At 35.7% G+C, this 144179-nt stretch overlaps 2 protein-coding genes and 1 pseudogene across 8 annotated transcripts; all 3 read right to left on the bottom strand.

Annotated features, from left to right (window-relative positions):
• Positions 1–25966: 25966 nt before the first annotated feature.
• Positions 25967–27026, bottom strand: LOC116422101 (annotated as a pseudogene).
• A 35485-nt stretch (positions 27027–62511) lies between these two features.
• On the bottom strand, positions 62512–83328 carry REXO2 (RNA exonuclease 2). 2 transcript variants are annotated; one of them, XM_003764202.4, is made up of 7 exons: positions 83012–83222; positions 81929–82012; positions 77049–77126; positions 76337–76448; positions 75356–75464; positions 74950–75003; positions 62512–73716 (listed from the first exon to the last, which is right to left on the bottom strand). In XM_003764202.4, exons 1-7 carry the CDS (start codon positions 83153–83155, stop codon positions 73587–73589), a joined length of 711 nt encoding a protein of 236 aa, XP_003764250.1. In that variant the 5' UTR covers positions 83156–83222; the 3' UTR covers positions 62512–73586. The 2 variants fall into 2 exon arrangements, with proteins under 2 accessions (XP_003764250.1, XP_031817112.1); XM_031961252.1 differs by lacking the exon at positions 75356–75464 and having other exon boundaries at positions 83012–83328.
• Positions 83329–101664: 18336 nt separating this feature from the next.
• Positions 101665–121321, bottom strand: RBM7 (RNA binding motif protein 7). 6 transcript variants are annotated; one of them, XM_031961248.1, is made up of 5 exons: positions 121244–121321; positions 109920–110082; positions 108607–108709; positions 104252–104351; positions 101665–103236 (listed from the first exon to the last, which is right to left on the bottom strand). In XM_031961248.1, exons 2-5 carry the CDS (start codon positions 109978–109980, stop codon positions 102868–102870), a joined length of 633 nt encoding a protein of 210 aa, XP_031817108.1. In that variant the 5' UTR covers positions 109981–110082; positions 121244–121321; the 3' UTR covers positions 101665–102867. The 6 variants fall into 6 exon arrangements, with proteins under 6 accessions (XP_031817108.1, XP_031817107.1, XP_003764251.4 ...); XM_031961247.1 differs by lacking the exon at positions 121244–121321 and adding an exon at positions 112119–112135; XM_003764203.4 differs by lacking the exon at positions 121244–121321 and adding an exon at positions 111386–111950.
• Positions 121322–144179: the final 22858 nt, after the last annotated feature.

Below are 144179 nucleotides of genomic sequence, written 5' to 3'. Positions count from 1 at the left end.
AACTTAAAAGAGGTGTTCACCAATTGCAATATGGCTGAACACTATGGTATATGAACATAGAAAAATACTGTCATGCTATAAGAAATGATCAAGAAGGTGATTTTAGAGAAACTTGGGAAGACATATATGAAACAGTATAAAAAAGCAAAACCAAGAGAATAGTTAATATAACAAAAGTATTATAAAGACAATTTTGAAAGAGAACAGGTTACATAATAACAGTATTGTAAAGACAACTTTGAAAGAATTGTGATTAATGCAATGACCAAACAATTCCAGAGGGCTTGTATTGAGAGTTAATGGCTTTTTCTGTATCTATTGTTGTAATCACATCCTTTTTGTTTTCACTATTTGATTAGAGATGCCATTATATCCCTAATGCTGAATTGTTAGATCCCATGTATGAATTCAATTTAGTACTAAATCTTTTCTAAAATGTTAACTAAAATAATTAGATTAACATTAATTAGTCTTCTTGGTCTATAATTCTCTTTCTTCGCTTTTTTTTCTTCCTAACTTAGGTGTTATGTTTATTGGATTTTTAAAAAGTTTAGTAAAGCATCTTCTTCCTAACTTGGAGAATAATTTGTATAATATAGATTTTTATTTCCCTTTAAATATATGGTAAAATTCACTTGTAAATTCATCAGGAAAAGGATCCTTCCAAGGACCATGACCTTTGGTAATTCATTTGTGGTATGCTCAATTTACCTTTCTGAGATTTGTTTATATATGATGTTTTCTATTTTATTATTTGGGGTATTTTATATTTTTATGGATAGTTACATATTTTCTTTTAGCTCTGCCTTGCTGACATAAAATTGTTCGGTTTCTGACAAAAATCCTTATTTTCTATTACAACTGTAAATTCATCCTGATCTTTCTTTTAAATTTTCTTTTATCTTTTAAATTTTATTTACATTCTAGCAATTGGATTTTCCTCTTTGATTTAAAATTTTAATTTAGAGATTTTAATTAAATTAACTAGTGATCTATCAACTTTGCAAATTTAAATATGAAATATGAATAATCGATATTTCATGATCATGTCAAAGTTATTTAATGACCTTAAATAGATAAATTCAACAGATAGATTTTTTTCAGTGTCTTTTTTCCTTTTCTTATTAGATTTATAATCTAACACACTCTTTGTTGTTGTTGTTGTTGTTGTCTTTTTTGCTGAAGCAATTGGGGTTAAGTGACTTGCCCAGGGTCACACAGTTAGGAAGTGTTAAGTGTCTGAGATCAGATCTGAACTCAGGTCCTCCTGACTTCAGGGCTGGTGTTCCATCTACTGTGCCACCTGGCTTCCCTTCTAACATACTTTTTAAACATATAATCTAATATACTTTTTATATTGTATATTTATATTTTCATGGGTTTTACATTCATGTTACATTTTATGTGCATTATACTTATTACATTATGTTGTATTTCCATCAATATTAATATTTTGCTTCCATTCTTTTTTATTAAATTTATGACTTCAGAAAAAATAATTTTATCAGCATGTCAAATACTGCTCCAATCATGTCCAAGAGCCATTACTTTACATTTGAACTCTAGGTTAGTCTTCAAAAACCCATTCTCAGGTGTCATCTTCCAAAATTTGATTTTTGTCTTCTGAAATCCTTACTTCTGTGACGAAAGAGAGTGATGAAAATATCACCTATTATCTTCTATTTCTTGCATGAGTCTTAAATTTATTAAAGAAACTAGGCACAATAACCTAGCTCAATTTTTAAAATACTTTTCAGTTAAAAAGTCTAAAATACTTTTTTCTTATTATTTTTCAACATTGTACCAAATGCCCTAAGTAGTAAGCCTAGTCCCTTTGTGTTATTTTAATTGCATACATATTTTTTTTAATTGTCCTTAGCATTTTTCCCCCAAGGCTCTGCTTATTCTGGACTTTGGCCTTCCTGAGAATAAATATCCTTATAGGTCCTTGCCATTGTTACTCATGAAGTATGTTCCTCTCACAAAAAAGAATAAAAAATTTTTCATTTTAGATACCTCCTTTCTTAGGGGAAAATTTTTTAAAATAAGTTTTTAAATTATAAATTTAACAAATTCAACAAGAGCGTCTTGGAAATGCTCAGGTTAGCAGAAAACTAGCTATTCCCTCTTTAATAGCCTCTATTTTTATGTGGGCAGAGTCATCCTTTTTCCTAACTCTTTTGGTCAATTATCACCAGGGGTATGATTTCCTTTAGGCAACACCTCCACTCTATTCACTCTCTCAGAAGGGTTTCAGCTGGTCAGCAAACAATTCATTTTAGATTATTCCCCAGAAATTTTAGCAGACTTCTTAAGTGCTTTCCCTTTGTCATTTCAAATGCAGTTATATTCCTTTACATTCCTTTACTTCAATTTGTTCAGCCACTGGATATACTGATATCACTGGATATATTGATTGATCTGAATTTTTTGTTATGAAAAAGGCAGTTATGAATATTTTAGCACTGGTGGGTCTTTTATGGTTTTTTATTATATTATTAAGAAGCTTGGGTTCCTGAAGGCTAATGCAACAGATCCCAAATTCTGGCAGGTCCTACCTTATAGGGAAGCACAGGCCCAGAAACAGTCTTCATATTTGTCATCTGAGGTTTAAACTAGACAAGTTTTGTTGTGTTTTTTTTTTCTCAGAGTGATGGATATTTATTTATTTTTTATTGTGGTAAATAAAGGATTAAAAGTCACATGAAAGGAAAAGGTAGAAGGAAAGCTTCTGTAGATGCTGGCCCAGGTCCAAGAATGGATCTCTATAGTTTCAGAAAAAAAGTGTTAACATTTAGAAACATAGAGCCTCAATTTTTTTCCCCAAGTCTTTTATCTCAAAAGAAAACAGGGAGAAATAGAAGAGAGAAAGCCAACACAGTAGGAATTACCAAATAACTTTTGTTCCATGTGGTGACAGATCATTCTCCATGAAGATTGTAATAATTTAAAATCCTGCCATAGGTTTAATGGTATACCCATATCTTCTGAAACATTTAAATTTTTCCACCTTAAATTTGTTTTGTCAATTAGATGGGTGTAACATTTAATTGACATTATTTCACTATTATTAGAGAACTTGGACAATTTTAGGTGGTTTATAATTAGCAGTTTTTTCTCCTTTGCAAATTATTTATACCCTTGCCTATTTATTCTATGGTGACTATATGTTGTGCCCTAACCAGTTCATTAGAAATTCTGGAGGCCAGATATTTACAAAATGCTTTCATTCTTTGATGGACCTGTGATGTCACCAATCATGCAGATGATATGCGTGCAGATGCAATTATTTCCTGCAATCATGCAAATGATAACCTATCCATAACTCATTCATTTCTCTATAACTTTTGCCCATGTCTTCCTACCAGTCTTCCATAGAGGTCTTCTCAATGCACTGAGGACCTTTGTCTATATTTCTTAAGGTTGAATAGGTAGACATAAAGCATAGAGACTATCCATTAGCTACTTTTCATTCTTATTATATATTCAAGCCAACCTCCTTTTCTTTCTTTTTTTTTTTTAAAGAAACTAGGCACAAATCCCTAAGTTCTCTGCCACTCACTGAGAAGGCAAGAAATACAAAACGTATTACAAATATGATCATGCAAAACCAATTTTCACATAAATCATGTTAAAGAAGGAAGGATGGAAGGAAAAGAGAGAGAGGGAAGGAAGAAAGAAAGGATAGAGAAAGGAGGGAGAAGGAAAGGAGAAGGAAGAAAGGAAGAAAAAGGAAGGAAGGAATGAACAAACAAAAAGAGGGAGGGAGAGAAGGAAGAAAAAGGAAGGAAAAAAGGGAGGGAGGGAAGAAGGAAAGAAAGAAAGGAAGAAAGAAAAACTGATCTTTAATCAAATCTGAATCTATCAGTTCTCTTTCTGGAGACAGATAGAATTTTTCATCTTAAGTCCAATGGTATTGGGGTGGGATATTGTATTGATCAGAGTTACTAAGTCTTTCAAAGTTGGTTATCTTTACAATATTTCTCTTATTGTGTAAATTGTTCTCTTAATTTAGCTCACTTCACTTTGCATAAGTTTGTACAAATATTCCCAGGTTTTCTGAAACTATCCCCTTCAATTTTCATGAATTCCATTTCTCAAGGAATACAATAGTATTCCATCACATTCATATATCAAACTTGTTCAACCATTTCCCAGTTGATATCAGGACATGCCTTTAGTTTACAATTCTTTGCCACCACAAAAAATTCTGCTATAAAAATATTATTGTACATAAAAGTCCTTTTCTTTCTTCTTTGATCTTTGGGGTATGGACCTAGTAACACTATTGCTGAGTCAAAGAGCATGTACAATTTAATAGGTTTGGGGATATAGTTCCACATTGTTCTCCAGAATAATTGAACTAAGTCATAGCTCCACCAACAGTGTTTTGTTATATCTATTTTCCCACATCTTATCCAACAGTTATCATTTTCCTTTTCTGTTATCTTTGTATCTTTAGTTTTTTGGCTTACATGAATTATAAGTATTAATTCTTATAAATGATCATGGAGTTTAGGAGACTACAACATTCTGATGCTTTTTGTAATGAATGGAACTATGTCTTCCACAAAGAAAGATTTCTGAATAATTTCTCCATCAATAAAGAATTCCAGTTCCATTTGTAACTCTTTTATAACAGTGATATACACCTTTGGTGACTATTTCATCCAACTTTCTGCGTAACAAATCCAATTCAATTGAACAACCATAATGTGAGTGGTTTTTTTTTTATTTATTTGAATCAAATTTTCTGTTCAGCTCTGGTGTTTTCATAAAAAAAAAAAAAAATGAAAATTCCCTATTTCCTTGAATGTCTATCTTTTTCCCTGAAAGATAATGCTTAATTTTGCAGGATAGTTGATTCTTGGGTGCATCCAAGCTCCTTTGCTCTCTAGAATATCATATTCCAGGCTCTTTGATTCTTCAAAATGGAAGCTATTAGGTCCTGGGTAATCCTGATTGTGGCTCCTTGATATTTGAATTGCTTTCTTCAGGCTGCTTACAGTATTTTCTTCTTGATCTGATAATTCTAAAATTTAGCTATGATATTCCTTGGAGTTTTCAATTTGGGGTCTCTTACAGGAGGTGATCGATTCTTTTAATAGCTATTTTACCCTCTAGGACAGTAGGGCAGTTTTCCTAAATGATTTCTTGAAAGATGTTATCTAGGCCTTTTTTCATCGTGGTTTTCAGGTAGTCCAATCATTCTTAGACTGTCTCTCCCAGATCTATTTTCCAGGTTAGTTGTTTTTCTAATGAGGTATTTTAAATTCTCTTCTATTTTTTTCTTTTTTTTTATTTTTGGTTTTATTTATCTGATTATGTGTCACTGAGTCATTCACTTCAATTTGTTCAATTCTAATTTTTATAGTGAATTATTTTCTTCAGTTAACTTTTTCACCACCTTTTGAATTTGGTCAATTGAATTTTTAAATGAGTTATTTTGTTCATTGGATTTTTTTCTATTTCACCAATTCTAATTTTTAGGAAGTTCTCTTTTTTCCATTTTGCCAAATCTATTTTTAAGGAATTTTCTTGAGATCATTTGTTTACTTTTCTAAACTCTCTTGCAAAGTTTTTATTTCCTTTTCCCATTTTTCTTCTCTCTTTTAAATCCTTTTTGAATTCTTCCAAGAGAGTTGGAGACTAACTCACATCATCCTTTGAAGTGATCAGAGCTCTTTTTGCTTTTTTGTTCATTTTAAAGATTGAGATCTGCTCTTAGGACAATGAGTAGATTATTCCAAGTTTCCTCTATAGGTGACAGCAGCTTCAGCTGCCCTAGGGCCAATGCTTTTGGTTTCCTTCCCTGATGCATGGGTATAGCCAAGTCCTGCTTGTTATACTGAAATTCAAGGGTTCACTATTTGCCTTCTGTAGTTGCATTGGAGGTCTTATCCACCAGGACAGAATAGCCAATGCTGTTGTATTTTGGCTACAAGCCTCCCAATAGATTCCCACCTCCTAATTGTGCAGAGGTGTCTCGGCCCTGCACCTATAGTGAGCCACCTCCCACCTGTCCAATAGAGACAAACCTTTCCTGAAATTCTTCCAAAATATTTTCTGCTGGAAATTTGCTACACCACAGATATTTGTTGGGTCTGTCACTCAAAATCCATTCAAAGGCTTGATCTAGTGTTGATCTGAAAGAAGTCAGGAAGCACTCAGAAACCTGTCTACTCTCTACCATCTTGGCTACCCCAAAACCTTGATTTTTTTTAAATGTATGTATGTAGTTAGAATGGAATATAAAATGTTTTATTTCATTATCAATACCCATATATATATATATTTCTTATTACTATTTTTATTAGGTTTTTTATTTTCAAAGCATATGCATAGATAATTTTCAATATTCACCTTTGCAAAACTTTCTGCTTCAAAATTTTTTCCTCCCCCATCCCCTCCCCTAGACAGAAAATAATCCACTATATGTTAAAAATGCGCAATTCTTCTATACACATCAAATCAAATTAAAGAAAAAAATGAGGAAAACAAAAGGCAAGCAAACAACAATAAAAAAGTAAAAATACTATGTTGTGATCCACACTCAGTTCCCACAGCCCTCTCTCTGGGTGCAGATGGCTTTCTTCATCACAAGACCATTGGAACTGGCCTGAATCATCTCATTGTTGAAAAGAGCTATGTTTGTCAGGAGTGATCATCATAGTGATTATCATATAATCTTGTTATTGTTGTGTACAATGATCTCCTGGTTCTACAAACTTCATTTAGCAACAGTTCATGTAAGTCTCTCTAGGTTTCTCTGAAACCATCCTGCTGATAATTTCTTACAGAACAATAATATTCCAAAACATTCATATACCATAACTTATTTAGTCATTCCCCAACTGATGGGCATCCACTCAGTTTCCAGTTTCTGGCCACTACAAAAAGGGTTGCCACAAACATTTTTGCACATGTGGGTTTTCCCTCCTTTAAGATCTCTTTGGTACATAAGCCCAGCAGAAACACTACCAGATCAATGGGTATACACAATTTTGCTAGCCTTTTAGGCATAGTTCCAAATTGCTCTCTAGAATGGTTAGATCAGTTCACAACTCTAACAATGCATTAGTATGCCAGTTTTCTCACATCCCCTTCAACATTCATCATTATCTTTTCCTGTCATCTTAGCCAACCTAAGAAGTGTGTTGTGGTACTTCACAGTTGTCTTAATTTGTATTTCTCTGATCAACAGTGATTTATAGCACCTTTTCATATGAATAGAAATTGTTTCAATTTCTTCATCTGAAAATTGTGTGTTCATATCATTTGACTAATCAGTTGGAGAATGACTTGAATTCTTATAAATCTGAATCAATTCTCCATATAGTTTAGAAATGAAGCTTTTATCAGAATCCTTGAATGTAAAAAAAAAAATTGCCAGTTTATTGCTTCTCTTCTACTCTTGTCTGCATAGATTTTGTTTGTACAAAAACTTTTTAACTTAATATAATCAAAATTATCCATTTTGTCTATCCATAATGTGTTCTAGTTCTTCTTTGGCCACAAATTCCTTCCTTTTCCACAGATTTGAGAGGTAGACTATCCTTTGTTCTTCTAATTTACTTATACTATTATTCTTTATGTCTAAGTCATGAACCCATTTCAACCTTATCTTGGTATACGGTGTGAGATGTAGGTCAATGCCTAGTTTTTGCCATACTAATTTCCAATTTTCCCACCAATTTTGTCAAATGGTGAGTTTTATCCCAGACACTGGGATATTTAGGTTTATCAAACATTAGATTACTATAGTCATTGACTATTGTGTCTTGTGAACATAACCTATTCTATTATCAGTGCTTATATAACCAAATTTCCCTAGGTGGTACAACAGAGCACTAAACTTGAAGTCAGCAAGATCTAAGTTCAAATCAAATCTCAGATATTTGCTAGGTATGTGACCCTGGACAAGTTACTTAACATGTGTCTGCCGAAGTTTCTTCAAATACATCTAATCTTGCAGATTTGGTATAAAGATCAAATGAGAATAATAGCTGTAAATCACTTAATAGAGTGCTTCTCACATGGTTGATGCTTAATGAATGATTATTCCCTCCCCCACTGCCCTGGCTTTATAAAAGTCAATAAAAGACCTCTATTTTACAGTGAAATCTTTGCAATTTTTGTTAAGGATTTACCCTACATTTGACAAAGATAGGATTTTTTTCCCTTTGGAATTACCAGCTCCCTCTCCCTCTCCACCTTTTTTTTGGTTACCTTTCTGTTCCTCTATTAATCGCAGACATCTTTTTAATTGTGCACTTAAATATTTTTTAACTTCCCACTCTATGCATCTCTTAAAAAATCCAAACTATAACATTCGATATTTGAATCAATACTTTATTTTATTCTGCCTTTTTGGTGGCATGTGCCTCTTACAGTAAGATTTCAGATATGACTATTTTCTGATTTCAGGCACCCATTGTTCTGTTAAGTGTTAAGAACTTATCTCTCTTGGGCATAACTCCAGTTCTTTTTGAAAGGATCTTTGTGATTCTGTGAATTCTTTGATGTCGTCTTGGTTTTTAAATGTCTATCTTTTATCTTCAAACAGAATACTTAGGTGAGCTGGATAAACGATTATAGGATGTGAGCCCATGTTTTTAAAATTTATACATGCTCTATTCCATTGTCTTCTGTCTTTTCTGACTTTTTCGAAGATATTGGGTAAGAGCCTGATTTGTGTTTTTTGATATATGTTTTCTTTCTTTTTCTGAAAGTTTGAAGGATTTTTTTTAAATCATATCAGTTATAAGTTTGAAGGTGATATGACTAGGTGAGTTGAATTTTAAATTCCTTTTGTTGAAGTTCTGTACATTTTTTTCTATTTACAGAGAATCATTTGGTTTTAAGATTGGCAGCTTTGTGAATAAGTTCTTAAAATAAAATAATGGAATTTTATTCTTCTATGTTATATGTAGGGGCACTATTAATTATGAAGTACAAAATCTTAGATCAATCATTTATATCCATAATTTTTTGTGTGCAGTTTCAAAATATTTTTCAAGTTAAATCACTTAGTTCATAAATATTTATCAATCACCAACTATGTGCCAAACATTCTGTTAAGTGCTGGGGATTAAAAAAGAGGAGGGAAAACAGTTCTTGCCTTCAAAGAGCTCACAATCTAATGGTCGACAAAAAGTAAATATATGTACAAGTTAGTTATATACAGGATAAATAGGAGATTCTAAAAAGAAGGAAGGCACTAAAATTAAGAGGGGTTTAAGGAAGGCCATCTGTAGGATTTAAGATGAAATTTGAAGAAAGCCAGGGAAATCTGCAGATGAAGTTGAGGAAGGAGTTTTCACAAAAATGGAAGACAGCCAGAGAAAATGCCCGGAGTCTAGAACTAAAGTGTCTTATTCATGATATTGCCAGGAGACCAGTGTCATTGACTCAAAGAATACATGGTGGGGTGTAAAGTGTAAGAAGACTGGAAAGGGGGAGTGTTCTTGGAGAGGTGAAGTGAAGGGAGATGGCAAAAAGGGGTTGATTAAGAAGGGTTTTGAATGCCTGAGATTTGATCCTATGAGTGATGGGGACCCACTGGAATTTACTGAGTAAGAGAATGGCAAGGAAAGGGCTAAATGGCGACTCACTGGAAGGGGGAAAGACTTGAGATAGGCAGACCTACCAGCAAGTTAATGCAATAGTCTAGGCATGAGGAGAGTGATGGCAATGGCATAGAAAAGAAGGATACATACATGAGAAAAGTTTCAAAAATGAAATTGGTAGGTCTTGGCAACCGATTAGATATGAGGCGAGAGAGATATAGCAAGGAGTTAAGGATGATACCTCAATTGCAAACCTTAGAGAATGGGATGATGTTATTGCCCTCTACAGTAATAGGAAAGGTAGAAGACAGAGAGGGTTTAGGAGAAAGATAATGCATTCAATTTTCAATATGTTGCATATAAGATGTCTATTGAATATTCCATTTGATATTTCTGAAAAGCAATTGGAAAATAATATTGGAGTCCAGCAAAAAGATTAGGGCATAATACGTAAATTTAAGAATCATCAGTACAGAGATTGTAACTAAAACCACAGCAGCTAATGAGATCACCAAATTAAGTAGTAAAAAAGAAAAAGAGGACCCAGAATCCTGTGAGACACCTACAGTTAGAGGCTGTAACCTAGATGAAGATCCAACAAAGAAAACTGAGGAATGGTGAGACAGGTAGGAAGAAAAGCATGAGAGAGTAAGCACCCTAAAACCTAGGGGGGAAAAGACTATCAAAGAGGAGAGGAGAGGATGATCAGGAATGTCAAAAGCTGCAAAGAGGTCAAGAAGAATGAGGACTGAGAAAAGACCATTAGAATTGGCCATTTAGAAATCATGAGGGGCATCTAGATAGTGAGGTGGATAGAGCACTGGCTCTGAAGTCAAGAGGGCCTGAATTCAAGTCTGGCCTCAAACACTTAACACTTCCTAGCTGTGTGACCTTGGGCAAATCACTTAACCCCAAGTACCCTGAAAAAAAATTATGGGTAATTTTGAAGAGAACAGTTTTGATGGAATGATGAGATCACAACCCAGATTGTATGAAGTTAAGAAGAAAATGAAAGGACAAGACATGGCAGCACACATTATCTATAATGTTTGTAGGGCGTTTGGCCACCAATCAAATGAATGTTTTTTGAGGATAGAGGAAAGATAGGTATGTTTGTAGGTGTATGGAAGGAGCCAACGGTGAGAGTAAGACTAAGTGATAAAGTGGTGATGACAGAAGGGACAATTTATTGGAGAGATAAGAGACCACCTCTTATTGTTGTAGGGATAAGAGACTGGGGTGAAGGAGGACATAACATCGTTTTCTGAGCTGTTTCTTTGGCTCCACTATTTTTTTTTCTGTAGTATCAATGCATTTATCCTGCCCCTGTATGTCAGGTGAGATTTTCATGTCTTGTATGCAATTTATAAGTTTTGTCAGTGCCTCTCAATATGTTCTAGCTACATATAGGTTATGATAATAATAATATCTACAGGATCCCTGCCAAGTAGATTAGGTTACTTTTTTTTCTCAAAAAGACAAGGAAATGGGTCCAGTGACTTGATTGGCCCAGTAATTTAAGGTATAAATCACTGAGGAATTTTCTAATTATGTAAGGCCCTGCCACATTGAGGCAGGGGCACTAATTTTCTATTTTTGTTTTCTTTCCTAAAAGGGAAGCTGTCCCTAAGATTTGATTGGTCCAAAAGGCTCACTTGAATCATAGACATGACTTTCCTATTTCTCAAAGGAAAAAGAAAAACCAGACCATGAACATTCCTTCACACTTGACAGATATGACAATACTAATAAGTTATCACATTTTTGCTCACCATATGTCTTTCTGTATAGTTTCTATAAAAATGAATATGGTAATCTTGGGAATTACAAGCCATCTTGTGTAGTTAATATGTCTCAGACTTACTAGAAAAAATATATTCTTTCCTAATGATGTATATGAAAGAGAGGCAAAGAGAATAAGCATTTTATATAAAGCTTACTTTGTGCCAGATTCTAAACAAGTTTTTAAAAATCATCTCATCTGATCCTCAAAAGAGGCTTTTGAGATAGATATTATTATTATCTTCATTTTACAGATGAGAAAACTGGGACGAACAGGTTAAATTGACTTGCCTAGGATCTTATAGCTAGGAAGTGCTTGAGGCTGGATTTAAACTCAAGCTTTCCTCATTCTGGGCTCAGCACTTTCTCCAGTATACCTCTAACTACAAAAGACAATTGCTATACCAACTCCCCTTATAACAACCCTGTGCTAGTGAGGAAGACAAATAACTTCCTGTGGATTACAGAGGGACAAAAGTGTTATCCATCTCCATAGCTGTTTCTGCCCTCATTAATGTAGTGGGGCATGTAGCCACAGACCCCAAGTGAGTGGGGTAGAACTATCTACTTTGTTTTTTATCTCTCCTGTGACTGAAAATAATGAGAAGTGGTTCCCTTTCATTGCAAAAGAATCCAATATACTTCACCATCATTCACCAGGCACCTGAATTCTTCCTCATCCTACCACCATGTGGTGGGCACAGAACTGAATGAGGTAGCCCTTTGTGAGGGCACTGATACCCACATCAAGCTGACAATATAACCTCCTATTCAAATGAGGCTGCATGGTGGTGTGGAATGAGATGCATTTGGGGGGGGGGGGGGGGGAAGGGTGAAAAATTAATCAGTCAACAAACATTCAGAGACCCTATGATAGATACTGTGATTGCAAGTACAAATCATTAAAAGATCCCTATTTACAAGGAGATTACATCCTAAAGTGGGAGACAACAAGGACATATAAATGTATGTATAGTATATATAAAGTGAACAAGAAGAAAGGAGATACATATGAGGTTATTTGGGAGGGAAAGTGCTAGTGGCCAGGGACCAGGAAATACAGAAGATGGTGGCTGAGGTGCATCTGAAGGGGAAAAAGGAACTCTGGTGGAAGCATTCTAGGCTTGGAGGATAGATACTGAGAGAGGAGCTGGAGTGTTCTGTGTGAAGAACACAAAAGGCCACTTTGGTTAGATTGTAAAGTATGGAAGGAGGAATGATGTACAATAAAGCTGGACAGATAGGTTGCCAGGTGATGGAGGACTTTAAAAACTAAACAGAAGAGTTGTTATTTTATCCTAAAATTACTCAAGCTGAATGAATAGGGAAATCATAGGTTTAGATTCATACTTAAGGAAAATTATTTTGATAGCAAAATGTAAGATGGATTGCAATGTAGAGAGACTTGAGACAGAGAGCCCTATTCAGAGGTTCTTCTATTAATCAGTGTGAAAGATGATGAAGGCCTGAACTAAGATGGTAGTTGAGTGAATGGAGAGAAGGAAGTAGGCAAGAAATAAAACAGTATAAAGGACAAGATTTGGCAGTTTATTGGATATGCAGGGTGAGAGGAGAGGGGAGTTCATGATAATGCTGAGATTACAAACCTGAGACACTAGAAAGAGGGTGGTGACTTTGTGACAAAAATAGGGAAATTTGACAGAGTTTGGGAAAAAGGAAGATAATGAGTTTAGTTTTAGATATATTGAGTTTGAGATGTCTCCAGGACATACAGTTTGAAATATCCAAAGGGCAATTGGTGATGTGGGACTGAAGTTCAGGGAGAGATTGTCACTAGATATATAGATTTGAGTCATCTGCATAGAGATGATGGTTAAACCCATGGGAGTTAATTAGGTTAGGAAAAAAGACAGGCAGGAAAAGAAAAGAAGAAAGAGGCAGAGAGAGAGAGAGAAAGAAGGGAGGAGGGAAGAAAGGAAGCAGCAGGAGAGAGGGAGAATATTAGAACGAAAAGAAAAGGATACTCGCTTAATCACAGTTAAGGAATGTGATGTGATGATGACGGAACAAAGATTGATTGAGAATGAATGGTCAGATAAGTAGATGGTAACAGAATAATGTCACAAAATCTCAAAGAGGAGAGAATATCTAGTCAATCAATAGCCAAGAAATATTTAGTATATGTCTGCTATGTGCCAGGGACTGTGTTAAGTTCTGGGAATCTGAGTTGTTAAATTCTGGGTTGGCTATTCTTCATTTTTGAAGAAGACCAATGACATCACAAAGGTGTTATCTTGACATGTGAGTGAAATGAATTTTAGTGAAGTCAACAGAAGGAAGGAACCATGATTGAGGAATTTTAAGAAAAGCTTTCTAAAAGGTCAGATGTTAGCTGGGACTCGAGGAAAGATAAGTGGCAAAGATAAGAGGAAGAGCACTCCAGGAAAGGACAACCAGTAAAAATGTCTAGAGTTGGCAAAGAGGCCAGTGTCACTGTATCATAGGGGAAGCTAAGGTGTAAGAAGATTAAAAAGGTGTCAGGGGAAATGGGGAAGGGATGGAGCATATTAAGGGATTTGAAGAACAGAGGATTTTATATTTGATCATGGACATAATAGAAAGCTACTAGAGTTTACTCACTAATGAGGTGACATAGTCAACTGACTTGTGCTTTCAGATTAGTGTCAAAAACAGCAAATAGGCAAAGATTGAGAAGGATTAGGAAAGAGAAAAGATCAACAGTGATAGCAATTAAGAGATCATTGGTAACAATAACTAATAAATCTAGATTTTACTCTCAGTCAAGTTTTACATAATACAGTGAATTAGGAGAATTCAGACAATTCCACATATTGGAATGTCCAGATTTGGACAATGTCCAAAATAAGTGACACTTTCTTTCTCACAATCTAAAAATCCCATGGATTTATTGGCTTCTTTGGGTTTTGGAGAATATAGGTGTCCTGATAGTCTCACTTTTATGGAATCAACTCCTAAGTATCTCTCTTTTGAGAGGAGCTCAGGTTAAGTTGCAGCCTTGGAAAATCTAAACCAGGCCATCCAGCAGTCTTTCTCCCTGAGGATTTAGTACTCTGTGGGGTCCATGTTTTCAGAGGTTTTTGTCCATAAAGATCAAATTGGATGAAATCTTTTGCAGGCATTTTTGATTTGATCAGATGACTACTAGGCTTTTGGAGTCACAAATGTCACAAAATGGCTATCTGTTTTACCACTTTTGGAAAATAGTTACACACATGTTATTGGATCCTATTCACTACTGAATGGATAACACAGGGTCCTAGACAACTATCACCATTTGTCCAGAATTGCTCATTATAAATTGGGCAATACAATATGGTTACTAACAAATGACTAGGCCACAAGAAGAATCTATTATTAAATGGAAATGGTTCTGGATTTCTCAAGTACTTCTGGGTACTCTTCATAAACAAGTTGTAATTCTTAAAGAGTATGAGGTCAACAGTCTAAGCTTCACTAACCCAATGGGTCCATTCCTAAGATTTTAAGAAAACCTTTTTTTCCTAGTTCACCAATAGCTATGAGAGAAGCATGTGCAAAAAGGGTGGCAATAAAGAAAAAATACTAATGTGATCAATTTTTTCCACATTATCCATAATGGAGGATGATGCTAACATCACCAAATTCCAGTGTACATTTTTGAAAGGACATTGACTATGTGCAAGAGAGAATGACCCACATTGTAAGGAAGCTAAAACATACTACTTGATTCTCAGGTCAAGGAACTATAGATATTTCATCTACATAATATAAAACATGAAGGTAGGACAAGGGAAGATGATAACTGTCTTTAATTTCAAAGAAAGAACTTTCACATATAAGAGGTATTGAAATTATACTACTGGGCCCCAAATGTTAGGACCAAGAATAGTGGGTGGAATTTGTAATAACTTGTTTCTTTATGAATAACAAATCATAATTGTTTTTATTACTCCACTTAACACCTCTTTTTTTTTTTTTTAACTTTGGAAGCAATCTGTCTGCTTTTCTCTTCTAATTTAAAATTTAGAACATAAAGAATAATTTCCAAGTCATTTCAAAGTGAAACCCCAGGGTTTCATTGGGTAGTAGTTGATTCTCCTTCAGTAGAGGTTGTCCAATGAAGGCTAGCTAGATTAAATGTAGATATATCATAGAGAGGATTCCTATTCAAGTAAGGACCAATTCCTATTCAAGAATGGATCAAATTAAATGTTCACTGAGGTCAGTTCTGAAATTCTGCAAAACTATGACATAATATGATGGCTCAGCTAGGGAAAAAACTTCTCACGTGGAATCTGACAACCACAAACTCAGACCTAAATCTAGAAAGAACCAAAACAGAGAAAGAAAGTAACAAACCAATCTGCCTAATGAATATAGAGGTGAAATTTTTAAACAAAACATTAGCTAAACAACTTATCAACAAGATAATATGCCATGGCCAAGTAGGATTTATACCAGGAATGCAGGGCTGGTTCAATATCAAGAAAACTATTGCCATAATTGACCATTTCAAATGATAATCTCAAGAGATGCAGAAAAAGCTTTTGATAATGTTTGTAGCAACTATTTTTAGTGACAAAGAACTGGAAACTGAGCGAATGCCCATCAGTTGGGAAACAGCTAACTAAGTTATGGTATACGAATGTCAGGGAATATTATTGTTCTATAGGAAATGACCAGCAAAATGATTTCAGAAAGACCTGGAGAGACTTACATAAGTGAAGTAAATAGAACCAAGAGAACATGATGCACAGCAACAACAAGATTATGTGATGATCAACTCTGATGGAGATGGTTCTTTTCAACAATGAGATATTTCAGTCCAATTCCAATAGACTTGTGATGGAGAGAGCCAGAAAAAGAACTATCGGGACTGAATGTGGATCATAACACAGCATTTTCACCTTTTAGTTGTTATTTCCTTGCTTTTTGTTTTCTTTGTTATTTTTTCTCCTTTTTGATGTGATTTTTCTTGTGCAGCATGATAAATGTGGAACTATATATAGAAGAATTGTATATATTTAACATAAATTGGATTGCTTGCTGTCTAGGAGAGAGGTTGGGAAAAGAAGGGAGAAAAAATTGGCACACAAGATTTTGCAAAGGTGAATGTTGAAAGTGATCTTTGCATATATTTTGAAAATAAAAATCCTATTTTTTTTAAATTAAAGAAAGGAAAAGGAAAAAAAAGAGAAAAAGCTTTTGACAAAACACAGAACCCAGTCCTATTAAAAAACAATAGAGACCATAGGGATAAAGGGAGTTTTCCTTAAAATAATAAGCAGTATCTATCTAAAACCCAATGGCAAGCATTATTTGTAATGGAAAAAAAGCTGGACATATTCCAAATAAGATCAGAAGTGAAACAAGGATGACCATTATCACCATTGTTAATTCAATATTGTACTAGGAATGTTGGCTTTAGCAATAAGAAAAGAAAAAGAAATTAAAGGAATTAGAATAGGCAATGAGGAGATAAAACTATCACTCTTTGCAGATGATACAGAATCCTAGAAAATCATCAAAAAACCTACTTGAAACAATAACTGTTTTAGCAAAGTTGCAAAATATTAAAAAACCACACAAATCATCAGCATTTCTATATATTGATGACAAAGCCCAACAGCAAGAGATAGAGAAATTTCATTTAAAATAACTGTAAACAAAATAAAATATTTGGATGTTTACCTGCCAACACAAACTCAGGAACCATATGAACACAATTACAAAATACTTCTCACACAAATAAAGTCAATTTTAAACAATTGGGAAAATGTTAATTGTTCACATATAGGCTGAACTAGTATGATTAAAATGACAACTCTATTGAAGCTGATTAATTAGTTCAGTGCTATAACAAGCAAACTGCCAAAAATTATTTTATAGAGCTAGAAAAAATAATAGCAAAATTCATCTGGAAGAATATCTTGGTCAAGAATATCAAGGTAATTAATGAAAAAATATAAAGGATGGTGGTCTAGCACTACCAGACCTAAAACTATTATAAAATAGTAGTGATCAAAACCATTTGGTACTGGCTAAGAAATGGAAAATAAGAAATAGGTGAATCAGTGGAATACATTAGATACACATGACACAATAATCAATGACTATAGCAATCTAGTATTTAATAAACCCCCTAACTCCATCTTCTAGAATAAGAACTCAGTATTTCACAAAAAAAAATTGCTTGGAAAATAATGTCAGAACCTCAACATAGACCTACATCGCACACTTCATGCCAAAATAAGGTCAAAATGGATACATGTTTTGGTTGTAAAGGGTGATACCATAAGCAAATTAAGAGAGCAAGGGATAGTTTACCTATCAGATCTCTGGAGAAGGGAGGAATTTATGACCAAAGAACTAGAGAACATTGTGTAATGCAAAATGGATAATGTTGATTACATTAATGTAAAAAGTTTTTGCACTAATAAAACCAACACAAGATTAAAAGGGAAGTATGAAACTGGGGGAAAAAAATTTACAGCCAGTTTTTCTGATATTTCTAAAATATATAAAGAACTGTGTCAAATTATGAGTACAAATCATTCCCCAATTAATAAATGGTCAAAGGATATGAACAATTTTCAGACGAGAAATTAAAGCCATGTATATATATATATATATGAATATATGTATATATATGAAAAAATGTTCTTTTGTGTGTGTGTGTGTGTGTGTGTGTGTGTGTGTGCGTTTAAATAGCTTTTTATTTACAGGTAATATGTATGGGTAACTTTACAGCATTGACAATTGCCAAACTTCTTGTTCCAATTTTTCCCCTCCTTCCCCTCACCCCCTCCCCCAGATGGCAGGATGACCAGTAGATGTTAAATATATTAAAATATAAATTAGATACACAATAAGTATACATGACCAAACCATTATTTTGCTGTACAAAAAGAATCGGACTCTGAAATATTGTACAATTAGCCTGTGAAGGAAATCAAAAATCCAGGTGGGCAAAAATATAGGGATTGGGAATTCAATGTAATAGTTGGAAAAAAATGTTCTAAATCACTATTGATTAGAGAAATGCAAATTAAAACAATAAAATACCACCTCACACATCTCAGATTGGCTAATGATGACAGGAAAAGATAATGATAAATGTTGGAGGGGATGTGGGAAAACAGGGATACTAAGGCATTGTTGGTGGAGTTGTGAAATGATCCAACCATTCTGGAGAGCAATTTGGAACTATGTCAAAGGGCAATAAAACTGTGCATATCCTTTGATCCTGCAGTGTTACCACTGCCAAGGAAATCATAAAGGAGGGAAAAGGACCCACATGTGCAAAAATGTTTGTAGCAGCTTTTTTTGTGGTAGCAAAGGATTGGAAAATGAGTAGATGGTCCTAAATTGGGGAATGGTTGAATAAGTTGTGGTATATGAGGGTAATAGAATATTATTGAAAATAATATTGTTCTATCAAAAATGATGAATAAGTTGATTTTAGGAAGGCTTGAAAAGATTTACTGATGCCAAACAAAACAAGCACAATCAGGAATATATTGTACACAGTAATAGCAAGATTGAACAATGATCAGCTAAGAAAGACTTGCTTCTTCTCAGTGGTTCAGTGATCCAAGACAAATCCCAATAAACTTTGACTAGAAAACACCATCTGCATCCAGAAAGAGAATCAAGGAAATTGAATGTAAATCAACACATGCTATGTTCACTTCTTTTTTTCTGTTGCTTTTTTTTCTCTCTCATGGTTTTTCCCTTTTGCTCTGATTTTTCTCTGCCAACATGATTCATAAAGAAATGCATATTTTAAAAGTTGATATATATATATATATATATATATATAATTATAAAAAAACAATTAATAAAGGGAAAAAAACCTAAATCTGGACTCACTGTATGTTTAAAAGCTTATTCACACAGGGTAAATGGGTTTTCCCCTAGTATTAAGAAATTTTTGTATTCTAACTCTTCCTATGAGGGCATCACAAGAGTATTTATGGAGGTTTCACATGGTAGAAGGTTTCATGATTTCTGAGGTAGTTTATTGGCACACTTGAGCACTTGTGTTTAGAACTAGACCACATTCAGTGAAGATATGAGATGAACCATTAACAAATTGGATATGGAAAATTATCTTAATTTAGCTTCTATTTCCTGCTTTCCAGAAGTCATATGTCTTTTCACTGGAATAGATGAATGTTAGACACAGAGAGTCTGCATATCCAAAATAAAGTGAAGCTGACAAGGTATAGGCCATTGTTGAAGTCAAGTTACTCTTCAGATTCCTCAAATCTGGAGAAGAAATTTTTAAGATCCTTTATATAGCTTCTTTTGCCCTAATTTATTTAGCTGATCTTCTCTGCAGTATTTGTCCTGAGGGTTGAAGATGGTAACTGTAGATACCAGTTCACATGGAAGATGTGAGGAATTTATGTGGGATGAACAAGTCTAATTTCCCAATTTTGCATATTCTCAGATGCCTCTCTGTGTAACAAGGCTGTATTTACATAATGCTTCAAGGCACAAGGTCGTTACTGAAAGTTCTCCAATGATGCAGGGAGATGAGAAGGTTTGGAACATGTTTAGACTGAAACATGAAGAAATTTAACATACCATATGCAAGTCATGGAACAGTCCATCTTTTAAAAATCTGGGAATTCTAGTGAACTCTAAACTCAATATGTGTTAACCACACAATATGATAGCCAAAAAAAAAAAAAAAATCTATTGAAATCTTAGAATGGGTAACAGACAGTTTCCAGTTCAAAGAAGATAATAATCTGATAGTAGTCTGCCCAGGTTGGACTTTAATTTGAATGTCCCATTAAGTATTAGATAATACATTATAGGAAGTACATCAATAGGCTGATGGGCAGCCAAAAGAAGGTAATTAGGAAAGTGAAGGGCTTTGTCAAAATACTCAGAAATTTAGCTAAATATTAAGTATTTTCTAATAAATTTCACTTAGACACCTAAATCTTGTACCTTTTCACCTTTTCATCTTCCCTAGTGCAGATGGTGGTTTGCCACATAATCAGTCATTCATTCAGAAAAGCTTTCGCCATCAAATGTGGAAGCGGAAATGGATAGGAGAAACTCCTCATTTTAAAACTCCTAGAATTCACAGAAAAAGCTTTCATTCAAATTATACCTGTGAGTGGCCTAAATTTACCATGAAAAGAAGAAGAAAAATTGAAACTTCACAGATTTTTCAGTCAATGTCTTAGTCCTAGAAAAATGTTTATGTCACATCCTTCCTTCTACCTGAACTTGAGACCAGTTATCACTTGATTCCTTATGAATAATAAATTATAGTAATTGTTTTTGTTAAGCTGCTTAACTCTTCTTCTTGAACTAGGAAGTAGTTTATCAGTTTTTCTTTTCTAACTCAAAGTTTATCTTTGAAATAAAGGCTCTTCCATGGGATTCTGAAAGTTTTGGTGAACTCTATGTGAAAGAATGACAGGTTTTAAAAATTTATCTTGGAAGATTTTTGACATGCCAGAACATGGAACCAGATCTAATAAGATGAAATTTAATAGGGAAAAATGTAAAGTTGTTTAAAAATGAACTTCACAAAGATAAGATAGGGAGCTGTGACTAGACAGATATTCATCTGAAAAAAATGTAGTACTTTTATTGGATTGAGAACTCTATGAATCAATAATATGATTTGCTGTCCAGTAAGTAGTTCAGCTGTGTTCAATTCTTTGTGACTCTGTGGACTATACTGTTCATGGAGTTTTTCTTGGCAAAAATACCAACCAGAGTGATTTGCTATATCCTCTTCCAGTGGATTAATGCATAGTGACTTGCCCAAGGTCACACAGCTAGTGAGTGTATAAGGCTGGACTTGAACTCGGGTCTTTCGGTCTCAATTCAGGGTTTTTTGCGGGCTGGAAGGAACAGAAATCATGGGGGCCCTATGTCCTCATTATATAAATCAAAAAACTGAGGTCAGACAAAATATGCCATTTGTCCAAGGTCACCCAGCTAACAGAGATGAAATAAGGTCCCAGGTCCACTTCATCTCAGTCCAATATGCTGTTCCTTTTACTTCACATTTGTCTTGAGTCAAGCATGCTTATAAACCATGATATTAAGGACAAGTTCTAGAATATTGTAAGGAATTTCCAACAATTGAAGACTTCTTCCCTCTTTCCGAGAAAAAGAGGATTCAAGCAACTCAGTCTCAAAGGAAGAATTTGAACAAGCAATAAATGAGCTCCCAAAGAGGGAAAGGGGATGGGTGAACAAGACCAAATGGTCTCCAAGTGAATTTAATTAATCATTCAAAGAAGAATTAAATCCAATACATGTAAACTAGGTACAAAAATGGTAGAGATTTTTAAAAGATATTACTAATTTTCTTCTTTGATACAAATACTCTCTTGATGCCTAAACAAAGATAGTCAAAACAGAGAAAGAAAACTATAAAGTAATACCTCTACTGAACACTGATGGGCAAAAAAAATGGGCAAAAAAATTTTGAATAAACTATTATAAAGAGGTCCTACCTACATTTCACAAAGATTTACACAATGGCCAGGTTAAATTTACACTAAATATTGATTTTATATTATAAAAACCACAAACATAATGGACAACATCAATAACAAGAATAGCAAAAATCATATGATAATAGTAATAGAGATGGGAAAACCTTTTGACAATATATAATACCCATTTGAGGTTTTTTTTTAATTAGAAAACATGGGAATAAATGAATCTTTTCTTACTATAATAAATGGTATTTATCTAAAGCCAAGAGTTGACAGTATATGTAATAGAGATAAAATGGGGGAGGGGAGGAAGAGTTGTCTTTCCAATAAGATTATAAAGAAAGCAAGGATATCATTGCTATTGATAGAGATAAGGCTTAAAATGTTAATTATAGGAATAAAATAAGAAAGAAAAATTGAAGAAATAAACATAAGCAAAAAAAGAAACAAAATGATATGATGACTTACTTAGAGAATCCTAGAGGATCTACTAAAAATATAAGTGAAACAATGAACAGCTTCAGCAAAGTTGCAGGATATAAAATAAAACCACATAAATCATCAACATAGGTATGTATTAGAAACCTACCTACTAAGGCACACAAGAACTATATCAAGATAAAAATAAAACACTCCTTGTGGAAATATGGGCCTAAATAAGTGAGGAAATATTAATTGCCCACAGATGGGCAAGCTAATACAATAAAAAGGGCAATATTCCCTAAAATAACTTACTTTTTCAGTGTCATATCAATCATATTATCAAATGACCAAAAGATAACTTTGTAAAACTAGAAAAAAATAAATAACAAAATTCATCTTGCAGACAAAAGGTCAAGAATCTCCAAGAAAAAAAATGGGTCATGGTCAAAACAAGGTAAATAGAGGCACAAAGTTCTAAGCATGATCAATTTATTAACAAAATGCAAATTTATTAATATAAATAAATAAATATGAATATATATATATCAATAAATAGGATTTCCCTCATCTCAACAAAGCTAAAACCCTGAATGAGGGAGGCAATTCTCTTTTATAGTTTTGGGAAATACAGAACACAGAATAGGACTTATAGGCAGGGAACAAGTTTTTATTGGTTACAAGAGCTCTATATCATGAATGCTAAAATAAATATGATTGATTACAGACCTGAGGCATAGGAAACAACATGACTGATTGGAAATTGGGCATGAGGGGCTAAACAATCACTTTATTCCCTCCTGTGACTAAGAAATGTTCATTATTTGAGTCTACTTGCCAGGTTAGAGATAGTGGGATAGACTTTTTTGGATAACAAACCAGACATTCTTGAAGGATAGCATGGTGGTGTACCAGACTCCCTAGCACTTCCCTCAAGAACAAAAGATTTCCTTGAGGCAAGAATAGATTAACAGGAGAGCTGGTTTTCTAAACTTAACTTGACATGAGATAGCTGAGTTTCTGAACTAAGTTCAGAGACAAAGAACCATGACTTAGACAGTTATAGGACAAAATTAATTAATAATAAACAGGATCAATTTTTAAAAGACACATATTTATTCTGATCATTTCAAATAAAAAATAAGTGGAAAGGAAGGAAGCTTAGCAGTACCAGATCTAAAACTATATTATAAATCAGTAATCATCAAAACCATTTGTTAATTGTTTAAAAATAGTTGATTGGTGGAACAGATTAGCTACATAATATACCAATGCAAATGAATGTAGCAGCTGAGTGTTCAAAAAACCCAAAGTCATTAATTATGGGAATAAGGACTAATTTTTCTAAAACCACTGGCTCAAAGAGAAAGCAGTTTGGCAGAAATTAGGTTTTGACCAATAGCTCACATCATAGAAGACAATGACCAATCTAATTTTCAAATGCATATTACCTAGACATAAAAGATTACATCACAAAAAATTAGAGGAATAAGAAAAAAATTACCTTTTACATCTATGAATGGAGAAGAGCTCAAACAAAAGAGAGGATCACAGAAAATAAAATGTGCAATTTTATTATCTAAAAATATGCAAATACAGTATAGCTAAAATTAGAAGGAAAATAACTTGGAAAAAAAACTATTTCCCTAACTAAGAGTTCATTATTCTTATCTTCTAAGCTATGGTCAGGTTTATCTTTCTCTTCTAGAGGGAAAACTGATGAATTCTAAATGCAAATTTGTTGTTTTAAAATTTTATTTGTTTATTTAATACTTTCAGTTACATTCAAAACAATTTTTTACATTTGTTTTTAAGATTGTTTTTAGTTCTAAAGGACAGTGTACCTCTCAGGTTTGTGGAGAAGGAAGGAATCTGTGGCCAAAGAACTAGAGTACATTATATAATGCAAAATGGATAATTTTGATTATGATAAATTAAAAAGGTTTTGTACAAACAAAACTAATGTAGACAAGATTAGAAGGAAAAACATTTTATATTCAAAGGTTCTGATAAAGGCCTAATTTCTAAAATATATAGAGAATTAACTCAAATTTATAAAAATTCAAGCCATTCTCCAATTGATAAATGATCAAAGGCTATGAACATACAATTTTTTGGATGGAGAAATTTAAACCATTTCTAGTCATATGAAAAAAATGCTCTAAATCACTATTGGTTAGGAAAAAATGCAAATGAACACAACTCTGAGATATTTCTACACACCTCTCAGATTGGCTAAGATGACAGGAGAAGATAATGATGAATGTTGGAGGGGATGTGAGAAAACTGGGACACTAATACATTGTTGGTGGAGTTGTGAGAGGATCCAACCATTCTGGAAAGCAATTTGGAACTATGCCCAAAGAGCTATCAAATTGTGCATATACTTTGATCCAGCAGTGTTTCTCCTGGGCTTATATCCCAAGGAGATCTTAAAAGAGGGAAAGGGACCTTCATGTGCAAAAATGTTTGTAGCAGGCCTTTTAGTAGTGACAAGAAACTGGAAATTGAGTGGGTGTCCATTAGTTAGGGAATGACTGAATAAGTTATGGTATATGAATGTTATGTAATATTATTGCTCTGTAAGAACTGATCAGCAGGATGATTTCAGAGAAGCCTGGAGAGACTTTCACAAACTGATGATGTGTGAAGTGAGCAGAACAAGATTAAACAATGATCAATTCTTATGGATATGGCTTTTTTCAACAATGAGGTGATTCTGGCCAATTCTAGTAGACTTGTGAGGGAGGGAGTTTTCTGCATCCAGAGAGAGACTATGAAGACTGAATGTGGATAGACAGCATAATGTTTTCACCTTTTTTGTTGTTTGCTTGCATTTTGTTTTCTTTCTCATGTTTTTTTTTATTTTTGTTCTAATTTTTCTTGTGCAGCTTGATAATTATGGAAATATGTATAGAAGAATTGCACATGTTTAACATGCATTAGGTTACTTGCTTACTAGGGGAGGGAGTGGGGAAAGAGAGGGAGAAAAATTTGGAACACAAGGTTGTTCCAAGGCTGAATGTTGAAAACTATGCATATATATTTTGAAAATAAAAAGCTTTAAAATTTTGTTTGTTCAATTAAAATAAATACATACATACATACGTCCACATGAGGTCAATCTAGTTTCTGGTGGAGACTGAAGAATCTTGCTAACAATTCTTGTAAACACTACCAAGAAAGGGGTGTCATTCACTTTAAACAAATAAGCAATCCACAAGAATTTACTGTTTACTGTATGCTTAGGCTAATGAATACAAAAATGAAACAATCCTTGGCTTTAAGTAAATTACATTCCAAAAAAAGATATTTCCCAAAGGTGTGATCTCATGGTATGATATTGGCTAGATATGATCCAGTTTCCTGTGTTTATTCTATAATATTGATACATTGTTGACATAAGCAAATTAGAAACAGTTAGCTATGCATGTTCTAATAACAGAAACTTTGTGCTACATCACTTGAAGCACCAAAGGAATTAGATCTGTTTGAATGACTTCATATGCTGAGGGAACTTGAACTATCAGAGTGAGATAGCAAAAAATAAAGAATATGTTTCAGGGGGCATGGGACAAGGAACTCAGTGCTAGAGAATGTTCCTGGGGGTACAGTTACCTACAGAGTCACACTTCCATTACTGTAAGAAAACAGAAAAAGTATTAGGGGAAGAAATTTGAGATGAAGGGAAGTTTGATGATGGTGGTGATGGTGATACTAAATTTATATAGCACTTGAAGTTTTTCAGGCACTTTGTAAATATCTCATTTCAACCTCACAATGACCTTTGGAAGTAGAAACATTTATTATCCCTATTTTATTTTATTTTATTTTAAACAAGATGTTTGAGTGGAAGGAAAACTACCTAAGATCAGTTTCTTTATAGTAATATATCCCACTGAGTGACAGAGATTATCTTACATATTAACAGCTATGTACAAAAAAAGTTATGAAAATCATCCTTGGTTTTACAGTGATAAAAGAAAAACATTTAAATTATCCAAACACACATGTAAGAAATTTTTATGGGTTTTGTTGTTTTTAAACAGTGAGAACAAAACAACTTACTGGAATATAAAAATAAAGTTGAATGAGCATGCCACTAAGAAAAAGGATTTTTCACAGAACCAGTTTGTTATGCCCCCACCATCTCCATTTGATATTGATCAAAACATATCATTGGCCATTTAGTCAAAAAAAAAAAAAAAACAAATTGCGTCTGTGCACATGTACCTATTATTTTATGTACAATAAACAAATGGGGGGAGGAAAGCAAAAAAGAGAGAAAAACTGCAGGACTCAAAGTGTATGTGAACCAAATCTTGATTTTCTAATTGTGAATGTATTATTTTCCTAGGAAGCACAGTACTGGAGTAGAGTTACATGTTCCCTTTTTTAGTAAATACCTCCTGTCTGCTGCTGAAATATATCAATTGTATCTTCACCTTCCATTTCCAACTGTGCAGGTGTGTCTGTTTCATTGACTGGTTGTCTACCAAATCAGAATCTTATTTGACTTATAGACAAACCCTGTCAATTCACAAGAGGCCTTCATTAGTTTACTAGATAGTTTATGCCTCTTAATCTTACATTGCACTGTGGAACCATCTTGCAAGACCCAAATTAATGGAGTTGTTGTTTTCTTTTTTGACTCCTTCCTTCAGCTTTTCTCTCATCGACCATGACCAGTACTGGACCTCCTCCACCACTGCTTTACAAAAGAGGCACCAGAATGGTTCATTCTAAGAGAAAGGGGAGAGAAGCAGCAGTGGCAGGAGCAGGAGGAAGAGGATGGTGGTGATGCTGAGGAAAAGAAGTAAAAAGGAAGAGGAACTTTTATCCCCATTTCACAAATGAGGGAAGAATGACATAAAAATTAAGTAACTTTTCTAGGCCCATATAGTTAATAAGTGTGTGAGGTCAGATTACACTTAAACTAGATCTTTCTGACTCATGGTCCAGCCAGCACAATGAAAGAGGGAGGGCAGCAGAAGATGAGGGATGAGGAATCTGGAAAGAGAATGTTTAAACAAGGAAATAGTAGTACATGAAGGTGGTTTTCACATTGACAGACCTGACCCTAAGTCATACAAATTAGAAGGCGAGGTGGAAATTTTCTAACCATATGATGGAGAAAGTACCAGTTGACAAAAATTTTCACATTCAATGACAAACAATAGCATCATTTTATTCTCTCTCCAAATATCAGGGAAGAAAGGATTGAATTATAGCAAAAGAATGGGTACCTGAGATGATTAATTAATGATCTCCTAGATGAATTTACACTGAGTGCCAGTCCTTTTGCCCAATCCCAAAATCATGAAAGACAACGCACACATCCAAATAACACAATGCTCATTAGCATGGCCTTTTCTCTTGGCTAAATATTTTCTGATGCTCTGATCTTGGTCTTCAAGTCAGTTGTCTAGGCAATCTTGTTAGAGAGGAATAAGGAGTTATTATTTTTCTCAAGTGATTTGATGAATCAGGCAGAGCTCATATCTCCACAAATGGATTTAGGCTTCAGGGGGGGGGAAATCTCAAAGTCCACAACTTCAGAAGATTCAATATTAGAATCTTTCTGAATTTGATGATAATGAAAGAAAAGATAAGACTTGAGGATAAGCAACTTCTACCTATCTAGGTTCTTATTAGTTATGAAATGCCATTATTATGTTCACAAACATTAATTACAGATACAGGTCAAAGGAGCTTTTGTTATCACAATGTAAGAAATGATGAAAGAGACAGTTTCAGCAGATCCCAGGTGTTATAAATTGATAAAGTATACAGAACCAGGAAAAGAGACAGATAGAAAACAAACAGACAGATAGATAAATATAAATAGGTAGATACAGATATATAAAGATATAGATATAATAAATAAAAATAACTTTCAAAGACAAGAACTCTGAAAACTGTAATGATCAAGTCCATCTCCAGAAAATCTATAATGAAATATTATCAGTCAACCAGAAGAATTCAAGTTGCAAAAAGACTCATGAAGTTTTAGATACAGTACATGAAGTCATTTTTCTTGATTATGCTTATTTGTTATAAGGGATTTTTTTCTTTCTTTCAGTTTTTTAGTTTCAGTAGGGTGGAGAGAAGGGAGAAGTTGAATATAGCAATATCCCCTCCCCACTAAAAGGCAGCCATTATAATATTTTTTAAATGCATGGAACAGAAGGAAATTAGGGGGGGGGAACAGAATAATAGGACAATTTTGAAAGTAACATCTAGAATTTATCATATACTTGTTTTAAAAAACAAATTTTGATATAGAATCCTCTTTTTTCATGTACTACTATTTGTATGCCATAACATCTTATTTATTATTTGTATAATACATTCTAATACCTAACTACAACTGTCATATATTATCTAAATATGTCATAGAGTAATTTCTATTTCCTTAAGTGGATTATAAACTCAGTGTAGACAGGGATCAGATCTTATGCTTCTTTTTTATTACTTAGATTATTCAACATGTTGCCGAGCCATTATAGATGTCAAATCCATTTGCCAAATTAATGATCTTGTCATTATATACTTCAACAACAATACTATATGATGACCAGTTCTGATGGACCTGGCCATCCTCAGCAACAAGATCAACCAAATCATTTCCAATGGAGCAGTAATGAACTGAAGCAGCTATGCCCAGAGAAAGAACAGGCCATCCTCAGCAACAAGATCAACCAAATCATTTCCAATGGAGCAGTAATGAACTGAAGCAGCTATGCCCAGAGAAAGAACTCTGGGAGATGACTAAAAACCATTACAATGAATTCCCAATCCCTATATTTATGCCTACCTGCATTTTTGATTTCCTTCACAAGCTAATTGTAAAATATTTCAGAGTCTGATTCTTTTTGTACAGCAAAATAACGTTTTGGTCATGTATACTTATTGTGTATCTAATTTATATTTTAATATATTTAACATCTACTGGTCATCCTGCCATCTAGGGGAGGGGGTGGGGGGTAAGAGGTGAAAAATTGGAACAAGAGGTTTGGCAATTGTTAACGCTGTAAAGTTACCCATGCATATAACCTGTAAATAAAAGGCTATTAAATAAAAAAAAATTAATGATCTCGGGTTATCTTTGACTTTTCTCTCTTCCTCATTTCTCATATGAATTAGCTGATTGAATAAAATTCACATTTTTTTCCCTTCCTCTCTATTTCCACTGGTACAGCCCAAATACAAATCCCCTACCTGAATTATTGCAGTATCTTCTTTCAAGATACCTGGGTTCCACTTTTTGCCCCTCCCTTAATTCACCCAATTCATCATTTATACTATGGCCAGAATAACCTTTCCTCTATTTAGATTTAGTCATGCTATTCTTATGCTCAATTTTTTTCAATTACTCTGTTGTTATCTACCAAGTCAATTTCAAATTCCTGTGCCTATTATTCAGAATTGTCCAACTTTTACACACTTCTATTACTACTCCTCTTATTTCTTCATCTATTGAATTTCCATCCATGTTTTTAATTCCAGAACAAATGCCACCTCCTCCAATAAGCTTTCTCTGATCTCCCTAAACTAGTAGTGCCCAACTTCTCTATACCTCTTATAGTACTTAATAATCTAATTCCTTAATGATGGGCCTCTTATAAAGGGGTAAACTCTGTAATGGTAGGAATTGTATCTCATGTAAGCTTTATATCTATGAGCACCTAAACTAATATTCCGTATGTATGAAGCACTAAATAAATGTTTGTTCAATTCGATAAATATTTATTATTTGTTGCAACTATTATTTGTAAGTTATTATGCACAAGCACCTATTCTGTGCAAGCTACTATGTCAGAAACTAAAAAAAAAAAAAAAGCCCTTGAACCTACTGAGCTCCCAACCTATTGGGAAGAATGCAATATGTATACAGAAGCGTACAAACAAAATATATTCAGAATAATAAAAATTACTTCAAAGAAACACAGCTAATTAAAAGAGATCTCATAAAAGAGTCACTGCCTAAGCAGTGCCTTGAAGAAAGTAAACATTCTAAGAGACAAAAAAGAATGAATGGCAATGGACTATGCAAAGACCAGAGACAAATTATGGAATGTTGTATATGCAAACAATTAGCATATTATTTTGACCAGAATGGTGATTACATTAAAGGTAATAATATGAAATAGGATTAGAAAAGTAGATGGAAACAGTGGTGGAGGTCGGTGGAGGTCTTTAAAAACTTGTCTGAAGATTTTATATTTATCTTCAAATCAAAAGGGAACCAGTAGAGATTTTTTTAGTAGGAGAATGACATAGTAAGTACTAGAGTTTAGGATATTTCCACAGAAGATCCAAAGAATATAGTAGAGAATTTCTTCTAATTAACTGATTATAGGACATAGGAGATAGGACACAGCACCACCCAGCATGGTGTGCTTTCATCAGAGGCGGTGATATCATCTATGAGCAAAGCATTAATTGAAGTAGTATAAAATAAATGTAAGAAGTACACATTTAGAAAATCTATCCAAATTATTTGTGCCTGACTGTGATAGAGCATTCTAAGTTTGTATTGGTCTAATCAACCAGTTTGTCATACTGTAACTTGACTCTAACACAGTGATGTCATTTTGGGCCTTTTGAAAACAAAGGATAACAACCAACCAGCTACAGGCTACTTACATCCATGCTACATTTTTCCATTGTACTTTGGGTTACCAACAATTTTGATTCTTTGAACATACAATATTCCATTATTCATAGCTACATAACTTCACTGGATGAATATTGGTGTTAAAAAGAGATGAGATTTTACTTCAAGGAGAAACTTGGGATCACTGAAAATCACATACAATTTCCCAAAAGCAGTTTAGCACCTCTCTTCTTCCTATTCAACTCTGCACTCAATTCATTGTCCATTTGAAATATTTGTCCAAAGATACATGTTAATGAACTGCTTCAATGGGCAGTCCATCCAATTGTATCACATAGAACAACAGAACATCTACTTCATTCTTTTTCATGAAGAAAGCTAAATTAAGCTCTTCTGAAAGGTTAAAGGTCTCATTTAGGAAGTTCTATTATAATCCAGGTAGAACATGGGGTTAAGATCTATCATTCTGAAGTTTGCATTCTGAGACTCTGAGATTCTTAAGAGACCTAAGCATTCCTTTCTAGTCTTCAGAAAGCTACAGAGACAAGAGATCAGTCTTAATCTGGAGTTTTGAAAAAGGAACACACAGTCTGTAATCAGAAGACGAGACAAAGCAGAGATGACACAGAACAGACTACAGAGAGGGAACAGGAGAATAATGGCACAGCTACAACTAAATGAAACCAAAGTTGCCATTATTACTTCAATTACTAAAGAAAGCTCTGAAAGGAAAGTTTCTATTTCCCTCAAATTTCCTTTCCCATTGCTCATTTGCTAAGAGGTATTTTCATATGATTTTCACATTCCTTACTTAAACAGTTTATCCTGTTCTTTTGCTTTCATAAAAGTCTATAATCTATCATGAATGCTTATGTTGTATGTATATATAATTATTGCATGGCCCAGAAGTAGTACAAATGCAGAAAGACGATAACTAGCTAGGATAAACAGAATGAAAAAATAAATCAGGTGACTAAATCTTGCCCTAGCATTAGATTTCAGTTCTGATCTGGAAGCTCCAGATCAATATATGATTTTTAAAAAATTAATAATGTGTATATTTCAGGCTATCTACGATAGCAGAAAAAGGAAATCAACATAAAACAAAGCCATTTAACCCCAAGCTAGAAAATGATCTCATTGTTATATCTTGGAGTTAAGTCAAAAAAGCAATTATAAGAGGCAGCTAGATAGGGCAACAGGTAGAGTCAGAAGGATCTGAGTTTACATTTGGCTTCAGATACTTGATACTTACTAGCTGTGTGACCCTGGGTAAGTCACATAACTCTGACTGTCTCATACAAAAAAGAAAGCAATTATTAAGTGCATACTATGTGTCAAGTCCCTGTTCTGGGGAATAAAAGAAAAGTTTCTGCTCTCAAAGAGTTCATAGTCTAACATGTAAACAACTAGATACAAAAAAAAAAGTGTATAGAATAAATTAATCAGTGAGGGGTACTGTCATTAAGAAGCACTGAAAAAGGCTTCTTGCACAAGGTAAGATTTTAGCTGATACTTGAAGGAAAAGCCAGGAAAGCCAGTTGGCCGAAATGAGAAGGAAGAGAATTTTAGGCATGGGGGAAATCCAATAAAAAAAAAAATGCACAAAAAAGGAAATTATGTGATCCTTGAGGTAATTAAGGAGTCACTAAAGTTTATTGAATGCAGTAGTGGTTGATATGGTTAGACCTGAACTTTAGGAAAATCAATTTGTCAGCTGAGTGTACAATGGACTGCTGGACTGGAATAGGGAAACTTTGGCAAAAAAAAAAAAAAAAAAAAAAAAAAAAAAAAGACCAACCAGCAGGCTTTTGCAGTAATTCAAAAGAGAGGTAATGAGGGCCTGCTAAATGGTAGGAATTTCAAAGAAGAAAAGGAAATCTATACAAGAGATGCTACAAAGGCAGAATCAACAGGACTTGACCCCAGATGAAAAAGAGAAGTTAAACATGGCACCTAGGTTGTAGACCTGGCAGCCTGGGAGGATTGTGAAATTCTCAAGAGCAATAGAAAAGTTTGGGAAGGGAGTGTCTGAGCAAAAATATAAGGAGTTAGGTTGTTTAAACTGAGGTAGAAGTGGCTCAGGGATGGGAGCTGTTATGGCAAAGAAAGGAGAACAAGTGGAGAGGGTAAGGTGCCTTAGTGTCACCCAGTGTCCCCTCAATCATTCCCTCTTTCACTTATTTTCAATCTCTTCTTCTCTACTGATTCATTTCCTATTTCCTACAAATATGCCAATGTCTCCCCTCTCTCCTGAAAAAAACCCTCGCTTGATCCTTCCCTCCCTGATAATAATCATCCCATCTCTCTTCTGCCCTTTGTAGGTAAATTCTTTAAAAGATTATCTACAAGAGTTGCCACCACTTTATCTCCTTTCACTCTTCTTCACTCCTTGCAAAGTTATCAGTGACTTCTTAGTTGCCAAATCCAGTGGCTTTTTGTCAATCCTTATTCTACCTTTCTACAGATTTTAACACTTGTTTATTTTCTCCTTGATATTCTCTTTAGATTTTCAGAACACCACTCTCTCCTGGTTCTCCTCCTACCTCTCTAACTACTCTTTGTCTTCTTTGCTAGATCCTCCTCCAGATCATACCCTTAATCCATAAATCTCCCACAGGGTTTATTTTGGATCTGCTTTTTTTCTCCCATTATACTAGTTCATTTGGTGATCTCACCAGCACCCCTGGATTTAATTACCATCTTATGCTGATAATTTTCAAATCTACCTATCCTGTCCCCATTTCTTGGCTGACCTCCAAATCTCCAACATTTCAAACATTTCAGATATCTGAAACTCAACATGTTCAAAACAGAACCCATCATGTTTCCCCCTCAATCCTTCCCACCTCCAACCTTTCCTACTACATAGATGAAAAGAACCATTTTCCTGATTCCCCAGGCTTATAACCTAAGAGGTTTTCTGGAAGACTCACTGTCTCTCATCCTTCATATGGAAGTTGTTACCAAGACAACTTGATTTCACTTTTGCAACACCTCTTAAGTCCCCCCCCCCCCTCTTCTGCCACTGCCCCACCTCTGGTGCAGGCCTTCATCACGTCAAGTTTAATTATAACAATAATCTGCTATTAAATCTGCCTGCTTCAAATCTCTCCCCTCTCCAATCCACCTCCCATTCAGATACTAAATTCTTTTTCCTAAAATAGAGATCCAATTATTTCACCCTCTACTCAATAAATTCCAGTGGTTCCATATCCTCCAGGATCAAATACAAAATCTTCTGTTTGGCATTCAGTCTTCTCCTACTTTACCAATCTTATTATATCTTATTTCCTGATTTGAACTCTTCAATGCAATGATATTGCTTCTTGGCTGTTTCATGTATAAAATATTCTATCTCTTGGCTCCAGGCATTCTCTCTCCCTGTTCCCCATGCTTGAAACACTTTACTTCCTGCTTTCTGACTAGTGACTTCCCTGGCTTCCTTTAAATCTTGGGGAAAAAAAAAAACCTCTCCTACAGGAAATATTCCCTAATCCCTCTTAATGCCTTCCCTCTGTTATTTATTCTGAACTATTTATTCTGAACATAGTTTGTTTTTATTTACCAAGCATTTATTAAGCACTTACTATGTGCCAAGCACTTGTTAATCACTTTACAAATAATATATTTGACTCTCACAACCTAGACATTATTATCCCCATTTTACAAATGAGGAAAATGATAGAGGTTAAGTGACTTGCCTAGGGTTACAAAGGCATAGTAGGTGCCTGAGGCCAAATGTGAACTCTTTTTCCAAACTCCAAACCCAAGTATTCTATTCATTGTATCTCCTACATGTCCTTTGGGTATCATGGATACCTTTAATCCATATATACCCCATTTTTATAAACATAAGAAAGTAGGTCTATGAGGTGGTGATTACTGATATCTAGTCCCTAACTTCCTGGAACATAAATTGTAATGTTCTTGGGTTTAGAAGATGCAGCATTGACAGAGAAGTTGATGAAAAGAGTCATTCAGCAGGATATATGATTTCTGCAGTCTGGATTAGAGAAACAGATATTGATAGTCAGTTCAATGAGTAATCAGAAAAGCAGTTGGAAATAAAAACCATCTTGGAACAAAATAATTAGGGACAAAGAACTCAACCCCACCAGTGAAGGTTCCAAGGATATCAGAATCTATGCTTCTTTGTTTTGTCTCTGATTACTAGACTCAACAAGGCACCTTCCAGGTAAAAGCTTTCAGAAAAATTCTTACTAAATAAGATCCATTATAAATGAAGTATCTCTGATTTGTCATGGAAGGCTTGTTAGAAAGAAGAGAGAAGAAAATACTTCAAAAGAATAATATATACACTTACTACATCTTTTTAAATGAGATCAACATTGTATGGCAACAAAATTCAATTTAAATACAATGGAGGAGGCTGGTACTACCATTGTTAAAATTAATGCACACAGCAGCCTATTCTTTTTAACAAAAGATACATTGCAAAAACTAGGGCTTTTGTTTACTGAATGTCATAAACATTCTTGCGTTGTTTTGTTTAGTAGAAAATACACCTTTGCTTTTTAGTTTGTTTGCATGTGATTTTTTTTTCCACCTGTGCTAAAACTTATCTTTAAAAAGAGTATGACATAGTTGGGAAGGAAGAGAAAGATATCCTGTCATGTTTCTTACCCTTGGGATTAAGATGTGGTCTTTTCTAACTGGGGGAAAATGTATGATGCAAATATTATGAATTCAGGGATTTCAATTAATTCTATAAATCTATTCCTTGGCATCTGGTTAGGAATAAGATGTTTGATATAAAGCCTCACCCAAAAGGGTAGAGTGGTAGAATATCTTTCCCAAGCAGGGGCTAGTGAGGAGGCATGATGCTATAAGGTCTGATTTGGCATGCAGAAGACTGTAAGAAACTAGTGAATCTGGGGCAATGTTTGGATTTCCATTGTATATAGGAGCCCAATATATATATTCTCTGTATCAAAAGGCTGCTGTGGCTCCCACCACTACCATCTCCCAAGCTAAAACTTTTGCTTCCCAAGTACCACTCAAGGTTTTTACTTTAGTTGCAGTTGTCTCCTTTATTAAGTAGAAGGAAAAGATTCCTTTTCCTGGGATTTCCTGGAAGTCTTTAGCCAAGAATTGGTAGAATATATATCCTGATTATTATTGCTCCATCAGCTTCTTTATGGAGATATCTTCTTGCTAAGATTCAAAGGAGAACCTAAAAGGTTGGGGTTGAAGACTGGCATTGTAAGGTATCTCAAAAGAATCATTCCCAAGTCAAGGGGCAAAGTTTATTATAATTGTCATGCCAATTGAAGCAGTATAAATTCCAAAAAGATTTATCAAAGAACCAGGAGCAAGAAGATAAATTTATAGGAAAAGATAGAGAGATCCAATTCTTCATGTCACTGATATGCTAATTTAATGGCTTAGAGTGTAATGCAGGAAAAACTGAGTCAAGATAGAGATTAGAGAGTTTTTAATATTTTATTTGGATTTCTGAGAGGGAGAGATTTTCTGAGACCAAAAGGATCCATTTTTTGGTCTCAGGGCTGAATCAGACTTTCATCTCAAAGGAATCCAGCAGCCAATGTAAGGTTCCCATGAAATATATATACACATGGCTCTAAACTCAGGTATACAAAGGCAGGAGAGGGGGGAGTCCAAACTCTGGTGAGCAGGAATCTCCAAGAAGGGACCACCATTCCAGTTCTAACAAATTGGGGAGTAGGACCATAAATTCTTACAAATTGGGAGTAAAGGAGATAGCCAAACTATAGCCAGGAAGTCTGAAACTTAGAGATATAGAATGCCAACTAGGTATCTGAGATAGGACATCTAGAGTCCTATCTTTTGGAATATCAAATCTCCACAGCCTTAATTATCTCAGTCCTAATGAGCAAAAGAGGGGAAGGGGAATTGCAATCAGGGGGTTGAAGCAGAACAATTCAAGGAACTGAGGCAGAACAATTCAGAGAAACTGAAGCAGGAAAACATAGGGAAACTGAGGCAAGACCATTAGGGAAAATGAGTCAGGACAATAAAAGAGAACTTTGGCAAAGCATTTCATACTTTTTCTTCTGAATATTCAAATCATTGAATCACCTTCCTCTAGATAACTGGAAGGTCTTAGCACCTTAATTTTGACCAACCCTATGTGAAGCAAATAAACCAAAATAAAACTAGAAAAAATGCAAGGACTTATGGCAATGACAAGTCTCTCCCCAATGATCCCAGAGTTAACAGCAGTACAAAGGCTCCCTGTTGCAAGCAAATTGGTCCTCTGAAGTTCTAGAGCACCATCTCAGCCTGGGAATCCAGCCTGAGATGGACAATTCACTATGAGTTAGATTTGTGGTCATTTGTGCACTTAACTTGATTATAGAGGGAGTTGTAGTACTCGAGACAGTCATGCTTCCCATCCTAAAAGGGCCTGTCAGAAATTCCAAGAGGGAAGAGGCCTGGAGTAACTCCACCTGTCCCCGCTCAGAACACAGACAGGAGTTACTATTAGGATACATAAAGGATCCAGATTTCTCAGCAGAGCTATCAGAACATGCACAGTTACACCACCAAAGCAGGTAAATCCCAAACTTCTAGAGGTCTAATATCAAACTTCAATGTCCTTTGAGAATGCCAAATACTAATTAAGGAATTGGGGTTACAGGAGTGGAGAAACAGATCAGAGAGACTGCCAGTCACAAGACAGGTATCTGTATCTTGGAGATTTCCTAAAAACAGGGCAGGAAATTAATCCCAAAAAATTGAGTCTGCCAGGGCAATTCTAACAGAATAAGGGGTTTCAAAGCTAAAGTATAACCAGAAATCATAATACAGTAGGGTTTAAAATAATTAAGCAAACAAGGAGTAAAAATGAAAAAGCTCATACATATGTTCAAAAGAGCTAACAAAATTTTAAAGCATAACTTAACAATGTTAACAAATTACCCAATTTGTTTCAAAAGGTAACATAAACTGAACCAAACCAAATACCTTTTTTTTAAGTTTTTTTTTTCTTCTGCCTGAGTTTTCTTCTCACAGCAATTAGAATTTCTCTTATCTCTCCAAGCAGAGCTTCAATCAGTTAAGGTTTTTCATTGCCCTTCACTCCTCTCTAGTAGGCTTTTCAGAAAAACTTTTCTGTCAGTTTTAAAAGTAGCCAAGTTTCTTTTTCTTCTTTTACTTACAAATTAGTGCAAAAGGTTAAGAAGTTTAAAATTACAAGCAACTTTTTTGTATGCCAAACACATTTGCAACATTGAAATGATCAATTCCCAAATTTTCCCAATTTCTCTATCACAGTTCTTAAACCTTATCAAAACTCTTAAATCAACAAAACAGACAGACAAGTCACACAGAACACTGATCACACAAACATAGACTGTATAATTATAGCATTTAACAAGTGTTATTGACACATGTTAATGAACACATATACAGAGTAGAGGCTTTCTGGAAACCTCAGGAATAACCCCTGAGGGCCTTCCAGAAATACAGAGCCTTTTTTAAGCTTCCAAGCTCCAGTTTGGTGCATTTTTCTGCCTTCACAGAGAATAACCAGATTTGTGCCAAAAGACACTCAGAACCAGAGTTGTGCCATTGGCACACAGAACCAGACCCAGATGGTGTCAGAACACCCAGATTTATACTCTAGAACACCCAGAATTGTGACAACAGGCACACAGAACCAAATAGTGTTTAAAAACACTTAGCTTTTATCAACAAAAGACATTCAAACCAGATGTGTCTTAAAAGACACCCAGGTAGTGCCATATTGCATCCAGTGGACACTGTTCTCAGAAATTAACACCTGTCGGCTCTTATTCTGAGAATCTAGATGCTATCACATATAGACAGAGTAAACAGATCATCAGATTGTGCCCTAAAGCACCCAAACTTACTTTCCTATGGTCAAAATGGAGGTGTCCACCATAGGCTTTGCTGTGGCTGAAGAACTGCTCTCTTCCCAGAAACTCTGGAGTAATACAGAGGCATAGCCTTTCCCTAACAAAAGAGCCCAGATCTCAGCCGCCCCAAGGTCCAAGGTGGAGACCCAAAGATCTCTAATCTCTAATCCTGCTATCATTTCTGATATCTCAGTGAGACCTCCAAATGTAATTCAGGAGAAACTAAGGCAAGATAGAGATTAGAGAGTTTTTAATAATTTATTTGGATTTCTGAGAGGGAGAGATTTTCTGGGACCAAAAGGATCCATTTTTTGGTTTCAGGGCTGAATCAGACTTTCACCTCAAAGGAATCCAGCAGCCAATGTGAAGTTCCCATGAAATACATGTACACATGGTTTAAGCTCAGGTAGACAAAGGCAGGAGGGGATGGAGTCCAAACTCTGGTGAGCAGGAATCTCCAAGAAGGGACCATCAATCCAGTTCTGACAGATTGGAGAGTAGGACCATAAATTCTTACAAATTGGGAATAAAGGAGATAGTTAAACTACAGCTAGGAAGGCTGAAATTTAGACATATAGAATGCCAATTAGGTATCTGAGATAGGATATTTGGAGTCTTATCTTTTGGAATATCAAATTTCCACAGCCCTAATTATCTCAGTCCTAATGAGCAGAAAAGGGGGGTTGCAACCAGTGGGATTAAGGAAGAACAATTTCAAGGAACTAAGGCAGAACAATTCAGGGAAACTGAGTCAGGACAATTTAGGGAAACTGAGGCAAGACCATTAGGGAAATTGAGTCAGGACAATAAAAGGGAACTGTGGCACAACAAGAAATAGAAGTGAGGAATGGTCTGGTAAACACTTTATACTGAATCAAGATATCTACATACTTTTATTGTGCTCTTGGCTTCTACTGACCATCTGCTCTGATTATAAAAATTTAGAAGTGGGGTTGAGGCGTAGTCTGGTATGCCCCTCACCATTTATCTTAGAAACCCTGTTATCACTGACCAACAGATTATTATTTGGCAGTCAGAAATATTTATAGGACTATACTATATAGTATTCCTAAAACCAGGGGACTTTAGGTTGATTGACAGATTATTAGAACAATAGCATTCCTAAATCTGGGGAACTTTAGGATTACAGCAATATTTCTTCTAGAAGCTTGCACCCCATCACTCTGAGTAAGGATAAATTTATTTAAATGAGTAATACAGACATTATGAAATATATACTCAAAGACCTCAAAGAGAAGTTTATTCATCCTTTCTGGTAACCAATAAGGAGATCTTCTTTTGGTTCCCAAAAAGCAGTTTAGATGTCCCTTTGAATTGATCACTAATCTTTTAATAAGATAATTATTACTACCCACATTGATTTCAATAGAATTCAGAGATCACAGATCAAACACAAGCTGAAGGGCGAGTATAATTTTATCCTAACCAGGAGAGTAGGATAAATGAAAGATAAATCAGTATTTTTGTAGAAGACAGAAATGAGTCAGTAACAGCTGAGCTGAATTATGGAGTCACAGGTGAAATACATATAGTTATAAATAGCTGGTATTGTGGAACTTTGTAGATCTAGGTGATTTTCTGGGATTAGGAAAAGGGTTAGACTATGATTAATATCTCTGGAAGACTTCTCTAACATGCATGTGCCACTCACTGTGCATCTCTGTGAAATCCACATTGCGACACAGGAACTCAAAAAGCACAAAAACTAAAGTCTAATGTAATGTCATCCTATAGTTTCACTAAGCATAACTAAAAAACAAAAGAGATGATCTTTCCACTGTACTTTGTCTTTGGCAAACCATATCTGTAATATGGTCTCTCTTCCATTCTGACTGCCATATTTTAAGAAGGACATTGACAAATTGGAGAGTATCCAGAAAACAGCAAGCAGAATGGTGAAGTATAATATATGAAAATCTCTTGAAGGAAAGTAGCAAAGGCTTAGCATGTAGAAAAGTAAACATGATCACTATTTTCAAGTTTTTCTAGAGCTTTCATGTTGAAAAGGAATTAAATTCATCCTGCTGAGTTCTAGATGGCTAGGCCAGTGAAGCAATGGGTTAAAGTTGAAAAAAAGAAGGATTTATGTTGCTTAATATAAGACAACACTGAAGTAGTTCACATTTCTTTTTTTCAGATCATTTTAAACAAGAGGGAACTAAGGCAAATAATGCTGAGTGACTTGCCCAGGACCATAAAGCTAAGTAAGTGTCTGAGACCAGTTTTGAAACCCAGAAAAATAAGTCTTCCTGACTCCAGGCCCAGCACTCTATTCACTACGCCACTTAGTCATCATTCTAACAATAACAGCTATCCAAAACTGGACCAAAATATCTCAGGATATGCTCAGTTCCCTCACTCACCCCCCACTGGAGGTTTTCAAGCAGAGATTAAGTAACTCATCACTTGTCAGGAGAGTTGTAAAGGAAATTCCCTCTTCCAATACACCTTGACTAGATGATTATTTAAGGCTCCTTCCAAATTTGAGATGTATTATTATATAAAGGAAGTCATGGGGAGAGGGGAGAGGGGAGAGGGGAGAGGGGAGAGGGGAGAGAATGAATGCATGCAGTGGCTATGCCTGTTTTCTGGCATTCTTTCTTTTATTAGGAAGGCCTTCCTGAGACAGTCTGGGACTGCCTTCCTAATAAAAGCATCTCCTAACCTGTGACTCCATCAACTTCAGGGGAGGTTTAAAACCCACGGTTCCAGGTGTGCTGGAAATGGACTTAGATCTAAATCCATCTTAAACTCTGATCTACTAATTAGAGCCTCCTGGGATAGAGAAAAGAGTTGTGAACTGGTAGTCAGGAAACTATAAAAAAAAGAGGGTTGCAGCAGGTCTTCCAAGTCCTTTCTGTCTCTAAAGAGTAAATGGTTTAACTTTTCCAAACCTTACTTTCTCCTGTGTAAAACTAAGAAGTTGGACTAAAGTTCTGATTTCTTTAGTTTCTCTGAATTCTCCAATTCAAATATTCTAAATATGAATACACTGTGTGAATAGTGAAATGAGAATCATCTGTGTGAATAGAAACTATCCATAAGAATAAGTTGCCAAAGCAGACTAGAGCCTCCATTCCTGAAAATAATTTCTTTTTTAAGGGAATGAAGAATCATTCTCCTGGAATGTTTACAAACCCAGTCACCTGTCAGAAGACAGGGAACTGAAGCAGAAACTCTTTGATATTCCCCTCCAGCCCAACTACAAGGCCCTTGGCATGAATTTTTAATTTAAATGCATTCACTGTGTGAATAATAAAGTGTAAGCTTTCGGTGAAGGATGAAGCCAAGCAACTTAACCTCCATTGGCTTCCTTTCTGGCAGTGAAATGTTTGGATTCAAAGGAATGATAATACCTTAAGAAAAAGAATTTTTTTTCACTTTTTTGATTAAGGAACATTTGAGGAAAGAAGAAGGAAAGGAGGTGCTTGTGTCACTTTCTTGTTCTCCTTCTACCCAGCATCCCACCCCCACCCCCCAAGAAAACTGAAGAAACAGTGATTGAAAGATATCCCTGAGGCCCTCAAAGCTGAAACTCACTTTTGATGTTCTTTATGAAGAATTTCATCTTCTCTCTAGCCATAGAATCTCCCATGATGTAAATGAACTTTTATTTGGTTCTCAGTTTGGAACTTAATCAAATTACAAGATATCAGATTTCTCATTCTTCTCCAGACATATCCACCTCAAAGTTAAGGCTTCATCCCAGGTTCATATTTATCTTTCAACAGTGTTATTATTCAGTCTGTCAATGAAACACAATAGCTTCAAAAGCATTGCTCAAGCAGGCCATTCCCAAGTATTTCTTGAGAGTCTGATATACTGAGCATTGAATTGGAAATCAGGAGACCTGCAATCTAACACAGGCTCTGCCACTAGGTTAATGTGTATTCTAGAACAAATCACTTAGGTTTTCTAGGCTTTGACTTTTGATTCTGTAAAATCAAGTTTTGAAGGTAGACCATCAATCAACAAGCATCTATTAGCAACTACTATGTGCCAGATAGACATGGTGCTAGGCACTGGGGATACAAATACAAAGAAGGAAACAATCCCTCCTTCAAAGGATTTCTGAGATTTATGTCCCTCAGCATCTAGTACTGTGTTTTATACAGGGTAGAGATCTAATAAATACTTATTTAATTGAGCTGCATTAAAGGGTATTTATTTTAAGAAGTAAAGCAGGGAAGAATATTCTTCCATAATTAGTTATATTCCTCTTAATGGAACAACTATTTCCCAGGAAAGTTTTCTCTAAGAATATTCCTGCTAAGTTAATTCAATTAATTCTCATAATAAAGTTGAGATGTAAAAATATACATATACACACTCCCCCTCTACCATGTAAAAAAATCACACTTTAAAAAACAGACACAATAATAAAGCTAAGATATCAATCCCTATTCATCAATGAAGATCTATGTGCTCAAGGTTGTTCTTACAAAGTATCATCCAAACATTGCCCTCTGCAGCTTGTTACATTGCCAGAAATATCATTAGATATTATATAGATCCCATCCTATCCTGATTAGCGCAAGACCTTGCTCCAGCAGTTCTCCATGCTCATACAACTTCAATCTCTCTTTTTCCATGCATTCCTTTCCAAATGCCTTATCTTCCCAATCTTTTTTAAAATTTACCTTTTTTCAATCTATCTAGCTATTAGATATTAGAGGTATATATACATATATATAATTATAATAATTATAAATAACATTGGAGATTTATTTCCATGAGATATTCCTTATGTCATTGCCTATGTCAATTGTTCCAAATGTTTTTGGCTTTTCTCAGATCATTATCTGTATCCCTAATTGATAATTAAGGAAATTTCCTATTTCATGAAGGAAATTGTTGCTATCTGATGGGAATTCTCTCATTTTTTCTTTCCATTCCTCAAAACTTCTCAGTATCTTTATGAGTATTACCTATTTATTTATGAGTATCACTTCAACTCAGTATCACCCATTCTTTCCTTCCCCACTGTTTCAGAAGAAAAGGTGTTATACCTTATCAAAGCCAATCCCTCTACAAAAGCCTGTGATCCCATCCTATCCTGATTAGAGCAAGACCTTGCTCCAGCAGTTCTCCACGCTCATACAACTTCAATCTCTTTTTTTCCATCCATTCCTTTCCAAATGCCTTATCTTCCCAATCTTTTTTTTTTAATTTACCTTTTTTCAATCTATCTAGCTACTATTCCATCTGTCCCCTCTCTTTATGATCAGAGTTCTTGCAAAAGTTGTCTATACCTGGAATTTCCACCTTCTCAGCACATACTATTTCTTCAAGCTCCTCCAAAACTATATCTCTACTAAACTGCTTTCTGAAAGATACAAATTAATTCTTTGTCAATAAATCCTGTGGCCCTTTAATTTTTTAAAACTTTTCTACGGTATTTGGCACCTTCTCCCTCAGATCCATTTGTCTACTCCATTGCTGTATATTCCCCCTTTCTGCAGACTTAACTTCTTCCATAGTTTTGAGATGCTATAACCTTCTGGTTCTCCTTCTTCCTCTCTAAGCAATCGTTCTCTATCTCTTTCACTGACTTCTCTTCCTTTTCCCAATACTTAAATGTGGTTTCCAAAGTTTCCTTCCTCTGTTCTCTTTTTCTTCTCCTGAGCAATCTTAGTCATTAGTATTTTAAATATCCCCTCTAAGACTCTCAAGGCTTTATACACATCCCTGACATCTTGGGTGAAAAAAATGCTAGATAAATCAGAGGTATTTGAGTTCAGACCCCATTTCTGTCACTCACTGGCTTTGTGACCAAAGTCAAGTCACTTAGCCTCTCTGATCTTTAATTATCTTATCTTGAAAATGAATTATTTGTTGTTATTGCTTAGTAATTCAAGTCTGCCTGACTCTTCATGACCCTGTTTGGGGTTTTCTTGGCAAAGATTCTAGAATCTTTTTCCTTCTCTAATTCATTTTACAGATGAGGAAAGTGAGACAAACAGGGATATTGGCAGACTTGCCCAACGTCACACAACTTGTAAGTGTCTGAATCCAAATCTGAACTCAGGTAGATGAGTCTTCCTAATCTGAGAGCCAACACCCTGTCCACTGCTGCTGAATGGCTTGGATTAAATGACATCTAAGGTCCCTTTGTGTAAAGAGCTGAAACTCTTGAGTTGATGCACTGAGGACATACAACCAAGCACTTAAGGCTAACTACTGATTAGACAATACTCTATTAGCATATGCTTGGAAAATGGCCCTTCCCACTATTCTGTGCTGGTTCAATCTTTTGGTGTATACAGAGAATTGTGGGAAGGATTAATGGGTGGAGTAAGATAAGCCAGAATCACTTTGGCAGTAGACAAGAAGGAGGTCATGGAGATCCTGCATCCATCCAATTCACTTCTACCCCTAAAGACCAAGAATAAAGACCAAGGACTTTTGCTTATCTTGACTCCAGCTAATTCTAAGGTATCCAGGGTGCTAACTTGGTCTTCCCACCTTTGAGTTCTAGATCTATGATTCTGTAATCTTCTTTTATCTATAGAACTTCACATCAGCACATCAAATTTAATACAGTCAAAATTGAGTTAGTTTTCTTTTCTCCACACTTGCTAATAACCCTTTTAATTTTGCCATTTCTACTGTGCTATTATTGTTGGTTAATTCCAAGTTCAAGATCGGTGTTTATCTCTGGCTCTTTTTATTCCCTCATCTTGCATACTCAATAAATTTTCAAGTCTTTTTAATTCTTCCTCTGAAATATCTTCTGTCCTTACCCAGATTTTCAATATCATCTGCCTGAAGCAGATTTCTTAAATTCATAGGGTACTAAATATGGAATCCAAAGACTTGGATCCAGTTCCACCATTTTATTTGCTTTGAAACCTTAAGTAAGTGTTTTCACTTTATTTCTCTCTGCCTCAGTTTCCTCAAAGTTAGAATAATATTACATGCACTAATAATAATAACTGACATTTACATAGTACTAAATTCTATATAAATTTTAGATCCTTAGCATTTGAATGTTTACAAAGCATTTTCTTCACAAAGCCTCATTTAAGTATCATTATACCCATATGATTATTATAAAAATTGCTTAATTTTATGCTAATTCACATGATTATTAGAGGAAGATGGTTTATAAACTATAAAAGGGATAGGAAATGGGACCTGTAATTTCACTGGCATAAGGAACACATGTGTGAAGATCCCCATGCATGTATGCCATCCTACTCCTCCCCCAGGTCAGCACTGCCTATGAATCTTGCAGTTTTAGAGAGCTGCCTGGAACACTAAGAGGGTATGTGATTTGTCCAGGGTAATCTGACCAGTTTTTGTTAGAGGCAAAACTTGAACCTGAATCTTCTTAGCTTTGAAGATAGAAGTTGACTCTCTTGCATTTTTGTAATGCTGTCTCTCACAAAAGCACAAATATTTCTACATACACATCTGCTTCTGTCTTGCTGATCTCCACTCTGGAGTTACTGCTTACACCCAATTTCTCTGCTATAGGGCACCAGGAGATCTTTATTCCCAAGCTGCTAATTTCCAGGGGAGAGAAATAGGAAAAAGGAAACTACAGACTCAGTCTATCATATATTGATGTTCTCTGATTGCAATTGAATCCTAAATTAAGAGCTGAAAAGTTTTTAGAAGTTATCTAGTCCAGTATCTTCATTCTACAGATGAGAAAACGGAGTCCCAAATTTAACTTGTCCAAAGTCACGTATCAAATCAGTGGCAGAACCAAGATCTTCTGACTCCACATCCAGCATGCTGATTTATTCCAATGTGCAATATTCCTTTGATTCATCCCTAATTGACTCTCTATCATACTTCTCATAGTGACTGTTCCAAATATGCTCCTCTCTTTCTCAAACCTCAAATTTTATCCCATTCTCTCATCATCACTTGATGGAGGAGACCATACATATGCTGATAGACAAAGGGAAAAGACCAGAAGCAGGGAATAGATCAAAAGTATTCATTAAGGAATCTTCTCCTGTGATACTCTCAGCAGATAACTTCGTCTCCAATTTTCCTGAAAATATAGTCTATTCACTATCTTCTTTCCATACCTCAAGAACTGACCTCATTACTTTTCTTCTTTTCTCTCTATACTTTTTCTTTTATGGATAGATTCTAAATCAGTGATTTTTGCAATCTCTTCTATGCAGATGACCCCTAATCTATCCATCTATTTTTATATCGCTTCAAATTTCCAGTCCCACTTCCCCTTCTGATACCTCTAAATCAATGTGTCTAAAAAAACCTTCCCCCTTCCTCCAAATTTTCCTATTTCCGTCACTGACATAACCATCTTCTCTGTCATCCAGGCTTAACAATTACTGAGTTGTCTTTGATTATTTTATCTCTTTTAGCTCTCATCATAAGTTGTCCTGTCGAGCCTACTTCTGGAACATCTCTAATATGAGACCTCTCTACTCACATTGTCATCATCCTATGTCAAACTTTCATCTTTCCCCACCTGTATTGTTATAAGAAGTTCCTCATTACTCTCTTTGCTTCCATTTCAATGCTGAAAAATTATCTATACATATAACTTGTAAATAAAAAGCTATAATAGAAATAAAATAAACAATTTTTAAAATCAAATAAAAGTGGTAGAGAAAAATTAGAGAAAGAAAAGGAAAAAAAAAGAAAGAAAGAAGTAAAAGAAAAATTTGAAGATAATGAACAGCTTGATTAAAAAGAAAGTACAAAATGATTCCTTAAAAATCAGAATTGGGGGCAGCTAGGTGGCACAGTGGATAGAGCACCAGCCCTGTAGTCAGGAGGATCTGAGTTCAAATCTGGTCTCAGAAACTTAACACTTCCTAGCTGTGTGACCCTGGGGAAATCACTTAACCCTATTTGCCTCAGCAAAAATAAAATAAAAATAAAAATCAGAATTGATTAAAAGTGATATACAAAACTTCACTGAAGAAAACAACTCCTTAAAAGTTAGAGTTGATTAAGTGAAAAGCTAATGACTCCAAGGCACACCAAGAAACAATAAAACAAAATCAAAAGAATGAAAAAATAGAAGAAACTGTAAAATATTTCAAAGAAAAAAAAACTCAGCTGGAAAAAATCAAGGAGAAAAAATTTAAGACGACCTGAACTATCTAAAAGCCACAAACACATAAAAGAGCCTAATTACCATATTTCAAGAAATCATAAAGGAAAACTGCTTAAATTATTTTAGAAACTAGGACAAATTAGAAACAAAGAACTCACCAGTCACCTTCCTGAAAGAATTCTCAAAAAAAAAAAAATTCCAAGGAATGCTAGAGTCAAAAACTTAAATTTCCAAGTTTTCCTATCACCTTTCTATTGCTATCCAAAAAAAAAAAAAAAAAAAAAGAAAAAGAAAAATGAAAACAAACTAATCTTGTAACACACACAAACAAAACAAACTATTTTAAGTATTTCTCTTATAAATTCTAATCCATTCTGCTATCCTTTTGTTTGTAAATTTGTTTGTTTGCTTTATAAGTACATTCATCCCATTCTCATTCAGGTTTCTGATCATTATCATTTCTTTCATCCTATTTTCTTACACTTTTCCTTTATTTTTTTTAATGGTAAAAGTGAGATATAAGGAAAATAAATGCTTATCAATTAACAAAAAGTAAAATAAATTAAAATTACATTTTAAAAAAGATGTCTGGAAGAATCTCAAATTCATCGTATCCAAACTGAAATCATTATCTTCCCACTATCCCCTCTTCTCTTCCAACCTTCCCTATTTCTGCCAAAGCCATCATTATCCCTCCATTCTCTTAGTTTTATAACTTTGGATTTGTCACTATCCTTCATCTCACATGTTTAGTCAGTTGTCAGATCTTGTGATTCCTACCAACAAAAATATCTGCAGCATATGACTCCCTTTTTTCTAAACACACAGCTACTACACTACAGTCTCTTGGGACCTGGCCACACCCACCCAAATACCAGAGTGACTCAGCATGATCCAGGCTGAATTAATAAATAAAACTAAGAGTTGGTATTATGAAAAAAAACATCAAAATAGATAAACCCTTGGTAAATTTGATTAGAAAAAGTAAAGAAGAAAATCAAATTGTTAAGTCTTAAGAATGAAAAGGAAGAAATTTCCACTAATGAAGAGGAAATTAGAGCAATAATTAGGAGTTACTTTGCCCAACTTTATGCCAATAAATTTGATAACTTAAATGAAATGGATGAATACCTTCAAAAATATAGGTTCCCAGATTAACAGAGGAAGAAGTAAATTGGTTAAATAATCCCATTTTAGAAAAAGAAATAGAACAAGCTATTAATCAACTCCTTAAAAAAAAATAACCAGGACAAGATGGATTTACATGTGAATTCTACCAAACATTTAAAGAACAATTAACTCCAATGCTATATAAACTATTTGAAAAAATAGGGAATGAAGGAGTCCTACCTATTCTTTTTATAACATAGACATGGTACTGATATCTAAACCAGGTAGGATGAAAACAGAGAAAGAAAATTATAGAACAATCTCCCTAATGAATATCGATGCAAAAATCTTAAATAAAATCTTAGCAAAAAAATTACAGAAAATCATCTCCAGGATAATACACCATGACCAAGTAGGATTTATATGAGGAATGCAGGGTTGGTTCAATATTAGGAAAACTATTAGCATAATTGACTATATCAATTACCAAATTAACAAAAACCATATGATCATTCTCAATAGATGCAGAAAAAGCATTTGATAAAATTCAATACCCATTCCTATTAAAAACACTAGAGTACAGGAATAAATGGACTTTTCCTTAAAATAAAGAAAAAAATTTCCTTAAAATTAAGGAAAATAACAATTCCTTAAAATAGTCAGTAGCATCTATTTAAAACCATCAGTAAGCATCATATGTAATGGTGATAAACCATTACCCATTCCCAATAAAATTCCCAATAAATCATTCCCTATAAAATCAGGAGTGAAACAAGATTGTCCACTTTTACCATTACTATTCAATATTGTATTAGAAATGCTAGCTTCAGCAATAAGAGATGAAAAAGAAATTAAAGGAATTAAGGTAATGAGGAAACCAAATTATCACTCTTTGCAGATGATATGATGATATACTTAGAAAATCCCAGAGATTCTACTAAAAAGCTATTAGAAATAATCCACAACTTTAGCAAAGTTGCGGGATACAAAATAAATCCACATAAATCATCAGCATTTTTATACATCACTAACAAAATCCAACAGCAAAAGATACAAAGAGAAATTCCATTTAAAATAATTGTTGATAGTATAAAATATTTAGGAATCTATCTACCAAGGGAAAGTCAGGAACTATATGAGCAAAACACTTTCCATACAAATAAAGTAAAATCTAAACAACTGGAAAAAATATTAAGTGCTCCTGGATAGGTTGAGCAAATATAATAAAGATAACAATACTATCTAAACTAATCTATTTATTTAGTGCTATACCAATCAGACTCCCAAGAAACTATTTTAATGACCTAGAAAAAATAACAACAAAATTCATCTGGAAGAACAAAAGGTAAAGAATTTCAAGGGAACTAATAAAAAAAAAAAATCAAATGAAGGTACCCTAGCTGTACCTGATATAAAACTATATTATAAAGCAGCAGTCACCAAAACCATTTGGTATTGGCTAAGAAATAGACTAGTTGATCAGTGGAATAGGTTAGGTTCACAGGACAAAATAGTCAATAACTATAGCAATCTAGTGTTTGACAAATCCAAAGACCTCAACTTTTGGGATAAGAATTCATTATTTGACAAAAATTGCTGGGAAAATTGGAAATTAGTATGGCAGAAACCAGGCATTGACCCATACTTAACACTGTACACCAAGATAAGATCAAAATGGGTTCATGATCTAGGCATAAAGAATGAGATTATAAATAAATCAGAAGAACATAGGATCATTTACTTCTCCGACCTATGGAGGAGGAAAGAATTTGTGACCAAAGAAGAACTAGAGGTACTATTGATCACAAAATAAAAAATTTCTATTATATTAAGTAAAGCTTTTGTACAAATAAAACTAATGTGGACAGGATTAAAAGGGAAGCAATAAAGTGGGAAAACATTTTTACAGCTAAAGGTTCTGATAAAGGCCTCATCTCCAAAATATATAGAGAATTGACTCTAATTTATAAGAAATCAAGCTATTCTCCAATTGATAAATGGTCAAAGGATATGAACAGACAATTTTCAGATGAAGAAATTTAAACTATTTCTAGTCATATGAAAAGGTGTTCCAAATCATTGTTGATCAGAGAAATGCAAATTAAGACAACTCTGAGATATCACTACACACCTTTCAGATCGGCTAAGATGACAGGAAAATATAATGATGAATGTTGGAGGGGATGTAGGAAAACTGGAACAGTGATGCATTGTTGATGGAGTTGTGAACACATCCAGCCATTCTGGAGAGCAATTTGGAACTATGCTCAAAAAGTTATGAAATTGTGATCTTTGATCCAACAGTGTTACTACTAGGCTTATATCCCAAAGATATATTAAAGAAAGGAAAGGGACCCCTATGTGCAAAAATATTTGTGGTAGCCCTTTTTGTAATGGCTAGAAACTAGAAATTGAAGGAATGCCCACCAAATGTAGAATGGCTGAATAAGTTGTGGTATATGATTGTTATGGAATATTATTGTTCTATAAGAAATAACCAGCATGATGAATACAGAGAGGCTTGGAGAAACATATATGAACTAATGCTAAGTGAAATGAGCAGAACTAGGAGATCATTATACACTTCAACAACAATACTACATGATGATCAATTCTGATGGACATGGCTCTCTTCAACAATGAGAGGATCCCAGTAGTGTTACTACTGGGCTTATATCCCAAAGAGATTATAAAGAAGGGAAAGGGACCTGTATGTGCACGAATGTTTGTGGCAGCCCTTTTTGTAGTGGCTAGAAACTGGAAATTGAATGGATGCCCATCAGTTGGAGAATGGCTGAATAAATTGTGGTATATGAATATTATAGAATATTATTGTTCTGTAAGAAATGACCAACAGGATGATTTCAGAAAGGCCTGGAGAGACTTACACGAACTGATGCTGAGTGAAATGAGCAGGACCAGGAGATCATTATATACTTCAACAACAATACTATATGATGACCAGTTCTGATGGACCTGGCCATCCTCAGCAACGAGATCAACCAAATCATTTCCACTGGAGCAGTAATGAACTGAACCAGCTACGCCCAGAGAAAGAACTCTGGGTGATGACTAAAAACCATTACATTGAACTCCCAATCCCTATATTTATGCCCACCTGCATTTTCGATTTCCTTCACAAGCTAATTGTACAATATTTCAAAGTCTGATTCTTTTTGTACAGCAAAATAACAGTTTGGTCATGATTACTTATTGTGTATCTAATTTATATTTTAATATATTTAACATCTACTGGTCATCCTGCTATCTGGGGGAGTGGGTGGGGGGTAAGAGGTGAAAAATTGGAACAAGAGGTTTGGCAATTGTTAATGCTGTAAAGTTACCCATGCATATAACCTGTAAATAAAAGGCTATTAAATAAGTAAATAAATAAAAAATTAAAAATTAAAAAATTTTTTAAAAAAATGAGAGGATCCAAATCAGTTTCAATTGATCTGTAACGAACAGAACCAGCTACACCCAGAGAAAGAACACTGGAAAATGAATATGGGCCAAAACATAACATTTCCACTGTTTCTGTTATTGTTTGCTTGCATTTTTGTTTTTTCTTCTCGGTTTATTTTTACCTTCTTTCTAAATTCTATCTTTGTTGTGCAATAAGATAACTGTATAAATATGTATACATATATTGTATTTAACATATACTTTAACATATTTAACATGTATCGGACTACCTGCCATATAAGGGAGGGGTTGGAGGAAAGGAAGGGAAAAGTTGAAAGAGAAGTTTTTGCAAGGGTCAATGATGAAAAATTACCCATGCATATGTTTTGTATATAAAAAGCTATAATAAAAATAAAAATAAATAATTAAAAAAAAGAGCATAAGTCCCTTGAGGGGAGGACTATCTTTACTTTTTCTTTGGATCCCCAAGGCTTAGTGCCTGGCCCACAGTAAATGCATAATAACTTTTTGTTAATTGATTAAGGAATTAATAAGCTCCAATTTTGTTCAGCTCACTGATGATTAAAAATTATTCAATGATTAGAAATATTAGCTATTATCAATGTTTCACTATGACAAATACAACAGCTATTAAAATTTTTATACATGTCTTTTTTATCTTTCTAAAATATATTGATGCATATTACTAAATTTATATGTTCATCAAGATAATACAACATGATCGGTTTTACAACCCTCACCATGAATGACCAATTTACTCTCCAAAGGAATTGACAAATTTATAACTGCATCAGCAATATGACTGTGTATCTCTTTCCTCCTAACCTTATTATTAGAGGCTAATATTTTATCAAAAACTTCCTCTTCATTCACACTCCTTGTTTTTCCATTCATTATTTTCTCATTCTTCTTTACTACAACTTCTGATAAATCTTTTTCCTTGCCAAGGCTAATTTTCTGCTATCTCTGCTTTCAAGTCCATCTCTTTTGAGAGTTGCCCCCTGGACCATTTTCTCACTCTTCCAGTTATCTTAAACTTCTTTTTGTTTACTGTCCTTTTCTCCAATGATAATTATTTCCCAAGTCTCTCTCATCTTAAGCAAACAAATAAAAAACTTTACTTATTCCTTTTATCCCCCCCAGCTAGTATCTCATGGAAGCCTAATGCCATGGTGGTTAGAGCATCAGACATAGATTTAGGAAGGCCTGAGGTCAAAGCTAACCTAACATCACTTATCTACATGATCTTAAGCAAATCACTTAACTTAGGTCTGACAAAGTTTCCTCATTTATAAAATGGAGATCATAATAGTAGTTTCCTTCCAGTGTTGCCTTGAAGATAAAATAAGAAAGCATTTATAAAATACTTTGCATATAAAAACTATATAAATGCTAGTTTGTTATCATTTCCCTTTCACAGCAAATTGCCTAGAAAAGATTCTATATATTTATTGCCTTCATTTCTTTACTTCTCAGTCTTGCAATCTGGTTTCTACCTACAGTATTTGATCAAATCTGTTCTATCCAAAGTTGCCAACACTCTCTTAACCATCAAATCCAACAGCTCAGTTCTCATTCTACTTGACTTCTCTGCAACTTTTGACACAGTTAACCCTCCTTCTCCTTTTTTATTTCCTTTCTACCCTCCCTTAGCTTGAGACATTTCTCTCTCATAGTTCTCCTCTTAACCATATAGCCATCATCCTTCCACTCACTAATTTCAGAACTCCATCTAAGACCCTTTTCTCTACATCCTCTCCCTTAATGATTTTATCAGCATCCCTGGAACGCAACTATCATGTTCATTTTTCTGTATCTTAACTGTTGCCCTCCTCCATAGGAAGCAATTTTACTTGGAAATTTTTCTCCTCTCAAAGATTTCAATTAAAAGTTCCCTTCTTTTCAGCAGTAATTCCTTTACTAGACTCTTAGGCCCCATTCTCATCAGATTAACTGTGTCCCTTGTCAGAAAATCCCTCTTCTTCTTTCTAAAGGAATAGTCCAGAAAACTAAATCCTTTTTTCAACATCTTCTACAAAGGCAACTATTCTCTTCCCTTCTCTTATCTTCCAAAGTCAATTCTCTGGAAATAAAACTACATACAGTAGCAGCTTGCATGTATGCTCAGTTAGTCACAATTTTCCTAAAACACACTACTTGTCAAACCATTGGGCACATCATGTTCTATCAGTTATTTGTACAAACTGATCTCTTTTATCAATATTCCTTATATGATGTTTAGCTTCTGCCCCACACAGCTAAGTAAATTGTCAGAATAAGTATTTATCATTTTACTCAAATCTCCCTCAATTCTGTCTGAACTACATATAATATTGAAATTAGCATCAACTAAATTACTTTCATTGTGAGGTATATAAAGTCTACACAAGGCTAGAAATATATAATTTATTTATTTCCACTTCTTAGCTTCCTAGAAGCTAAATTAGGATATAAAGAACCTTTGGGGATATTTTGGATGCTCCTGTAATTTCCCTTAGTATACTTCTTATAAGTCTCTTTCCATGGTCACTTGAACTCCTGAGGTCCCCATTTGAGCTCCAAATTGTTATTTCAGTCATGTCTGACTCTTCATTACCTTATTTGTGGTTTTCTAGGCAAAGATAACAGAATGGTTTGCCATTTAATTCTCCAGCTCATTTTACAGATGAGGAACTGAGGCAAACAGGGTTAAGTGACTTGTCAAGGTTCACACCATTAATAAATGTTGAAGGCTGGATTTCAACTCAGGAAGATAAGTCTTTCTGACTCTAGGCACAGCATTCTATCTACTGTGACACTGCTGCTGAGTTCCAAGATATAGGAAGAATTTATTCATTCAACAAATACACAACCTCTATGCGATGGTATGCAAATTACATGGTCCATGTCTGCAATCTAGCTGGAGAGACAAGATGGAGAATTACAGTATTAACACACACTAACACAAAGATAGCATGGTATATCAGGACTAGACATGAGCAAAAAAGTAGCAACAGTCCACAAAGTAAAAACATATAAATTCATCTCTATTGTTATTTCCCAAAAGGTGACTAAGCTATTGAAACTCAAGTACTGAAATTTATGTACTTACTTAAAGATCAATTCAACTCAGTCTAAAAATATATATATTAAGAACCCATTACGTCGTCAGGCATTGTGCTCAGCCCAGAGGATATCATCAAAAATCAAACAGTCTTCTGCTGTCAATAACTCATATTCTATCAATACCAGAAGTGAAAATAATTCCTACCTTTGTGAAGTCTTGGAAGCCAAAAATATGATGTAGAAAATTAACAGAAACATCAGCCTAAGCAGTATGCTATAAGCTGTCACAAGGAAGAACCTACAAGAGATGAACCTGAAAGAAAACAGGACAAACAATATAATGGGGAGAAACCCCTAGCATTCATTGATAGGATTCTTCCTCCATTCTGTTACAGTGATTCTTGGAATATCCTTTAAAACATTCTACAAAAGAAGGAAATGAATCTCAAGGAAGCCATTGGCAACCATCATGGCCAAACTATTTGGAGACCCTAGATTTCCTGGCTCTCAGTTGAAATCCATCAGTCACAGAGTTAAGTGATTAGTCCATTTCCTCCCTCTCCCACCAAAGAATCAAAGAGAGTGCAGATAAGTCTCACAAGATTGTCATTGTTTAAGATTGTCATTGTTTGGTGGCCTGTAAGGAATGCCTCTCTGCCAATGTCTTAATGGATCCATTTCTTTTCTCTTCCCTGCCTGATGCCACAAAATTAATGGGATACCTTATAGAACTAGAACTCAATAAATATTTATGGAATAAAACCATTTTTCCTCCCAACTCTGGACATTTTAACTGATTGTCTCTCTTACCTGGAATTTTGTTCACTCATCCCTAGTTCAATATTAAGTGTGAAAAGCCATAGCACCCAGAGAGAAAATTTTTTTCCTTCTATTTCTTAGTCACAAATTCTGTGGTTTGGGGCCACTCATGCCTACAGGTGATCATGACTTCTGGGGAAGGCCCCCAAAATGTTTGTTTCAGGAGTGGATGATCCTTCCTCCGGTCTGGATGATAAAGTCAATAAATCCTGATTTGGGCATAGGTCTTTCAAGCCAGCCTTTTTTTTACTCTCCTGGGATAGTAGAATTTAGAAGTTTGCTCCAGAGTTTGTAATGAGAAATCAAGTCTACATATGCTACAAGGCAGTTAGGTGGCTCGAGGGATAAAGGGCCAGGCTTGAAGAAAGTTCAAATTCAACCTCAGACACTTAATAGCTTTGTGACCCTGGGCAAAACATTTAACCCTGTTTACCTTAATCATTGGAGAGGAAAAGGCAAGCCACTCTGCTTGGTATCTTTGCCAAGAAAACCCCATGAAGAGTATGGTCCACACAGTCATGAAGAGTCAGACACAATTAAATTTCTGAACAACAACAACAATTATTTCAAGTGGAGCTTGGATCACAACTTCACATCTTTATTTAATTGTTATGTGAACAAAAGATTTCCTCTGTAACAGAAGTACAAAGGAATTGGTGAACAGGAAAGGGAAAAATACTCTACATCAATTAAAATACAATTCTGTACTTCTAGAAAACTTTAAAAAAAAACTATTTCAAATTGTACAGTACACCATTATTAGAAATTCACACAATTCACTTGATATTTCCAATACCTTCTACTTTCTGTACCTGATCTATCTTTCAGGCAGAATTGTTCCCATCCCCGATCAGCATCAGCCTTTCCCCTTCTCCCTTTGGGTAATTTCTTTATTTCTTTGCAGCTGCCTTTTGGAGTATGGATTCGGGCTTTGCCGGAGCTCAATGAATATTTGTTGGATGAATGACTGAATAAGGCTAGTAACTCCTGAAATGAACAAAGTAGATGACTGATAGAATGGCATTTCCTGATCCTCTGAAAGCTAATTTGAACTGTTTCCCTTTTGCATCCTGAACATATCCTTACTACTTGTTCCCTCTCCCTAACCCATGATCCTACCAGCCCCCTTGCCCTTGCTTTTTGCCATAAGTCCTGTGCAATATGGACTACTAGATTACTAGAATGACAGATCACAGCCAGGAAGAGGTTATGGGACTGAATGTGTATGTGGCACATAGCAGATACTACTATAACAGAGAATCAATAGCAACTATGAGGAGTCATGGGTGACAGCACCTTGACCATCTGCCAAGTTATTATCCCAGCACTTTACTGCCTCACACATACACATACACACACACACACACACACACACACACACACACGCACACACACACACACTCTGTAGGGGTATTGTCCTGGGTTATTCATTGATTGCCTTTAGTCATTTTTATACTTTTATCAGTCTGCATAACCCTGAAGAACACTGGCTTCATAGCATTCATTTGTGTACTTATCCAATAAAGCTTTTATGCAACAAGGAAGTCTCAATCTGCAGACATACCAATCTTCTCTACAATCTAACAACTACTAAATAAACTATCTCATTTTTATGAGTAGATATGAGCTGCTTGAAGGCAGCTAATATTGAGTAGATAGCGAAATGGGAAATCAATAAAACCTGCACTCAGATATAGCCTGAAACACTTAATAGCTGGGTGATCCTGGACAAGGCATCTCAACTCGGTGTTCCTTATTCCGTTGGAAAAGGAAATGGCAAAATAATCTAGTATTCTTGCCAAGAAAACTCCATATAGACTCACAAGGAATCAGAAACCTTTAAATCAAAGATTCTATCACAAAGGTATAGTCTTAGGAATGTCTTAAAAAGTCATAGGAACAGGTGACAAGTATAATTCCCTGAACCAGCTAAAAATTATGCTCTTCTGTACATTGATGCATTCCATACATCTACTCTCCCCACTTAAGGAGCTCTGAGAAGTAGAAATCAGATCTTGCTTTATTACTGAACCTTCTGTCACAAGTGAAATTCAACAAAATTAGACTGAGGCAACTATTCTCAGCAAGGTTAAGTTTATTAACAAGACATTAACTCAATAATAAAGGGATCATTGGCTTGCCTCTGCTAAAGCCAAAAGACCCCAAAATGAGGACTCTGTTCCCTTTTTATAAGAACCAAGAACACAACAGGTAGGTGGGAAAATACAATTGGTTATAGGATTGGTAATATTATGGTGTTGAGGACATGATTAGTTACACAGCCAAGGTATATAGGATAATATGACTGGTTGGAAGTTAAGAATGAGAGGCTAGCAACAACTTCCTTCTTCCCTTCTGTGACTAAAAAAAAAAAAAAAAAAAAAAAAAATCATTGTTTAAATACACCTGTAAAAGTTAAAGACAGTGTGTCATACTTCTTTGTATAACAAACAATGATGTTTGCAATATTGAAGGATAGCCTAATAGTCTACTGATACTACACCAGACTCCCAGGGGTCCATTCACATTCCCAAGGATAGCAGATTTCTTTAAGGCAAGCACAGCAGAAGAATCAAGTTTCTAAACTTAATTCATAACAAGCCAGCTGAATTTCTGCACTAAGTTCAGAAACAAAGAACTATGACTTAGGCAATTCAGGACAAATCAATTAACTGTAAATAAATCAGTAAAAATAATATAGAATCAACTTAATTTATATTAATCAATCAAACAATTAGCATTTCTGAAGCACCTTTTTGATGCCAGGCATTATGTTAGGGAATGAGAGTACAGATACAAAAATTACAAAAGCACTGCCTTCAAGGAGCTAATGGGCTTCTCCTAGGAAAATACAACATGTTCATAGGTTATAAATATGGGATATATATACTAAATAAACAAAAAGTTATTTGGGGAATCACTAAAAACTAGAGAAATTCAGAAAGGCCACTTGAAGGAGATATAAGAGCTGATCCGAAAGGAAGCTAGGAGTTTCAAGAGATGAAGAGGAAGTATATTTCAGGTATGGAGAACAGGCTGTAAAAAAGTCACAGAAATGAGAAATGAAATATCCTAGGCAAGCCATAGTAAGAAAGCCAATATAGCTGGAATGTAGAGGACAGATGTGATTAACAATATGGGGGATACTTTTTCTAATTCCCAATAACTCAAAAAAAAAAAAAGTCCAAATCCAAACAAACAAAAGAGAAGCTCCTTGCAAGAGATAGAACAATTATAATTTTCTCCATTGATCAAAAAACAAAAACAAAAAAACCAAGAAACCAAGAAGGTAACAGCTTTAAAAGTTAATAGAGAATTTTAACCCCTGAGTTCACTCAACACTTTTTACCTTTCAGCAGGTACCACTATGTGTACTGGCACCCACAGAGCAATGTCCTGCCTTCTGATGTCTTTACTATTATATATAGCCCCTGCCTCTTACCCTAGCATTCCGTTGCAACAAGTGGCTGGCCTCTATTTTGCCCAGTTATCTATAAAGGAAGGGGAGATATGGCAAATGAAGCCAGTCAGAAACAAACATGAAGTTTGTTTCAGTAAAAGTAAAGTACTTTCGGTGAAAGAACCTCAAGGGCAAAAATTCTGCCTAAATTGTCCTTTTCAGCTTCCCCTAAGCCTATAAAAAGTAAATCAGCCCAGACAGAGACCCAAAGAATAGAGAAATGTGTCAGGAAAGAGCATGCAGGTCAAAACTGAAGGAAATGAGAATAGCATCTAACTGGAGGTCAGTCCCATCCACACAGAAGTTACTTGGGGCAAAAATTAAGGCTGTTGAAAAGTGAATGGAAGAAGGCTAAGGTAGCAATGAAGTCCAGTCCCAAAAGGTAGACCCATTATCGAAGGGAAAGGAATCAGAAAATGAGTAATAGGGGAATATGAGGGAAGAGAAAGGCAAAACAGATCTCAGAAGAAAGAAAACTCAGTTTAAAAGCTAGATCACAAGCAGATAGATCAACAGGAAAGATTCTAAATCAAAAGGGAAGGTGATTCTCAGTACAGATAAACAATTATAAACATCTTTAATTAAATATTACAAGACAAAAGAAATGGAACCAACACCTGATAAAAACACAAAATCCTGTAGATTCCCAAGAAAACATAGATCTGTGATAGGATGCTCCAGAATGGGTCAAGGGAGACAGAAGAATATGAAAAGAAGAATTTAGACAAGAACAAATGGTAGCATATATGGTCTACAGAACAAAAATAATCCAAACAGAAAAACTTAAATTCACAGTGATGAGTTTCTCCAAAGAAAGGAAAATCATACACATAGCTAAAAACCTTTCTCTGCTTATCTTGATTACTGCAATACACTTCTAATTGATCTCCCTAGTCTCATAATTCCAATCCAATCCAATTTGGTCTAAATTTAATCTCCCTAGAGACTGAAATGGTAAAGATGGGGGGAGGAAGCTGCCTCCAAGGTGTTAGGTAAAAATATTTATATCCTTTGTAAAATAGCTAATTCATGCTAATTGGTTAAATGCACCTGGGGAATTAATTATTAACAGTTGTAAAGGGGGAACAGCTCAAGCCAATTGCATTTTATCTCCCATCTCCCCCTCAGGACATTCCTCATACTTTGAAGCAGGGATGCAGCTAGCCTCACTATAGAGAGTATTTGCTACATCACTATTCTACCATAAGCACATTACATTCCCACCAAAGCAGACCATTCTTCAAGTAAGCTCACACTTTCCTGCCTTCTTCCTTTGACTCATGCCAGAAGGAGATCCATGTCCTCTAAAGAATTTGGGTATAACCTGAGGGTAGGAAAAAAAAAATGAGTCTTTGTCTCTTCACAGTTTCAACAGGTTAGGATTTGGAGGAAGTTAGGCCTGAACCACCTCAAGTCACCTCTGACTCCTCAGTTAACAGAGTTCAACCTGTCACCATCTGTGGTCAACTCTGATCACAGCAAAAGTTAGAAGATGCAAATAAAAAGATTTTAGTCAAAGCTATTACTATGTGTCTTCCTCTTGGCTTTGAGTGATCTCAAAATGAACCTCAGGGGTTCTTAACCTTGAAAGACCAGGTTCAGCCCTCTTTTAGCATTACTTCTACCTTGAATATTGATAAGAACTAATAGCAATGACATAAAACACTGCCCGGTCAGTAAGTTCCCTTATCCTCCCTCTATCCCACCACTCCACTATCAAAACATTTCAAATAGAAGGACTCCAGATTGCCTCCTTGACTTAAAAATATGCCTTAAGGGGATAAAAGGGAAGATGGAGAAGCAGATGAAGCTTCATATAGGGAGAACATCAAGTAGTCCAGTTTGGATTGCATTAAAGAGAATGTGAAATTAGCCTGGGAAGACAGGTCTGAACTTGCATGGTGGCTGTGGATAGGAAACAGTTCTGCCATTTCAAAAGGAACTGAAAAACTAGAAAGTTTCAAAAAGGGAGGTGGAAATGTGATTAAAGCCCTGGGAAATCGAACTTATAAGGAAAGCCTCAGGAATCATGATTAGATAACTTGGAAAATAGTAGCTAAGGAGTAATGCTCCATTGCTCAAATGAGATAATGTTCAAAACGGTCTTTGTTGAAGTGAGATGTCTCAGGGAACTCATGAGCTCCAGGTTTTGTGAGTTCATGAAATATTTATTGTACTGGCTTCATAAAGCTATGCTATAGTTGGCTCATCTCCAAAGAGAATGGGGTACTTAGACTAGTGTATCTGCCCCTAGAAAATCTTCTTGCAGAAAGGGATCCCCAGTGCTGATATGCTTAAGAAACTTAATAGCAGAAGATATGTATAATCAAAGGTTGGGCTATGTGAAAGATGGTCATTTCTTGTCTTGTTTCCCAGCTTCTCCTTTCTTCTTATCTCTTTTCTTCTCTTGCCTCTGTTATATTCTCCCTCATCTCACTACCACTTCTCTTCAATTTAGCTAGACTTCAGTTTGTAGAGACTTCAGAGATCAGTCCAAAACATAGCTGAACAGGACGACCTTTACAATATCCTTTACAATTGTCATCCAATTACTGGAAGCCCTCCCATGAAGAGAAACCTACTATGTCCCTGGTCAATCTATTCAATTTTTGTATGATTAAAATTAACATATTTTTTTATTTTCAATTCACCTTTATTGCCCAGCATATCCCTTCCCCTCCCCTACCAAGAGAACTATTCCTTATAATAAAAGGGAAAAAGCAGTTCAGTAAAACTAACCAATATAATAGCCAAATATAACAGTATATGTAGAATAGCACACCCATACCCACACACCCACAATATCCCACCTCTGCAAAAAAGGGAGGGAACTATATTCTATTTTTAAAAATATTTTTTATTCTGAACTTTACAAATACCAAGTAAAATGAGCAATGAAACAGAACAGGTGAAGAATAAACATTTTTCTTTTTTTTTTTTTTTTTTTGACAATACTATTGCTATCTCCATTCTTTCCCCGTTCTTCAGCTTAAAAACAGATAAATAAAAAATATATACATAATCACACATAGTCAAACTTCTCCCACTCTTCCCAACCCTTCTCCATATCTTTTTTTAAGGGAAAAACAAAATCCTTGTAACAAATGTGCATAATCAATCAAAAAAATCCACATATTAACGATATTTGAAAACTTATGTCTCATTATTCACCTTTAGACTATCTCCTCTCTGTTTAGGAAGTACCATCCTTCATCACTCCTTTTGAAGATGTGGTTGGTTATTTTATTAATCAAATAATCATAATAAAATTAATTTATTCAAAGTTGCTTTTGTATACAATGTTGCTATATAAGTAATTCTCCTAATTCTAACTTCATATATGTATATTTTCTAACTACTCTTAGTTTTCCTTGAAACCATCCCTTTATTTTTTACTGTGCAATCACATTTCATTACATTCATATACCAAAATTTGTATAGCCCTTCCCCAATTGATGGGCACCCCTCTCCAGTCCCTTCAATAATTATCATTTTTCTTTTTTTAATTACCTTTGCCAATCTAATGTGTGGAACCTCAAAGTTGCTTCAATTGCATTTCTATATTTATTGATTTGGGGTATACCCTAATTTGAACATTGATAGTCTGATTTTCTTCCTTTGAAAACTGTCTCTTCATATCTTTTCATCATTTAGCTATAAGGAAATGGTTCTTATATTTGTATAATTTCAAAGAAGTACCACTACAGAAATTTTCCCCAGTTAACTGTTTCCCTTATAATTTTAACTGCATTAATTTTGTGCAAACTTTTCAATTTTAAGGAATCAATCTATTTTATGTTTTACAATCTTTTCAAATGCTTGTTGGGTCCTAAATTATTTTCCTATCTATAGTTGCAAAGAGAGTTCCTCTCTGTTCCTCTTGTTTATGATGTGATCTTTTGATATCTAAGTCATGTATGCATTTAGAGCTAATGTTAATATATGGTGTAAGATTTTAGTCTAAGCCTAATTTCAGCCTGACTGCTTTCTACATTTCACAGAAATTTTGGACAAACGGTAAAGTCCTTACTTAACAATTAGGATATTTGTGTTCATTAAACACTATAATCCTGGGTTTATTTGCTTCTATATGTTGTATAACTAATCAGCTCCACTGGCTAACCTATTTTTCAAGCAGCACAAAATAATTTTTATTAATTACGACTTTGCAGCATAGTTTGAGATCTAACCATCAGGCTCTCTTCTCTCCACCTTTTTCATCATTTCCTTTGAGCATCTTGAGCTTTTGTTCTTCCAGAATAATTTTTTTTTTCTTTTGCTATAAGGTGATTCTTTGGTTGTTTAAATTAGTAGTTTAGATGTTATAATTTTATTATATTTATTATATTGAGGCAGCTAGGTGGCACAGTGGATAGACTGACAGACCTGAAATTCATGAAAACCTAGGGTCAAATCCTACTTTAGATACTTACTAGCTATGTAATCCTGGACATCACTTAACCTCTCTCAGCCTATTTCTTCATTTCTAAAATGGTGAGAAGAGCACCTACACCACCCAGGATTGTTGTAGAGATCAGTGAAATGATAGCTGTAAAGTTCTTTACAAACCTTAAAATGCTATATAAATAATAACAATTGTTGGTTCAGTCTATAATTAACATTTCTCAAATTATTTAGCTCTTTCTGTAAATGTATTTGTATTCCTATAATTCCTATGTATCTTAGTATGTAGACAGCAAAATATTTTATTCACTCTGTAGTTATTTCTAATCAAATTTCTCTTTCTATTTCTTCTTGCTAGACTCTGATAGAATATACAAAAGCTGATTTCCTGAAGCTTTGCAAGTTTTTCAAAAAAGTTTTGAATTGAATCATTAGGGTTCTCTAAATGGACTGTTTATATGATCTGCCAAAAAAAAAAAAAAAAAAAAAAAAAAAAAAGTCCTTATTTCCTACTCCTTAAAACAATGCTTAATTTTTTTTTTTTTTTTGGTCTTATTATTACAAGTAGCATTTTCCACCACTTTAATAAATAATAGCAATAAGAATGAACATCTTTGCCTTTCCATTACTCTTATTAGATTTTTTTTTTACTTCTCCACTACATGTAATGTTGGTCCATAGGTTTAAAAAGATACTGTTTGCCATATTAAAATTAAGGTCCATTTGTTTAAGTTTTCTAATAGAATTGGTGCTATATCTTGTGAAAAACTTTTTCAATATTTGATTCAATCATGTGATTACTGGCTTTAAAATGGTCTGTTTGTTGGTTTTCCTTATATTCAACTCACTCTGCATTCATTGCTATATCAATCCCTGGCCAGAGTATATATTTGCAATATGTTGTATCATAATTTTTAATTTTTTTGTAATATTCATTAAGGCTATTGAGCAAGTTTTCTTCTCTCTCTACTTCTCTCTCTCTCAATAAAAAAAAACCCTCCTTTTTCCTATTTTTGTAAAGTTTAATTAATACTTTTTAGCAGCTAGATGGCACACTGGATAGTGTTGGACTTAGTGGCAGGAAAACTTGAATTCAAAACCTGTCTCAGATACGGGCTGTATAAACCTGGTGACATCACTTAATTTCTCAGCCTCAGTTTCCTTATCTATACAATGGTGATATTTTTAGAGTTGTAAGAGTTAAGTGACAAAACCTATGTAAAGCACTTTGCAAACCTTAAAATACTAAATAAATGCTGTTATTAGTTAAATGTTTGATAAAATTCATTTGTATTTCTTGCCATGGGTTTTCTTTTGAGGAAGATAGTGGGATGATGGCAGGGTAGTTATGGCTTATCACTTTTTTGTAAAATTAGATAATCTCTGTAATCTAATGATCTGTGATGAAATACCCTATTTATCAGGGTACTTCATATTTTATAAGTATTAATATATTTAATCAAAATCATCTATTTTGTAAGCATATAATTGGACAAAATATTCTAATCGTTTCTTTCATCTTCATGTGTTACAAATTTTTCTTTTCTGCTTTTGATATCAGTGAGTGGTTTCTTATCTCTAAAAATCCTATTAACTACTGAATTAAAAAAAAAAAGTTTCAAGTTTTAGTTATCAACTCAATGATGTTCGTTTGGGAGATTTCACTTTCAATTTTCTTTCTCCAAATTTCAAAAGTTTTTCTTTTAGTGTTTAATTCAGATTTTTATGTTTTTCTAGTCTTTTTAGTTAAATGCTCAATTCCTTAATCTATACTTTCTTTTATTAAGTGTTTAGCAACATACAATTCCTTCTAGGGAATATTTTGGCTGCAAACCAAAAGTTTTGGCATGCTATCTCATTGTTGGCTCTTTCATTGATGGAATTATCTATTGTTTTTTATGATTTATTCTTTGACAAACTAATATTTTAGGACTAAATTATTTAGTCTTCAACTGTTAAATCCTTCTTTCTAAGCCTCTTTTTTAAAAGTATAATTGATTATATTATGACCAGCAAAAGAATATATTTAATATTTTTATTTTTCTGTGTGATTTTTATGCCAATATCTGGTTGATTTTTGGAAAAGTGTTTAAATATATGTCTAAGTAACATGTTCTCTTTTTGATTACCATTTAGTAATCACCAGAGAGCTATTTATTATATCTACCTTTTCTAAATTCTATTTAGGCCTTTCATTTTTTTCTAATGAAATTCATTATCATGCTTTGTTTAGGGCAGAAAAAAACTTTTTATCAATCAAACTAGAATCTGCTTCTCTTAAATTCTCACATATAATCCTTAGTCTGCCTTAGTGGATAGAGCAGAAGAAATTCAATTCCACTATCCAAAAGATTGCACTCAAATACATAAATGAAGGCATCTACCATATTCCCCTATAAGCCATCTATTATTCAAGCTAAAAACTTCCAGTTTCTCTAACCAATCTTCAATTGCCTTTTCTGTAAAATGGGGATAAAAACACCTAATTCATATAAGGATATAACAGGGATCAAATTTTGATGGATAGAAACACAGATAAATCTCTTTGCAAATCTGAACTGCATTAGTAGTTGGCATTATTATATTATGATCTCCCATCCCCTAAGTATCCTCGTCATTCTCAGGATTATTAATGTCCTTCTTAAAATGTGGCACTCAGAACACAATAAATACAAGGTTTTGAGGAGAGAACAACTGTACTATTCTCTTCCTTACTGTGGCCACCTCTCACTACAGCTCAAGATCTTACTAATTGTTTTGACTGCTTTATCATTTGCAGTTCATCAAAACCTGCAGATTCTCTTCACACAAATAACTTTTAATTGTACTTCCCCCACCTTGTACTTATATAAAATTTTGAAACATGAATATAAAATTTTATAATTACCCCTATATTCTTTTTTACATTTGATCTGTAGCTCTATTTGTCATCAAATACCTTTGAAGGTAGGGGTCCAATCAAATGTTACATCCCTACTCTCTGGCTAGCAAACTCCTACATCCTCAGAATCCCTGATTCAGCTGTGAAAATACCATTCCCCTGCCACCACTCATTGCCTTCTCATTCCTATATACCTGTTTCTTCCCATCCCAATCCTTCTCAGTCTGGAATCTTCATTCCACTGGTAATTTCCCTTTGTCTCAGACCTCTTTTGCACATTCCTTTCATTTTGTCTCTCTTCAAAGGCTGACTCCTGTCAGATACTACATCCCCTACCCAACTTCTCCAGAACTATCAATACCTTTTCTTCATACTTTCTTATGCTCTCCTCTCTAATACAAATACACTGAGCTGAGATATAGACAAATTCCATATTCCTCACTGCCACTTCTTGACCCTTGCTCTGCCATCATTACTAAATTTCTTAAAGGCTCTCTCTGTATATAATACCCTATTCAGATTCTTGGGGCAGTTATATATTGGCCTCCAGGACCAAAAGATAACCCCTTCTTCAAGGGAGCTGGGGATGTGAGCAGTGGAGAAGGGGAGGGTGTGATGGTAGAGTAGGAAAAATTTTAAAAGGGACAGAGGGCCTGAAACACTGTTTTCCAACCTCAACTCCCAATACTTGTACTTTCATTTCAACTCAGTCACACAGATGGTCATACCCTTGATTCATCATCCATACTCTACTTCTATTGATCCAAAAATCTCTAATTGCTAATCATAACTTCCTATCTTACCATTATGCTCCTCTGCCTCATTATTCCTAATCCTACTTTCACCATAACATTGTTATGAAAGAGGTATCTCTTTCTCTGCCCTTCCCAGTCTCCTATCATTTTTCATTTCATAGTTTTGACCCCAGTTGACACGTTCAGTTCAATACTGTTCTCTAGTTCCTTGCCCTAACTCTACCAAACACTAATCTTGGTGTTCCTTTACCTTCTACCTGAACCACAAAATTGAGTTGTATCAGCTACACATTTATTTTATTTACTTAGAACTGGGTCTTTAATGTTGTACAACAGCATTGTAGTCTTCTAAATTATTCTCCCAAATATTCCCAACCTCTTTTCTTCAAGCTTTCTACACTAACCTTAAAGCCCTTTCTTCTCAGCCAATGATTTTAATTCTTCCTTTCCTGAGAATACAGAGAATCCAGCATTTATGATATATTTCTTTTCCTTAATACTCTGCACCTAAAAACCCTCATCATCATGCTTACCATATGTATAGTTGACATAAAGTTGGGAGAGAAAAACTGAAGAACAATCAGGATCCAAAAATATCTTAACCAGCTAGAAGGACTGATCAAATCAAAAAAAGATGAAATCTAATAAAAAAATTGATTAGGAAAAGAGTGGCAAGACAACAATTCAAATTAAAATGCTCAGTGGTTTAAGGGGATTGCAAGCTCAGTAAGTTAATTGTGTTCATTTTATTTTTTTAAGTAGTTTTAAAATAGTTAGCATTTTGGAACAAAAGAAGTATCTGACTTAAAGCTGAAAGCAAGCCCTTTATTTTATAAATGAGGAAACTAAAATCTAGACAGGTTTAAGTGGTTTGTCCAATCATCTAAGTAGCAATAAGATCTTTTGACTACAAATCCAGAGTTTTTTATCACTGTCTCCTATTTCACCTTTTTTCAAGTCAGAGTTCTATGGTGGTCCGTCCTTATCTCCAAAGACAGGCAATGTAGTAAAGTGAATAGAAAAATAGGCTGGAATCAGAAGGCCTGAGTTTAAACTGTCTCTGACACTGTCTTGCCAAGTTGCTCTTTGAGCTTCAGTTTTCTCCTCTATAAAATGAATATACCATCTGTAGTACCTACCTCATAGTATTATTGTATGGTTCAAACGGAATAATATATACACATCAACTTGACAAGTTTAAAGCTTATAAAGGTTAGTTACTCTCATGGTTATACCATAACTGGAGGATTTTGTCCCCTTTCAGGTACACTAACTTTAAAAAGATTGGCAACTCTAAACAAGGGAAAGACAGGGTATCTTAGCTACTATAGCCTCATTAACCTGAAAAGCTGTCTCATCCAAGGAAGACCATTAGATTTCTTGGCTTCAGAGGCTACCGAATAAAAGCAGTGGGTGACAGGACATTTTCCCTTATATTGAGTTAAAATATTCCTTTCTAAAAATTCCTCTGGTTCTAATATTTAAAGCCTTCTACAAGGGAATGGTCTGCCTCAGGAGAAAGAGGATTCCTTAGCTCTAGAGGTTTTCACATGATTGTCAGGGGTAGACTGGACTATCTTCTGCACAGTGAACTTTAAGTTCAAGAATTCTTTAAAATATAGATGTTTTAAAATTTCTAGTCAACTTCTAAAATTCCAAAATAAACTTCAAAATCTCACCCCTCCTTCCTCTTCTAATCTAAGAATGTCTGAATCATTCGATAATTTTGTGAACTCTTTAAGTAATCATAACATTACGGTTAACATAGGCAGTATCTTTTCAACACTGAGTTGGGCTCCTAGACTCTTAGACAAATTTGGAAGAAAAGAACAAGAGGTTCAGTAGACATTACATAAATAAAAAAGCTTTGATTGAGGACCAACTTCTAATGGCAATGAAGTTCATGGTTTTTTGGTTTATTTTTATGAGAGTTGCCATCAGCTACATTATAATGAAAGATTATAGTGGTTGCCATTCAGTACTATTCTATGTAATCATTCACTATATGAGAAATCATTAATTATAGAGATGGGAATTCCAATCACTGAGTTCATTATTTTGCAGAGATGCTCTGCAATGTTCATACTATAAATATTTTCCTCTAAGAGCAAGAATCCTTAAAATTCTAAAAAGTATATGAGAAGAAATTTGTGGTCAGCATTTTTTTTTTAATAAAACAGCTATAGATTAAAAAAAAAAATCGTCCTCTAACAAAATAACAATTGCTCTAGTTTTCATTCCTTTTGTAACAATTCCACTATTTGATAAAAATGAAACAAAATGAATGAGTTATGTTGGTAAGTTTCACAAAAGAGGGAATTAAAATCCGGAATATAATAAGTAATTAGGTGTGTTTGTTGACTTAGCTAGATGAAAGTATGATGAAATTGGACAAAATAATGCCTAAAGCAGGTGAGAAAGGCTGCCACTAATTTAGTAACAGATAATGTTTAACACGTTTGGAGATGCATTTTCTCACAGAAACAATATATAAATGGTGATTATGTTCCCAGTTCAGCTCACAAGTTTATTTAACCCACAATGCACTCAATTCATACTACTGAAATTAGTACCTAATTACACATAATTTGTTTGCATGGGAAAAGTCTGGAGTACAAATTACAGATTTCAGAACCCTACCCTCTGCTCAAAAGAGGTTCAAACAAAGTTAAGTAGAGATGGGTACTACTGGAAATTCTACATCAGTATAAAATAAAAAGGATTCTCCTTCAAACATTCTCCATAAGCATTCTTGTTCTATCATTCCCCAAGTGTTTTAAAATAAGGATAAAAGGGCAGTATCCCCAAACAAAAGTATGGGATGATTAAAGACTTAATTGCCCCAAACTGACCACTTTGTTCAGACCTCCCTATAAACGCCCCAGAGCAGATGTCAAACACCTGGCCCATGAGCTGCTTGCAGCCCCAACACTCCAGAGTAAAACCCAAATCAAATTAAAATCTAATTGGGAAACATCTAACAAAATAAATACAAATAGAATAAAACATGAATAAAATTAATACAAGTTTTTTTAAGCCAAAATGCAGCCTGCAGGTATTCATTTCTATTTAAGCTCAACCCTACTGTCGTGTTTTTTTGTTTTTCGTTGTTGCTTTTGCTATTGTTGGAACCCTGCACTTAACATTCCACATTCTCTGAACAGCTTCCGGGGACATATATCTACCCAGAAAACACATTCCTTGCAAACTGTAAAAAAATGTACAGAACTGATCCTTGACTATAAATTAAGTTGCCTAAATTATCCTGTTGGCTAAGTTAAAAACCAAAATTTATTCACTCAGCCTAATCTTGATAGCTTTCAATTTTTCAGTATTTCAAAAGAATTGTAGCTATAACTCTTTCCCTTTTCTATGGATCACTTTTTGGTAATTTGTTGAAAAATTCCTCTGAAAAAGAAAAGAGCAAATGGCTTCAACTTGGTATTCTACAGGATCATAGGCTAAGAACTTGGAAGAGACCTCAGGAATTACCTAAATGAAGCCCTTTATTTTACAAATGAGCAAGCTATGGGAGGTACACCAGTCACAGAATAATAAGTGACAATGCCAAGAATCAAATCCGGATCTGACATCAAATCTAACACTAGATTTTACTCAATATTGTGTTTCTGACTTGTTTATTCATCTATAACATTAGAGGGTTTTACTAGATGATCCCTGAGATAGCTTCTAGTTTTTCCAATTGTCCTATGAACCTTTCAACATTCCTGTAGTTTTGTCCTCAATATGGCCCAATAATAAACTACAAATGGTATTAATAAGTCTGATCATGTAACCAATTTAATGTATTTTATCATGTTTATTAATATTAACTTGTAATAGATTTTACCCTTTTTTTTTTTTGACCATTACTTATAGCAGAGTGCCATAGTAAACTAATCTACTAACTTTTTTGGCACCTTCTGTTTATTAGTTTTCTAAGAACAGAAACACATTTGCAAATAACCTGCGACAGTCATCCTGTCGTTAAGCAAGAAAAATATTGCTTTGATTGAATTTCACTTAATTAAAAAATTACTAATTTAACATCATATTGGTCTTCATTTGTTTTCTGAAGACTACATATAGTAAACAGCAGTCCTCATACAAACAGAAACAGGACCTAGCTCATCATCACACTAGCACACACACAAAAAAGAAACTATTTCTATTCAATCATTTTTACTGATAAGTTGCTACAGGAAAGGTTTCTTTCACAGGCATGAAATCAGTAATGACAGCTGATTCCATTCCTTTCCTGAGTTAATACAAGAAAATGTACTTGGATGATATTAAGTTTACAACATGTGGGGTAATTTAGTGCAAGCAGGAAAAGGACCAAATGGCAAAAATACCCTCTGGGCAGAAATACTGATACTGTTTAAGGACATGGGCATAATCACACAGATTTGCATAGCAGTTTATTTCAGAGGAGCCATTCCAGAGTTTCAGTAGTCCCCTGTGAAATCACTAATGGCAACATTCTGAAACTGAATGCATTCTACTTAAACAGATTGATAAATGATGAATTAATCATTGAATCATCATGCTGATTTCACCCTAACCTGCCACAGAGCAATCTTACTTTCTCAGATTCCTTCAAGAGCACATACTCCATTAGGGAATCATGGGGAACTCTGCTACATAATGAGGCTCTAGAATAGCAGGGTAAAACTACTCAAAATTATCTTTCAAAATTTAATATTTAATTTAAACATAATAATTTTGGGCTTTAAGAAAAATTAACTAGTGAATCAAAGGCATACATACACCTATGAACTGAATTGAGTATGTGGAAAGTGTAATACTAGTACTTAGATTTATAATAGTAATAACAATAATAAATACATGGCAGCTTAAGTTTACAAAGCAGTTGACATAATTATCTCACTTGGTCTTCACAATAATCCTATGAGATACATAGGCATAATACATTACTTATGCAAAACCTTTTTTTAAGAGCAAAGTGCTTTTCTCACCTTTCATCTCATAACTACTGGGAGGCAGAGATTTTTATGTCAAATGAGAAACTGAGGCATAAGGAGGTTAAGTGAGATGTCTAAAGTTAAGATCACAATTAAGAGCAGAACTGGTAACAGACTTTGGTTCACCTGACTTTCAATTTTATGCTTTTTCTATACGTATCCATCCTTATTACTTTAAGTGATCATAATGCTACTTTCAGAAGATCACAAAAAAATAGAACTAAGTTGGAAGAAACTTTATACATCATTCAGTTCAATCTAACAACTCAGGCAGGAATTTCTCTTACACTAACCCTAACAATGGGGCTATCCAACTTTTATTTAAATACCTCCAATTTTATATACCATCTCCCAGTTCTATGGGTTGAACAAAAACCTGCATCTAAATAACTTTTTCCCATTTGTTCTAGTCTGGCCTCCTAATGCAAAACAGAACAAGTCTGCGACAGCCCATTTTACTTGGTCCATTGCAAATGTTTTTGAAAAGACATGTTAAATACAAGTTAGCATAACATTCAATGGGGGAATAGCATCTTATTTGAACCACTGTAAAGGAATAGAAGGTACAAAAAAAAAAAAAAAAAAAAAGCTTGCATTTTAATTGAACTAGTTTTATTTTTTAACAAAAGAAAAGTGTTTTGGTCTAAAAGCAGATGCAGATGTGTACCAAGAGGTATAATTGACCTGGTACCTAGAAACAAAGGAGTTGCTGAAATTTAAATGACAGATTCACAGCCCTAACTTAGAAAAATTGTATTTCAGACTCAGTCTGCTTGAACTATCTGAAGATGCAAGGTAAATGAAAGGAGATGCTTTCCCAAACAATTAAGGTGAACAAAAATCCCCCAGAAGTCATATCCAGGGAGTAATGTGGCAGCATGAGACACGTCATCAACTCACAGTCTTCTCATTTTCTCCATTTTCTATAATTTTCCTCTTCTTTTCATCTGTTTTTCTTTTGAAGATATTATTCCGATAAAACTGAAGTTCTTTAATGCTTTCACTGATGTCATCCAATGCCCTAAATACAAGCATATATGGCTTAACGAAATGCACAAAACAAAACCTGAAATACTTTGCATGTTGTAAACAACTTCTTACAAAACAAATCTCAACTCCATTCTGAAATATGCATGTACATAAATTCTCCTTTATCATGAACAGTTCTATGACCAACTCTTCATTTGTCTGACACAATCAAGACTTGATATACCCCAAATCAATGTATTTCCAGACAAATTATGTACAATCCTACCTTATTAGATAAAATATGCTGAACAAAATTTAGCCTTTTCTTGATGACATGGGGTTTATTATGAAAATTAGCTACTACCCTATAATATATGTGCCCTCCTTTATGATTACTTGTTCTAGTAGTCTAACAGTATATAACAGCTTTCCTTATTTTTCTTCTAGTTTACTAATGTATGAAAAACAAATAATCAGGATTATCTTTATTATCTTAAGTTTTGAAAACCTAAAAGTTTCTTCTTCTGAGTATAAGAACTTTAGGGCAGAAACCACTGAGAGGAGCTCATGAGTCATTCTGCTTACATTAGGGTTCCTTCTCTTAAGTTCTACTTTACTAAAAATGATTGAAATTTAGTTTCTGCTTAAGGACGTTAAAGCTATGCTGAAAATCTACTGCATCTGTGCAAGATGTCATCTAACTTTATTTCAATGTCACGAACCCCATCTCAGAAGCTAATGAACAAAAGAATTAAACAGAACAATACCTTACATATAAAAGGTCTTCATAAAATTAAATTTTAAATTCTAGTAGTTTAACTTAAATACTTAAAAGGGAATGTGATAGAAATATCAAAATCAAACCAACTATCATATACAACTGTATACCTTGAAACAAACTTTATGACAAATGAAAAACTGACTACCATGGACAAGATGATATGCAGAGTCCTATGGATAAGATATTTCAAGTCTCTATCACTCTATTTTTGCAAAGATCACAAAATTGTTTCTAGCTTAAAAACTGCACAGCGATGTAATAAAAAAATTTCAACTTCCTAATTCCAGAATATAACTAATAATACTGTTCAATTTTGAAAGAAATCCAAGTCTCCTGACCAGCACTCTTATTAACTTTAATCATATCTCTTGGCCAAAAAAAATTTTATTTCAGAGGAAAAAGTAATAGCAGAATGAATTCTTCAGTTACACTTTGAGGTCCTTGCAAATCAAGTATGTGTCAGTTTGCCAAGTGTCTGCAAGAACTCAAAACGTCAATCCTTACCTGTGAGAAGCAGCCTTCTTTGGTACAAATTCATATTCTTCTGGATACCAGCGTCTGAATACAGCAGAAATGGAACTTTCAAAGGTAACTGTCCCAAACACACTGAATAATTACCTCCAAACAATTATTAATACTAAGAACTCCAACAGGCAAAGGAATTTGGGTTCTGAATGATTTTTGAAACTGCCCCATTTATACATGTATCATCTTTAACTTTGCTTATTTTGTTCCTGTTTACACCAGCCAAAGAAAAATTAAAGTAAGCTAGTGAATGATCACAGAAAGAAACAAAAATTATATCCCTCCACTAAGCAATTAACTCTACAATCCTACCCCTCCAATCTTTTCTCCCCAATTAAAATGTGCTAAATGAGGCTACTTAGTGAATCCCAAATATATCCCTTACCTGCACAGTTCTTTAACAGTGCTCACATCAATTATCCTATAATGAAGATGTTTCATGAACTGGGGCATGTATTTGTCAAGAAACTTCTTATCTGCATGAACTGAATTTCCTAGAAAAACACAAAAGCATATTGCATCTGTGTATTTCTAGCAAGATAAAACATGTTATAAGAAAATAATAAATCAATGTTTATGTGGTTTGTACCTATAAAAGACTATATTTTTCCTAAGTTGTATTTGAAATGAAGATGAACCAAAAACAAAAAACTGAAGTAGCTCATCATTTCCAAGTCAGATCTGACTGTTCCTAATTTTAAGATTCTTTAGTAAGACCAGACTACAAATGCAAATATCTGCATTGGCAGTCAAACTTATTTATAATGAATTTTAAAACTGATTTCTATAGAGAGAAATCATTAAATTTATAGTCCCCATACATATTACAAAAATCCAGTGCACTGCTTTTAAGACCATCTCAGATTTATGAATTATCACCAAATCTCAAAAGATCCATTTATATTACAAATTGATCAATAATCATATTCATATTCATTCTACAACAAAATATCACTATTATAAAGCATTATATTGTAAGTGAAGATTTTGAAAGAACATAAATATAGCATTGGCTGGAAAGATATCAAACATCAAACTGTAGCCAACATCAAATCTTTATTACAAAAGCCTAAGGATAATGTTATCATGTCAGTATAAATGGACAAATTCCCACAGATGTCTCAGATAACATTAAACTCTAGGAATGTCAAGTCTTAAAATACTATGGAGTTAGAATTATATTCTCATGTCTAATAAGTTTTAGGGCCTATTTTAATATCCATGTCCATGAGGAAAATGGATATAATCCAAGTAAGAATATTAGGAAGATATGATTTTTTCTGGTCTCTCTGAATCTGCAGTCTATGAACTACCTTATAATGAAGAACCATTTTTCTATAAAGCATACATTATGATTAGATTTTACCTGCAAGTGGACAGAGCCCCGGAGGAGTCTGCTGTCGTACAAAGGACAGAAACTCATACTCTGCCTGCTGCAGTGTAATTGTACTCTCCTTCACTGCCTTGGTAAGACCAGACTGCAAGAGAGAATCCCCAGCCCCCCGTCAAAAATACATGAAGTCAGTTTTCAAAGGCATCCAGGAATGAAACTTCACTTCTAAACTGTGCAAATATAACCAACAGACGGAACGCATTTAGAGCTCAAATGCAAATTGAAATTGCCAACTTTTCACCAATTTTCTTTTAAAGAATCCACTCCAAATCCTGAGATTGTTAATGGTATTTCCATTGAGTCAAAAAAGATCGAGCTCAGAATCCAATGAATTAATCTCTTGGGGGGGAGGGAGGCAATAACTATTAACAGAAGAGCAGCATTCCCTCTTCTCTCAAAGATGAAGTCTAACCTTATCCAAAAGACTGACTTCAGTAATACTTGAGTATCCACAATGCGTTCGTGACAGACTGAATGTAGGAGAGAAACAGGACATTCAGGAGATGTTCTCGAGAGTTCCCAAAGATGAAAAGTAAACAAGCAAGCAGTTTCCCAGGGCTGCCAAGCAATCTTCCTCTAACCCTTTTTTTATACCATCCAGCAATGGTATAGGATTCAGATGAGGGAACAATAAGCTTGTTATTGTTCCCCAAAAAGCAGTAATCCTTTTATTTGGTAATGTTACCTTCCCATGATGTTCCTTACACCATTCTGACATGCTGTCCAGCAACTCATCTGGCTGATTTATAATCAGGTTAGGACCCTGTGGATAAGGAAAAACTATTAATCACCAAAAAAAAAAAAAAAAAAAACCCAAAAAACACAGAAACAAAGGTAATCAATCTAGAGTACAATCCAGAGTACATGGAACAAAAGAAAAAAAAAAGATTCATTTGTTCTATTTCATTTAAAAAATGTATAGCATGATACATTAAATGTTTATTATTTTACTTCTTAATTTACATTTTATATAGATTACTTTGCCTTATGTTTGTTTGTGTAAGTTAAAAATAAACAACTTAAAATAAGTTTTCCAAAATAAAATGGAAAAATTTGATTACATAAAATTCACAAGTTGTTGCTTACAAACAAATCTAATATAATAAAAATTAAACGGGGGAAAGAAAAATATTCACTTTTACCAACTTTACATAAGCAATTAATTCAAGCATAAAAACAAGAACCATTCCCCCCAGTAGATAAGTGTTCTAAGGCAATCAACAGGCAAATTTGGAAGGAATCCAAGCTATCAATAAACATGAAAAAAATTCTTAAAAGATGACAGAAGAAGAAAATAACAATTTTGAGACAGCTCTGAGGAAAAAAGGTATCCTACCACACTGTTGGTAGAATTATAAACTAGTCCAGTCAATCTAGAAATAGTTTGGAATCATGCCCAGAAAGTTACCAAACTCCATATTATTTCATCCAGCTAAAGCACTACAAGGGCCAATACCCCAAAGAAAACAAAGAAAGAGGGAAAGAATAAATAACTATAGCAATTCTTTTCATAATAGAGAAAAATTGGAAATTAAGAGTCTGAATTCCTATTGGGGAATAGCTAGACAATTGTGGTATATAAATGTAATGGAACGTTATTGTTCAATGAAAAATGATGAAATATACAATTTCAGAGAAAACTGGGAAGCCCTTTATGAACTGGTACAGGTCAAAGTGAACAGAATAAAAGAACAAGTTATAAATTAATAATACTATAGAGATAAACAAGTTTGAAAGATGTTTAATTAATTAATACGACTAATTAATTAATACAAGAACTGAGTCCAAAAGAATGAAGATGAAATACCTCCTAAGAAAGATGATGAATGCAAAAAGAGATATATATTTCGGGACATTTATCTTGATGAATGATGAAGCTAATATTAAGGGTTTTGTTTTTTACAGGATTTTTTAAAAATACACAAAGTTGGAGGTAACAGGAGAGACAAATTAATTATATAAATTAAAATAATAATAAAAATAAAAAATAAAATAGAAAATATGCCCTTTTTTAAAAGTAAAAATCTACAAAGACAATGCAATCAATTTTATTGTTTTTGGGAAGAACTCACTCCAATTTTAAAAGGAACCCTTAACTATAGTTATTAAATAACTTTGGTAAGACAGTGTATTGGAGACCTAGCTCCAACTATAAAATACTATTTTGATTTATGAACCTAAGCAAATCACTTATTTTCTGTACTTTGGTTTTTCTAGCTTTCTAATGGAATAATAATAAAATGTCTCTATCCTCCTCATAGGCACCTCAGTAAGATAAACTACAGATATGGGACTGTTTTAATCCCTCTACAAGAAAAGTATTCTATAAATCTAGAGTATCATCAATAAATGATAAAAAAAAATTTTTTTAACGTTTCCCACATATGTAACTTAAAAAACAATTTTTGGAGTTTTAACCTAAAATATACCTTTCGGATCAAATGCCCAGGTATTTTGCTATAAACAAGCAAAGGTATTTGTCAAGATACTTACAGCTTCTCCAAATATGAAGAAATATGCTTCCACTGAAGACCTGATAAGCCATTCCAAAATCAGATTCTGAGATATTAAATCAAGCAATTTTCTTACTCAATTTAACAACTTAAATAAAAATTTATTAAGTTTATTAATAACTAGGGAATTCCTTAGAACCAGTGTAATCACAATAACAATCCCTATTCTTCTCTCTTAAGAAACTATTACATGCTAGGCACTGTGCTGAGCACTACAGAAACAAAGAAAAATTAAATACCATCACTGAAAAGAAAGAGCTTACATTCTACCTGGAATATGACAAATCCTGACAAAATATGTGAAGAAAATAAGCAATGATTAAAATTATGGCTAGAGCAATAACGATCAAGTTAATCATAGATCAAATTAATTATGAATAGGAAACTGAAGTGTTCGTTTTTGAGTCAGCCCTGAATATAATCAAATACACTGTCCATAAAACTGGTATTTATAGGAGTGTTAAAAACTCTTATTATTTTATCTATCTTATGTTCTATTTACAATGCCATATAATTTGAAACTGAATACACACACATACACACACACACACACACACACACACTTGTGTGTACATGTTTCGATTGTCTCCTGGACATAAAACCACCAACTGGTTCATTAAACTTGTCAGTATTTTTTTTCCTAACACTTTTGTTTAAAACTTGAGTTTCAAATTTTATCCTGTTTTTCCTTCCCTCTCCATTTCCTAGATGACAATCAGATATAGGTTATACATGTGCACTAATGTAAAACATTTCCATGTCAGTCATTTTGAACAAGAAAACAAATTTTTAAAAAATGAAAGAAAATGAAAAAATAGCTTGCTTCAGTCTGTATTCAATCAATATCAGTTCTTTTTTCTGGAAGTGGATAATATGTTTCATCATTAGTTCTTTGGAATTATCTTGGATCACTATTGCTGAGAATAGCCAAGTCATTCACAGTTCTTCATCAAACAATATTGCTGTTACTGTTTACAACATTCTCCTGATTCTGTTCACTTGACTATACAACAATTCATGTAAGTCTTTCCAAGTTTTTCTGAAATTATCCAGTTTGTCATTTTTTATAGCATAATAATATATCACTGCAATCATATGTCACAGCTTTTTTTAGCCATTCCCCAATTGAGGGGTATTCCTTTGACTTCCAATTCTTAGCTATCACAAAAGTGCTATAAACCTTTTTGTAAAAACAGTCTTTTTGGGGGCACCTAGGTGGCATAGTGGATAGAGCACAAGCCCTAAAGTCAGGAGGCCTGAGCTCAACTCTGGTCTCAGACACTTAACACTTCCTAACTGTGTGACCCTGGGCAAGTCACTTAACCCCAATTGCCTCAGCAAAAAAAAAAAAAAAAACATACATACATACACACACACATACATATACAGAGAGAGAGAGAGAGAGAGAAAGAGAAAGAGAGAGAGAGAGAGAGAGAGAGAGAGAGAGAGAGTGAGTGTCCATCCTATTCCTTTTTCTTGGATGTCTTTGGGATATAGACCTCACAGTGGTATTGCTGAATCAAAGAGTATGCACAGTTTTATAACCCTTTGGGCATAGTTCCAAATTGCATTCCAGAATGGTTGGATCAATTTACAACTCCACCAATAGAGCATTACTGTCCCAATTTTCCCACATCCCCTCTAACATCCAACATTTACCTTTTTTGTCATATTAAAGTGTCAGCATTTACAACAATAATCCAAAGGATAAGTTTTTCTTTAGCCAAAATAAATAAATCCATAGAGAAAGACTTGTAAAAAAAAAAAAAAGATGAGCATTCCAAAAAAAATGTTTTTTTCTGAAAAATTATTGTTACCATTTTGGAATTAGAATGACAGATGAATCACCAAAACTCAACCAAATTTTTATGTTAAATGTAAGGACAGCCATAACTCAGGCTTTATAGAACTATGTCTCAAACTCTAAGGTTCCTTTTCTTTCAGTTTAAAAAGTAAATAAGTGGTAATATCTATCTAGAAAAGCCTGTTATTTCTTTCTCCTCAAGAGGAATGACTACTCTTAAAATACCTCAGCATTTTGCAAATCTGGAGTATGAATAGTTGAATAAAAAGCAGTGCCCTAAGAGCCAGGAGAGCCAAGTTCTTTTACCAGTTCTAAAGTTTTATTACTATTAAACCACAGAATTATATCAATTAAGCCTACCTCTTTAGTATTTCATATAATAACACTCTCACTTCTCTCCCCTATGCACCTACCTAGTTCCTCTCCTAGAGTTCTTCATGATCACGAAATCTGCTGGTTATGAAAGTCAGACGAAGTTATTCAAGGTCAGGGAATTTTAACCACCTACGAATCATAGTATCTTCTTATTAAGTGTTTCATGAGTAGCCAGAATGCAGTTAAGCATGTTTTATTTGTTTAATGTTCCAGTTAAGAAAGATCTGAAAACCCTAATTACATCAAATGTAATCCCACCTAGACACATACTAGCTATATGAATATGAACATGTTACTTCACTTTGCTGAGTCTCAGATATTCATCTGTAAAGTGGGCCTGTAATACCTAATACTTGTCATACTTTCTTCAAAATGCTGTGACAATCACAAGATAATGTACAAAAAGCATTTTGCAAATTTTAAAGCACTATGTAAATGTTATTTACATATTTACATTTATTTATATTTATGTATATTTATACATATTTACAATATTTACATTTATATATAAAGCACTATGTAAATGTTGTTATTAGTTTTAATACAAATTTTTTTTTTTGGTTCTAGTGAAATTCTAAAGCTTAGTACTTTAACGAGTAAGGTACAAAAATTTGAACTTTAGCATGAGTGACCAAAACAAATGGAACAATTCAACTGGAATATAGCAGGCATCGAGTAGAGTATATGATGGAAAAAATGAAGGAATGAGATTAGGTCATCTGACTTTCAAATCCAAGCTGAATAGTTTTGACACATCAAACAGGTTTGATTCTCACTGTCTTCATCTAAAAAATGAAAAAACTGAACTAGCTGATCTCTTAAAGTCCCCTCCAGTTCTAATATTCTATGATCCTAGGAAATGTCATCACTTACTTCAGCCAAAATGTTGAGGTCAGAGTCTGTTATGAGACAGGCCATCTCAATGATCTGGTCCTTCTCTATGTCCAGTCCCGTCATCTGTAACAATAATATACATATATATGGAAAAATTCACAAAAATATAAGTAAATATGTAAAATATATGTAACTTCATGAATTATACAATATATAGGTTTATAGTATACATATATATGGCATCATCTAGGTTACATCGGCTACATTTTACACAACTTGTCATAAACAGGCTGTTTATGCAGTATATGCCACTACATATACACTATAGTATACTATACATATATACGCATACACACGCCCCCTACACATATTGACATTTTAAACATGCATATACTGTCAAACACAAACTGCTCTTTGGCCTGTTCTTTTACCTAAAATTACTCTATAAACCCTCAAATCTATTTCATTTGTAGCCTATGACTACTTATGACTTTGTTATTCAAAACAAAGACATGTTATATAAACACTATCATCAACTAAATTATAACATATACAATGTTTCATGTGACTTATCTGATAAATGTTGGGTATACATAGATTTACACTTTTATAGGCATGTGTTTTATATCTGCTAACATGTTACTCTGCCAAAGACACACTGCATTGAGGCCTGTTCTTTTACCTAAAGTCTTTCCACAAAAGATTTTCAAATCTTTTTAATGTCTAGTTTACACGCGAGATTAGCCTGAAAACTCCCGTGGGAAACGTCCACGTGGAACCGAGCTCAAGACAAGACCGCTACAGGCCAGAAGCAGGCAAGAAGCCAGCAGCCTCCCCTGGCCAAGAAGTGCCCCCCTCCCCCCCCTCCCCCCAACGACCGGCTGGGAGGCCTCGGGAGGCGCCCACACCGGGAGGGGGCTCCTGGCCAGCACCCGATTCGGCGGGACCCCCTCCCACCAGGGACGTGACCACTGCTCCCTCTGGCCGCCCTTCCTGGGCCTCCGCCCCGGCTGTCCTGCCGACCCCACCCCTCCCCTCCCAGCAGAGTGGCAGCCAGAGCCCCACCCGGGACCCAGCGGCCGCCCCGCGCGCGGACCCCGCCCTGCCCCGCGGCAGCCTCACCTCCAGGTCCACCCAGACCATCCTCTGCGCCATGCTCTCCCCCGCCGCCATGGCCGTTCCGTCTCGGAGGCCCCGCGCCCCGAGCCGCCCCCCGCTCCCAGCCAGATTTCGCAACAGCCCGAAGCTCAGGAAACCACTTCGCATCAGCCGGCACTCAGCCACCACTGCCTCAGCTGCTGCCACCTCCTGCCGGCCGGCGCAACCGTCGTGAAACGTCGCAAATGGGTGGAAAAGAGAGCGGCGAGGGGAGGGGAGGCGAAAACCACGACTCCCAGTATGCACCGCGCCCAACTTGCGGCAGAACCAGCCGGCTTGGTTGGAGGAGATGCTGGAACTTGTAGTCTCGTGAAGGCCGCGACGTCTCCCCTTCAGCCACGTGTTTTCCTAAGGGAGTTGGACGTGGGTATTTCTCCTGCCTAACTATTTAGCCCTGAAGTGCTATTACTATCCTAGTGCTGACCAGATGCTACTATCTGAAAAGATATCAAAAGAAGTAATTAAAAGATCAGCTCTGCATTCTGAGCATCAGAGGAAATGTATTGTATTATGTGCATATGAAAGTTTTCCCCTCCAAATATACCTCTGGTTTAGGGGATACTTTTCAAATAAAAATTAAAGCGAGTTTACTTTGTGTCTAATGAGAAGGAAACAATGTAGGGGGTGGTTTTGTTGTTTAGCCTTTGATCAGTATCCTTGAATTCGTTAATAACTTCATTTCCGAGCCTCTTTGAAGTTTACAAAGTATTTTCTTCAAATATTTTCCATAAGTCTTACAAGTATTGTTACTATATTACAGATAAGGAAAATGAATGACAAAGAATTCCTTCCACAGCTATTTAGTATCTCTCTTGAATTACTTTCGAGTCCAGCAGCTGTTCTTTTATAGCCCAGCTGCCTTGGATTACAACAAGCTCATCGGCTTCATGAGTATATTTGTTACTTTCCGATATGAAGAGAATTTGAAGAAGACATTCTCATATAGTATCTCAAAGCTCTTCGTCATGCAAGTCCTCCTACATAAATGCCTGTCACATTCCAAGCGTTGGAATCGGTCCTAGGGATACAAATGTAAAATGAACAAGTCTCTAAACTCAGGCAGTACATCCTACTTGGAGGATACAATATTTAAATGTAATATTTAAATTAATAATTAAGTTGCACTCACAACTAAGTGAAAGTGGAGCAGGCACGTGAGACTTGAAATAAGAATTGAATGAATTAGTTTAGCAGTTCCGGTTTAGGATGGTAAGATGCTAAAAAGAAAGGAAACGATTCTAATGAGAGCTGAAAGTGACATGAGAAATCCTTTAATTCAACCCCCTTGATACTATCCACAAGGAAATTTAAAAGTCTAGAGAAATTCCTAAGTTTTTTTCCAGTTTATCAATGATCTTCCTAAAACGTGGAACTTGAAACTGAACACAATATTTTAGATGGTCTTTGTTTAAAGCAGAATACAGTCAAACTATCAATTTGCTTATTGTAGACACTTTTAATGCAACCTAAGATACTACTGGAATTTTTTGTCTTCCATGCAACTATTGACTCCTCTAAAATCCTGAAATCATCTCATATAAACTTTTATCTAACCTCCCCACTTTCATCTTGTACATGTAAAGTTGATTTTTTTAATCCAACTGTAAGCTTTTATATTTATTTCTATTAAATTTCATCTTACTACATTTGATCCAACACTAACCTATAAAAATCTTTTTGGTTCCTAATTCTCAAGACATCCATTACATAATATTAATGCTATAGAACATACTTATATATAGGACATTCATATATAATCCTCTATCATATAAGCATGTAATTTACCTATCATGTATAAATAAATATTTATGTATATAGAGCATACATTTATAGTCCTCTATCATATAGTAATATACATATTAAGTAAATATTACTAGATACATTAATATTAATATGTATCTATGTAATATGTATCTATGTATTAGATACTAGATACACCATCTGAAGATACATGATCCTTCAGAATAATCCCATAATCTGCAGACAAACCTTAATTCTCTTGGCTACTGGTTGCTACTTCAGGCCCATTCGTTCCTATTTCATTGATCTAGATCATTGATAGAAAAGTGATGATGCAGGACCAGGACAGACACACTAGAAAATTCCCTCTAAGATGAAATCAGGTGAAACTCTGATAGGCATGTTGACCTTTTCTCTCACATGTTAAAACAGAAATATTGTCACCTTGTCTACTGACTCTTTCCCTAGGGTTCACAAACATTTCCTTTCTCCCATCTATAAAAAAACCCATTTGATCTTTCCATCCTATTATCCTATATCTCTTTTGTTCTTTGTGGGTAAACTCCTTTAAAAAGCTATTTATGATTGGTGATTCCACTTTCTCTCTTCTCTCTCTCTTATTCCCTTACATGACATTATCATTCCACTGAAACTGCTCTTTTAATTAAAAGTTATCAATGATCTCTTAATAGCCAATCTAGTGACCTTATTTGTTATGGGCCAGAATTTGAAACAAGGTGCTAAGTCAGTGGAATTAATTTAGCATGGTGCTTAAAAGTTCTCTAGTTCAGTACAGGTACTTAGTATTTACTATAGTTCTACAAAATTCACACCTTTAAGAGGTGTGCTCTCTTTAAGAGAGCATATATAAGTTAGGAGCCTCAATGAATTAGGATTCAGTCGGGGAGATTCAGAAGCCTGAGAAGGCAATTGGGAACTCAAGCCCAAGGAACAAAGGAAAGAAATAGGCCTCCAGAAAAACTAGCTGAGCCCCAAGTGAAGGAGACAAGACTTTAAAGGAGACAATAAAGGATTTGGACTTTAATCCCTGGCTGCACTTGTGGTGATTACTGAACTGAAATTAAGGCTGCCTCCAGAGACCCAAGAAAACCTCAACAAGAGAAGATTACATTTTAGAGAAGAATATTACACTTATTCAATTTTCATTCTACTCAATTTTTCTGCAGTCTTTGATACAGTTCTTCTGTAATCTACTTTCTCTGTCCTAGTTCTCCTTCCTCAGACAAGCCTCAGTTTCCTTTCATAGATCTTTATCTGGTTCATACCCTCTAACCATGCTGTCCTATAGGATTCTGTCCTCGATCCTCTTGAATCTTCATTTTTTTGAAGCTGTTATAAAAATTTGCAATTTCCCCTTTGCAATATCTCACAAATATATTTCCTTCTCTCTTCTGATATTGCCACTACTCTGCTCATTGATTCATGCCTGGATTATTTTATCAGTATGATGCTGGTCTGCTTACCTCAAGTCTCTTCCCACTATATTGTCCACTAAAGTGCCAGTGATTGTTTTCCTTAATATTCAGGTCCAACCCCACTACCCAAACTCCAAACTCTACTAACTCTCCATTGCATTCAAGATCAACTTCAAAATACTCTAGCCTTCAAAGTCCTTCATAACCTAGCCCCCTCCTAATTTTCCAGTCCACTTAACAACTTATTCCCAGACACATTGTTGTTTGTCTTTCATTCTCATAGTCAACCATGACATCAGAGAGGTAATGACATAACATGCAAATGAGTTTTATTTGAAGAAAGGAGGCTGTACAGGTCACCAGCCTCACTTTATCCTTTGGAACCAAGTCCAGTAGCCAGATATAAATCAGGACAACTAGAAATATTCCTGGATGCAGTAGGAGATCTTGACCTTTTTAAGCCAAGGTATTTAATAAGTCTCAGTGTGACTGACCACCCATTTGGTGATTAAAGCTAGAAAGAAAGAGGCAAAGAATGGCATTTTTTACATAATCAAACAAGCAAAAAAACAGGAATTCAATCTGGGAGAAAAAGGCAGCCAGTCTAGGAGGGGAAGACACTTAGGGTTTCTTGGCCTGAGACTTTTTGTTGGCCAATCAATGAGAGCCCAAGTGAATTGGGTTTAAAGTATGGTCCTTAAGAAAGAAATCTAGTCAATGAACCCTAATATACGTAGGTGAGGAGGAAGGGAGGAAGCAGGAAAGAGAAAAAATGAGGGAGGAAAAAAGAGAGGAAGAAAGGAAGAAGGAAGAAAGGAAAGAAGGTGTGTTGCCTGCTCCTCAGTGGAGCAGCTCCTACTTATAGAGATTGTTTGTTCGTTAATCTCAGAGACAACCATGACATCAGGGAGGTGATGCCATGATGTGGAAGTGAATTGGATTTGAGGGAGGGAAGACTGTGCAAGGTTACCTGCCTCACTTTCCCCTCCAGAGTCATCTAGATCCATGGCAAAATAGATCAACACAATTGGAGGTGATCCTAGATGTAGTATTGTAATGCAATATTATACATTTTTAATATATGCATATATTACATGTATTTATATTCACATATATATTATACAAAGAAGATTCAAAGTGGCCTTTGTGGGAATGGTGCCAGCAACTGTGTGCACTAGATAAATACCTTCTGTTGAAGAAGGTGAAGCTTGACATTAACCTTAAGGAAGTTAACTATAATGTAGCCTATGAGGGCTATTCCTTAAAGCATGTGCAGATATCCTTTGGCTGGTGCAGGTCTGCCTTATGGAAACTTAGGAAGAACCTAGTTTTGCAAATTCAGAAGTTGGAAATGTCAAGTGACACTTGTCACTCAGAATCCAGGACGATTAAACTGGTGTCTATGGGAACTTTAAGCAAAGAAAGTTTCTGTGTTGGAGAATTCAGCTGTCCCCTAGAAGATGGACCACCAGGAAAAAGATCATGCTTGGCTATTTGATTAGACAGGATTCAATTCCAAGGTAAAATGTGATATGCATTATATAATTGCTATGTGTTTTCATTGGTCTTGAAATATTAGCCTCCTGGCTTACTATATGTGGTCAAAGAAAGTTGGTAAACTTTTTCTGTAAAGGACTGGATAGTGATTATTTCAGGCTTTGCAGGTGCAGAGGCATTGAAGATACTATGTAGGTATTTATATAATGAGAGAAAACAAGTTTCTATAAAATTTCAATTTATAATTTAAATTTATTTTAAATTTAATATATATATTTAAATATAATCATAATTGAGAACCACTTTTTTGTAATACAGGTCTATTAATGCATTATTTTGGAGGGGATAACATTTCACTTAGTTGGAATTCAAAATAAGTGTTCCTTTTCATAAAAATCAACTGCAAATATTCATATGTTCATGCTAATCCAAAATGAGATTTTACATATTTCATCTGTGAAAATGTCTTTTCATACAGATAGGCACTGCCAAATACAAATATCACAAGCATATGATTTTGAGCTGAAAAGCTAATAATCTTAAACAAGATTTTCTGGACATTTATTTGGCTGCTGTAATCAAACATGGCTAGATTAATTCACCATTATTTCATTAATGGCTTCCCTTGTTTGGCCAGCAGATGAAACACTGGAAACTCAGGCTTTGTTACAGCCTCATTTTCATTTTTTATTTTAGTCAAGAAATTCTGGTATGAAGAAATATTCCAATTTAATTTTACTCATTTTCCTGACTGATACTATGCTGTGGATTGGGAATATTGTGATAAGTGCTTAGTCTAGTAATGTAGATAAAATTTGTATTCTTTCAGCATAGCTGAAGTATCCTTACAAAATAAATACAATGCTTTGCCATCTAATTTGGTAACAAAATAATCTTCACTGCAACATTCAAAGTCTATTTTTCCCTTCTTATTTTGATGCAATGCATGTGCTATAGTAACAAACAACAACAAACAAAAAAGTACACACTACAGCAATACACACCAGCAATATAGGTGGCATGCACTTAAAAGGCTGTCAAATTATAACTTTATGACTGCGGTTTGTAGTGTGCCAAGCAGTAGGGTGAATTGATGAGAGATCCAATAAGGTCTATGTCACAACTCTTCAACTCTGCTGTTGCAGTGTGAAAGCAGTCTTACATATATGTAAATCAATCATTGTGGATGAGTTCCAATACAACTTTATTTATGGACATTGAAATTTGAATTTCATATGTTTCATTTGTAATAAAATATTATACTTTTGATTTTTTCCCAACTTATCTAAAATGTAAAAAAAAAAAAAAAAATTATTTGCTCTCAAACTGAAGAAAAAAACAGGCCACAGATCACAGGGAGGTAATTTGCTGACTCCTCTGGTAGAATAAATGTACTAATAGCCTAACGCATCTCTCCAGATAGGTTAGATTGTTTTTTCCTTAAAAGTCATTAAGACATTCCTCAAAACTGATTGGCTCAGGGTTCTAAGGGCTCAAACTGTGAACATTATTTCCTCATCACTGAAGTACAAGGCAGCAGGGAAGAGCTAGAGGGTCTCATTAGGCTAGTGGACCAGATAGGAGCTTCACTCAACTGAATGAACTTAAGGAGTTGTGGATGGCTATCAACCTCCTGCCAACTTCTTTTGCTAACATAATCTTTTAACTGTTGAATGACCTATGGGTATCTCATTTTGTTTTAGGATTGAACTTGGCCTTACTTGGATCTAGCACACAACGTCATAGTTAGGCATTCCCCTATTATGATTTTTTAAATGTTTAATCATGATTATGATTTTTTTAATGTGCACTGTGATTCTTCCCTGTCTTTAGCATTTCTCTTACTGTCTCATAGGTGATCATTATTTGTACGTCTTACCTTTTACTTACCCCCTTTTAAGTTACAACTTAGGAAGGAGTTGAATAACTGTGGGTGACAGTCTAACCCAGACACTTCCCTCCCTTGCCTGTAAAAAAATATATTTGCCTAAGGCAGAACTCCACCTGTGTGCCCTAACTTCCCCATTTGGTTGGCTTACTGTTTCATGGGAAAAAGTTCTAAGTACATATACTGAACTAGAGAACTATTGATCACCATGCTAAACTAGATAACCATCGTATTATCAATTCCACTGAGTTAACATCTTGTTGTAGGACTAAATCAATCATACTGAGCCTTAAGTATACTTCTCCAGAGTTCTGGCCATTACACAAATTATACTTTTCTTTTTCCTTTTCCCCTTTCCCTCCTCCCCAGTATTTTATTTATGAGCACCACTTGCCTCAAGAAGCCCTCCCCCTTTAGAGTCCCTCCCCTTTTCTTACAACTTTCCCCTACTACTTCTGTTTTCCTTTCTCTTTAGGCTACCTCCCCTTCCCTTTTTATCTTTCCCCTCCCACTTTTCTATAAAGTGAGAGAAGTTTCTCTATGAAACCAAATATGTCTAATATTTTCTCTTTGAGCCAAATCTGATGATAGTAAGATTCACACAATTTTCATTTCTCTCCCTTCTTTCCCTCAATTATAATAGGTTTTCTTTGCCTCTTCCTGAGATGTAATTTCCCTCATTTTACCTCCACTTTTCCCTTTTTCCAGCACTATCCCCTTTCTATCTCTAGTCTCTTTTTTATATCAGAACAGTAAAATCAAATTATACATATATGCACACTCTATGTATACCCAAACAAAAATACAGTTCTCAAGAGTTACTTTCTTTTTACCTTTTTATGCTTGAGTTCTATATTTGGAGATTAAATTTTTTGTTTAGTTCTGATCTTTTCAAAAGAAATGAATGGAATTCACCTGTTTCATTGAATGTCTATCTTCTTCCCTGAAAGAAAATGCTCAGTTTATCAGGGTAGTTTATTCTTGGGTGCATTCCAAGTTCCTTGCCTTTTGAAATATCAGATTCTAGGCCCTTCCATCTTTTAAGGTGGAAGCTGCTAGGTTCTGGATAATTCTTATTGTGGCTCCTCAGTATTTAAATTTTTTTTTTTTCTGGCTGCTTGTAATATTTTTTCCTTGGTCCAATAGTTGTGAAATTTAACCATAATATTCCTTGGAGTTTTAATTTTAGGGTCTCTTTCAGTAAGTATTCAGTGAGGTGCAGTAAATTATGGTAAAAAAGTGTATCCTATTCAATTGTGGTATATGAATATCATGAAATGTTTGTTATTGTTCTATAAGAAATGACCAGCAGAATGATTTCAGAAAGGCCTGGAGAGACTTACATGAATTGATGCTGAGTGAAATGAGCAGGACCAGGAGATCATTATATACTTCAACAACAATACTATATGATCATCAATTCTGATGGACGGGGCCCTCTTCAACAATGAGATGAACCAAATCAGTTCCAATAGAGCAGTAATGAATTGAACCAGCTACACCCAGCAAAAGAACTCTGGGAGATGACTATGAATCACTACATAGAATTCCCAATCCCTCTATTTTTGTCTGCCTGCATTTTTTATTTCTTTCACAGGCTAATTGTACACTATTTCAAAGTCTGAATCTTTTTGTACAGCAAAATAACTATATGGACATGTATACATATATTTAACTTATACTTTAACATATTTAAAATGTATTGGTCAACCTGCCATCTGGGGAAAGGGATGGGGGGAAGGAGGGGAAAAGTTGGAACAAAAGGTTTTGCAATTGTCAATCCTGAAAAATTACCCATGCATATATCTTGTAAATAAAAAGCTATAATAAAATAAAAATTAAATTAAATTTTAAAAATGTGTATACTATTCTTCCTTCTCTCTTTTCCCATTCATTTATAAACTCTTTTTTAAACTCATAAATAGCACTGTGAAGGTTTTCTGGAGGCAGCCTTAGTCTCAGTTGAAATAAATAATTACTCCAAAATGCAGCCAGCTGGTAAAAATGCAAACGTTTATTTCTCCTTCCAAATTAGCCCCGTTAGTTCAGAGACCTATCTCTGCTTGAGCTCTTGCAGCTTTGTCCTTGGCTTCTGCCTCTGCTTTCTTCAGCCTCCAGCCAGCACCAAGGTAGAAGATACAATGAATCTCTTGCCTCCAAGAGAGGGCTTGTGGGTTCCAAGAGCTCTCTCCGACTCCAAGTAAGACTCTCTCGAGCTCCCAGTGTTTCTAGTAACTCCTTAAGTAACTAATTCAAGTAAGTACCTCCAGTAAATCCCCAAGCTCCAAGAGCTCCCTCTGTATATATAATCTCCCAAAGGTTAACTCCCGCCTTTTGGAGGGAGAGGGATTCTGAGTTATCTCCCAGAGTGCTCTATTTATGCTACTTCTCTGAGAGTGGGATTGTGGGATATCTCCCAGCATGCTCTCTGGCCCTAAGGGAGGTGTGAATTCAGATATCTCTTTCTAAACCCTGAATCTCCCAAATGTGTGAACACCATTGAGTACATAGATACTTATGAGCAACAAAAACCATCGGCTTTCCTTTTGAGAGAGATAGAATTCTATAAAGTAGTTGAGAAATTTTGAGGTAAGGATAATGTTTAGTTTAAAGTAATAGCATCACTAAGTGAAATGAGCAGAACCAGGAGATCATTATATATTTCAACAATGATATTGTATGAAGAAATATTCTGATGGAAGTGGATTTCTTTGACAAAGGGACCTAACTCAGTTTCAATTGATCAATTATGGATGAAAGCAGCTACACCCAAAGAAAGAACACTGGGAAATGAATGTAAACTGTTTGCATTTTTGTTTTTCTTCCTGGGTTATTTTTACCTTCTGAATCCAATTCTCCCTGTGCAACAAGAGAACTGTTCGGTTCTGCACACATATATTGTATCTAGGATATACTGCGACATATTTAACATATACAGGACTGCTTGCCATCTAGGGGAGGGGGTGGAGGGAGACAGGGGAAAAATCGGAACAGAAGTGAGTGCAAGGGATAATGTTGTAAAAAAATTACCCTGGAATGGGTTCTGTCAATAAAAAGTTATTATAATAAAAAATAAAAATAAAATAAAATATATTAAAAAATAAATAAAGTAATGGCATCAACTAGCACAAAGGTAAAAAGGATTTGTTCACACTCTCCTAGGCAGAGGCTCTTTGACAGAGTATTTCATTATTTTTTGAAATCAAGGTCAAAATCATAGCAGCAACATAACTAGACTAGGCTTTTCAGAGGTCATCAGTAATCTCAGGATCCTAGCCAGCCTCAGGCTGGCTTTCAAATCATGGGAATTTCCAATAGACTTCATGACATACTCCCCTTTTCATTTTAACCAAATTGTTACAGGGTTACATGCCATAGCAGCTCTTTTATTGTGAATGGAAACACCACCAAGCACTCTTAATACTTTTTCTTTTGTTTTTCACTCCAGATGATTTTAGTGCTATAAGGTACTACTGGCATGGAAATTCCTTTTTATCAATGCAGATCAATAATTCACCTATCACTTATTTGTTGTTGATGTCCAGTCATTTTAATTGTGTTCATTTGTTGTGACCCCATTTGGGGTTTTCTTGGCAAAGATACTGGAGTAGTTTGCCAGTTGCTTCTTCAGCTCATTTTACACATGAGGAAATGAAGGGACTAGCCCTGAGTCCTACAGCTATTAAGTGTCTGAGGCCCAATTTGAACTCATGAAGATGAGTTTTCCTGATTCCAAGCCCCATGCTCTATCCATTGGGCCACCTACTTGCACCTGACATTAAGAGACTTAGAAAATTGCCTGTGATATACTGTTTAAGATTAAGAGCTGAACTTTTAGTAACACAACTAGTATTTGACTGAGGCCAATCTTGAACCTCTATTATTCTCCCTTCAAAGCCCACCTTTCATTTGTTGCTTCACCATGCCTTGGAGAACCTATTTCATTGTTTCAGAAACACAAACTAATTCGCTATTTATAATAAAAATTGGTCTCCTGTCAATCAGGCTCCATTACTAATTTGCCCTGCTTTGCTTCCAGTTTTAAAAAAAAAAAGTTAAGAGTATTTAACCTTGTAGAGCACTTCTCTTGATTATTAATCATCAGGGAATAATGTCTAGAGATGTTTTTGACTTCCCTTACTCTAAATTTCTGCTATTCCCCAAAATAGCAAAAAATGTAAATTCTCATAGGAAGATGATATGGAATAAAGCAATCAGACATAAACACATCATGGAGTTTTTTCGTTCATACTTTCCTTAGCCACATTCATGCCAAAGTAAAATGTTTCATAAGCACAGAAAAAGAGGTTTGACTTGGCATTGTTTTTACAAACCTTACAGTTGCTTCTCCTGGAAGATTGGATAGATACAAACTGATGTATAAACAGATATACATATAGACTGGCAAACAGACAGGCAGAAGATAAGAAGGTCAATAGAGAAAAAAGTAGGGAGATAGATTTGTTGTTCAGTTGTATCTGCTGTGTCGTTACTCTTCATAACCATAATTTAGTGGGTTTTTTGCAAAGATACTGGAGTGTTTTGCCATTTCCTTCACCAGCTCATTTTACAGATGAGGAAGCTGAGGCAAATAAGGATAAGTGAGTTGCCCAGGTCACACAGATAGTCAGCATAAACAAATTTCTTTTGTAAATAGCTCTTTCTAGTTTGTAAAGAGCCCTTCCACTGCCATTATAGAAATGTTTCCAGTTCTTTAATATTATAAATAGCACAGCCAGAAACACCACTGTACATAATAATTATTTTATTCGAATAACATTTTGAGGTAGGTAACACTAGATATCCACTGGTTCCATAGTTACAAAGATGAGTTCACATCCCGCAAGATATTTACTAGCTATATGACCTTGGACAAGTCATTTAACCTGTCTAATTTAATTTCCTTGTAAAAAGTCATAATACTAACTTTGCAGGATTGTTATGAGGATCCACTGAAATATACCACAAATAAAGTGCTGAGTCTGGATTTGAACTTGGGTCTTCCTGACTCCAGACCCAGCACTCTCTATTCCTCCACCAAGATAAGATTTGGCTTCTGAACATTTTGTTTCGTTTGGTGAACAGAGAATTTTTTTCTCTAGGGCTTCTTTTATTTGTAGTTCTAATTTATAAATTAGATGTGTTTTATAAGGTTTTTTCATTCAGTCTTTCTAGCAATCACCCAGCTTCTCATTAAAGACTTCTTGTGATAAGAAATTATGTTCTGAGGAGGCAACCTATTCTTCTTTGAGATAGCTCTAATAAGACAGTTTCACTTATAACTTCCTGCCCATTGGCCCTAAAATTTGCCTTCTGGGGCTAAATAAAATTAGGTTATTTAATCCCTCTCATCCATATGAAAACTTTGCAAAACTTGAGAACATTGATTTTGTCCCTCCTAAATCTTTTCTTCTCCAGACCAACCCCGCCTTCCTCCAATTCTTTAGGCTGAACTATATATAAATGACACAGTTTCAGTTTCCTCACCTGTGACGTCTTTTCTCTTCCCCACAGTCTATACATGGTAACATATAAATTGACCATAGTTACAAAATAAGTATATGTGGTGGTATTCAGGTTCAGATTTTATAACATTATAAATTTGGAGCTGAAAAGGACCTGAGAGATAATAAAATCCAACTCCCTCATTTTACAGAGAAGGATACTGAGATTTAAGAGTTCAGCTGATTTATCCGGGGTCATTTTAAATTCCAAATTCAACATTCTATGCAGTACATCTCAGACACTGGATGATCGCTTGGATCATGAAAAGGGAAAAATCAATAGAAGCTTACTACTGATTGGATTAGCTCAAATTAAAAGGAATTCAGTTTTTTCCTTCATACTTTCCTTAGCCACCTTCATGCCAAAGTAAAATGTAATAATAATGATAACATATTATTATATTAAATAATAAAAGTAACAATAAAACATTTCCCCCATAAAGCCTGAGCCTTCTCCCATAAAGACCCACAACATCAGTGAAAAGAATAGAGAACCCTAGGGACATAACAAGGACATACATAAAAGGGACCTTTGTGACCCAAACATGTATGTGACAGGCACAGAGAGAATTCAGGACCAAGGCAAATGTGGAAGGGCAACTCACCTTTTCAGTGTCTTGGAAATGTCATCTTGCTGCTTCTAGAGAACCACTTCCCAACAAAGCATAATGAGTCATTAGTCAGGAAAACCTTTAGTGATGCTATCTGCTAAGATAAATGGTTCGAAAGCTTCTCTATCCTGCAAGCTGATAGGTTTTAGTTAGAGTCCTCAGATGAAGGAATATTCCCTAAAAACAGTGGCCTCTATCACCAGCTTTTTTGCCTTACAGCAAAGTTTCTTAAACTGTGGATTACTATCCCACATGAGATGTGACTGAATGGGGGGATGGGGGGGGGGAGCAGATGGCAAAAAATTTGGTAATAGTAAAAAGTTTCTGAATGTAATAATCAAAAATTAATTCAAAATTAAATGTGTAATGGATCCAAGATAGTTCCTGGCAACACTTGCCCATATTTTATCATGCAACTTCACTATAGCCTTGGTTCTGAACACACATGTGCACTTTGCAATGTATGCACAAATGCTTCCAAAAACACTGGTTCATATTCAAGATGGAGTTGCATAAATATTTCTCAGACAAAAAGGGGTCATTATTGGAAAATGTTTTAAGGAGCTCTGTCTTAAAGCAGAGTTTTATTAAACTTTAACTCTTCCAATGAGAGAACTACTGTGTTCACATTGCCAGTCAGTCTTCCAAATATGGAAAAACCCAGTCAAATATATCCCCAGAAGAAAAATCTTAGTTCCAAGGATTAGCTTTGTGTGGCTATTCTGTCTAGAAGGAAAGCCTTGCCTTTAAAGGCCAGGTTTTTTTGGAATACATATACATAATAGCCAGCTAAAGTTAAAGTTCATACACATTATGCATCTTCCTCCTTACTTACCTGAAGCAATTTATCTATCTTAATTCTTTATCTGATTTTGGATTTTGAAGTTCCCTTCAATCCCATCGATCTCTGGTTGCCAACATCCAGCTATTCAAAATTACTTCAGGGGTTTGTTCAAAAAACAGCCCAGGGATGCCTAAATCAAGGGCTTGTGGTTCTCCCATAAAAAGAGAAACACAAACCCCCCCAAAAAACAGAGCCATAGCAATGCACCATCTTCTGCTTCAATCTTGAATTCCAAATTTCTTCCCATGTTATTATGTTATATAGCTGGCAACAAACCCAAGCAGTTCTACATTAGAATGCAGAGGTATCTGAAGTCCTAGTTTGACACTTAAGTTTGAATTTCTATTACTTACTACATGCAAAATGTTGGAAAGGAGCCTGGAGAAACATAGTGGCTCTAGGGGTGGCACTGAATACCTATGCTATATGGAGTACTGTGCTGGATAATAAGAGACCAAATTTTAAATACATATGGTCCTTACCTTCAGAAAGCTTAGTTTAGCAGATGCTCAAAGATCTGTGATTTCATAGATGTGAGCACAATCTCTCTATAAAAGAGCAACATCATCACAGGGACTTATCCAAAGCTCAGAGAGATTAGATGATCTGCCCACAAGTCACATTGTGCCAGGGCTGGATTTGAATTCAGGTCCAGCACTCCATGCCCAACATTCTATGCACTATCACATAAAAAAGCATCAGGCAAGGCAAGGGTGATACATATTAAGAATTCACATTTTATATAATGCTTTAATATATAATGTGCTTTAGAGATATATAAAATACTACATAAAAATCTGAAAGTCATTACTAACAGGTATGATTAAAGAAGATTAGCATTTCCTGTTTAGGTAGGAAAAGATTGGATGATTCCAATGTTGTTCTTGTCAGAGAAGCTCAAAAACACTTTGAAGGATTTGGTGTTTACAAAAACAATCTAAAGAGGCAAGAGAAAAAATTCTAAATTAGAGACAAACTTCTGGCTTCCTGAATCTGTTCTCTGATTAGTTCTGATTCTTTTCCTATTCTATTATGGCAGTTCCTAAAAGGAAGGAAGGAGTGGGTCACAGGTATGACTCCTAGCACATTTTCAGAGGGAATTGTGTTTCTACACATTTGACTTGGTCATGAATTCTCCATGTGCCCCTCCACATCCACGCTTGGTCACAAAAGTCCCCTACATGTGTCCTATCAGGTTATTTCCCTAGGAGTATCCTAGGAGTCTTCTCACTGATATTTGTAAGTCCTTGTGGGAGAATGCACTGGCTTTATTAGTGCACATTTAAAAAGTAATACTAAACCATTTTAATTCCTAATATAGTAAATATGGATAGAGATGATCCATAGAAAAAACAACTTTCTGGGTGGTCCTCAACGTTTAAGAAAATAAAGTAATGAGAGGATTCTGGGAAGATGGTAGAGGGTCGGAAAATTTAAAGCTCTCCATATTTTCCATTTGAACAAAACACATTTGCACCTCAGGGCAAATAAAGACTTAGACCAGAACAGGGGTTCTCCTGGGACAATCCAAAAAGATCTCTTGCCCCATTCCCAGGTCAGATTTAACCAGAATGAAGTACAAACACCTCCAAGTTAACTCGGTAGAAATAACCACGGGGAACACTGAGGCTATCTGTGTTTGGGTCTCAGTCTGAGTCCTGGAGGACTGAGGGAACCTCTGCCAATTAGAAAAGCCAGGCCCAGTTATGCTGCAGAGATGCAGCCCTATGTGAGAAAGAATCTGCACACAACTTGAGTATAGAAGTGGGCCAGGGCTGCTGGTGGCTGGGGGCATTTGCAAGAGGGGAGAATTTTTAGTTTGGGGTTCCAAGTTAGAAGGGAGAGCTGAAGTGAAGCTAGAGGCACCATCTCCCCAAACCCAGGATTAGAGTTCTTACACTAATATTTCTCATTAAAAAAAAAAAAAAAAAAAAAAAAAAAATTGACAAAGAAGAACCCAACCATAGAAACTTACCATGGGAACAGAGAAGACTGGGATTCATCTTCAGAGGACACTGAAACCAAAATCTCTTCTACCCCAAAGAATGATGTTAATTGAAAGAATTTGTATAACTACTCAAAAAGACTGAAAAAATCAAATGAGAGATTAAGGAAAACTAAAAAATATAATAAAATGAAATAAGAACCATCCAAGAAAAACAAGATTATGAAAAAAAAAAGCTAACCAACTATAAATAGAATTTTAAAGAAAATTCCTCAAAAATTATAATCGGACAAAGAGAAGTCAGTCAAGAGATCAAAAAATAACAAAAAAATAAAGAAATGAAAAAAATAGAACAGAATTGGACTATCTGAAAGCTGTGACCAAAAAATGAATACATAATACAAGAAATATTGTCTTGGAGTGATAGAACAAGAGGGGAAAGTAGAAACAGAAAAAATCCACCAATCACACTCAATAAGATCCTCTGTGGAAAACACTAGGAATGTTATTGCCAAATTTCAAAAGTCCCAGATTAAAGAGAAAATTTTGCAAGAAAGAAAACCAATTCAAATATGCTGCAGCTACAATTAGAATTGTATGGAAAAGATAAAAATTGTCATTATTTTATACAAATGAAGTGCAGAGGAAGAATAGACACAAAGATATTAGAGGGAGAAGGAATGCTCATGGTTTTGAAAACCTATTCATCAGGAATGGGTCAAATAGGCAACACTACACCATGAAGGGTAAAATACCTGCCAAAATCTATAAAGAAAAATAAGGGGAGAGTGATAGCGGGAGGGAATAGGATAAGGTGGGGTATGTATAGATTTATGGCAGTGGGAAAAGATGTGTGAATTAACAAATAGATTAAAGAATAAGGCGGGCTTATTGAAGGGTGTGTAGAATTATGGTACTGGAAAAAAGTGTGCAGTTAATGGGAAAGGAAGAAAGGAGAGAAAAAGTGGCATAGGATACAATAGTATACAGAAGGATGTTTTAGATTAACAGGAATGGGATAAAGTGCATAGATTAAGGGGAATGGGATGAAGAGGGAAGGAAAGGGTGGGGGGAGAAGATAAGGGAAGAATCCAAGGGTAGAGAGAGGTTAAATAATAGCAAGACAAGTTAAGGAGCAGAATTAATGCAGAAGTTAAGCAGGGATAGGAAATAAATATATACAAACATTATCAGGATCAGGAATACAATTTATTAGAAAAAAAAAAGACTAGTAATCATTGGTCTTAGACAAAGTGAAACAAAAATTCAGTCAAGAGAAAAATAAAAATTTGTCAGCCACTTTGAGATGCATGTTTACATAGAAGTAAATGCATATGAATGAATATATGTATATATGTGTATGTCTTGAGTATATATGGATATGTATATACGTAGGTAATTTATGTATGTAAATAAGACATGTATGTGTGTATATAAATGTATCTATGCTTAACTGTAGCCTACTTGGGGGAGGTGGAGGGATAAAAGGGGAAAAAAATGCAAAGATAACACATTCATAAATATAATCTCTTTTTATATATGCTTTCTTGAAATGAAAATTATTTCTTTTTAATCTTCCCTGGTGTTCTGCTGGGCACATGACAATGTTTTGTTTTGGGTTTTTTCCTTTTCTGTTTTTTTCTATTTTTTCTTATTTTGTATTTAGTTTAATTCAAAAAAAGTTAAGAAAAAGGTATATAAAGTGGTCTATATTCTATTAATGAGAGACTGTACTAGAGTGAGTCACTGTAGTGTAGTCTGGGGATTTGAGGGATGGGAAGAGGGAAAGACAGACATCCTTAATCCTATGCTGTCTACATTTTCATCAATGTCTTGGCATGGATGGCATATTTATTATGTTCATAGGGTTATGATCCAAAAATATTTCAACAAGTTAAAACAATACTCTAAATCTAAGGGATCTATTGAGTTAAATGTTAGATCTTACTTTGGGTTACAAAAAAAAATCAACTATCCAAATGCAGGATGTACAGGATAGTGCAGGATGGTGGCTAATACTAGTTTTTGTGAGAACTATCAATTTCAGTGCACTATAGGCTCAAAATGAGACAATATGATGTGCCAGTCAAAAAAACATTTTCATGGACTATAAGTAAAGGCATAAAATATTTATTAAGCACTATATACCAGGCACTATTTGATATGCTTGGGATACAAATACAAGCAACTAAAGGTAGTCTTAGACCTCAAAGAATTTACAATTGAAGAAGAAAATACACAAAAGGGAAGCTAGAAAATATGAGAGGTATGGAGGGTAGGATGGTGAAGAGTTGTTGAGAAATGATATGGAGGCCTGATTCCTGGCAAGATATAAGGTAAAAATTCGCCTCTCAAAGATGGAAGACACAAGGGCTAAATTCAGTACTGCACTGGAAGTGGGCAGCTGATGAAGATGGCCAGGAAGGGAGTGGGGACTGACTCCAAGCTAGATAAAGCAAAAGCTCACCTACCAGAGTCATCAGCTGGCATAATGGAAAGACCACCAGACTTGGAGTCAGGAGATGTATGCTCAAATTCAGATACCAAAAATTACTAGCTATACCATTATAGCAAGTCACTTAAATTCTGAGTCTATCATCTATAAAAGTGGAATACCACCTAGTTTTTACTACATATATGTTTTACATACATATATGTTTACACATATTATATATGTGTGTATATATATATATATATATATATATATATACCTGTGTGTGTGCACACATATTGTCCAAAATTTTCCATAATACAGATAATAATAGCTAATATACTAAGTTATACAAAGTACTTTATATAATAGGAAAATTTGGAAAAGAAAATTACTTAAGAGAGAAGAAATGATATGTTTAATTAGTATGCAGTGGGGGAATTATTGATTAAATAAATAGCTAAGTTCACAAAAATATATATAAATATCACATATTTACATGGTATATATAATTGTTAAAGTTATCAACCTTAACTTTCAACTAACTGCTGTTTGAAAATGAAGTAAAGGGACAGGCTTTTATCTTTCATGTGCAACTTCCTAAATTCAGTGGCAAGATAACATAACTTTCTCCAGGCAAAAGTCTTATAACAAAAAGCAACACATGAAAGAAAAGGCTCAGTTCTTATGTAAACAAAAATGGTCCAAACTTTTGAAGGAATGAGATTTTACAAACAAGTTTATTTTTTATATGTAAATGGAAACACAGTCATTAACTCTGATACCTAAAAACTGTTTATTAAACAAGATCTTAAAATCTGATGAATTTTAAGACTAAGTTCTCAAGTGCTTATCAAATAGACAAGCAAAGTACAGTTCCCGTAACAAAAAAACAAACAAACAAAAAACCCTCTACAAATACACTGAGCACTTAAGATGTTAAAAATGAAAAAGCAGTGAAGTGACTCAAGTAGTGAAGACAGCGCTGGGAGACCTTTCCTTAGTCCCAAAAGTATATTTCAGTAAAATGTGTAACCATTTTGTCTTACACACTGATAAAACTTTCTGGGGAAAAAAAAAAGGAGTACACATGAGTAACATTAGGGTCTTTTAAAAATTTTTTTTTTAAACCAAAATACCCTTGGAGAGATTTAATACTTCCTGAGTAAATTTTTAGCTATATCAAACATGATTTCATGAAAACTCTTAATTTTTAGAATAAATCTACTGATGTATCTGTATGAATATACAATGTAATTCCATGCAGGTAAACTCAAAGAAACTGTATAGAACCCAAATTTAAGTTCTATCAAAAGTTAAACCAATATGATTTATCCCCAAATTTTACAAGGATATCTGCTTGAATACTATTTTCAGTAAAATGGATCATTGAAAAGTAATATTTTCCAGTTTAATAACAAAATACTGATAGCCAATTTGGACTATCAACTTTGATGTATCTTCTACCACACACACACACACACACACACACACACACACACACACACACACACCCCAAAATAGGATTTACTACCAAGACAATTGTGTTACACTACAAAAAGTTACAAATAATTAAAATATTTTCTTTATAATACAACCAAATTTTACAATCCACCCCTTTTCCTAAACTTACTACAATGATTAGGAGTTGTGGCACTTTCTTCTGCAAAGAAAACAAAACAAAACAAAAAAAAAAACCTTTCCTCTTCATAAAACCCTGAGGTGAAAAGGCTATTAATAAAACTGGAACCACTATTTTTTTTTTCTCTCTGTATTATACTGCAGTTAAGTTTAAAAAATTTTAAAAAGGAAATGTAACAACTTTCAGAGCTGTTTTCTACAGTTTTTTCAAAGAAGTCATTTCCACATCAACATTGCCAAGAGTCTAATCTGACGCATTTTTAAAAGTTCATCTCAATACTTATTAATGCCGAGATGGGCGCCATTTCCCATCTCTACTGTTTTCTCTTCTGCTATCATAATCATGGCTCCAACCATCATGGATCCTATCTTCATAGTATGAATCATCTCTGTTCCCTCTATAATGATGGTCAGATCCATGATCCCCATAACGTTGCTCACGGCTATACAGCCTATCTGACTGGTAGGGATGGGAGTTCTGCCTGGTTTTTCTCTGTGACATTGGTGTATCCTGGCACCACTGGGAGCTTGAAGAGAGGTTGAATGAATGACCATGCTGCTGCCCTGAGGGTGTAAAATTAGGCTGATCCAAGTGCTGAGGTACAAACTTCCCACTGAATGAACCCTGCTGCTGCCACAGAACGTTGTTCATCTAAGGGGACAAAAATTTTAAAAAGTAAAGATTAAAAAATATATATACTAAAAGATATGATAAGTCACTCATCACAATAGAATAACAAAGCCAAAATAAAATATCAGTCAAAATAGATTTTTAGATCATGGTCCTAATTGAAATAATCTATTTGATAAACGTTTGAGTGCCAATTATGTACAAGGCATTGACAAAAATAAAAGGATAACTAAGATAGAATCTATATAATAAAAGGAGCTTAAAAACTCTCAAAGGAGAGTTAAGACATATGTACATATATAACGCAGTACTAAACTAAGTAGGTACAAAACAAAAAGATTACATCTCACTGAGGAAATCAAGGAAGTGGCACTGAATATAACATTTGTGTTTATGTCTTAGTTTGAGACCAATCCGTAAAGGAGACTAAATACTAAGACAAGAAGTTGAGGCTATAGGTAAAAGGCATAATTTAAGATATTATATCAATAATGTACAAGACAGATTATTAACTATCATCATTTATGGTACTACAGTAATAGAGCAGGTGTAAGATAATAAAAGCAAAAACCAGAGGGTGGGAATATATAGGAAGGAATAGATACAGGAACTATTTTGATGGGAAAACTGGCAAAATGTGATAAATGGTTAAGATATAAAAAGCAAGATGTTAGAAGGAATGAACTTAAGCTTTCAAAGCTGGGTGACAAAAAATGGTAATACTATTAAAAATAGAAATGTAAAGGAGGCACAGTAGCCTTAGTTGCTTTGAGTTATAGTTATGTAAATAAATGGAAAATAAAGGCAGTTCTGCTCTTAAACCCTAACATCTGTATATGATTATGTATATATGTATATGTGTATGTATTGTTCTGACTAAAATGGCAAATAGAATTTGTAAAATCTAACTTGGAAAAAAAGAGTTAAGAACTCTCTAATTTGAGAGAACACATGATTACAATAATTCATGATACAACTTTTGTGAACTATAACCAATTTATGGATTAACAAAATTCAGATTATAAAAACAGCTTACCACAGCTTGTCTTTGAAGATTATCTGGAGATGAGAAAGACCTCTGTAGCATTTGTGCAGAATTATATCCAGATGTCATGTTATCCATATTCCTTTCATATCTACTCAAAAAAGAATTTATCATTATATTCAAAGGAGCAATATGCACAGGACTTTGATTCTTAAAGCCCTAACCCATTATTCCCAAGCTTCCTATATCAAGTGATATGTAATATCAATACGAGTTCCCACCACATGACAAAGATTCAACTTATCCATGCCTTTTCATTTTGTGTGACCCCTATTTCTTCTCTTAAAAGGGGGAAAAGGGTATTCATCCACCATGCTTCGGGCCTTCCAGATTTCTTGACAGTGTTTACAATTATATTTGAACTGTCCACTGGTTGTCCCCCTTGCTATATGCAGTGCATAATATTAAACATACAAATTAGTCAATTCAAGGGTTAGTGTGAGTTAATAATTTAAACAGCTGAGGTCACCAAACATTATCAACCAACTTTTCTAAAACACCATTCTCAAAAGCTCAATAAAAATCAAGAGAATATAACTAAACTAGTGCATACTTACAAGTGGAGCACATGTCGAGAATCCAATGTCGAATGGAGACCATCAGTGTTATACTCACCTGCCATTTCCAGCATGGAACTGTTCCCACCCACTGTTCCTCTGTTAAGTCTGAAATCCTATAGCTAACAACTTTGACCATCTGTTACTTTCCCGAATTGACTGCTGCCCAAAAGTAAACTATTGTCCTCCCCCATCTTCATTTCCTATTATCTAATCCCCAATTTCCCCAAAACTCTCACCCACACCCCAGTTTCAGCTCATTCTTTTCACTGTGCCTTTTAGAACAAAGCTTCTTAAACTATGGGTTGCAACCCTCTATATGGGATCGCCTAAATAAATGTAGGGGTATGAAATTATGATTTATTATTAGTAAATGTTTGATTTGCATACCTATTTTATATACTTATATACCTGGGGTGATGTAAAAATTTCTTGGGCGAAAAGGGGTTACAAGTGGAAAATGTTTAAGAAGCCCTGCTCTAGAATTCCTGATCCAGAATTAGCAAATCTCTCTCTCCATTCTAGACCTCTTCTTTTCATGCTCTTCTGGAATTCTAGGACCTGACTTTCTACAGATGACAAAACAACCTTATTCACTTTTTCTAGCAAAGGCTATACCTTCTCCCATTTCACCTCTAGATACAGCTTTCTTGGGAATTTAAATAATTTTGTTCCTACTGACACTTCTAGATCATTATTTGTCATCATCATTCAACAACCTCTCTGAAACTTATCACCCCCCTCCCAAATGTATATCCTTGTTAACACCAAGAAATGTTTCATTTCAATATTAATAAAACTCAACTTCCTTTCTGATCTTAATTTCCTTTCTTCTTATTTCTCCCTATACCTTCTAACCCTTTTCAACTTATTCTGTCTTCACTAAACTCTCTAATCCAATGCCCTTCAATACTTTCTTAGGTCATCACCCCTGATGACTTCACTTTGAAATATAGATGTTATAGTTAAACAATTCAACTTCTAAATTTTTTGCGGCCTAATCTAATCATCACTCATGTCTAGCCAACTCCAAATCTGAATTACTTGGACATCCACCTCCTACCTTCCTATTGAGGAAGTATAAACTGGAGCTCAAGAAAGTCAAACAACCCAACTTACCAGATCCACTACAAATTAATGTTATCTAATTTCAACTAGGACCTCACACTTCATTGCATCAAGGCAATATTTTTAATCCTCAAAAATTGAATCGCTACCATAATCTCCTTTAGAAGCAAGTCTGTCTCTTCAGGATAGACTAACAACATTACATTGAATTTGAATCAGGAAACTAAATCCCTCTTTAGATACTTACTAGCTATGATCCCATGATTCAATTTCCCCCTCTATAAAATAAAAAGGAAAGGTGGTGTTTTGGACAAGAAGACACTCTCTCAGGCCCCTTCCAGCTCTAAATCTAATCTCCTTTCCTTCTCTTAAACCTTTAAACAGAGGACCTTGCCTTATATTCTAGCAGGTAATTAGGTAATATAGCACATACAGCAATGGACCTGGAATAAGGAAGCCATTGGTTCAGATCCTATCTCTCTCACTAGCTATGTAACATTGGGCAAGTCACTTAAGCTCTTGTTTGCTTTCCTCATCTATAACACATTGCCAATAACAGCATCTACCTCTCAGGGGTATCATGAGGAAAAAAATAAGCTATCAATAAGCTTTCAATTGCTAGTTATCATCATCATCAATATCATCATCATCAAGAATGGAATGCATACGCCATGCCCTCTTACCTTTCCCTATGCCCCCAAATCCCTAGACCTCATCCCCTAAGATTCTGAATTTTTAATGTGAATTTTAAAATAACATTTCCATAATACAAAAGATTATATTAAAAACTACTATTTTTATTACTTTCAGTGCACTTTTACAAATGTTTCAATAGCCCTCTATCATTACAAATGCTAATCCCTCTCTCTCAACCCTACTCCCAATAAAAACCAAAAAAGAAAAAAAATTGTAACAAGCAGTCAAATAAAACAAATAAGCAAACCAATGATCTCTGAATTACAAAATCTAAAGGACTTAGAATTCTCAGTCCTTATCCTTCATCTCTATGCAGCATTTAACACTGCCGACCATTCTTTCTTTTGGATACACTCTTTTCTTTGGGTTTTTGTGGCACTGTTCTCCTTTGGTTTTCTTCCTCTCTGACTACTTCTCCATTTCCTCTACTGGATCATCTTCTATCTCACAGCTCTAAAGTTCGGTCCTGGACCCTTTTTTTTTCCTCTACACCTTTTCACCTGGTATCCTTGTCTGGTCTCATTGGCTTATTATCTCTCTCTATGCACATGATTCCCAAATATAGAGATCAATTTCACATCAGCTAATGTCTTTTGGATATTGCCAACTGGATATCTATAAGCACACCTCAAACTTATCATGAATCATCATCTTTTTCCCCAAGCTTATTGCTCTTCCAAACTTTCCTATTTTTATTAGGAAAAGAACTTTATTCTTCTAGTCCTAAACTTTTTAGATATTTTAACTTTGCAAAGTTGCTCGATTTAAGGAATGTAATTTGAGTTACTTGAAAAACTGTAACTTAAAAACAAATAACTAATTTGATTTTATTAAGGAATTAGGCCAGGTGTACAACTTCAGCATTATTCTTCTTTATTCCTCACTCCATAAATTCAATCATCTGCCAAAATCTAATCTATTCTCTCCCCATCTCTTCTCTTATTCACAAGGCCACCACTGTAGTTCAGATTCTTATCTCTTCTTCCATGGACCACTGCAATAGTCTATTTGGTGTCTCTATCTCCAATCTCTTCTTTCTCAAATTCATCATTGCAGTTCTCAGTTAATTTTCTTTCATTACAGTTTTGAGTATTGTCATTCACCTCTATGATAAATCCCAGGGGTTTCCTATGGCCTCTAAAATAAAATGTAAACTCCTTTGTTTGGCAATCATCATAACCTGGCCTCAACTCACATATCTTAGGTATACCTTTCTCTGCCTTCATACAGAAAACAAATCAAGACCTTTGCAGTTCCTCCTGTATAACTTTTTCTCTCTCTTCTCTGGGCATGTGTCCTAACCATCTCCTGAATTCCTGAGCTGCCTTCATTCATTCTCTCCTTATCTGTGCCCTTAAAACTTAAGTTTCATTCAGGTTCACCTTTCACATGAAGCCTTTCCTAGTGTCCTCCTATGTCCTAAGGCCTTCTCTCCTACAGTTAGCTCAGACATTTACATAAACTTCTCAAACTCTCCTTTTTTTCTCCCAAATCCTTGGCACCTAGCATATAGTAGGCATGTAATAAATGCTGGTGATTATTGTTGCAATGAGATAGCACATATAATATTTTGCAAATCTTAAGAAACTTTATAAATAAAAGCTCTTACTAGATTTTCTATCTTTATTAGCCTTATGCTTCTGTATAACCTAAATTAATATAAAACTTAATTTGGCATTAATTATTTGATTCATATCAGAAATGCCACCAGAGGACATTTTAATTCCTGAAATACAAAACAAACCTAATTACAAGGAACAGTCTTATAGTGTGGATTCTAAGAATAATATTCTAATAAGCCCAATATTCCTGAAATTAAATCAATTTAGCATTTATTCAACAATCTGAGCACCTTTCATGTGTATGCTAGGTAGTGAGGAAGATATTAAGATGATTAAGACCTCATTATTATTATTATAATATAATGTTAATCATGTGATGGCCACTGAAGAAAGTTCTAGGGGTGAGAGGGGCAAAACAAAAAACAGAAAACCAATTTTATTAACCAGAACTGGTAGTTCTTACCTGCTAGAAGCTGAAGTGGACTGTGGTATGCTAGATGGACTTGCATTCCCAAGATTATGCTGGGAATATGATGAACTAACCTCCTGAGAAGCATGACTACTTCCTGAAGAAAACATATTTGAAATTTGTTTTTTTTCCAAGGTCATCCAACTTCAAAAAGTTAAGTTTGGTATAACCTTAATATCTCAGACACTAGAAATAATTTGCATTTCAATATTCTACTCTATGTTTCATCAGAGTAAGAAATTAAGTTAACAAAATGTTATACACAACACTAATACCCAGTGGGTAAAGATGCAATCAAACCACACCATTCCAATTGCCAAAGCAAACAGAAGAACAATTAGCTGAAAGTTCTTTCTTACTAGCTCCAGCAATTATAATTCATAAAAACAAATTGTGGAAAGAAACAAAGCCCAGAAAGAGTAATTTCCTGAAGATGATTCTTTCCTTATAAACAAAAGACATGCAACTACTTAAAGTTAAGAGAACTTAAATAAAAATCTGGATTTCTTAATAACAGAAGTATTTGTGTTTCCTTACACCAGCTGATAGAAAAAGAAACATGCAAAATACCAACATGAAATTTGGGTGGCCTAAATGAGCAAATTACAAAGAAAAATGAACAATATGAAAAAGCAGTTCCAAGAGAATACATTTAGTTTTGTATCAACTCAAGAAAAAAAAGGAAAAGCGCACACAAATCAATTTAGGCATTATCATTGTCTTCCCTTAAGCTCGATTTTAATGTCTCAACAATGACTAGAAATGAACAAGGAAAACTGAAAACTTTGCTAGGTACCTGTTTCCTCATCAAAAAAAAAAAAAAAAAAAAAAGAGTTAAACTAGATGCTCTCTGATGTCCTTTCCAGTTCTAACTCTTTACAGAAATGACCTCAATGAGAGCTATAAAAGTGAAAAGATCAAAACACGGGCAGGAAGCTATCTTATGTCTGGAATGAAGGAATTCTACATATCTAAATCATCTAAACTAGATGAGCAGAAGCTCATCATCAAAGGATGGCCACCCAAGACAAAACTAAAGTCTGGAAGGAATTTTCCATTGGAGTAGATTATTAGAAGTATTAATCACTTCTTTGTTTATTTGCATTCTTAACTGAAGGGAAATTCTATTCTTTAAGAATACTCTCCCAAAAAAGGATAAATTGAGTTTTTAGGATTACAGATAATATTAATCATCTGTTTTATTAGTGTTCCACATTACTTAGGAATTCTAAACTTCACTAATATAAAATTGAGATGAAATTTTTTTATTCTGCCTAAAAATATATTCTTTAAAATTTAACAGATACCTGATCTGAACTGAATTTTGATGGGCCTTCCAAAAAGTTTTATTCCATTAAGTAGATTCATTCCATAAGGAACAGATTCTTCATGTTTGAAATTCACAAATGCAAACTGCTTTGGTTTACCATCTTTATCCTTTGGAATTTTAACTTTTATTACAGGACCTGCCTGCAAACAAAAAAATAAAATAAAATAAAATAAAGTTAAAGTTAAATGAAGCAACTTCTGAAAAATGTTCTGTTTGTAAAGAACAAAAATAAAGTAAATTTTAAAAATGGAACAAAATGCAAGTAACCACTTCTAGCAGGGCTTAAAAAATATATAGCACATGCACTTCAATTTGGATGAGAACTCAGGATTATTACTACAAAGACCTGACTCATATGGAGGGGGTCCACACAAAAAACAACCATCAATGCATTATAGCTTACTCCACTGTGCTGCTAGTGGAAAGTAGTTTGCCTTTAAGGTGGTTTAAATATCCAGTACCTCAAAGCACTATAGTGGGAAAAATACTGGATTCACAGTCAGAGGTCTGTTTCTTACTACCTGTGTGACTTAAACTCTCTGGGCCTGTTTCCTCATCTGTAAAAAGGATTATACTATCCCTTCTTCTTCAGTTAATGATCCTTGAAGTGCAAAACATAATGAGTTTCCAGAGGAGGTAATAAGTGATGTGATTTCAAAATAAAATCTCTACATTGTACCTCACAGTCCAAACACTATTAATAATCATCGGACCCGCCAAAGAGCATAGGTTTTAACTTCCCATTGTTGCCAAGGATTTTGACAGTGTAAAAACCTACATCTCCGTGCCACTTTAAAAGGTTTACCAGCACCTTCCTCACAACTACTTGTATCAGTACCCCCATTTTACGGATGAGGAAACTTAAGTTTGGGAGAAGTGCCTACAATTAATCACACGGTTTAATAAGCACCTCGGTTAAAATCCAAACCTAGGCCTTTCAGAGCTTCCTGCCCGGTGCTCTCTTCCCACCGCACCACACGCCTCTTCCGAGATGCAAGCAAACCAAGTGAGAAGTGAAGCCGCTACCAACCAAGGAAACGTTTAAAAAGTCAATATATGCGTGCTGACTAACAGGAGACCAAAAAGGCCAGGAGAGTAATGACAGACAGAGGTGATCTTCTCCACCAGGATCAAAGCTCCTGGTCCCTCTTCCTCCCTAAAAAGCGGCTCCCGGCCCAGCGCAGGCGCTCTCCCTCTCGCCCCCGACATCTAGCACCGATCTCAGTGACTTCGCTGCTTAGGGGGCCGGCCCCCACCCCCTAGAAATCAAGCACGAGCCTTCTTTCTGGCCTCAGGCCGAGACACCCCGACCCTCGGGTGCAAAGGCCTCTAGTACGCACGCGCGAAGGCGGCGCTAGGCGAGACCGTTTAGCCGAGGCCTACCCGGACGAGGGGCGGGGAAAGCGAATAAGGGGCGAAAGGGAGCTGATCCCGGCCCCTTACCTGGTGGAAAAGCTCGAAGAGCAGCTCCTCCGTCACTTTAATGTCGAGATTGCCCACAAAAAGAGTCCGATCCGCTTCAGCAGTAGCGGCGCCCATCTCCGCAGCCGCAGGCCCCACTGCTGGGATAGAATCGCCGTCGCCGGGTGGACTGCGCACGCCCGGAAAGCTGTTCCTCCGACTTTCCCCCTCCCGCTCCGACAAAGACCACGCCCCCTGTCTCCGACTCACATCCACGTACGTCAGGATGCGAGTGCGCATGCTCCCTATTCGAACCTTTCCCTTACGGGAGATTCTCGAGGAACTGTCACTTTTAACCATGGCAACGCGGTCGGTTACAGAGGCCTGTCCAAGCTGCCTGCACCTGAGAGCCGGTAGACGGCGGAGAGGGCGACGCTACGCGACCGAGCCCCTTCCCGGGTAACACAGTAATTAGAAGATGGCCCTGCTCTTGCATTTACAACCTTATAGCGACCGAGGCGAAGGATGTGTGGCCAGCAGTCAGTTCCACCGAGCCCGGGGACAAGGCGCCCGGCCTTTGGGGCAGGTGTCTGGGGATAGCGCCCCCAGGCTCGGGCCTAAGCCCAACAAGAATTCCCCCGAGACGGGCCCGCTGCGAGCTCCGCGGAGGGGACGTGCCGTGGGGACGGAGGGCAGCCGAGCCTCTCCCTTCCTGTATACTGGCAGGGGAGTCTTGGGAAAGGTGCCCGCCCAGCTCCTCAGGTTCACCCCTTACCCGCCTCGGAGGCCCGAGAGTGAAGCGGCCGCCGCCGCCGCCGCCGCCGCCGCCGCCGGAAGTGTGCTCCCGCCGCTGCCCGCGCGCGGACCCCTGCACGCCGCTTAGGCAGCCCCCCGCCCCTGAGGTCCGTTTCCGTGGTGCCCGGTGACCGAGATGTGAACAAGGTCTCCTCAAACAGCTTTCTTGGTGCAATGACTGCTTTGTTTTTTAGGAGGATGCTTTGCTTGCTGCAAAAGAAACACAAACGAGCCCTCACAATGCGTACAGTTAGATTGAGAACACAAGGGCGGCATCCCGATCGGTAATAGCAATAGCTTAGCTTTATACGGCGCTCAAAAGTTCGCGAGATTCATTTCCTATAGGAAGGTTTAGCACTTTGGTTCGTTTGATCAACAAGTATTTATTAAACATTTAGGGTTTAATCAAATGAAACTACATCCTGGTCAGAGGAGCAGCTCCCATTCTTCATCTTGATAAGAAATTTTTTCAAAATAAAAAGCATTTAGTGTTTAATCAAATGAAACTACATCCTGGTCAGAGGAGCAGCTCCTATTCTTCATCTTGATAAGAAATTTTTTCAAAATAAATAGCAAGGGAAAGCAAGCTCTCCAACGTCCCACCAGGCAGGAAAGCCTTCAAATCCTCCATTTCTGTAGACTTCTCGAAATCCTTACTAATTTGATTGTAAATTGATTTGTCTCAGAGCAAAGTCTAGGAGGGTTGGTGAAGGGTGTTCTCACACCGACAAATCTCGGGGTCCTTGAAGTATGAATAATCTATGTCAAGTATGTTTTGCATTGTTGAAGAAATCATTGAAAGGAGTGATGTATCTGGGTTCAAATCCTAACCTGCCATTTTTTTAAAATCTTGGGCAAGTCGCCTACGTTTTTCATGCCTTAGTTCCCTCATCTGTAAATTGACAAGGATGACTTAATTAGATTGATGTCTTTTAAAATCCCTTCTAATTTTTAATAAGAATATAAAGAGGCAAATGAGAACGGGGAATGAGTTAAAAACCAAGACAGAAGCGAAGAAGAGAAGCAAAGTGGGGAAGAAGATTTAGGTGAAAAAAATTTGGCAACACCATGATAGAATCCATGATTTTTTTTTTTCCTCCTTTCACCTGCAACCAAGACTCAATTTCCTGGTTGTCTAGATTTAGAAAAATGGCAGAGCAAAAAGGAACCAAGATTTTAAAAGTGCTGAAACATTTAAGTTTTCCTCATCTCAGGCATTTATCCTCCACATAAACATAACAGGACACATATAAATAACACTACTAACCTACTTTGTTCTTCTCTTTCTTCCTGCCTTTCATCCAGATAATTTACTTTATAAAAGAATATCTTTTGGATATCAGGAATGCCAGTAGGCATTGGGATTGTAGTCTTCAGCTGAATTCATCTTTCCATAAATGAAATGACAAAACATTCAGAATTCCATGAGAGTAATCATTATTTAAACTATCATTTGAAAAACTAACAACCAATACTGAAAAATGCACAATGCGACTTTATAATGATTAAAGTTCTATAATCATAATGTATCAATCTCTATAAAGTACATAGACAGCTTTTTGTACCCTATTTTTAGGTTATTTTCCTGTAGACAAAATGGAGGAGTGTAGACTAGATTATATGATTTTGTAGCACTTTTTTAAACTACAGGTGGCTATTAGCTATTGTCAGCCTAGAAGGTGTTTTTAGATATTACTATAGACTGGCATGTTTTGTTCAACATTTGCATCGAATTTGAAGAAAGACATAAAATTGTTAGGATTTGGAAGGGGACCTGAAAGATAATCTAGTTCAACTTCCCATCCAATGCAAGACACAAAGGACTGCTATACAGACTTCCTCTAATTCATGTACTGATGGTAACCATTCTTTGCTTTAACTTCCAATAAGAGAGAACCCACTATCTCACTAATGAGCCTAATCAATTAGTAAGAGAATTGTATTTGTTAGGAAATAATATATATTGAACTGAATCTATGTTATTTTCTATTTAACCCACGAATCCTAGTATTGTATTTTGAAGGATAGACAATGTTTCATTCCTCTTTAATATATCTTTCTGATAACTGAAGATGATTATTCTCTCCATACATACACCTAGTTTTCTCTTTTCTTGGCTAAATATCCCTACTTCATTCAACTTTTCCTCACATGATATTGGTTTCCATCTTCACCATCCTAGTTATCTTACAAAGGCATTCCAGTTGGTTGGCATCTTTAAAAATGAGGTACCCAAAAAACAAAATTTTCCAGATATAACAACTAGTAAAGACTAACACATGAGTCTTAATCCTCCTCTTCTGGATGCTCTGTTTCTATTATTCTCTCAAAAGCTAAGAATATATTAATTTTTTAGGAGCCACATCATACTTTTGACATTTTAAATCATCTCAAAGTTTTTTGTTTAGTTTTGTTTTTTTAAATCTCTGCTACTGTTAGCTAGGCTTAGCTAGACTTTCCCATTTTGTCCTTTTAAAACTGATTTTCACTCACAAAATTACCTAATCAAAAGGGCAAGAGGCTGTTAGAAACCCAAATTCAACCCTTCTGAGTTGCAACCCCCAGGCATTAACTGCAGTGTTGGTAGGATCATCAGAATAATGGAGTTTAAAAAGGATGCTAGCAGCAAAAAAAAAAAAAAGGATGCTAGCCACCCCCAGGCAGAGAGGGACAACGGATAGAATGCTGGGCCTGGAGTCAGGAAGACATTTCTTGAGTTCAAATCCAAACTCAGGCACTTATTAGCTATGTGTCCCTGGACAAATGTGTCCCTGTTTGCCTCAGATTCCTCATCTGTAAAAGTAAGCTAGAGAAGGAAATGGCAAACTTCTCCAGTTATCTTTGAAGAAAACCCAAATGAAGTCATGAAGAGTCAGATATTGAAAAGACAACTATTCTTCCCCATTCCTAGAGTTGTTGTCTTCAAAATCCCACCTACCAGAGACTTTCCTGGTTTGGCTCCCACATACATACTTTCCCTTTCAGATTACTTTCAAGACAGCATTCCCTGATGTCATGGCCACCACTACTTTACGCTACTATGTATCCCTACTTATTTACATGTAGCCTTTAAGGGCAGAACTTTTCTGTTTTTGTTCCCAACACAGCATAATGCCTGGCCAGAATTAATAAATGTACAATTGACTTCAGTTGTTGGGATCCTTACAAAGGGCTAAATCTAATATTAGAGTTGATAGAGACAATAATTATCTAATTTAGCATGGTTCAGTATGGTTGATCTGATCTTACAAGGAGATGTTATGGGCCAGAAGAAACAAGGTATTAAGTAGAACTGATAGAAAATAATGCTTGTCTTCACATCTTTAGAGAGCTCATATAAGCAAGAAGCTCTTAGGGCCAGAGAGCACTTTGGGAGAAAACCCATAATCCCACTCTCAGATCCCATAGTCCAACTCTCTCAGAGGCGGAGTCAACCTTTGGGAGATCACATATATAGAAGCTCTTAGACCTTCAAGTCATTTACTTCGGAACATTGCCGGGGTTGGAGAGGACCATTCTGGGAGATACAGAAGCCCACAAGCCCTCTCTCAGAGCTTAACTCAGATTCATTTCCAACTTTCATCTTGGTGCTGGCTGGAAGCAGAAGAAAGCAGAGGCAAAGGACAAGCTGCAAGAGCTCTCAGAACCAAGGAAAGCTGAGGTCTCTATTAAAGCTACCCGGCTATTTTGGAAGGAGAAAATAAACGTTTGGATTTTAATCAGCTGGCAGCATTTTGAGGTGATTATTATTTTTAACTGAAACTAAGGCTGCCTCCAGAAAATCTCCCCAAGGAACCTGCTCCCAGAGAGAACCATTATATTATAAAGAAGAAAAACACCACATTCAGTACAGCTAAATTCAATACCATACCATAAATGTTCTCTGCACAGTTTCCTATAGCCTAAAAGTATAAAAATAGGTTAATTTACATTTGAGTAGACAATTCAACCCAATAAGCAATTATTGTCCTGACTCTGTATAAGGCACTGTATTAAGTGCTAAAGATATTGATGAGATATTTGAGGAAGAAGTGTCTTTGGGCAGGAGGTGACAAGAGCTGCCCAGGACTTTGATGAAGGCATAGAAGATATTCCAGACATGTCCCCAGCCTATTAAAAGGCATAGCAGCAGAACATAAAATGCTGAGTTTAGGAGCAATGTAAGTCATGAATTGAGACTGTAAAGAGAAATGTTCAGTGAGTACAGAAAGATAAGCTCGAATCAGACTGGGAAGAACTTTCAAAACACCAAAGGAGGGAATTGGCTTTCAGGGAAGGTAGAGGCAAAAGGATCCTAGAGGGAATCAGGACATCCACTTTCCACCTAGATTCAGTTCCTTCTAATCAATACATAGTGGCCACACTACCTCACCTCCAAACTGCTTAAAGTTTCTGTGTAAAATCTCATTTGATTCTCACAACAGCCCTATGAGGTAAATAGCCTAATTATCCCAATATTTTGAGGAAAGCATGATCAAAATACTAGACTTAGAGGAAAATCTGAGTTGAAATCCTATTTTGAACCCTAATAAACTCTGTAACCCTGAGCAATTCACTTAACCTCTCTAGCTTGCATGTGTAAAATGCTTTGTAAACCTTAAATACTATATCAATGGCACCTAATAAAATGTTCTACAAATTAAATATCTAGAAGTACCTGAACAATTCAAGGAGAAATGAGTTCATATATCTAGGCTAAGAGTAAAGTCCAGTTTGAGGAATGACTTTTAACCTTAAAAGACTAACTTGTATGTCTCCACATATATTTTGGCTCCTTTCAAGCTCTTTTTGCACAGATTCAACTTTAAAGTAATGTGGTTTCTTATATGAGTCATGCTGTAAAATTTTGAAATCAAAATAAAATTTGTGGTCGCCTTACCCTGTATTTTCAAGTCTCTTAAGCAAAAGATAAGCATAGGGAAAATTTTTATATTTTCTGAACCCACAAGTAACATTTCAATAACTCCATATTTTTTTTTATTTTTGTTCAGTTATACCAACTTATGACACATTTTAAGGCTTTTGTTTCATAAAATGCAATTCATCTTTATAATGGCTCCAAGAAGATGAATTCACAAGATAATGTAAGTTATCCTTTAGTGAGTTAACAGATCTTTATGGTTCAACTTGAATGCTGAATTTGGGAAACATGCAGCCAATTTGAGTTACTTTTTAAGTTCCTACAAATCCTATTTGTTATCTGAGGAAACTGATGTGAGGATTTTTGCCTAAGTTATCTGGCTGATTATACCCAGCCTTGAATAGCATTTCTCTCATAAATTATTGCCAGTATTGAAATATACTGCCAATGTGAACTGTGGAAAAGTTATGCTTTCTACATGGACACATTGGATTATTTACAAAATAAGAGAATACCAGTAATTTTGAAAATAACATTGCTAGTGGCTCCAAGAAGATGAATTCACAAGATAATGTAAGTTATCCTTTAGTGAGTTAACAGATCTTTATGGTTCAACTTGAATGCTGAATTTGGGAAACATGCAGCCAATTTGAGTTACTTTTTAAGTTCCTACAAATCCTATTTGTTATCTGAGGAAACTGATGTGAGGATTTTTGCCTAAGTTATCTGGCTGATTATACCCAGCCTTGAATAGCATTTCTCTCATAAATTATTGCCAGTATTGAAATATACTGCCAATGTGAACTGTGGAAAAGTTATGCTTTCTACATGGACACATTGGATTATTTACAAAATAAGAGAATACCAGTAATTTTGAAAATAACATTGCTAGGATAAAACTTCTATAAAAATATTTTATATTACTGAATTCTCTTTTCTGTACTTCAGCTTTGTTGTATGACTTAAATGGTGAGCATTTGAGAGTTGGTTTGTATTTGCACTGTTGCCCTGAATGTGTTTGGTGGCAGTTCAACTGGCTTAATCTGGCTCTTTTCTCAGTCTCATCCCAAAGCAATAAGTCAGTTCTCTGATGTGGACACAGATTCTGTCCTGAAGCCATCCGTTTTAATAAACCACAGGTCTGGCCCATTGATCTCAGTTGTGAATAGCTGCCACAATGATCCCTCTGATTTTGGAGCCATGGAGTTCATTTCCTTAATCACATGTAGTAGCCAAGACATGAAGCTGCTCAGTATCTCTCAGAGTACATACATTCTAATTTCAGAATTTAATAAAATGTCGCTGGCTTCCTGACAGAGTAAACAGAGCACAATACTGTATCTAGACTGTCTGCCAAGCCTAGTAGCCCAAGTTCACAATTCACCACTTGGCTTATTGCTTTGCCAAATGCATGTTGGTTTCTTTGAAAAGTCGTGCTGATATGGGAATTTCACCGTATTTGGAACCAAACCTTAGCACCCTTAGTATTCCTCCATGCTTGCATGAGCCCACATGTACACACACCACATACACACACACAAATGTCAAAGGGCAAAGGGTAGTCAACTGAGTCTATTTTTCAAGTATCTTCTTGATTGCTTGAGAGATTATTTTAAAATAAGTTTTTATGAAATTTTCAGTAGGTTATTCTACATTTTTAAGCACATAGTGTATGCAAAGCACTATGATTGGATAGAAAAGATACAAAATGAAGAATCTTGAGTTCTAATTCACTTAAAAGTGGTTTAAGGAGATTAGAATGTGGTAGGCCTATAAGAAGTATATAACAAAGTGCTATGAGAATTTATTAGAATCTGGAGGAATTATGCTTGAGAAGTTCTAAGACTCTTTAAGAGAGAGTTTACATTTAACCCGAGCCTCAAAGGATGGGTAAGATTTGGACTAGCAGGCATACAGTAAAAAAAAACTTCAAATAAATTCCTTTGAAACTTTTTACCACAGATTATGACCCCCTATTTTGGGTATCAGATAAATATGTCCTTTTTTTTTTTTTTTTTTTTTTTTAACAAATGACTATACTTTGTCCTGGTCTATAGCCATAGTCTTGCATTCTCATCTCTATACCATTTTATAGAAAACATTGAAGGCAGAGATAAAAGGAAGTCATGAGGCTTTGAAGGAAACTGACAGCAATGGGAATGGTAAGGAATGGATAGATAGGAAATATAGCAGATTCTGCCAAGACAGTGAATATTTGTATTTGAAACAGGAAAAATCAGAGGATTGGTACTATGAGTGACTTGGAAAGTAATTGGTTAAAAGCGAAGAATTGCTTCCCTCAATTGAATGAACCCTTGGGACATGAAAGGGAGGAGAACTCTTGGTCATTAGGAAATTTCAGATTTAGGAGATTGATTTGAAGATGCAACTATCTATAAAGAAGTATTTGAAAATTGGAAGAAAGGGATTATTGCTTCCAGAAGTTGGTAAAGGCTTGATTGATTGTTGCTTATTTGATAGGAATTTGTATATAGATAGGAATTTGCATGGTGTAGTTGGAAATTCAAGATCAAATATAAATAAAAATTTAAGATACCTGAGAAATTTATAAAGATGTCTGTTCCAGATAATGATTGAGATGATCCAATTAGGGGACAGATATGCCCCCCCCCCCAATGGTTGAGAAGAAGAAAGGGTACTCACCCTCACATACCTTTGCATACAAATATTTTTATTCTCTCTAGATATGTTGAGTGTGTGTGTGTGTGTGTGTGCGAGCATGCACATATAACATATATATACATATATTTACATATATATATATATCCTATATAATAATGTTAAATTTGAGAGCAATGAATGAAAGATAACTTCTATTTTAGAGTCCTGCTCTCAACCAGAAATTGTTTTATTGCATAACATATTTTACACTGATATTGATAATCTCTGGTTCCCCCCTCCCTTTTTTTACTGAAACTGCCTGTATTGGTGGTACTTAGTTTAACAATACTGCTGTTCATACTCAATGACAACTAAGTAAAAAGCTTTATTAAGCACATTCTATGTGTTAGGCCCTGTGCTAGGTCCTGAATACAGAAGGATAAAGCAGTCCCTATTCTAAAGTTTACATTTTAACTGGGGCTACATTTCTTTATAGAAGTACAGAAAAACATATACAAGATATCTGAAAATTTTGGTGGGGAAGACAGTATTTGGGTATGGTATCAGAAAAGACTTCCTGTGGAATAAGAATTCTTGTTTTGTCATGGACCCTTTATAGCATGGTGAAACTTAATAGACCCCTTCTCATAGTACAATGTTTAGATGCATAAAATATATAATTACCAATTATATCAAAATACAGTTATTGACATTTTTATTGAATTCATGGAGTCCAAATTAAGAATCTCTACATAGAAAGCAATGCTCACACTAAAGAGACAGAGATGAAAGGGATCACATTTCAGACATAAGGGACAGACAGCTTGTACACAGTCACAAAGTTGGGAAAAGAAATGCCATCTGGGAAGAATAATAAAAAGCTGGGAAAAGAGTTTGTGAAGGACTTTATACATCAAGCAGGAGTTTGTGTTTGGTCCTAGAAATATTAGGGAGAGCAGGTGGGAGGGGGGGTGTGACATGGTCAAAACTGTAGCTTTGTGAAAGGTGGAGTGGAGAGAAAGGTGAGGAAAGAAGCCAATTAGGTCATTGTAATGATCTGAGCAGCAGAAAATGCAAGCCTGAATTAGGACGGTGAGCAAAGGGAAGGGGACAGATATCAGAGACATTATAAAGGTTGAGTTGACAGGACTTTGCAACTGATTGGATATGTGAACTGACAAGCTGAGAAAGGCTTGGAGGGTGTAAACCTGGCTGACTGGACAGATGGTTAAACTCTCAAAAGAAAAAGTTCAGAGGGGAGCAGGTTCTTGGGAAAGTATGACAATAGTTTGCTCAGACAGGTTGAGTTTGAGGTTCATATAGGCCATCCAGGAAAGATATTCAGTAGGTAATCGGTAATACAGAATTGGAACTTGAGAGAGATGAGAGCTAGATCTCTAAATATAGGAGTCATTGGCACAGGGATCATAAATCTATGGGAACTGATGAGAACATTGAGAAAGTGTAGAGAGAGAAGAAAAGTGATCTTGGCCAGTGGAGCTTGAAAGAAGACAACGAAGGCTCTAGAGTAAAAATAAATTAAGGCCTTCCACTGAAACCTACTCTTCTGAGTTATAAGGTATCACCACTGGGACAAGTATCCTGGACCTGTGCATCCTCACCTTGTGTAGTTTGGGTGGTAGGCTGACTAGAATCAGGTTCAGAAAAGCATGAAGCAGGCCAAGTTTGTATCCAGCACTTGTGATATGAGGAACACCCCAGGTATTCAATGCCTATATATCACTCAGAGTTTACACTGTGACACTCCACCTGAGGTAATAATGGATTAATATGTTACCCCCTTTCACGACCATTTGCCTTTTAAAAGTTTGCTCCTGGAGATAGCAGTGAGATGTGGCAGAAACAACATTTGGTAAGGAGTTAGAATACTTGGGTTCTTTTTACCTTCTACAGGAAGCCTTTCCTAATCCCTCATAATTCTGGTGTTTTCCCTCTATGGAATAGTTCCTATTTATCTTGTATATAATTTAGATTTACATAGTTGTGTGTTGTCTCTTCCATTAGAGTATGTGGCCCTCGAAGTCAGTGATAGTCTTTTTCCATCCTTTGTAGCCTAGCACTTTACCACAGTTCCTTACACATAGTTGTTGTTTAATAAATGTTTGTGGACTGACTGACTGACCTAGGACACATCACATAATTTCTCTGGGCCTTAGTTTCCTCATTATAAAATGCAAGAATCAGTCTTAATCTTTAAATTACCTAGCTCAATTTTTTTTCCTTTGTGCTCTGGTTTTTCCATCAATTAAATGAGGTTATACTTGACCCTTTCTAGTTCAAAATGAGTCTTTGATAGTGGGGATAGGGTAAGAAAAGTGGGGAATGGTAATTTTTGCTAAAAAAGGGCCTTTGGAAATGCTCCTTAAATTGTAAGACTTAGACAATTGTCTTCTCAACCTATTGGCCTTAGTCAAAAGCAATAGTCTGTGTACACTTCCAAGATATGCCCAAGGAAGGTTCATTCTTGTGCTGTTCTATTATGTTACTGGGTGCCCATCTGTACCAGGTAATTGCTTCCTAAAACATCTGTTTGCTGTCAGTTAGAGACAGTTAAATCTACTTACTACATTCTCAGGGAGGTTGTGAAGATTTGTTAAATACTGTAATGCAATAGTATAGTAAATTACTAGGAGAGAAGTTCTATATAAATGCCTTCTTGTCTGAACACAAATAGTGTTTACAAAGTGGAAAGTGAAGATTTTTTTCAATATTATTTTAGTTTCCAAATACATGTAAAGATAGTTTTCAAAATTCATTTTTGTAAGATTTATGTTTCAAATTTGTTCTCCCTCCTTCCCTTATCTCCCTTCTCCCCCAAACAGCAAGCAATTTGATATAGGTTATATGTGTACAATGCTTTTAACCATATTTTCATATTTGTCATGTTGGATAAGAAAAAAAAAATACCAAAAGGGAAAATATCATGAGAAAGAAAAAGCAAACAAAACAAAAAGGTGAAAATACTAGGATTGTGTCCCCATGGATATATCTCTAGATGCCGATGGCATTCTCCATCCCAAATCTATTGGAATTGTCTTAGATCACCATTGCTGAGAAGAGCTAAATCTATTATGATTGATTATCACATAATCTTGTTGTTAAAGTATATTGATTATCACATAATCTTGTTGTTAAAGTATATAATGTTCTCCTGATTCTATATACTTTACTCAGCATCAGTTCATGTAACTCTTTCCAGGCTTTTCTGAAATTAGCCTGCTTATTTCTTATAGAACAATAATCCATTACATTCATATGCCATAACTTATTCAGCCAGTCCCCAGTTGGTGGGCATACACTCAGTTTTCAATTCCCTGTCGCCACAAAAAGAACTATTACAAACACTTTTGCACCTGTGGATCCTTTTCCCTGAAAGTGAAGGTCTAACTGTTGCCTATTTAATGTAATCAATGTACTCAGTTCCAATTGAATTGTTCAGACCTCAAGTCTACTTTGGAACCTGATTCTTCAGAACTGGCCATCCATACTGATCATTAATAGCTATGGCAATTATTTCCCCAGCCTTACAATATTGGGAAAAACCCTGATTAAAATTAATTTTTCTTTTGCATAGAAGCTTAGACTGGAGTGGATCCTAAGGAGTCATGGTATGTATGTACCAGTGGAATATCAGCCCTGCCCCAAAAGGTTTGGATCAGTCTTACAATGTTTATGCATCTACCTCATGTTGTTGTGAGGATCAAATGAGATTATATTTGCAAAATAATTAGCATAGTGCTTAACATATAGTAAACATTATATAATTGCTTATTCCCTTTCCCTTCCCTTCATGTGGAACCCACCCTGTAACCTGTTTTGCCTATATATATATATATATACATATATATATATATATATATATATATATATATATATACATAGGAAATTTTTTATTAGGGAACTAACTTGAAAAAACTTGAATGCTCCTGTCCTAAAGTGAGCCAGAAAGGATATGATTAGAAAGTGGGCTAACATTTGATTGGTTATTGACCTCTTTAGCAGGAGGCTTCCCTCTAGAAACAGACCAATCACATTCCCAATTTTCAAACTGTTTTGAAATGTTTTTCAAACCTCTTTTTCAAAATGTTTTATGAAATGTTAAATTGGAATATAACTGTTGATTCATTCAATAGCCATTTATAAAGTGCCTACTGTTATGTGTAGCCTAGGGCAGGACCAGCATATGCCGGTTATTAGAGAAATTCCTAGTGTGGAAGCAAGAAAGAGATGGAGATAGCAATTTAAGCCTCATTGAGATACTGGAGACTGGGCTAAAGGGGGAGGGAGAAAGCTAATGTGAGTGAAATTTGAAGGGCTGCTACTCTAGGAGTCTGAGAAATTATGCATCAGAATTCTAAGGCTAAGGATGCTTGAAAAGATTAGGAGGCACGAAAAAAGATCACCACATCATATGAACTAAAAACAGTTCTTGGAAACAGTACATTTTAGTATGCTTAAAGTTATTAAGATCTGACTTCAAATTCTGTTGCAAATACTGTATGACCATCTCATCTATATATGTAAGTCTTTCTAGGCTTTTCTGAAATTAGCCCAGTTATTTCTTATAGAACAATATTCCATTACATTCATATACCATAACTTATTCAGCCAGTCCTCAATTGGTAGGCATTCACTCAATTTCCATTTCCTTGCCACTTCAAAAAGAGTTGCTATAAACATTTTTGCACATGTGAATCCTTTTCCCTGAAAGTGAAGAGCTAACTATTGTTAGCCATTGGGATAATATAAATAAAATAATATATGTAGTGGGCCAGAACTCTAGAAAAAATGTACTTGAATCAAGGACAGCAGGGTGCTTATAGTTAAGCACCTACTCAGTGTGATTGATGGGATAATGTTCCTCTAGTTAAACATATACATAATGTGATGTAATGATGTAATCACTCTAGTTGGCATATACTTAGTGTGATAAGGTGATATAATGTTCTACAGTTTGGCAAATGCTCAGTTGCTGTAGTGATGTAGTTGTACTGAGGTATTTAAGGGCTGAGAGGACTGGGAACTGGAACTCTCAGAGACAGACACAAGAGAAGATTTCAGATTCCAGAGTCCAGAGTCCAGATGCCAGACTCCAGACTCCATCTTTGACCAGCCTCATGGTGGCTCTCCTGCCTTCATCACTTTTCCACCTAAAGACCAAGGCCTATCCAGAGATCCTCAAGAAAACTAGCCTGGACATTATATATTTGTGCCCAAAGTGGGGTACTAAAAGAAGCACACTACATTTTGAGGTTCTACATAAGGACCTACACTCAGCAATTCAACTGACACAATCATAAGCTCAGTGAAGAAGTTCCTGTGACCCAGAAATAGAGTGAATGTAAAAATACACAAGGAGGAAACTTTGGTAAACTAGTCACTTCCGTTTTTTAGCTGAAATGGGGCAAATACTAAGAAAAAAGCCTCTCCCACCCCAAGGAAAGTATGTCGCATGCATAGTTAGGTTAATAGAGAAGCAAGGTTTGTTGGTAACTCAGAGGCAGATCACTGGACTCTCAAATATGTTAGAGTGCACGTCTCCTTGGCTATCTAAGGAAGAAAAATTAGAGCCAGATATGTGGGAAATAATGGGAGAGCAACTAATTGAATATTATGAAGTTATGAGTCCTGATTCAATTACTGAGGAAACATTCTATTTATACAATATAATACAATTGGCTTTAAAGAATCCCGTAAGTTCTAAAAAAAAAAAAGAAAGAAAAAAACAAAAAAGGAAAAGTTCTAAGGAGAAGAGCCAGAAAAGGAAATGTGAGGAGAAAAAAGAGGAGGAGGGGGATGGTACTGACAAATCAGCTGAAAAGCATGGACAATTGGATAAGAAAGGAGTTAAATACAGTGCTGACGAGCTTAAGGTATGGTGCCTCTCACTTTCACAAGCTCAGTTAGCAAGATGCCCTTAGGCCATTCCCCATTTCCTGACCCTCCTCCCTCAATTTCACCTTCATGAGTGGAGGGAGGAAGAGGAGGGGGAAAGGCAGTGACATCATCAGCATCATCCATGCAGCAGTTTTCTCCACCCCCTAAGACACCATTACAAAAGGCATTAATTAAAGCTAAAGAAGAAAGGTAGGATACATCTGATGTGAGAATAGAAGCCTACCCTTGTGATTGAAGAATTTGACTCTTTGAGGTCAAGAAAGAAGAAGATATACTCCATTTAATCTAGAAATTATCAAAGATCTGAAAAAGGCTTGTGTGAAGGTTTTCTGGAGGCAGCCTTAGTCTTAGTTGAAATAAATAATTACTCCAAAATCGCAACCAGCTGGTAAAAATGCAAATGTTTATTTCTCCTTCCAAATTAGCCCGGTTAGTTGAGGCCTATCTCTCTGCTTGGCTCCAAGAGATCTTGCAGCTTTGTCCTTGGCTTCTGCCTCTGCTTTCTTCAGCCTCCAGCCAGCACCAAATTGGAAGATGCAATGGATCTCTCTTACCTGGAAGATAAGGCTTATAGGCTTTCCCACAAGAAGAACTAAGCCCAAACTTCAAAAGCTCCCTATATATGTGATCTCCCAAAAGGTTAACTCCACCTTCTGGAGGGAGAGGGATTCTGGGTTATCTCCCAGAGTGCTCTCTGGCCATAAGAACTTCAAGGGAGGTGTGAATTTGGACTAAGCCCTACACGTGTGAACCCCATTGAGTACTTATACTTATGAGCTCTCTAAAGCAGTGAACACAAGCAGGATTAAATTAACTCCACAATGTCTTAACACTTTGTAAAGATTCCAACATCTCCCCTTTTCTTTTGATTTAGAACATAGGTGGTCATAACCTCCTTGACTTCTTAAGGAGGTGAGAACTCCAAAAAGGTGATCATGCCTTCCCTGACATCTCAGGAAGGGAGATGAAAATACCAAAGGAAATAGAAAATCAAATCAGATTAGGAGGTTTCTAAAGGGGCTCATTTGAAACAAGGTGTACATAAATCCATCAATATAACACAGTCTAGTAGCAATGTTAACAAATAACATGAATTAACCTGAGAATTTACACATTTACACATTGTCCATTAGTTCATTTGCCAGGAATTCAATGATTCCTGTAAGCTTTGAAATAAACAATTTTTCATAACATGAATAAACATACAGAATTATACATCTCCATAAGTCCTAAAAATAGTCCCAAAGAAATCTATTGTCCATTAGTTAATGTGCCAAGAATCCAATATCAGCCATGCTCTTTCAGTATCAGATGTTTCTTAAATCTCTTTGTTTTGAAGAACTTGAAACAGTCTCCTCTTGTGTTACTACTGCCCTGTTTGATTAAAAGGCCTGTATTCTCCCCAACTTCTAATCCTGATTGCTTTTCTGTTGGTTGATGACATCAGAGTCCTTAATTTCTAAAGACTCTCTGGGTGTAACCTCAGCTGTTATCATGCCCCACCTGTCTTTTCATTGAAACTGAGGAGCTGGGTCCTGCCTCTCATTTCTCAGAGTCAATCTACATTCAGAGGCCCAGTGAAAGCCTTGGTTACATTTTGGGCATGGGGTTTTGGGTTTTCTCTCACCTTGTCTTCTCATTCTGTCTCCATATCTACATTGAGCTCTCAAATGTCCAACTTTTCCACACTGAAAACATCGACGAGTTTCTCTAGAATTCCTTTGCCAAGAAGGACCCTGTCTTTCCATGTTCATCATAGTTTGTGCATAATAAACATTTGTGCCCAGTGTGGCACAGTGTCTTATGATCTCCTCTAAAGGAGCATCTTTGTCTAGTCCCCATATAATTCTGCAAATCTCATTGGCATTTTCCTTAGCCAGATGTCTTGTCATTATTTTTGTGGCAGCATTATCTCCAATGATTCTGATTACAGCTGTTTGCAAACGTCCCACAAAATCTGCAAAAGGTTCATTGGGACCTTGCTCTATTTTTGTGAAAGCTTTATTTCCATCTTTCTGTCCAGGGAGAGAATTCCAAGCTTTTATTGCAGCCTTAGAAATCTGCTCATACACTGTTATAGGATAATAAATCTGTTCTGAATTCTCTGCATACTGACCTTCACCAGCTAGTTGGTCAAAAGTGATTTGTCCAATAGTACCTGTTTGCCTGTTGCGTTGGGCTTGAATCCTACATAATTCATGAAACTCCAAAAGCCACAACAAATTTTGTCCCAGTTCTAAACATGTTTTCGCTATGGATTTCATAAGACAAATTATCTAGCAACATCTTCACATAAGATGATGTAGCCCCATAAAGAGTGCAACCCTTTTTCAAATCTTAAGTTTTTCCAAATTAAAAGGAGTGTATTGTCTTTCTTTTTGACCTGAAGAGTCAATCTTTTCCATCACAGGATATATATTTATAAAATCAGATATATCTTCTCCTTTATTTTTTGCTTTAATTAATGCTTCTTCTAATCTTGTCATATTCATATGTATTTCTGCCTCTCTCTCTTCCTCTTCTTCATGAGATGAGGAATGATCTAATTCCTCCTGCTGTGAAGTATGACACTCAGAATTATACTTAAATCCATTATCTGAATTTTCCTTCTTATCACCTAGTTTAGTTGGCACTTTCTTCTTTTTCATTTTAACACTTAACTTCTTATAGCCAGTTGTATTAAATTATATGTATTAAATATGTCTTTAGAAATTGAGTTAGGGCCATTTTTATTACAGAATTGACAAAGATCCTCTCCTACTAAGTTCCATTCATCCAGATCCAACTCTTTCTCCAGAGAGAAACAAGGACATATGTTCTTAACAATTTGTAAAAGTTCAGTGATCTGCTCCATAATTATAATTAAACCTTGGCTTTCCATAACTTTAACAATGCTCTCTAAACATTTTCCTTGAACAGAAACAGAAGGCTGTTTTCTAAAAATCTGTCCCATCTTAGCTGAAATTCTACTTTAATTCTTTTAACAAAATTTCTTTGTTGTACTCACTCTAATTTCTGGATTGAAGAGACTTTTCCACTCCATCAGGGTCACAGGCTTTTTCACTTAAATCAGGATCAGAGGCTTTTCTACTGAAATCAGGATCGGAGCTTTTCCACTGAAATCAGCTGAGGGTCCTGTCAGCTCCACGTTGGGCGCCAAAATGTGAAGGTTTTCTGGAGGCAGCCTTAGTCTCAGTTGAAATAAATAATTACTCCAAAATCGCAGCCAGCTGGTAAAAATGCAAATGTTTATTTCTCCTTCCAAATTCAGCCCAGTTAGTTGAGGCCTATCTCTCTGTCTGGCTCCAAGAGATCTTGCAGCTTTGTCCTTGACTTCTTCCTCTGCTTTCTTCAGCCTCCAGCCAGCACCAAATTAGAAGATGCAATGGATCTCTCTTGCCTGGAAGATAGATGGCTTATAGGTTTTCTTCCAGAGTCTCTCTCTCCTAAGTCCCACAAGAAGAACTAAGCCCAAGCTTCAAAAGCTCCCTATATATGTGATCTCCCAAAAGGTTAACTCCACCTTCTGGAGGGAGAGGGATTCTGGGTTATCTCCCAGAGTGCTCTCTGGCCATAAGTACTTCAGGGGAGGTGTGAATTCGGACTAAGCCCTACACGTGTGAACTCCATTGAGTACTTAGATACTTATGAGCTCTCTAAAGCAGTGAACACAAGCATTGTTCAATCAGTTCCACTTAGTACCTTGTTTCAAGTTCTGGCCCAAAATAACTCTTTCTAAGATTAAATTAACTCCAGTGTCTTAACACTTTGTAAAGATTCCAACAGGCTTACACAACTTTTTTTTTTTTTAATTATAGCTTTTTATTTACAGAATATATGCATAGGTGATTTTTACAACATTGTCCCTTGCACTCAATTCTGTTCCAACTTTTCCCTTCCCTCCCTCCACCTAGATGGCAGGCAGTCTTATACGTGTTAAGCATGTTAAAGTATATCCTAGATACAATGTTTGCAAGTCCATACAGTTCTCTTATTGCACAAGAAGAATTGGATTCAGAAGGTAAAAATAACCTGAGAAGAAAAACAAAAATGCAAGTAGTCCACATTCATTTCCCAGTGTTCCTTCTCTTGGGTGTAGCTGATTTTGTTCATCATTGATTAATTGGAACTGAATTAGATCTTCTTTTTGTCGAACATATGCACTTATATCAGAATACATCCTCATACAGTATTGTTGTAGAAGTGTATAATGATCTCTTGGTTCTGCTCACTTTGCTCAGCATTAGTTCATGTAAGTCTCTCCAAGCCTCTTTGTATTCATCCTATTGGTCATTTCTTACAGAATAATAATATTCCATAACATTCATATACCACAATTTACCCAATCATTCTCCAATTGATGAGCATCCATTCATTTTCCAGTTTCTAAGGCTTGCACTCTTTATGGGTCTATATCACCTTATGTTAAGATGAGATTAGAAAATCTGGCTTTTGAAATTTTAACCCCTAATGATTGGAAATCTATAGTAAACACATGTTTAGAACCTAGACAACACTTCTTGTGGCTTTCATAATATAGTGAACTCTGTAGAATACAAGCCCAATGAAATAAGCAACCTGAAGTTAATATACCAGTCACCTCTGACAACTAGTAGGTTTAGGTCCTTATGCAGACACTTCAGCACAGATTAATTACTGTTTGGCAGCATATGAGCAAATTGCTTCTGCTGCTATCAAAGCCTGGGGCACCCTCCCAGAAAGACAAGATAGAGGGGAAGTATTCACAAAAATAGAGCAAGGTCCAAATGAACCCTTTGCTGATTTTGTGGGATGTCTGCAAACAGCTGTCATATGAACTATTGGTGAAAATATAGCAACAGAAATTATGACAAGACAACTTGCTAAAGAAAATGCTAATGAGGTTCATAGAAGAATTATACTAGGACTACACAAGGATGCTCCTTTAGAGGAGTTCATGAGATGCTGTGCCACAGTGGGCACAAATACCTTTTATACCCAGGCTATGATACAGATTTTCCAAGCTCCAAATATGGGACGATAGGGTCCCTTTTGGCAAGAGACTTCCAGAGAGACTCTTCAATGTGGGAAACTAAGGCATCTGAAAGCTCAATGTTGGTATAAAAATAGAGTGAAAAAACAGGGGGGAGAACAAGACTCAAAACTCTATGTCCAAAATGCAACAAAGGCTTCCATTGGGCATCAGAATGTAGATTGACTCAGGGAAATGGGAAGTAGGGCTAGGCTTCAGGGCACCAGGGAATAAAAAACACTTGGGGCATGGTGGCAGCGATCTTATACCCAGAGAGTCTTTAGAAGTTCAGTACTCAGACATGACCAATCAGCCAAGAAGCAACCTGATGAGAGAAAGGGATTACAACTGGGGAGAATAGAATTATGCAGTTGGGACTACTAAAATATCCCCTGGAGGTGAAATCTGTCCCTGTTCCGTCTATAGATCCTTTGCTTCCAGGCACAGTAGGCTTGATCATTTCATCTCCTGAGAGTACTTACAAAACAGTGTTCATCTATACACTAATGTGGGAAACTGGGGAATGCGTAGATAATATCCCTGTCACTAATACAGGTAGACAATGTGTGACTTATCACCCAAAAGAAATAGTAGCATCAGGTTTACTGATACAGACTCCTAATAGGCAATCTGATAATATTTACCCAGATTTTGATTTCCAACAACAGAATCCAGGAATATTCTGGACTGCAGCAGTTACAGCTGACCGTTCTATGCTCACTCACTATGTAAATGGCATACCATTGGAAGGGTTGGTAGACACAGGTGCAGATCATACAGTCATTAGAGGTGCCAGCTGCCCCAGTCACTGGTCAAAGATTAAGGCAGACACCTACATGTTTGGTGTAGGAGGATCACTAGCAACTAAAGTTAGTGCTACCCCTTTAAGATGGATATTTTAAGGTGAATCAGGAGTTTTTGCTCCTTTTATAGTTGAAAAAAAAACAATCAATTGTAAAGGTTTTCTGGAGGCAGCCTTAGTCTCAGTTGAAATAATAATTACTCTAAAATCGCAGCCAGCTGATAAAAGATCTGAACTTTTATTCTGTCCTTCAATATAACCTGGTTAACCTAGAGACCTATCTCTCCCAAGAGCTCTTGCAGCTTTGTCCTTGGCTCCTGCCTCTGCTTTCTTCAGCCTCCAGCTCAATTCCAACTTGTGGCTTCTCAATCTCCAACTGAAGTGAGTAGGCTTTTGTATCTCCCAATCTGGTTGCGCCTCTGAGAGTGGGTTTCTGCTGAACTGACCGACGCTCCCTTCTTCAATCTAATTCAGCTGAACTCTTCTCTCAGTGTTTTCAGCTCAACTCCTCTCTGTCTGTTTCTTATATACGATCTCTTCTGAGAGAGAGGGATTATGGGTTATCTCCCAGAGTGCTCTCTGGCCCTAAGGGAGGTATGAATTCGGATCTTATACTAAGCCCTGAACTCTCCCAAACGTGTGAACTCCATTGAGTACTTAGATACTTATGAGCTCTCTAAAGGTATGAACACAAGCATTGTTTCCATCAGTATTAGCAACTTATCACCTTGTAAAGGATTTGCTCTAAGGTGTGAACCAATAAGCACTGTATCAATTCTATTGAGTTAACACCAGGATTCTGAAATCACCCTTAAGTTTTCACCTTGTTTCAAGTTGAGTTGACACTAGAATTCCAACGATCAATCTGTGGGGAAAAGACATTTTATAGCAGTTAGGATTACAATTGATTACTTTGGCTTTTTAGGTAGGGCTGCTGTTGAAGGCCTGCCTGTATTCTCACCTGTTCCCATTTAATGGGAACCCACACCAGTGTGGATAGAACAGTGGCCCTTAACAAGTGATAAAATTTAGGCCTTATTAGATATAGTACAGGAGCAACTTGACCAAGGACACTTACAACCTTCTCTAAGTCCTTGGAATTCCCCTATGTTTGTTGTAAGAAAGAAATCTGGAAAATGGAAGATGCTGACTGATTTGAGAAAAGTAAATGAACAGATGGAAACTATGAGAACTCTTCAGCCTGGACTTCCATCTCCTACTCAAGTGCCTAGACCAGGGGTCCTCAGACTTTTTAAATAGGGGGCCAGTTCACTGTCCCTCAGACTGTTGGAGGGCCAGACTATAGTAAAAACAAAAACTTTCTTTTGTGGGCCTTTAAATAAAGAAACTTCATACCCCTGGGTGAGGGGGATAATTGTCCTCAGCTGCCGCATCTAGCCCGTGGGCCATAGTTTGAGGACTCCTGGCCTAGAGAATGGACTCTTTGGGTTACAGACATTAAGGATTGTTTCTATTCTATCCCTCTAGATAAGGAGGATATGAAAAGATTTGTCTTTTTAGTGCCTAGCGTTAACTTAGCTGAGCCTTATAAAAGATATGAATGGACACTTTTGCCACAGGAAATGAAAAACAGCCCTACTACGTGTCAAATGTATATGGCTGCTGCTCTTACTTCAGTAAGAAAAGCATTTCCAAAAATTATGTTGTTACATTACATGGATGATATATTGGGGTATGAACCTGAGGAACAAATGTTAGAAACATGTCTACAAAAGACAACAGAAACACTAAATAACTACAAATTGCATATAGCTGTAAAAAAAATTGAAAGACATGCTCCTTTTCAATATTTAGGATATGAAGTATATCCTAAGGGGCTTATAGTACACTTTCCTTAAGAACAAGAAAGCTAAACACCTTAAATGACTTTCAGAAATTGATAGGAGATATCCAATGGATGCATCCAGTGTTAGGCTTAACCTACTTATCAATTACAACCATTATATGACATTTTAAGGGGATACAGTGCTTTAAACTTACCACACCAGCTTACAAAAAAAGCTCCAGAGTCTTTGAGAGAGATTGAACTGGCTTTATCCAATGTGGTTGAAAGAGTCATTCAAAAACCCTTGGAAATAACAGGTTTTTTACTACAAAAGAGGTACCCTCTGCTGTCCTTCATCAAGGAGACAATGTGATAGAGAGGGTGAACTTCCCAGCACAACCAGAACAAACACTTACTCCTTACCCATTGCTTGTGGCTAGAATTTTATTAAAGGCCATTAAGCAAGCAGTACAATTATCTGGGATTAGACCTGACAAGATACACACCTTTTATACCAATGAACAAATTAATGTATGCTGTGAAACCATCCCAGAGTGGCAAATTTTATTGGCCACAGCTCCAAATGAGACACAGGTCTGCATTAAAAATAACCCAGCTATTACATAATTGGCAATGTATTTTTGAAAAAAAGGTTTCTAAGATTCTTCTTAAAAGATCAACTGTTTTTACAGTTGCATCCAAACATAACATTTGTGCTGTATACTCTCATGACTTAATTATAAATAGAGTAGTCAGAACTCCTTTTCAGTCCACTCAGAAGAATGAATTGTATGCAATCATGCTAGCTCTTACTTAGTATCCAGGAGCTATAAATATAATATTTGATTCAGCCTATTTAGTAGGTGTGGTACAAAGAATTGCCACATCTCAAATAAAATTTGTAGCTTCCAATATATATCAGCTCTTTAAGGAATTTCAAGAGCTAGTGAGAAAGCATTCAGGTAAAAGTTATATCTTGCATGTCCACTCTCATAGTGATCTTCCAGGTCCTATTTTTTATGGAAATTCAAAGGCAGATAGCCTTCTAACCATGTTAGCCAATACTCCTTTATTTCAGGCAGCCCAGGAATCTCATTCTAAATATCAACAGGCTGCTCAAGCTTTACGTTTTCAGTTTGGAATAACAAAAGAGGAAGTTAGGACCATAGTAAAAGCCTATACAGCTTGCCTTCCTTTCCACACTCCAATGCTTCCTCTGGCAAAGAACCCTCATGGTTTGAGACCCAATGAAATTTGGCAAATAGATGTGACCCATTATAAATCTTTTGGTTGTCTGTCTTTTATCCATGTTGTAGTAGACACTTTTTCAGGATTTACTTTTACAAAACCAGCAGCAAAAGAGACAGCCCAAGTGGTCACTAAATTTCTTATACAATTTGCAATTATGGGTGTGCCACAAACAATAAAAACAGATAATGGACCTGCATATACTTCTAAACATTTTGCACACTTTTGTGCATAGTATACTGGCATACCCGTTAATCCCCAAGGACAGACAATAGTAGAGAGGAAAAACAGAGACATTAAGACACTCCTCCAAAAACAAAAGAAAGGGGGAGCTACAGGTAACCTTAGAGAACTTCTAAATCTAGCCCTTTATACTATTAACTTCTTGACTTTTGACAAAGATGCACTGGCTCTGGCAAACAGGTTTTATAACTCACTGGAAGGGCAGTATCCAGTACAAGCAGCTCCACTATCTTTAGATAATTACCAGATGATGTGGAGAGACCCAGAAAGTGGTGAATGGAAGGGACCAGATAGGTTAACTGCTTGGGAGAGAGGGTTTGCTTGTATCTCTACAGATGGAGAAGGAATCAGATGGGTGCCAACGAGCTGTATTCGCCTTGTCCATTGGAGAGAGATGGAAAAAAAAAAGATCCTTGAAATGAAGGAGAAGACCCAAGAAACATGGAGGTGGTTCCATCTCTGAGTGTGCCCACCACTGAAAAAGCATGGCTGTTAACTCAATGTATATGGCAATTGATTCATGAACATCAAAAATTATCAATGAGACCATTGCAGGACCTTAAAACCAGCAGGAATCATTGGATTCCCTGAGATATGATGAGACTGTTGTAGGACTTGAAAACTTTCAGGGATCATTGGATTCTCTGACATGTGAAATAATGGATGATAGATTGGTTTTGGACTATCTCTTGACTGCTGAAGAGGTGTATGTATGATTGTTATTTATATACCCTCCTCCTAGGATTTATGAACATATATAATTCCTCATGTTGATTCATGTTTTTTGTTACATCATTACTAGCCTGTGTTATATCACTATATGCTTGTGTGATACCTCCCATGCTGATGGATTTATGTATATCTGTTTCAATTTCAGCCCAGAGGAAACCTGCTAACAATATCAGGTTTGACTCCCCATTTCCCTTTGGTGTTTTCACCTCCCTTCCTGAGAAGTCAGGGAGGGCATAATTACCTCCTTTTGGGGGTTCTCCCTGAGGAGTCAGGGAGGGTGTGATCACCTGTGTTCTAAAACAAAAGAAAGTGGGAGATGTAGAAGGCCAGAATTCTGGAAAGGTGTACTTGAATCAAGGACAGCAGGGTGCTTATAGTTAAGCACCTATTGGGTGTGATTGATGGCATAATGGTTCTCTAGTTAAACATATACATAATGTGATATAATGATGTAATCACTCTAGTTGGCATATACTTAGTGTGATAAGCTGATGTAATGTTCTACAGCTGGCACACACTCAGTTGCTGTGGTGATGTAATTGTACTGAGGTATTTAAGGGCTGAGAGGACTGGAAACTGGAACTCTCAGATACAGACACAAGAGAAGACTCCAGAGTCCAGAGTCCAGATTCCAGACTCCAGACTGTATCTTTGACCAGCCTCGTGGTGGCTCTCCTGCCTTCATCACTTCTCCACCTAAAGACCAAGGCCCGTCCAGAGATCCTCAAGAAAGCTAGCCCAGACATTACAAATATATTATAAAATATCAATGTAAATATGTAATATAACAAATAAAATATAAATAAGATAGTAGTCCTTTGTAATCCTTAAAGTACTATGCAGACATTAACTATAGTTTAAGAAGCATATGGGCTCCTATCTGCATGATACTTGTGTCCTAGTCTTCAGAAGTAGAAGCCACTCCCTACTAAAGACTCAGTTATATTGAGACTTAGATTATACAACCTGATCATGATCACACAGCTAATAAGGGTCAGAGGTGTGTCTTTTCACAAGCATATAGAAAACATATACACATGCATATATATATATATATATATATATATATATATATATCATTAGTATCTCTGATATGATTGGTATCTTCTAAAAAAAAGTTATAGGACTAGAAATGAAAAACATTAATTCATTATCTCAAAGACATGTTTATTTGGAAAAGGCATTTATAATAAAGTATATATAAATATATAACAAGATATTATATATGTAAATTGTATACATATATAGGCCTCATTAAATATATACTTAAAATATGTTTTGCATGTGTGTTTGTCTCTCTTTATAGATACAAGGAAGCCAGACATATAGAGGGATAGATCTATATATGAATATGTTCTTATTGTTGTTTGTCCTTCATTCTTGAAGAAGACTAATGACATCACAATGTCTTGAATTGGATTTAAATGAAACAGAGCTGCACAAAGAGGGGCAGATCAAAATGTACATGTGCATATATGGCACATTGTGATCGATACATTTTTCTGTAGAGATTATTTAGCCATTCATGATCCTATATGGGATTTTCTTGGCAAAGAGACAATAGGGCTTCGCCATTTACTTTTCCAGTGAATTGAGGCAAACATAGGATAAGTGACTTTCCCAGGATCCCACGGCAGGACCTCAACTCCTGTGTTCCTGACTCCAAGCCCAGCACTCTATCCTTGAAGCCTTCCAGCTGTCCCCTCTGTATGTAGAGATCTATACACATATGACATTTATATAGGCTTTAAATTTTGCAAACTACATACATAATCTAATTTGAACCTCACAACAACACTGTGAGATAAATGCTACAGGTATTATTAGACCCATTTTACAAATAAGAAAACTGAGATTCAAAAACATTAAGCCACTTGCTAAGAATCACAGAGTTCTCATGAGAGGTGGAACCCAGGTCATCTTTATTCCAATAACTCTCTAACTACTACATTGTGCTTCCTCGTTTAATATTCTGTCTTGCATTGATCTCTAAATATTTCACTTTGACTGATTTCAGACTTTCCCCATCCTCCATAAGACTTAGCACAGTGCCTGAGAACACACTGGATGTTCAGTAAATGTTAATTCATTATTTTGGCAGTTGGCTCATCCTACAGTATTATAGAGACAAAGAATTAGTTCTGCTGCAATTCTGCATTGCATACTACTAACACTAACAGCTAGCACTGATGTAGTACTTTGCAAAGTCCTTACCACAATCCTGTGAGGAAGGAACCAGGATGAGGAAACTGGGATAAGAGAGATAGTAAATATGTAGCTGAGTATGATCTTCCTGCCTCCAAATCCAGATCTCTTACTGACTGCACCTCTCAGATGCTAGTTTAGATTCCATCTCCGTACAGGTGCACTTGTCACTTGTTCAGGTATTTTCTATTTGCTTTCTAATAATGATTATTCCCCATGATCTCTCCATCCTTGGGGCTACTTGGTTACAACTCCAGCAAACATTAAGCACCCCTTAGTATCCTCTGCCTCCCCTTTCCAGCTTACTTTTGTGTGATGTCTGCCCTGACTAGATTGTAAGCTCCTGGAAGGCAAGAATTGCCCTTTTCCTATTTGCATTTCTCAGTTGTGTCCACCATATAGTGATAGTTCAATAAATGTTTATTGAATTGAATTGAATCTTCATGTTTCAAGTTTGCATAGCCATATGCTTTATGCAGCTCTCTTCCTGCCCTCCTCAAACCCTTTTGAAATGGTTCCTGAGGCCCATGACCAAAGCTTCATTCCTATCCTTTCCAACCCTTGTACCAATTTCTCCCCTGCTTGTTTCATTAATTGGAGGTTTGGCAACACTTTTTAAAAAAGATCTTTCAACCCACCAGTTCCTTGTACTTAGAGGCAATTCTATCAAATGAATGAGAACTCCAAGCATACTTGGTAAGCATGGAACTAAAGCACAACTATGCATTACCTTTCTGAGTCAGTTCCTTGTATATGAAAAGCAAAGAGATAAGTATATGAGATTGACAACGGAATGGAGCATTTCATTTTTTTCATAGCACTTTATAGCTGCAATATCACTTTTGATGGCCTCCAGTTTACCCAGGACCAACCTCCCACAATGACACTAATGAAGAAATGTTGCCTTTTGTTCATTCTTTAACCAACTGTATTGTACTTTAATGGGACTGTAGCATTTCTTCCCTATTCATGCAGAGTTATGAACAGTTGGGTCTCTGGGGTACTTCTGATGTGTTCAGCACTCTTCAGAAATTGTTTCCCTTTAGGATTTGTCTGATTAGGTGGTAAGTACAGTTTCTGTCAAGAAATTCAATGTTCTGTATATTTCAAATTATGTGTAAAAACAGGAATATTTTCCAGCTGGAAAAATGCCCAAGGGGAAGAGCAAGAACTTTATTTTTTATCACATTTCATGATTTTATAGAATATTCTGTTTCATTTTAATTATTTCCTCATCATTCTCTTCAGTCGATTGCTTATTAAGGCAGCAAGAATTTATATCCATTTTGTTTAATCATTTGCGCATGGTTGAATTCTAAATAGCTTCTCATTCAAAAAGGAAACAGTTCCACAGCTTGCCAGGCTGTCCACCGTGGCTTGATTTCCCCTGTGGCTCATTTAGTTTCTTCTACATTTTCTTCTCTGATTCCCTTCAGATTTGCCCAGAAGTATGACATTTAATCCTGCATAGGCTTTCTCCAACTCCACAGTAAATGAGGATTAGGTTTATGGTGCCAGAAATGAAAGGGCTGTGTGAGGTCCACAGTTTTCAATTCAGTCTGACCTCCCATCATGAAACATGACAGAGTCCTGGAGTTGGCCCAAACTGCTTGAGATATAACCTTAAACATAACCTAGCAGATCAAGCCTGCTTCAGAATGGAAGGGAGTGAGTGTCTACTGGGGAATATCTCACCTTTGGGAAGCATTTTATTTCTGAAGGGAAATAGACAGGTTTAGTTGTTAGCATACTTTAAATAAGTTCCCATTGTTCAGAAGTGTCAAATTAAAATAGAAATGGGTGTGGGTGTTTCAAATGAAGGTTTTCAAGTCATTTAAAACATACACAGCCACTCTAATGTAGAAGAAAGAAATACCAACCAAGTATAGGATAATTTAATGAAATGCTTTATTTTGCAGAATAGTCCTCAAGCTATTGGGGTACTAATGCATAAGCAGACTTACAGGCATTATAATTACCATAATTATTATTGCTATTACTATTATTATCTGTGAGTGATGGGTTGAATGAGGAGAATATCAAACAGCAGTTCCAAAATTGTGTAGATTCATTCCAGTCCTCTGACCTTTGGGTCTAGAATTGGGCTGTTTTAGACCCTGTGAACAAATCTATTTCTGCTCTATCACAGGTTACTATATTCTCTCTAATCACGGTCTTGTTTTTTTTTTGGGGGGGGGAGTTTTAGGGACAATTGGAAGGAGGGGGGAGGGAAGAGGCATAGCTTCTTAACCAGTTTGTGTCTAAAATCAGGGGCAAGGGCCACATGGTAATGCAGGAAGCCTAGATTTCTTAACCTTATATCTTGCTCTCCTTTATGAGTCTGCTGACAACAATTGTCCTTCAGTTTTTTGTTTTTTTTTTTAATTCTCATATTTAAATAAACTCTAAATTTTTCTTAAGGGCTTGTGAAAATGAGGATGTCATTTTTCTTCATCTAAGTTCATAGATCACAGACTTCCTGGGGACCCCAAGTTAAGAAACTCTTCTGGAGAGAGCAGTTGGTGAGTGTTACTGCATGGCCCTGGGAAAAGATATTGCTGTGGACCTATTTGGTGCCAGTTCTGTGGGTGGCCCCCATGATCCCCAGAGCCTCTCTGGAGGCCATTTCCTCGGTTGTACAATAGAATTTCACAATTGCTGCTGATATCAAGCCCATCTCCAGAGCAGAGGTACTAAGTATCAGACTTAGTCTTTGGCAAGAGGGCCCTTTAAGCAGCTGGCCTTCTCTCTGCTCTTCACTGCCCATCCCATCTGGGTATTCTCATTGACCTTCCCCTGCAGGACTCAACAAGAACAGAAAAAGATCTTTGTCTGAGCCAAAGGTTGGCTCCTTGTCAATTCAATTCAATCCAATAAACATTTATTGAGTGCCTACTATGTAGTAGGCAGTGTGCTAAATACTGAAGAAACAATGAATAAAAAGATGGTCCCTGCCCTTATTTACAATTAATTACAATTAAACTTACAGTTAATTGGGAAGAGGCACAAAAAGTTAGGAAAGGGGAAAAGGGAGGAGGACAGGGCAGACCAGAAGGTACCAGAAGGTACCCCATGGGTTTCTTGATCCCCACTAGGACTTGGCCACTTTTTCTTCATTTTATAAAACTGTTGTCTGCTTTCACCTTTGGTACCTCTTTGAGCCTTCAGTTTTTCCTGAGTCCCTAGTTCTGATCTGTCTCTGATCTTCATTATCTCTGCCCCTTCCTTTCCCTAGACTCTCTGATCTATTCACTAGGTTCCTGATGCCTTTTTCTCATCTCCTCCCACCTCCATTACACAGTGAACACCAATTACTGGACTCTAGTTCCTTTTCTACCTGTCCTTACTCTGTGACTTCAGTTTTAACCTCAGGTAGCTTGTGTGTTCTCCATTCATATTCTGTTGAAACCTGTGTATCAGGTTTCAGTGCTGAATAGGACAAGCAGTTGGTAAAAGAAAACTATTCCCTCTTATTCCAAAAAGAATTGCTATAAAGATTAACTAATATTTATGTAGTGATTACTGTGTGCCAGGCACTTTACATTACTAATCTCAATTGATTTTCATAATTCTGCAATTCTGGAAAGGCTATTGATCCCCCTTTTACCAATGAGGAAAAAGAGTCTAAATGACTTGTTTAGAGTCACGTGGTTAAGTATCTGAGGCTATATTTGAACTCAGATCTTCCTGACTCCAGGCCCAGCACTCTATCCATTGTACTATCCAGCTGCCTTTAAGGAACTGTTGATACAAAGGGTCATAACTGAGAAATTCTGACATTGGGACCAAACTCAATTGAGAGGTGGGGAGCAAGATATAAGTATAGCAGAGACCCCAAAACACCCCAAAATGGTGTGTATTAGCAGAGCTCCTGCATAGTGCAGCTATCTTGGCTAAGGGGAACAGCTAATGTTCTGCCTCAGCTGGGTACTGGTCCAGCTGGTGCTGGACCCAGGAGATGGTATGGGCCTTTGGGGAGGTGGAAGCCTGGGGTGAGGTAGGGTTGAAGGAGGGGGCCTTCATGTTTCCTAGACACCCTTCCCCTGTACTCCTCCATACAGATAGAGGCACACCCAGGATGCTGAGATCTGACATCTGATAAAGCTTTCTTCTCACCTGCAACAGACCTCTGGGACCTTGCACCAGCCATCTCATGTAGGGAAGACCATCCTCATGAAACCAAGCCTCAGTAGTGGGGCTATTTACTTAACACTCTGCTTATGTGGGTGGACATGCTGGGTTTAATCTCATTTCCAGCTCTCCTCCATCTAGTGCAAGGAGATAGATTAGATAGAGAGTGCTAAACATCAATTAGTTAGATGAGAAGATAAAAGAAAAAGCAAAAATCATATCTGAGAGCTTTTCACTCCTAACTACCCTGAGACATTAAAGCATCAGAGCCTGAATAAAGAAGCCTTTAGCTCCTTTATCACCTTCTGGGGAAGCTTGTGTTTCATGTGAATCTGAGAGACATGAGCAGCATTAGTTTGACAAAGGACAGTCCTTCAGATGCTTGAAGACAGCTATCATGTGTACCCCCAGCTTCCAAGGCTTCTTTTCCCCACACTCGAAATCCCCAGTCATTTCATCTATTCTTCCTTTGTCATGTTCTCTATCATGACATCTCTATCTGTATCATACAGATGCCTTGGTGACTCTCCAACCAAACTATATCCTTCCTAAAATTGCTGCTAGAAGATGCAATGGATAAAGTGCTGGGTCTTGAGTTAGAAAGATCTAAGTTCAAATTCTGTTTCAGACATCTACTAGCTATTTGATCACAAGCAAGTAACTAAATTTCTCTCTGCCTTACTCTCCTTAATTGTAAAAAGGAAATAAAAATATCACTTCTTCAGGTTGTTTTGAGGATCAAATGAGATAATATTTGTAAATTGCTTTGTAAACTTTAAAGTACTATATAAATGCTAGCTATTGATAGCATTATCTATTAGGAGCAGAGCACAATATTCAAGAAATAGTCTGACCAGAACAGAGTATAACGGGGCTGTCATCTCTATAATCCCAGATATTTCCATAATTCCTTAACCCACATCTCCTAGGAACTTTCCAGTTTTTTTGTGTGTGAAAACTCCACCATTCTTCCATTCATTCATTCATTCAATAAATATTTATTAAGTATGTGTCAGAAAAAGAGGGGATAAGAGCCCCACCCCCAAGGAGCTTATAATCTAATGGGCTAGACAACATGCAAACAAGTATATACAAAGCAAGCTATATAGAACATAGATAGGGAATAATTAATAGAAGGAAAGCACTGGAATTAAGAGGTTAAGGAAGGGTTCCTATAAAAGATGAGATTTTAGTTGGGAAGTTGGGACTCAGGAAAAACCAGGAAAGTCAGTAATCCTGAAGAGGGAGAGCATTTCAGAACAGCAAGAGAAAATTTCTGGAGCTGAGGATAGAAGGAAACTAGTGTCACTGGATCAAAGAATACATGGGGAGTAGAAGAGAAGATTAGAAAAGTAAGAGGGGGCTAGGTTACAAAGCGTTTTGATTGTCAAACAGAGTATTATATTTGTCATTGGAGGCAATAGGAAGCCCCATACAATCTTGGTGTTTCCCTTAAATTATCTCACTCGGCAATCAATTAATAAATCTTACTGTTTTTATTCTCCATCTGTTACATCTGTTCCCTTCTCTCTACCTGAATAACCCCTTTGGGAAAGGTAAATGAAAGGTTGAAGACAAGAGGCCCTTTTATTAGGTAAATGAATTTAAAGACAAACTCTGTTATGTATGTGTGTGTGTAGAATACATACATAAAATAGCTACAAGATAATTTTAGATGGCATGGCATTGTAGTTGAAGATGAGAAGCAGCTCAGTAAAAGACTCATGTTTTGTAAAGATAGTATATGAGTTCTGAGTCTTAAAGAAAGAGATTTTAGGAGAAAGTGAAGAGGGGATCCAGGAAACTCTAAAAATCCTTGAAGTAGAAAATCTCCTTAAACTCTTGCCTCAGTGAGAGACCCAGGGAATCAGATAAAATGGTTTACCTTGGTGGGGCTGGTTGAGTCTTGAGCTAAAGAATTCCAACCCTATTCAAATGTAGATCTTCAATTCAATTCAACTTAAGCTGTACTCAGCCCCATCAAGTGCAACCCCTAGATCTTAGCCAACTTGAGCTGTCCCAGCCCCGACTCTCTTTGCAGAGGTTCCAAACATGCCATGCTATGCCAAGGAGCCTCTACCCACTGGATAATATTCTTTTCCAATGCCAACCTCTCTTTACCCTCACCTATTTTCCTAACCAGACTTTATGCCTCTCTGTCAGGATTTCGAACCTTGCTTCCAATTCCCATAATAAACCTCTTTTATCAATCTAGGTTTTCAGGTCTGTAAATTAAATACAGAGAACCTCTGTGCCACTGGAAGGGAGTCCCCAAAACTCCCTACCCTTGCACCAAATCCCAAGGGGTTGCAGGGGATCCAAACCTCTCCATTTGGTTCCCTAAACCCCAAACACTAGACTTTATTTAACTCCCTGACCACCAGAAACCCTAATCTCATTTTGGTTCCCTAAATCTAAAACTTATCAAAAGAGGTGATCATGGAGTGCATTCTAGACATGGAAGGCTGAAAATGGAGTATT

Source organism: Sarcophilus harrisii, chromosome 3, assembly GCF_902635505.1.
Source record: "Sarcophilus harrisii chromosome 3, mSarHar1.11, whole genome shotgun sequence".
Classification (NCBI taxonomy): domain Eukaryota; kingdom Metazoa; phylum Chordata; class Mammalia; order Dasyuromorphia; family Dasyuridae; genus Sarcophilus; species Sarcophilus harrisii.
The sequence above is the reverse complement of the archived record's forward strand: the minus strand, read 5'-3'. Positions and strand labels throughout refer to the sequence as shown.

What these genes read in the sequence shown, in the direction of transcription:
- REXO2 (XM_003764202.4), bottom strand. Translation starts at nt 83,155, where the DNA reads ATGCGAAGTGGTTTCCTGAGCTTCGGGCTGTTGCGAAATCTGGCTGGG. An exon ending in ACCTCAACATTTTGGCTGAA is followed by an intron (nt 77,127 to 81,928) that starts GTAAGTGATGAC and finishes CCTTATCCACAG; the next exon opens with GGTCCTAACCTGATTATAAA. An exon ending in GGGGCTCTGTCCACTTGCAG is followed by an intron (nt 75,465 to 76,336) that starts GTAAAATCTAAT and finishes GTGTTTTTCTAG; the next exon opens with GAAATTCAGTTCATGCAGAT.
- RBM7 (XM_003764203.4), bottom strand. Translation starts at nt 111,703, where the DNA reads ATGGTTAAAAGTGACAGTTCCTCGAGAATCTCCCGTAAGGGAAAGGTT. An exon ending in CAAAATTCAGTTCAGATCAG is followed by an intron (nt 108,710 to 109,919) that starts GTATCTGTTAAA and finishes TGTTTTCTTCAG; the next exon opens with GAAGTAGTCATGCTTCTCAG. An exon ending in TCCACTTCAGCTTCTAGCAG is followed by an intron (nt 104,352 to 108,606) that starts GTAAGAACTACC and finishes TTTTTTGAGTAG; the next exon opens with ATATGAAAGGAATATGGATA.